A 144,179-nucleotide genomic window follows, 5' to 3' on the forward strand; every position below is an offset into this window, starting at 1 on the left:
TACATTTAGATAGTAATGATATCAGGATAATTGTATCTAAGGGTAGCATGTTCACTTAAGCATACATATACATTGGTGTAGATAAAAATGTATGATTAATGATTGGAGGAAGTACAATGGAATTATCACTATTTTTAGGTTTTATTTATAGTTAACTTAAGTTTTTGTGTGTTACGTTAAGGTTTGCAAATACACACACACAAAACATTTGTTATGACTAGTTGTTGGTGTTTTTAAAATACTAAGTTTGATTTGTTTTAAAATTTGTGTTAGTGCTAAGGTATCTTAAAGGGGCACGCACGCACATGAAATTTTTATGAGTTTTGATTTTCTGAGTTTTTAAACACGTGAATTCTTTTGATAAAGGAATGTTCTGGGAACTGGGATACAACATGTAGATGTTTGACTATTTTTGTCATTTGTCTAATATAGTAAAAAAAAGACTTCTTTGAAGGGTTTTGTATGACCTATGACCTCTATCATGACTTTCCGTTGTGGCTTGATCACCCTCATTGGAAATCCATTTGAAGAATGAATTTATGGTAATTTGTAATACTGATTTCAAGGTAATTTGTGTAATTGAAAAATACAGTTCTTAGGCTGTTTTAATTCTATTTTCCGATGACCATATGGATAAAAAAAAAAATCTTTGTGGAGTTTTTCAGAGTAGTGATTTTAATTTGATTAGGTTATTTGAAATTGTGTTTTATCTTTTGTACCAGTGGTAGTTTTGTTTTATACATTACTCTCATACTGAGAGATATGTGTTAAATAAAAAGTGGGGGAAGATTCAGTTCTTTGAGGTTTTGGATTGAAGTTTATATACACCTTGAGTGATATGTGAAGGAGTGTATTGTATTGTTGTGTTTGTTTTGTTCTATTCCCGAGGGGATATAGGTCTAACTTCCTGATCCTTTGGCTCTACGATGGAGTTAACAGTGTGATGGGGAGTATAAGCTAATTTGAAAGAATAGTTTCAAAAGAATGTGTGGATATTCTCTTTGAAATATGTTTAGAATTGTATTAAGAATAATTGGTAAAAGTAATAATTTATCATGTAATGAATGAACTGAACTAAACTGTTGTTCTGATCTGTTCTTTCGAGGTTATCATGAAAAGTGACATCAGACGGTATCTTAATACATGGAAGAGATAATTGAACCGAACAGTCTGTGTACCTCAAAACCCCCTCTAACTGGCTGAAGAAGAGTGACAAAGGTGTTGAAAAAGGCACTGTCTGGACCACTTCTACTGGGAGAAAGGAACCAAGCCAGAAATCGGTGTACAGTATTCGATCTAAGCTATCAACTGCTTTTCTCTCAGGAGTGTGAGAGGAGTCCACGTGGAGTGAGCATGGAGAGAGATCTGTTCTAAACTTTTCTTATGTTGCTGGTATATTGGTTGACGAATGGACAAGACATAATGAATGGTAAAGGTGAGACATTGAAATTGGGACATTATCATGGGCCATCCACTTTGAACTGTAAAGTTATCTTAAGAACGAAAAGGACGCCAGAAGAATCAGTGCCTGAAGGAGGGGGTTGGTCAACTGTGCCATTAAAATTGTTTTAGACTTTTGGGGTATCAGGTTGATTGTAGAGGTCTACACCACGTAAAATTATAGTAATTTAGATTAAGAATGCATTAAGATACTGATCTGTATTATAAATCGTGATTAAAAAGTTAATAGTAGAATTATGGGATAATTATACTGAATGTTAATATGAATGTAAATTCTGCCAATATTGATGTGTGTCAAATTGAGTTTTTACTTTGAGTGATAAGACCAATTTGAATCACTGAGCAATGTCATTCTAAATTTTGGTTGGATAATTAGTTGGGTTGAAGCTATGATTTGGAATATGAATGATTTCCCTGACCTATTCTTTATTCTGGGCATAAGGACTTAGAGGGAAGACTGTCCTATATGTTGTGATGAGGCCTGTGTTTAGATACTGGTTCTCATGTAACTTAGGGAGCATTTCTATGTTCTGTTTTTTATTTTTCTCAACAATGGATTATTCTGTGTGATTAAACCTGTGCAAGTCTGTCTTGTAGAAAAAAGGTTGTAAACTTAGTTTCAGAAGGAAGAAAGCTTACATATAAGCTAAAATACTTGACAATGAAGTGATTTGATTCTTTATTTTCTTTTAAATATTGATTAATTTTTAAAAATGCATATACTCTGCAACTACTGTTAGATAAATGTGTAAAGTTAATGTTCTGATTCTCCAGAAGGGACAGTGTCCCTTGAGAAGGGAATGCCGTGGCTGAATCAGAATTAGTTAGGTAACATAGATAAATAAGATGTTTTATTTTATTCTTGTCATTAGAATGTCTTCTTTTGGACTATACTGTTGGCGGTTGCAGTTATCCCTTCTCAGCTAGGGCTTAGTCACTTGGGGCCCAGAGAGGGGAGAGGTCAGGCTTGTCTTCATATGTCAATGTATCTGTTAAACCATGTGATGCTATGAAGAATATCAGAAGGGGAGGAGGACAGAATGGAGGCTTGTCTTCTTATGGGAATGTGTCTAACTATTGTATGTCCCCTCTGAGGTTGCCCTTATCTTGACCTAGTATATGACCTAAGATGCTCACTGTCTTTTCTGATCTTGTCCAGGAGGGGGTGTATTTCAGATGGGAGTATCTAGAATTGACAATTGATATATGCCATTGGATGAGGTAATGTTTTGGTCCTAAGTGGTACCAAGAACGAGATTAGAATCTCGTGTAAAGAGACCAAACTGAACGATAATTTATAGCTAATGCTATCTGGATGGGATACTCCTCTTTCAAGTAAAAGGTTCTTTGTAATGTTCCTAAGATCTGTTATTCGTCATGTGAGTTGAGAGGGGTGTGTCTTGGCTACAAATGATACTAAGAATTGTTTTGTAAGCACTCAGAGAATTCATTTATAGACACTGAATTGATCTGAGAGTCAAAAAGGGCTATGGTGAAGCTCATATATAATTAAAGATGGACTTTATAATATAACTCTGACTTGTGTGTGTGGTTTGCTCTCTCAATGTTTAGTAATATAGAAAATTACCACGACACTATAGATACTTTTGTACCTGTTTCCTCCAGCATCTTCACAAGGTCCTTTGCTGTTGTTCTGGGATTGATTTGCACTTTTTGCACCAAAATATGTTCATCTCTAGGAGACAGAACGCGTCTCCTTCCTGAGCGGTATGACGACTGCGTGGGCCCATGTGTTTATACTTGCGTACTATTGTTTGTACAGATGAACGTGGTACCTTCAGGCGTTTGGAAATTGCTCCCAAGGATGAACCAGACTTGTAGGAACAATTACTTGTGTCATGCACAAAGTAGATATCCTAACCGACTTGCCAAAACTATAGTTTGTTAACAAGATATTAAGTGTCTTAAGTGTATGTAAACTTCCGACTTCAACTGTATATATATACAGTATATATATATGGGGCATACAACAATCTCAGCTCTGTAGATTTTGCTGCGAAGAGACAGAATCACTTGATAATTTATTCAGATGTTGCTCCTATGTAGCTTGTTTCTGGTCACAGGTTCAGAAATGGTTAAAAAAAAATCACAACATTCACTTAAAATTAAGCAAAAGTCAATCAAACAAAAATATAATAATACTCGTTGTAAAGGTTTTCATCTTTACCTCACAATCTGTGGATACTATGCAATTAGAAAAGTTCAAAATGTATGTAAAACATCACAGCACATTTGAAAAATATATGGCACATGGAAACCAAACGAGGGTGGTCTATGGTGATAGGTGGGATGGGCTGAGAGTGGTTGTGGGGTGGGATTAAATACTTTATGTTCGGTAATGTATTATTGTTATGTGATTGCTGTATATAAAAGTACCATGTATGTCAAATTTGTATTGAAAAAGTATGTATATGTAACTGAAAAGCTGTAAAAAAAAAAAAAAAAAAGTTGCATGGACTCACTCTGTGCAATAATAGTGTTTAACATGATTTTTTAATGACTATCTCATCTCTGTACCCCAGACATGCAATTATCTGTAAAGTCCCTCAGTCGAGCAGTGAATTTCAAACGCAGATTCAACCACAAAGACCAGGGAGGTTTTCCAATGCCTCACAAAGAGGGTTACCTACTGGTAGATAAAATAATTAAAAAGCAGACATTGAATACCCCTTTGAGTATGGTGAAGTTATTAATTACACTTGAATGTTGTATCAATACACTCAGTCACTACAAAGATAACGGCATTCTTCCTAACTCAGCTGCCGAAGAGGAAGGTAACCACTCAGGGATTTCACCATGAGGCCAATAGTGACCATAAAACAGTTACAGAGTTTAATGGCTGTGATAGGAGAAAACAGGATGGATCAACAACATTGTGGTTACTCCACAATACTAACCTTAATTGACAGAGTGAACAGGAAGGCTGTACAGAATAGAAATATTCCAAAACATGTATCCTGCAAAGAATTTTTCAAAGCAATTAACTTTTGTCCTGAACATGTTTGAGGCAAATCCAACATAACCCATTACTGAGTACCACTCTCCACATTTTCAAGCATAGTGCTGACTGCATCATGTTATTGGTTTGCTTGTAATCGATAAGGACTGGGGAGTTTTTCAGGATAAAAAAGTAAAGGAATGGAGCTAAACACAGGCAAAATCCTAGAGGAAAACCTGGTTCAGTCTGCTTTCCACTAGACACTGGGAGATAAATTGCCCTTTCGGCAGAACAATAACCTAAAACACAAGGCCAAATCTAAACTGGAGTTGCTTACCAATGTAACAGTATAACTTTATGGCGTCCCCTCGCCCCGACCCGGGCACGAACCAGGGACCCTCTGCACACATCAACAACAGTCAACCACGAAGCATCGTTACCCATCGCTCCACAAAAGCCACGGCCCTTGCAGAGCAAGGGGAACCACTACTTCAAGGTTTCAGAGCAAGTGACGTCACCGACTGAAAGGCTGCTAGCGCGCACCACCGCTAACTAGCTTGCCATTTCACATCGGTTACATTCACCTCCCTTTCGACCTCCTCCTTTTCCGCAGCAACCAGTGATCCGGGTCAACAGCATCAATGTAACAGTATAACTTTAGTCCGTCCCCTCGCCCCGGGCGCGAACCAGGGACCCTCTGCACACATCAACAACAGTCACCCACGAAGCGTCGTTTCCCATCGCTCCACAAAGGCCGCGGCCCTTGCAAAGCAAGGGGAACCACTACTTCAAGGTTTCAGAGCAAGTGACGTCACCGACTGAAAGGCTGCTAGCGCGCACCACCGCTAAGTAGCTAGCCATTTCACATCGGTTACACCAAGAATGTGTGAATGTTGTGAATGTGAATGTTGCTAAGGGGCCGAGTTACTGTTTTGACTTAAATATACTGTCATATCTATGGCAAGACCTGCAAATGGTTGTCTAGCAATGATCAACAGACAATTTGACATAGTTGAATCATTTTGAAAATAATAATGTGCAAATGTTGCACGATCCAGGTGTGGAAAAGTGATTAGAGACTAACATCTGTAATCGCTGCCAAAGGTGCTTCTACAAAGTATTGACTCGGGGGTGTGAATACTTACATAAATTAGATATTTCTCTATTTAATTTTCAATAAATGTGAAAACATTTCTAAAAACATGTTTTCACTTTGTCATTTTGGGGTATTGTGTGTAGATGGGTGAGAAAATATATATAATTAATCAATTTTGAATTCAGGCTGTAATACAACAAAATGTGGAATAAGTCAAGGGGTATGAATACTTTATGAAGGCACTGTATGTCAGTCACTGGCAGTCACTCAATAAGCAATGTCACTTAATACATTTTTAGATTGAGAGAGCATACTTAAATTCACACAGGACACTGGATACTCCAGATATAACAGACTGACCCTAGCCCCCCGACACAAACTACTGCAGCATAAATACTGGAGGCTGAGACAGGAGGGGTCAGGAGACACTGTGGCACCATCCGATGATACCCCTGGACAGGGGTAAACAGGCAGGATATAACCCCACCCACTTTGCCAAAGCACAGCCCCCACACCACTAGAGGGATATCTTCAACCACCAACTTACCATCCTGAGACAAGGCCGAGTATAGCCCACAAAGATCTCCGCCACGGCACAACCCAAGGGGGGCGCCAACCCAGACAGGAAGACCACGTCAGTGACTCAACCCACTCAAGTGACGCACCCCTCCTAGGGACGGCATGGAAGAGCACCAGTAAGCCAGTGACTCGGCCCCTGTAATAGGGTTAGAGGCAGAGAATCCCAGTGGAGAGAGGGGAACCGGCTAGGCAGAGACCGCAAGGGTGGTTCATTGCTCCAGTGCCTTTCTGTTCACCTTCACACTCCTGGGCCAGACTACACTCAATCATAGGACCTACTGAAGAGATGAGTCTTCAATAAAGACTTAAAGGTTGAGACCGAGTCTGCGTCTCTCACATGGGTAGGCAGAACATTCCATAAAAATGGAGCTCTATAGGAGAAAGCCCTGCCTCCAGCTGTTTGCTTAGAAATTCTAGGGACAATTAGGAGGCCTGCATCTTGTGACCGTAGCGTACATGTAGGTATGTACAGCAGGACCAAATTGGAAAGATAGGTAGGAGCAAGCCCATGTAATGCTTTGTAGGTTAGCAGTAAAACCTTGAAATCAGCACTTGCCTTAACAGGAAGCCAGTGTAGGGAGGCTAGCACTGGAGTAATACGATAAAAGGTTTTGGTTCCAGTCAGGATTCTAGCAGCCATATTTAGCACTAACTGAAGTTCATTTAGTGCTTTATCCGGGTAGCCGGAAAGTAGAGCATTGCAGTAGTCTAACCTAGAAGTAACAAAAGCATGGATTCATTTTTCTGCATCAAATTTGGACAGAAATACTGCTATACAATAAAAGTAAAATCATGTAAGGAGAACTGTAGCTAGAATTGCAAAATTCCAATAAATGTTCAATAAATGCCTTGGTTTTCCAGACATCCTGGTTGGTGGATTATTGCAACCAGGAGGGAATAAGCAGGAAATCCAGAAACCTCCAACCAGGATTTCTGTAAAACCAAGGAATTTATTGAAAGTTCCCAGAATTTTGCAATAACTGTAACACCCTAACCCCCCCCCCCCTTTTTTATTATTGTGGAACCTCACGGCTGATGTAGTAGCCTATTGTAGAACTACTCCTCAGAAGGAAAAAAAACACATATACTAAGCCATGCACTACACCACATGCCCGGAGAGAGTAGAGAAGCAACACTAGAGGATTGGAAAAGCCATGTTTATTTAGTTATCAAGGCAATAATCACATTTATTCCCCAGTTGGTCAGAGATCACCTTCACTTACAAACACACCCCGTATCATTTGACATTTCCATCAATACATAAAAACCTCTGGGGGGCATGATCCTGCAAATTATTAATAGATTTAAAATAACAAAGTAGATTTTTATAGACTGCAAACAAAATAAAATAATACCATTTTGATATACACATTTTAATGCATATCAGGATGTGTTCAGACACTCAATTCTGATATTTTCTTCACTAATTGGTCTTTTGACCAATGAGATCAGCTCTGAAAAAGATCTGATGTAAATATAAGAATTGGGCTGCCTGTGTGAACACAGCTGTAGTGGTCATTCAGCTAAACCCACATCCAAAGTCTATTTGCCAGACGTAAGGTTTCATTCTCCCTAGAAATTATAGATCAGTATACTACAGACAGAGAAAAGAAAGGTAAAGCACATACTACAACAGCATCCTCAACATATACACTTGCACACGCTTGCAAGCACTCACTCACCTCCCACTTACACACACTGCACGCACGCAAGCACACACATTCAAACAAAGCTTAACGCCTACTTCATTGATACAGTAAACAAAACATTATTTGACTGAACAAAAAAATGAATATGAACATCTTTTACACTGGCATAGACCAGTGCAATCTGACCTTGATGAGTCCGGATGCATCCGGGCCAGTCAATTCCAGTTATGTGTTAAACCTCATCTGTGTAAGTCCATCAGGCTCACACAGATAAAACAATCTATTCTGCTTAACTTCTTTGCCTGTCTGCCTATCGTGTGTTAAAAAAAAAAAAAAAAAATGCTGTTTGTTCCTGTTTGGTTGGGAGAGTAGTGGTCGCTGGTCACAGGTTAAAACGCCTGGAGGTAATCAATAGGCGGCGCTAGCGGGTTCCCTCGTGGAGCTGAAGAGGACGTCTGCCTTGGTGCTGATGAAGTATGTCACCAGTAGGGATGTGAACAACACAGCCACTCCCACGCCTAAGGTCAGCATCTATGAGAGACAAATTAAGAGGAAGAAAGAGGTGAATACTGTAGGAAAAAAACATGATTGTACTTGTCAATGAATTTGACACTATTTCCCTACCTAAACATGATAACTGGTTCAAACAGAAATCACTTGAACCTAAGCAACACAACTGTAATTGATTAAACAGATGTGGATCATGGAAGGTAAGAAGACTGCAGTTTTACCTCCAAGTCCCGGCTCGCTACTAGGAAAATTCGAGCTTTGATGAACTTCCACCGTGATTCTGTCCACGTGGAATAGTTTTTAGAAGCATACTCTCTCAGCTCGAAGGCAGGGGACACTGCTTTGGTCAGGCGTACCGATGCACGTACGCAGAAAGAATCCCTCTGGGTGCTGTTGGGTGGGACAACGCCCTGAACCCAGAGATAGGAGTACATCTGCGAGAGAAACAGTGAATGAGTGTGGTGGGATTCCAGCACCATAGTGTACAAATAAACAATATTATTTTATTTTTTCCCGATGCAAACAGTGATACGCTATACATCTATCCATCTGCACACAGACAGACAGATCCAGCGGCACACCTACCTGTCTGCTCTCGTTCGGCAGCTCATCTGGCTTCTGGCACTGACTCTGGGTGAGGTTGGTGGCTGCTCCAGTTAAATTGGCCAGGAGGTACTGGACCAGACGAGTTGGAGTGGAAGACATGACAACACCAACATAGTACTCTGGTGGGCTGGGCTCTAGGAGACAGAAAAATACAAAGCAATGAAGACCCAAGTACCCCAATACCTTCTTTATGGATGCAAGTGTGTCTGACTAGTAAACATGTACACATGCTCCATAGCTGCATGTGTGTTTATGACATTGGTAGAAGCAGACTGCCTCTGTAGGGTTAAAGGCTGTTTCCTGGTGTGAACTAAAACTCACTGAGAATGTTCTTTAGTTCTGGGGCCATCACTGCCTGAAACCAACTGTTGTTGGAACTAACCAGAAACCCATACAGCATCTGGGTAACCTGAGAGAGAGATTGAGTGTTTGGTCAAATAATTCTGCTTACTGTCCCAAAAACTTGAAATTTGAAAATATTTTAGATGCTGAGAATAAACAAGTGACTTATGTTAACAGAAATATTGACAGTCATGGAAAATAACAGACTATAACAGTATGACTGATCAGTTTGACATGTACAACAGCTGAACAGGTAATCATTCATCGAGTCTCACTATTTTGGGGTCTGCTTTGATGTTGTTGACTAGGGAATCGTCTCCCCCGGCCTGCTTGTAGAGAGCACGTGCAACCACCGTAGCCACGTCAGTAAGGGACTGAAAGAGTAGAGGGAGGGAGGGAGAATACATTATTGTAACAATGGATCACGATGTAAAGGCAACTGTACCTACTGCAATGGATGGATCAGTGGGATTGCTCTGGTAAGAATACCTTTGCAGTTTCAGTCACAAACTCCAGCTGTTCCTCTGGACTCAAGTAAGATGGATAGGTCAGGTTCAGGTTAGCAGCATTGTCGTAAAAACTCTCATAGTACCTGTGCATGGGCAAACAGGACAGAACCCTCCTCACTACTAATGAAGAAATCAGACAAGATTAATATTGCCGTAATAAAAATGAACAGCAACGACAGACCATAGTCAAACACTGACTCACCTGTTGTTGAAAGCGGATTCGTGGTCTGCAAGCACAATCCCTGGGATTGGCTGAGCTCGCAGGAAACGCTGGAGGGAGGAGGGTGGGAGTGGCTGAGAGACATTAGGCTCAACCAATAAGAAGCTGAGCCCAGCCGTGGAGGACTGTAAATTTTTCACAAAATTCTTAACCTGAAACAGAGTAAGAGGTTGGGAAAAGTGGGTTGAGAGAAAGGATTTTTAAAAAAGAGTATAGAAAAAAAAAAACAGGTGGCCCAGGTAAGAGGCACAAAGAAAGAAAAAGAAAACCCTCCCTCACCTCGTCATTGACAGTGTCGTTACTCCTGGACACAGGGTCTGAGTGGAGAAAGAGGTTGGTGCCACTGTGCACGGCCACCTTACAAATAACATAAAAGATCCATCACTCAGTATTGGTTGATTGTATACCCATGTGTTTTACAAAAATATGCCTGCGTGTGTTTGAGTATTCAATGAGACTGTATACGCATGTCCTTACCTGACCAATCTCTAGTATTGAGTGAACATTGTCCAGGTCTATCACAAACTTGCCGTTCTCCATGTCGTAAACCATCCGAGAGCTGCCAATGTAGTCAAAGGTTTCCTGAAAGAGAGGAATAAGCGATCAACATCCTCGCTCATATAGTAAAACACTAAACAATACTGCTATATGATAGTGACCACATGGGACTCGTGTACCATAATTGACACATACTAGACTGACTTGCTTAGGGAGACAGAAGGAACTCACCCCTTGGAAGAAGGCAAAGAGGATATTCCGTGTGGGAGGGGCCTCGTGAGTGACTTCACGCAGTGCCTGGGCAGCAGCAAGCAGAGTGACAAACCCGGAGATACTTCCCTCTGCTCCAGTTGAAACCTCCCAGAAAAATGCCCTGCTGTCCAGCTACAAAAACGGAGAGTGCAAGGTGTCCAGTCAATTGCTCATGAACTTCAAACAAGAAAGAAAACTATGTAAGGATTGTATAGGAAGGAAAATGGTACTGAGCAAATGACCAAAGCAGTTTTTAAACTCCTTAAATCAAGATGTGTATACCACACACAGGAATGTGGCTCGTCTTGTATACCGTTTTGCATAAATTCCAAAAGGCTTATGCTGCGTTCATAACCAAGTGGGAAGGTGGTATTTACCACATACGACTGGGAAGAATCCACTTGAACACACCTCCAACTCATAATTACTAGTGGGAAACTCGTCTATCATCCCTGAGCGCCGACTTCTCCCACATGCTGACCTCACCTACTAAGGAAATGGCCACGATAACAGAATTATCTGCAGTTAAATGTAACAAAACAATATTTCTAAAAAGCAATCTATTAACATGGGGTTTGAACACCATTTTTTTTACAAGCAAAATAGCTGTACTTTTAGTTTATTGTTGATGTAGCTTGTTGACCATTAGCCAATTGGTTTTCTCAACAAGCTCAAAGCATCCAACTGGTATTTACCACCTTTCCACTTGGTTATGAACACAGCATTAACACATCTGTGAACATGTGACAAGATGTGTAAGAGGGAGGCAGGCCTTTGTGTCACTTACCCTGGCTGCTGCTATAACAACGCTCTCGTTCTCCTTGTGGCCCAAGACGGTGTCGTTATAGGGCCGAATGGAACCCCAAACATTATAATCACCCAGAGGGTCACACACCATCTCTGTGAGAGAGGTAGATATGTGAGTGAGATATACACTGAGTGTACAATACATTAGGAACACCTTCCTAATATTAAGTTATACCCGTTTGCCCTCAGAAGAGCCTCAATTCTTCGGGGCATGGATTACAAGGTGTCGAAAGCGTTCCACAGGGATGCTGGCCCATGTTGACTCCAATGTTTCCCACAGTTGTGTCAAGTTGATCGGATGTCCTTTGGGTGGTGGACCATTCTTGATACACACGGGAAACTGTGAAAAACCCAGCAGTGTTGCAGTTCTTGACACACCCTGTTCAAAAGCACTTAAATCTTTTGTCTTGCCCATTCACCCTCCATGTCTCACAATCCATGTCTCAAGGCTTAAAAATCCTTCGTTAACATGTCTCCTCCCCTTCATCGACACTGATTGGAGTGGATTTAACTGGTATTTAAAGGGATCATAGCTTTCACCTGGTGAATCATCACTCAGTGTACATGATGGAATGTGTATACTAACTATTCACATATACACAATAATTAGAGCCATGGTTTTTATACTTTATTTTTTGCACTTTGCTTTTACCATTATTTCCAGCATTATCTACTAGGTTTGCTGCAGGTAGAAAGTCGGCTGACAAACCTAGCCACAATCCCAAATAGGCTTTGTGCGATTAAGATCTGCAGATATACGCCTCCCACATTTACACACATTAATTAAATTGACACAAGCCGTCTCCAATCAATCAATGTCTGGTTGTACGTGTGTGTTTGGTGGTGGGGGCAGGGAAATCGCCTGAGCCAGGCGAGGTGTAGCTCAGTGAATCTTAAATCGCACAAAGCCTATTATTTGGCAAGGAATACTATTTGTAGAGCACCTCACAATTCAAGATGCGCAGAGTACGCCTTCCATGGCTTAAGACGTCTGCATGCTTCCCAGCCGATACAGTTCGGAAGAGTTTGTGTATATGTTGTGACGATTTTGTTCGCTTTGGACTTTGGTAAGGCTTTTGTCGGCAGTTTGCCTCAACAACAAAGAAATGTGTGCCCAATCAGAAATCGGTATCCAAAGTCTACGCCCCTTTGTCTGATTGATCAAGAGTAGGGATTCTTCAGTAAAGTCTGTTGTCATTCAACGAGAGACGACTCATTTTCAAGCAAATTTTTTAATTGAAAAATTCTGCACCAAACATCTTACATGCTGACCACACCGCTCACACACGATTTACACAATTTTTTTTGCTGAGTTTATAACAATGCTTCAACTTGGTGATGCCTTATGGTAGAAACAAGCTCTAAAATGCCTGCGAAAGACATGACTCCGATGCATATGGGGATATATTGATTCCTCTCAATGACAATCTGAAGCTAAACTGCGCCTATAATATCCAAGGAGATAAAAAAAAAGGACTATTCTGTCCCTATTAATTGAGCTTTTCTCTTTCTGAAAAGAGATGTTTGTTTAAACCCAGGCAGCTTTTAGGGAAGCACTTCTGTTGTTGGGTTATACAACAAACGAGTAGCCAGCAGTTAAAGCTTACAGTTTTCTGTGTCAGTAGAGCCTCTGTCTGGGTGCAAAGGTAACTTTTGAAAGTGCCGTGCTTCATAAGGATGTCTAAGATGTTATTATTTTTGTCTCGCCTAGGGCGGCAGAACGTCCAGGGCATTGGTGATTTTATCAATGTAATCAGATAGAAAATATTAGGCTGTTATTGACATTGAACAGATTATATAGCCTACTAACCAGATGTGTTAAAAATTGTGTTTCATTTGTAGCATAGGCCTATGAGGGGGAGTGTCAGATTCTGTCTCGGCTAGGGCGGCAGAAAGTACAGGACCGGCCCTGCCCCCACCAAACACAGAAGCACAACCAGACATTCCTTGATTGATTGGAGACAATTAAAGAATGTTTCCTAGGATTTTCTACCTGCAGCAAACCTAGTGGATAAAACTGGAAATACTGGTAAAAGCAAAGTGCCTAAAAAGCATGGCCCTAACAATAATGCATCTCTGCTAACGACAGTGGCTGTTTGTGTACCTGGGTTGATGCTAAAGTTGATGTCGTTGCGTCTCATGCAGGTTGGAGTATTGGTGACTGCGTGCATGTGGGAGAAGAGCTGCATGGCACACAAAGGGTACTGCGGGGCACTGCCGTTCACTGCGCGATTATGGTCCAAGTAGCACTGCAAGTAGAGTGGATACATTTATCAGAATGAAGGGTACAGTTTCAATACACAGAAATACTGTAGGATGTTCTTCGGATAAAGACAGTTAATGGTCATTAACAGTAAGTGACATGATATTAATCCTGACTGGGTTGTGACAGCTTGAAGTGATCCCTCACCTGTTTGATGAACTCTGTTTCGTTGTCTTCTTTCAGGGAGAAGACAGGGAAGTCAAATTCCTCATAGGATAGACCGTTCCCCAGAGGGTTCCATACAGTAGTGTTACAGTGTGCCAAATTAGGACCATAGTTGTCAGAGTATACACCTGAGGAAAAAGTAAACCAAGTAAAACAAATGACGTTTAAAAAGCACCCCAGTTAGAAAAGATCACATACAGTACCAGTCAAAAGTTGACACATCTACTCATTCAACAGTTTGTCTTTATTTTGACTATTTTCTACATTGTACACTAACAGTGAAGACATCAAAACTATGAAATAACACATATGAAATCATGTAATTCCCCCCTAAAAAGTGTTAAATCCAAATATATTTTTGATTCTTCAAAGTAGCAACCCTTTGCCTTGATGACACACTCTTGGCATTCTCTCAACCAGATTCACCTGGAATGCTTTTCCAACAGTCTTGAAGGAGTTCCCACATATGCTGAGCACTTGTTGGATGCTTTTCCTTCACTATGCGGTCCAACTCATCCCAAACCATCTCAAATTGGGTTGAGGTCGGCTGATTGTGGAGGCCAGGTCATCTGATGCAGCACTCCATCAATCTCCTTCTTGGTCAAATAGCCCATACACAGCCTGGAGGTGTGTTGGGTCATTGTCCTGTTGAAAAACAAATGATAGTGGGACTATGCACAAACCAGATGGGAAATCGCTGAAGAATGATGTGGTAGCCATGCTGGTTAGGTGTGCCTTGAATTCTAAATAAATCACTGACAGTGTCACCAGCAAAGCACCCCCACACAATCACACCACCTCCTCCATGCTTCACGGTGGGAATTACACATGCGGAGATAATCCGTTCACCTACTCTGCATCTCACAAAGACACGGAAGTTGGAACCAAAAATCTCAAATTTGGACTCATCAGACCAAAGGACAGATTTCCACCAGTCTAATGTCCATTGCTCACGTTTCTTGGCCCAAGCAAGTCTCTTCTTCTTATTGGTGTCCTTTAGTAGTGTTTTCTTTGCAGCAATTCAACCATTAAGGCCTGATTCACGCAGTCTCCTCTGAACCATTTATTTGGGCTGCAATTTCTGAGGCTGGTAACTCTAATGAACGCATCTTTTGCAGCAGAGGTAACTCGGTCTTCCTTTCCTGTGGCAGTCCTCATGAGAGCCAGTTTCATCATAGCGCTTGATGGTTTTTGCGACTGCACTTGAAGAAATGTTCAAAGTTCTTCAAATTTTTCGGATTGACTGACCTTCACGTCTTAAAGTAATGGACTGTCGTTTCTCTTTGCATATTTGAGCTGTTCTTGCCATGATATGGACTTGGTCTTTTACCAAATAGGGTTATCTTCTGTATACCACCCCTACCTTGTCACAACACAACTGATTAGCTCAAACGCATTTCGGAAAGAAATTCCACAAATGACATTTTAACAAGGCACACCTGTTAAATGAAATTTATTCCAGGTGACCACCTCATGAAGCTGGTTGAGAGAATGCCAAGAGTGTGCAAAGCTGTCATCAAGGCAAAGGGTGGCTACTTTGAAGAAACTCAAATATAACATTTATTTTGTTTAACACTTTTTTGGTTACTACATCGTTCCATGTGTTATTTCATAGTTTTGATGTCTTCACTATTATTCTACAATGTTGAAAATAGTAAAAAAAGAGAAAAAAGAAAAACCCTTGAATGAGTAGGTGTGTCCAAACTTTTGACTGGTACTCTAATCATTTTGACGGACTGGAGTCCTAACGTCTGATCCACCTACCTGTGTTCTCATTGGGACATGTCGTGTGTGGCGAGAACTCTGGTGGGCTAGTATTTGGGACCACCACTGCAACCCCAGCTACCCTATTGGATTCATTCTTCATCTTCATCATGATGGACCTGTAGAGAGAAGACAATCCTTGAGCGTGACGGGGCTACTAGGACATGGATCATATCATTGTGCGGCTGTGATGAACAATACTCACTGTGAGTGAGTGTGTTAAAATGTTTTTGGCTGTGTGTGTAGCCTACCTGGTGAAGAGGGATGATTCCAACAGAACCATATAAGGAGGATTGGGTCCTTTGCTCAAAGGCCATTCGAGATCTGCCTCAGACTCCAAGACATGGATCACACCTGTATCACCTGATATCGAGGCTGACACACAGGATAGAAAAAACGCTTGTCTTAGTATGCAAATCTTCAATCTGTATTCCAGCATTACGAAAAGTAATGCTTGGTTAGAAACCACAGTCAGTGTTTCCCCTGTATTAATTTAGCATACCGCTGCTGCTAAATTGTTGCCGCCACCCACATAAAAAAAAAATTATACATTTTCAGGAGGGAAAAATGCGTTCAGTGTAAACTTAAGCCTGTCAGAAAGTTTGTAGAAAAGATAATTGACCTATATATTTTTTTATAATCTCAACTTTTAAGAACTAGAAATCACCAAAATAAAAGCTAAAACAATGAAACCAATAAAATAGACTATGAATTTAGGAGTACTATTGGCATGGACGGATTACCGACCGGGCACGCAGGCCACATTCCCAAATTGGGGTCCTTGTTGATTTTGTTGTTTGAGCATAAAAACACAAAATTAGCCATGGCAAAATGTGTAGAATTGCAGAAAAAAAGTTCTTGAAAAACTGCAACATTTTCTCTCCGCTCCATGCAGGCTTCAACCAGGATCTCAGCGATCACTGCCTCATTGCCGGCGTCCGTGGTCAAACGACCACCCCTCATTACAGTCAAACACGCCCTAAAACACTTCAGCGAGCAGGCCTTTCTAATCAACCTGGCCTGGGTATCCTGGAAAGATATTGACCTCATTCCGTCAGTAGAGGATGCCTGGTTATTCTTTAAAACCTCTTGGCGCACAGATCCCTTTAGCGGAATCATTTTCGTCAACATCCGCTGAATTGCAGAGTGCCAAATTCAAATTAAATTACTAAAAATATTAAGTTTTCATGAAATCACAAGTGCAATATACCAAAACACAGCTTCGCTTGTTGTTAACCCACCTGGCGTGTCAGATTTTGAAAATAAGCTTTACAGCGAAAGCAAACCAAGCATTTGTGTGAGGACATCGATCAGTAGACAAAACATTACAAACAGCTAGCAGCAAAGTAGCTTGGTCACGAAAGTCAGAAAAGCAATAAAATTAATCGCTTACCTTTGATGATCTTCAGATGTTTTCACTCATGAGACTCCCAGTTACACAATAAATGTTTGTTTTGTTCGATAAAGATTATTTTTATATCCAAAAACCTCCATTGGTTGGCGCGTTTTGTTGAGTAATCCACAGGCTCGTGCAGGTCATGACGGGCAGACAAATTTCAAATTGTATCCGTAAAGTTCGTAGAAACATGTCAAATGTTTTTTTATTTTATTTTTTACAATCAATCCTCGGGTTGTTTTTAACATAAATAATCGATAATATTTCAACCGAACGGTAAACTATTCAATACAAGCGAGAAAGAAAATGTCTAGCCACCACTGTCGCGCGCATGAACTAATCGAAGGACATCTGGCAGTCCACTGACGCGATGTGATAAATCTCTCTCATTTTTCAGAATAAAAGCTTGACACTATGTCTAAAGACTGTTCACACCCTGTGGAATCTGGTTGATATCCCTTTAAAATGGAGGAAAGGCAGGCAATGGAACAGGGATTTTTCAAAATAAGAGGCACTTCCTGGTTGGATTTCCTCTTGTTTTCGCCTGCAAAATCAGTTCTGTTATACTCACAGACAATATTTTGACAGTTTTGGAAACTTTAGAGTGTTTTCTATCCTAATCTGCCAATTATATGCATATTCTAGCATCTGGGCTTGAGAAATAGGCTGTTTACTTTGGGAACGTTATTTTTCCAAACATAAAAATACTGCCCCCTAGCTTCAAGAGGTTTTAAAAGTGCTTTCCTCACCATCTTAAATAAGCATGCCCCATTCAATTTTTTTAAAACCAGGAACAGATATAGCCCTTGGTTCACTCCAGACCTAACTGCCCTTGACCAGTGTAACAGGGTTATATTGGTGATTCCCCTTGCCACTTTATTGTTAAACCAATGGGTTTTTGGTTTTGTCTTGCCTTCACCTACTCAACATGGCATCTTATTGGCTGGTTTGCATAGCTTGCTTACGAGGGAGGATGTTTCAGTTAGAATCGTCCCAGTGAACAAGCACCAAACCTGCGGTAAGTTGTTGGTTGCAAAGCACTGTACGTCAAAAGTGATTTTTATACTCCCAAGTGATGATTTAAATGTGCAATCTATATCAATTTGTTTGTAAATGTTATTCGAACATCACACATAAGATGCAGCGTTTTTTGGTGAATATTTGTTGTGCATTTTGTTGTAGAGAATTCCAGCTAATACTAGCTAGCAACTTACTGTGTCTGGTGGGGGGGGTTATATATTTTGTACAGTGCGTGAGTGCAGAGTTGGATGGTGAGCCGTGCATTGCATGACGTGCAATTTTGTGCTGTTTCTATCAGGTACATTGTTCAAATTATTATATTGTATATTGTAATTGTTGTATTATTTTGGTAACTACATTGCCCAGTGAACAAGCCCCAAACCAGCGTGCGTGAGTGCAGAGTTGGATGGTGAGCCGTGCATTGCATGACGTGCAATTTTGTGCTGTTTCTATCAGAATAAAGCTCCATGACTGGTGCTACAAGTTGGAGTTTGTGTCGATGATTGATTGTACACAACGCAAGAAGAGTACTGTTACACCAGCACAAAAACATCCTGTGGCGTACTGCATTAGCATCGAATAGCCCCCGCGATATGCAACCTTTCAGGGAAGTTAGGAACCAATACACACAGGCAGTTAGGAAAGCAAAAGCTAGCTTTTTCAAACAGAAATTTGCATCCTGTAGCACAAACTCCAAAAAGTTCTGTTACACTGTAAAGTCCATGGAGAATAAGAGCACCTCCTTCCAGCTGCCCACTGCACTGAGGCTAGGAAACACTGTCACCACCGATAAATCCACGATAATCGAGAATTTCAATAAGCATTTTTCAACGGCTGGCCATGCTTGCTACCCCTACCCTATTGCACAGTTCCCGCTCAGCCCAGTCAAAACTGTTCGCTGCTCTGGCACCCCAATGGTGGAACAAATTCCCTCACGACGCCAGGTCAGCGGAGTCAATCACCACCTTCCGGAGACACCTGAAACCCCACCTCTTTAAGGAATACCTAGGATAGGATAAAGTAATCCTTCTAACCCCCCCCCCCTTAAAAGAGTTAGATGCACTATTGTAAAGTGGTTGTTCCACTGGATATCATAAGGTGAATGCACCAATTTGTAAGTCGCTCTGGATAAGAGCGTCTGCTAAATGACTTAAATGTAAATGTACCCCAGTCAACAGCTCTGCATCCCCCACAGCAACTTGCCCAAGCCTCCCCCATTTCTCCTTCACCCAAATCCAGATAGCTGATGTTCTGAAAGAGCTGCAAAATCTGGACCCCTACAAATCAGCTGGGCAAGACCCACCGTACCTTCGCCGCTATGCAATCTTGTTTCCGAGCTGTTCATGGGTACACCTCAGCCATGCTCAATGTCCTAAACGATATCATAACCGCCATCGACAAAAGACAATACTGTGCAGCCGTATCCATTGACCTGACCAAGGCTTTTGACTCTGTCAATCACCACATTCTTATCGGGAGACTCAATAGCCTTGGTTTCTCAAATGACTGCCTCGCCTGGTTCACCAAATACTTCTCAGACAGAGTTCAGTGTGTCAAATCGGAGGGCCTGTTGTCCGGAACTCTGGCAGTCTCTATGGGGGTGCCACAGGGTTCAATTCTCGGGCCGACTCTTTTCTCTGTATACATCAATGATGTCGCTCTTGCAGCTGGTGATTCTCTGATCCACCTCTACACAGACGACACCATTCTGTATACGTCTGGCCCTTCTTTGGACACTGTTAATTAACCTCCAGACGAGTTTCAATGCCATACAACTCTCCTTCCGTGGCCTCCCAACTGCTCTTAAATGCAAGTAAAACTAAATGCATGCTCTTCAACCGATCGCTGCCCTCACCTGCCCGCCTGCCTAGCATCACTACTCTGGACGGCTCTGACTTAGAATATGTGGACAACTACAAATACCTAGGTGTCTGGTGAGACTGTAAACTTTCCTTCCAGACTCATATTAAGCATCTCCAATCCAAAATTAAATCTAGAATCGGCTTCCTATTTTGCAAGAAAGCCTCCTTCACTCATGCTGCCAAACATACCCCCGTAAAACTGACTATCCTACCAATCCTTGACTTCGGCGATGTCATTTACAAAATAGCCTCCAACACTCTACTCAGCAAATTGGATGCAGTCTATCACAGTGCCATCTGTTTCGTCACCAAAGCCCCATTGACTACCCAGCACTGCGACCTGTATGATCTCGTTGGCTGGCCCTCGCTTCATATTCGTCGCCAAACCCACTGGCTCCAGGTCATCTATAAGTCTTTGCTAGGTAAAGCCCTGCCTTATCTCAGCTCACTGGTCACCATAGCAGCACCCACCCGTAGCACGCGCTCCAGCAGGTATATTTCACTGGTCACCCCCAAAGCCAATTCCTCCTTTGGCCACCTTTCCTTCCAGTTCTTTGCTGCCAATGAGTGGAACGAATTGGAAAAATCACTGACGATGGAGACTCATATCTCCCTCACTAACTTTAGGCATCAGCTATCAGAGCAGCTTACAGATCAATGCATCTGTACATAACTGTTATGGGATTTTTATGAATAATGACTAAATTATGTATACATTTAACCTATAACTAAACAGAATACTACTATGTTACTGTGTGGATGTATGAATCTTATTATAATCATAATAATGAATATAATGTGTGTAGTGTTAGTCAAGAATTAGAACAAGGACTTTCTGTTCCTTGTTAGAAACGAATGGAGCTATCGTCAGACTGGCTGGAATGCTGTGTTCCTTACAGGACATTCTGTCTCTACCCAGGGAGAGGAGAGACCTTGGGCTAGTAGTAGATTGTTTAACAGGTGGCAGACAATGTGGGAAGGCTTGTGAACTATATTGCCATTGTATCCGAGAGGAGGAAGGGCATTTTAAAAACCTATGACGTCATTTTTATTATATAACCTGATGTAAATTGTACTATGATCAGAGCTCTCGAAAATAAACGCTACTGATTAATTATGAGACTGGTCTCTGTCCATTTTATGCAAATAAGTATTTTACAAATTCTTAGAAACGGACAGTGTTTTAATTGAACATATAGGAAATACTGGGAAGGGGGGGGGGGGGGGGCTAGAGATAGATGGTTTTGTCATCCATTAGATTTTAATTCATTTTGGAGTAGAATGTTCTTTTAAAAAGTCACTGGAAATGACACCCACATTCCTTCTACAAAGAAATCCAGTGTGTGTCATGCTATGTCACTCACACTGGCAGCCAATCTGATGTGTAGCATTGAGCAGTCGAACGCATGGTACAGTGTTATTCAGCTCCACATAAATCTTCTGCTCAACAGAGTTACAGCTCACATCTGAAAGACAAAAGAAAAATACAATTGAAGTGGCCAGTTTCTGTAGTCATGTATTCCCATTCCCAAGACACCTAACCATATTGCTACACATCCAATGTGCTTTCATCCAGTCATCCTGAAGCCTATAATGCCTGTATAGCCACCCACTCACTGTTTGACTTAAGATCACGAGTTACAGTAGCTATCAGTTTTACAATCGCGTTAACTAGCCAGCTGGCTAACCTAGCTAAGTGCATCTCATACGGAACTTCAACAAACTAGCTACATAACGTTAATTGTGTTTGTCGAAGAGTGTAATGGGGTAAAAATATGACCTCACTGTCATCATTATCGTTGTAACTGGCTAGAATTTAGATGTAGCCTTGGGCTCTAAGCTAGCTACTATACCATTTACAGTAACGTTAGCTACGAGTTACAATGGAAATAGCCAATGCAATAGCCCAACAAAGAGGATAACTTGCTAAGCCAAACTAAAACGGTAATTATAGGTAACTGAACGTATGTAGCTAGTATTATAAACAAAGGGTAAACTTACTTTTGTAAAGCCAACAAATTAAGAATATTATAGCCCATTTCGACGATTTCAAACCCATCTTCCTGGTTTCAGAAACAACGCTGTGAAACCATAGATATTAAAACCAAGAGATAGGACTACGTGGATGACGTCAGCGCTATGGGAACACTCCCAATGGCGCATGAAGCCGGAATTATTTTAATTTGAAGCGCTCCGTATAGTCTACCACCTTGTGGCATGAATGAGAATTGGAAGCTTGAGCAGAGAGTTTCTGTCTTTGCGTGTAGTCCTAAAACCCAGAAATCTGTGACCTGGTTCGCTCAGCCATATGGGAAAAATGAATGGTGAAAGAATAGGTTTTTAGAATAAACTCCGAAAATAAGGTCTGATGTTAACACAAGATTATCTCATAGAAGAAAACGTATAAGATATCCTAAAACTGTGTTTACCACACACCTTATTTTCGGCGTTTATCCAAAAAGTCATTAACTAACTCCACCATGTCGGTCAGAGTTAGTGCCTACAAAAAGACGCCATTACTATTTATTTCTATAGAGCACTCAGGCTTGTAGTCCTAAAAATAGGACATGATTTATGTCTGGTTCGTTCAGGCATTCCTATGGGGAAAATGTATGGGTAAAGAATAGAGTTTTGGAATAAACAACGAAAATAAGGTCTGAGGTTAACACAGACTTATGAGATCTTATAAGTTTTGTTCTATGAGATAATGTCGTTCAGTTAACATGACCTTTATGAATTATGAAGCCTTTTTATGCTTTCTAAATAACATAAATGGTTTTAAAAAATCACAGAAAGTGATGTTAGCTGATTAAGATTATCTGATTAAACAAAACATATAAGATATCCTAAACCTGTGTTTACCACATACCTTATTTTCAGTGTTTATCAAAAAAAACTACAAAAACTCCATGAATTTTCCTATAGGCTTTGTTCATGGCGGAGTTAGTGCCTTCAAAAAGACACCATTACTATTGCTCTCTATGGCACATTTTTTTTTCTAAGGATCATGATGAAATAGTTGTAACTAGCAAAGGATGTCGTAATTCTCATCCTGCCTGAGAAAGTTAACCTTAATGTCTATGGGCGCGTTTGAGTGGTCAGCCGAAAGTAGCCGTCTGTAGACGGATGCCGACGGAAGTCGACAAGTAAAGCTGGAGGAGGTACATATCCACCGACAGCTATTTCTAGGAAACGCGACAATGGCAGGCATGGCATTCACCTTTGTTATTGCCCATGAAGTGGATGCTATTGAAATGTAACTTCTACGCAAAGCAGAACATGATCAACATGGTCCAAGGAATTAATATCCTGATGATAAGAAAATGAGATACCAGCCCAAGCTCTTTTTAACATTCACAAAACTTGTTTTGTATTTTTGTGATGGTTTTCTCAAAATATAACCAGGTAGTGAGTGCATTGGCTACTAGAATGACAGAGGTGTTTTTGCAGCATATGGGATATGCTCGGTTGTTAGCCATTGAGCAGAAAGGAAGAAAGAACTCTCTAGGAAAAATACATGTGGAGTTGTATGTTTCCTGATTAACTGCTCATGTTGTGATTGTGGTAATGTACAGGAACTGAAGTCCTTTTGTTCTCCCGATCTGGAATACCTCACCCTCAAATGCCGTCCGCATTACCACCCGAGTGAATTATCTTCGGTCATAGTCACTGCCATGGATATTCACCCCCAAGCCGACACCGCAACGGATCTCAAAGAACTACACTGGACTTTGTGCAAATTGGAAACCGCATATCCTGAGGCCGCATTTATTGTATTTGGGGTCATTAATAAAGGAAATCTGAGGAAAATACTACCGAAGTTTTATCAACACATCTCCTGTGCTACTTGTTCATAGGGCACTTTTGACCATTGCTACTCCCCCTTCCGGGGCGGCTATAAGGCCCTCCCCTTCCCTCCCTTCGGAAAATCAGATCACGCCTCCATTCTGCTCCTCCCCGCCTATAAGCAGAAACGTATACAGGAAGTAACCGTGTTAAGGACTGTTCAACATTGGTCTGACCAATCAGAATGTATACCTAAAGTTTGTTTTGATCATGCAGACTGGGATATGTTCCCGGTTGCCTCTGAGAGTAGTATTAACGTATACACTGACTCTGTGACTGAGTTCATCAGGAAGTGGATAGAGGATGTTGTTCCCACTGTGACGATTAGAACTTATCCAAACCAAAAAACATGGATAGATGGCAGCATTCGCACAAAACTGAAAGCGTGAACTACCGCAGTTAACCACGGCAAGGTGACTGGGAACATGGATGAGTACATATAGTCCAGCTATTCCCTCCGTAAGGCAATCCAACAGGCAAAACGACAGTACAGGAACAAAGTGGAGTTGAAATTCAACAACTCAGACACGAGACGTATGTGGCAGGGACAACAGACAATCACAGATTATAAAGGGAAAGCAAGCCACGTTGCTGACACCGACGCCTTGCTCACAGACAAGCTAAACACCTTCTTCGCCTCCTTCAAGAAAAATACAGTGCCGCTGAAGCAGGCCACCGCCGCTCACGAGGACTGTAAAGCTCTCATTCTCCGTACATGTGCAAACCATCTGGCTGGAGTGTTTACGGACATATTCAATCTCTCCCTAGTCTGTTGTCCCTACTTTCTTCAAGATATCCACCATTGTTCCTGTACCCAAGAAAGCGAAGGTAACTGCACTAAATTACTATTGCTCTGTAGCACTCACTTCTGTCATAATGAAGTGCTTTGAGAGTCTAGTTAAGGATCATATCACCTCCACCCTACCCAACACCCTAGACCAGGCCTGGGCAACTCCAGTCCTCGGGGGCCTGATTGTTGTCACACTTTTGACCCAGTCCCAGCTAACACACCTGAATCCAATAATCAACTAATCATGATCTTCAGTTAAAAATGCAATTAGTTTAAATCAGGTGTGTTTGCTATGGATGGGGGAAAAGTGTGACACCAATCAGGCCCCCGAGGACCATAATTGCCCAAACCTGCCCTAGACCCACTACAATTGGAGACTACAAATGGAGACATGATGGCGCCAACGGAGATGGCAGCATTGCGACTAGCTCTTAAGCAACTCTGCAGTATTTTGTTTGTTTATATACCTGCCACCCTAGACCTTCCTCAATTTGCTTACCGCCCCAATAGATCCACAGACGATGCAATCACCACCACACTGCACACTGCCCTGTACCATCTGGACAAGAGGAAAACCTATGTACGAATGCTTAATATTGACTATAGCTCAGCATTCAACACCATAGTACCCTCTAAGCTCATCATCAAACTTAAGGCCCTGGGTCTGAACCCCACCCTGTGCAACTGGGTCCTGGACTTCCTGACGGGTCGCCCCCAGGTGGTGAAGGTAGGAAACAACACCCCCTCTTCGCTGATCCACAAGGGTACGTACTCAGCCCCTTCCTGTACTCCCTGTTCACCCATGACTGCGTGGCCAAGCACGCCTCCAACTCAATCATCAAGTTTGCAGACGACACAACAGTAGTATGCTTGATTACCAACAACGATGAGGTGAGGGCTCTGGGAGTGTGATGCCAGGAATATTACCTCTCACTCAATGTCAACAAATCTAAGGAGATGATCGTGGACTTCAGGAAACAGCAGAGGGAGCACCCCCCTATCCACATCGATGGGACCACAGTGGAGAAGGTGGAAAGCTTCAAGTTCCTTGGCGTACACATCACTGACAAACTGAAATGGTCCACCCACACAGACGGTGTGATGAAGAAGGCGCAACAGCGCCTCTTCAATCTCAGGAGGCTAAAGAAATTTTGCTCAACACCTAAAACCCTCACAAACTTTTACAGATGCACAATTGAGAACATCCTGTTGGGCTGTATCACCGCCTTGTATGGCAATTGATCATCAATGACATCAACCACCCGAGCCACTGCCTGTTCACCCTGCTATCATTCAGAAGGCGAGGTCAGTACAGGTGAATCAAAGCTGTAACCGAGAGACTGAGAAACAGCTTTTATCTCAAGCCCACCAGACTGCTAAACAGCGATCACGAGCCTATCAGGGGCGGCTGCCTACAGACATAGACTAGGAATCACTGGCCACTTTTAGAAATGGATCACTAGCCACTTTAATAATGTTCCGTATCTAGCATTACTCATCTTCTATGTATAAACCACACTCCACACTATTCCACATGCACTCCACATGCATCCCCCATTTCATACAGTTGAAGTCGAAAGTTTACATACACCTTAGCCAAATACATTTAAACTCAGTTTTTCACAATTCCTGACATTTAATCCTAGTAAAAAAATCCTGTCTTAGGTCAGTTAGGATCACCACTTTATTTTAAGAATGTGAAATGTCAGAATAATAGTAGAAATAATGATTATTTAAGCTTTTATTTATTTTATCACATTCCCAGTGGGTCAGAAGTTTACATACACTCAATTAGTATTTGGTAGCTTTGCCTTTAAATTGTTTAACTTAGGTCAAACGTTTCGGGTAGCCTTCAACAACTTTCCCACAATAGGTTGGGTGAATCTTGGCCCATTCCTCCTGACAGAGCTGGTGTAACTGAGTCAGGTTTGTAGGCCTCCTTACTCACACAAGCTTTTTCAGTTCTGCCCACAAATTTTCTATAGGATTGAGGTCAGGGCTTTGTGATTGCCACTCCAATACCTTGACTTTGTTGTCCTTAAGCCATTTTGCCACAACTTTGGAAGTATGCTTGGAGTCATTGTCCATTTGGAAGATCCATTTGCGACCAAGCTTTAACCTCCTGACTGATGTCTTGAGATGTCACTTCAACATATCCACATAATTTTCCTGCCTCATGATGCCATCTATTTTGTGACGTGCACCAGTCCCTCTGCAGCAAAGCACCCCCACAACATGATGCTGTCACCTACGTGCTTCACGGTTGGGATGGTGTTCTTTGGTTTGCAAGCCTCCCCCTTTTTCCTCCAAACATAACGATGGTCCTTATGGCCAAACAGTTCTATTTTTGTTTCATCAGACCAGAGGACATTTCATTTTCCCATGATGTAAAGCAGAGGCACTGAGTTTGAAGGTAGGCCTTGAAATACATCCACAGGTACACCTCAAATTGACTCAAATGATGTCAATTAGCCTATCAGAAGCCTCTAAAGCCATGACATCATTTTCTGGAATTTTCCAAGCTGTTTAAATGCACAGTCAATTTAGTACATGTAAACTTCTGACCCACTAGAATTGTGACATAGTGAATTATAAGTGAAATAATCTGTCTGTAAACAATTATTGGTAAAATGACTTGTGTCATGCACAAAGTAGATGTCCTAAACGACTTGCCAAAACTATAGTTTGTTAACAAGACATTTGTGGAGTGGTTGAAAAATGAGTTTTAATGACTCCAACCTAAGTGTATGTAAACTTCCGACTTCAACTGTATGCACTGTATATACTGTATTGTGTTCTAGACTACACCACTGACTGTTAAACAGCCATCTCCAGCACATCAGAGGCTGCTGCCTGTAGACATAGATTAGGAATCACTAGCCACTTCAAGGAAATGAAACACTATACCACTTTAATAATGTCTCTGTATCTTGCATTACTCATATGTGTAAACTGTACTCTATACTATTCTACGGTATCTTAGTCACTTTAATTGTTTGTAAATATTGCATCACCCATCTCATATGTATATACTGTACTCTATACTATGCCACTGTATCTTAGTCCAATGCCGCTCTGACATATACAGTCGTGGCCGAAAGTTTTGAGAATGACACAAATATTAATTTTCACGAAGTCTGCTGCCTCAGTTTGTATGATGGCAATTTGCATATACTCCAGAATGTTATTGTTATAGAATGTTATAGTGATCAGATGAATTGCATTTAATTGCAAAGTCCCTCTTTGCCATGCAAATTAACTGAATCTCCCAAAAGAAATTCCACTGCATTTCAGCCCTGCCACAAAAGGACCAGCTGACATCATGTCAGGGATTCTCTCATTAACACAGGTGTGAGTGTTGACGAGGACAAGGCTGGAGATCACTCTGTCATGCTGATTGAGTTCGAATAACAGACTGGAAGCTTCAAAAGGAGGGTGGTGCTTGGAATCATTGTTCTTCCTCTGCCAACCATGGTTACCTGCAAGGAAACACGTGCCGTCATCATTGCTTTGCACAAAAAGGGCTTCACAGGCAAGGATATTGCTGCCAGTAAGATTGCACCTAAATCAACCATTTATCGGATCATCAAGAACTTCAAGGAGAGCGGTTCAATTGTTGTGAAGAAGGTTTCAGGGTGCCCAAGAAAGTCCAGCAAGCGCCAGGACAGTCTCCTAAAGTTGATTCAGCTGTGTGATTGGGGCACCACCAGTACATAGCTTGCTCAGGAATGGCAGCAGGCAGGTGTGAGTGCATCTGCACGCACAGTGAGGCGAAGACTTTTGGAGGATGGCCTGGTGTCAAGAAGGGCAGCAAAGAAGCCACTTATTTCCAGGAAAAACATCAGGGACAGACTGATATTCTGCAAAAGGTACAGGGATTGGACTGCTGAGGACTGGGGTAAAGTAATTTTCTCTGATGAATTCTCTTTCTGACTGTTTGGGGCATCCGGAAAAAAGCTTGTCTGGAGAAGACAAGGAGAGCGCTACCATCAGTCCTGTGTCATGCCAACAGTAAAGCATCCTGAGACCATTCATGTGTGGGGTTGCTTCTCAGCCAAGGGAGTGGGCTCACTCACAATTTTGCCTAAGAACACAGCCATGAATAAAGAATGGTACCAATGTAACGGATGTGAAATGGCTAGCTAGTTAGCGGGTACGCGCTAGTAGCGTTTCAATCAGTTACGTCACTTGCTCTGAAACCTAGAAGTAGTGTTGCTCCTTGCTCTGCAAGAGCCGCGGCCTTTGTGGAGCGATGGGTAACGACGCTTCGTGGGTGACTGTTGTTGATGCGTGCAGAGGGTCCCTGTGTCGGGGCGAGGGGACGGTTTAAAGTTATACTGTTACATTGGTGCCGTGACCCGGATCACTGGTTGCTGCGGAAAAGGAGGAGGTTGAAAGGGGGGTGAGTGTAACGGATGTGAATGGCTAGCTAGTTAGCGGGTACGCGCTAATAGCGTTTCAATCGGTTACGTCACTTGCGCTGAGACTGAAGTAGGGTTTCCCCTTGCTCTGCAAGAGCCGCGGCCTTTGTGGAGCGATGGGTAACGACGCTTCGTGGGTGACTGTTGTTGATGTGTGCAGAAGGTCCCTGGTTCGCGCCCGTGTCGGGGCGAGGGGACGGTTTAAAGTTATACTGTTACACCAACACGTCCTCCGAGAACAACTTCTCCCAACCATCCAGGAACAGTTTGGTGATGAACAATGCCTTTTCCAGCATGATGGAGCACCTTGCCATAAGTCAAAAGTGATAACTAAGTGGCTCGGAGAACAAAACATGGATATTTTGGGGCCATGGCCAGGAAACTCCGCAGACCTTAATCCCATTGAGAACTTGTGGTCAATCCTCAAGAGGCAGGTGGACAAACAAAAACACACAAATTCTGACAAACCCCAAGCATTGATTATGCAAGAATGGGCTGCCATCAGTCAGGATGTGGCCCAGAAGTTAATTGACAGCATGCCAGGGCATATTGCAGAGGTCTTGAAAAAGAAGGGTCAACACTGCAAATATTGACACTTTGCATCAACTTCATGTAATTGTCAATAAAAGCCTTTGACACTTATGAAATGCTTGTAATTATACTTCAGTATTCCATAGTAACATGTAACAAAAAATATCTAAAGACACTGAGGCAGCAGACTTTGTGGAAATTCATATTTGTGTCCTTCTCAAAACTTTTGGCCACGACTGTACAGTACTGTGCAAAAGTTTTAGGCAGGTGTGAATAAATGCTGTAAAGTAAGAACGCTTTCAAAAACAGACATGTTAGTAGTTTATATTTATGAATTAACTAAATGCAAAGTGAGTGAACAGAAGAAAAATCTAAATCAAATCCATATTTTGGTTGACCACCCTTTGCATTCAAAACAGCATAAATTCGTCTAGGTACACTTGCATAAAGTCAAGGATTTTGTAGGCATATAGTCAGGTGTATTATTAAACAATTATACCAAACAGGTGCTAATGATCATCAATTCAATATGTAGGTTGAAACACAATCATCAACTGAAACAGGCAACGTTGAGGAACGTAGACGCAGGGGTTGGACAAGGAAACTTACTGCAGCAGATGAAAGAAACATCATGCTTACTTCCCTTCGCAATCAGAATATGTCTGCCCTGAACTTAGTCACTGTTACTAGCTGGCTACCACCCGGTAATCTACCCTGTACCTTAGAGACCGCTGCCCTATATAAGTAGTCATTGAACACTGGTCACTTTAATAATGTTTACATGCTGTTTTACCCACTTCTTATGTACATACTGTATTTTAGTCAAGGCTCATCCTATATAACTACTGCTGTACACACCTTTTCTATTCATATACGGTGCCAAGCAAAAGTATTCATCCTCCTTGGCGTAGTTCCTATTTTGTTGCATTACAACCTGTAATTGAAATAGATTTTTATTTGGATTTCATGTAATGGACATACACAAAATAGTCCAAATTGGTGAAGTGAAATGAAAAAAAAAACGTATTAAAAAAAAATCTAAATTCAAAAGAAACGGAAAAGTGGTGCGTGCATATGTGTGTATTCACCCCCTTTGCTATGTAGCCCCTAAATAAGATCTGGTGCAACCAATTCCCTTCAGAAGTCACATAATTAGTTAAATAAAGTCCACCTATGTGTAATCTAAGTGTCACATGATCTCAGTATATATACAGCTGTTCTGAAAGGCCCCAGAGTCTGCAATACCACTAAGCAAGGGGCACCACCAAGCAAGCGCCACCATGAAGACCAAGGAGCTCTCCAAACAGATCAGGGACAAAGTTGTGGAGAAGTACAGATCAGGGTTGGGTTATAAAAAAAAATCAGAAACTTTGAACATCCCACGGATCACCATTAAATCCATCATTAAAAATTGCATAGAATATGGCACCTCAACAAACCTGCCAGAGAGGGCTGCCCACCAAAACTCACGGACCAGGCAAGGAGGGCATTAATCAGAGAGGCAACAAAGAGACCAAAGATAACCCTGAAGGAGCTGCAAAGCTCCACAGCGGAGATTGGAGTATCTGTCCATTGGACCACTTTAAGCCATACACTCCACAGAGCTGGGCTCTACGGAAGAGTGGCCAGAAAAAAGCCATTGTTAAAGAAAAAATTAAGCAAAAACGTTTGGTTTTCGCCAAAAGGCATGTGGGAGACTCCCCAAATATATGGAAGAAGGTACTCTGGTCAGATGAGACTAAAATGTAGCTTTTTGAACATCAAGGAAAACGCTATGTCTGGCGCAAACCCAACACCTCTCATCACCCCGAGAACATCATCCCCACAGTGAAGCATGGTGGTGGCAGCATCATGCTGTGGGGATGTTTTTCATCGGCAGGTACTGAGGTACTGGTCAGATTTGAAGGATGGCGCTAAATACAAGGAAAATCTTGAGGGAAACCTGTTTCAGTTTTCCAGAGATTTGAGACTGGGACGGAGGTTCATCTTCCAGCAGGACAATGTCCCTAAGCATACTGCTAAAACAACACTCGAGTGGTTTAAGGGGAAACATTTAAACGTCTTGGAATGGCCTAGTCAAAGCCCAGACCTCAATCCAATTGAGAATCTGTGGTATGACTTAAAGATTGCTGAACACCAGCAGAACCCATCCAACTTGAAGGAGCTGAATCAGTTTTGCCTTGAAGAATGGGCAAATATCCCAGTGGCAAGATGTGCCAAGCTTATATATACATACCCCAAGAGACTTTCAGCTGTAATTGCTGCAAATGGTGGCTCTACAAAGTATTGACTTTGAGGGGGGGGGGGGGGGGTGAATAGTTATGCACGCTCAAGTTTTCTGTTATTTCCTGTTTGTTTCACAATAAAAATATTTTGCATCTTCAATTGGTAGGCAGGTTGTGTAACTCAAACGATACAAGCCCCCAAAAATCCATTTTAATTCCAGGTCGTAAGGCAACAAAATAAAAATAAATGCCAAGGGGGTGAATCATTTCGCAAGCCACTGTACTGTCTATACTGTCTATACACAGACCATCATGTACATACAGTGCATTCGGCACCCCTTCACTTTTTTCTAAATTTGTTACGTTACAGCCGTACTCTAAAATGTATAAAATAAATTGTTTTCCTCATCAATCTACACACAATGCCCCATTTTAACAAAGCGAAAACAGGTTTATAGATTTTTTTGCAAATGTATAAAAAAAAATTAAAACAGAAATACCTTATTTACATATTTATTCAGACCCTTTGCTATGAGACTCGAAATTGAGCTCAGGTGCATCCTTTTTCCATTGATCATCGTTGAGATGTTTCTACAACTTGATTGGAGTCCATATGTGGTAAGTTTAATTGATTGGACATGATTTAGAAAGGCACACACCTGTCTATATAAGGTCCCACAGTTGACAGTGCATGTCAGAGCACTAGAGCTGGCCGCCTGGCCAAACTGAACAATCGGGAGAGAATGGCCTTGGTCAGGTTGGTGACCAAGAATCCGATGGTCACTCTGACTGAGCTCCAGAGTTCCTGTGTGGAAATTAGAGAACCTTCCAGTAGGACAACAATCTCTGCAACACTCCACCAATCAGGCCTTTATGGTAGAGTGGCCAGACGGAAGCCACTCCTCAGTAAAAGGCACACGACATCCTGCTTGGAGTTTGCCAAAAGGCACCTAAAGGACTCTCAGACCATGAGAAACAAGATTCTCTGGTCTGAGGAAAACAAGATTGAACTCTTTCGCTTGAATGTCAAGCATCATGTCTGGAGAAAACTAGGCACCGCTCATTACCTGGCCAATACCAACCCTACGGTGAAGTATGGTGGTGGCAGCATCATGCTGTGGGGATGTTTTTCAGCGGCAGGGACTGGGAAACTAGTCAGGATCGAAGAAAAGGTGATCGGAGAAAAGTACAGTGAGATCCTTGATGAAAACCTGCTCCAGGGCGCTCAGGACATCAGACTGGGGCGAAGGTTCACCTTCCAACAGGACAATGACCCTAAGCACACAACCAAGACAACGCAAGAGTGGCCTTGGGACAAGTCTCTGAAAGTCCTTGAGTGGCCCAGCCAGAGCTTGGATTTGAACCCGATCAAACATCTTTGGAGAGACATGCAAATAGCTGTGCATCGACGCTCCCCATCCAACCTGACAGAGCTTGAAAGGATCTGCAGAGAAGAATGGGAGAAACTCCCCAAATATATGTGTGCCAATCTTGTAGCGTCATACCCAAAAAGACTCAAGGCTATAATCGCTGCCAAAGGTGCTTCAACTAAAGGGTCTGAATACTTATGTATATGTGATATTTCAGTTCTTTTAACATTTGCAAAAATTGTGTGTAGATTGATGAGGAAAAAGCAATTACATCCAGTTTAGAATAAGGCTGTAACGTAACAAAATGTGGAAAAAGTGAAGGGGTCTGAATACTTTCAGATTCCACTGTATACAGTATATTTAAGAGCACCTCCTCCCAGCTGCCCACTGCACTGAGGCTAGGAAACACTGTCACCCAGGATAAATCTACGATAATCGAGAATTTCAATAAGCATTTTTCTACGGCTGGCCATGCTTTCCACCTGTCTACCCATACCCCGGGCCAACAGCGATGCACCCCCTGCAGCAACTTGCCCAAGCCCCCCCCCCCTTCCCCCGTTTCTCCTTCACCCAAATCCAGACAGCTGATGTTCTGAAAGAGCTGCAAAATCTGGACCCCTACAAATTAGCTGGGCTAGACAATCTGGACCCTGTCGTTCTAAAATTATCTGCCGAAATTGTTCCAACCCCTACTACTAGCCTGTTCAACCTCTCTTTCGTATCGTCTGAGATCCCCAAAGATTGAAATGCTGCCGCGGTCATCCCCCTCTTCAAAGGGGGAGACACTCTAGACCCAAACTGCTATAGACCTATATCCATCCTGCCCTGCCTTTCTAAAATCTTTGAAAGCCAAGTTAACAAACAGATCACCGACCATTTCAAATCCCACCGTACCTTCTCCGTTATGCAATCTGTTTTCCGAGCTGGTCATGGGTGCACCTCAGCCACGCTCAAGGTCCTAAACAATTTCATGACCGCCATCAATAAAAGACAGTACTGTGCAGCCGTCTTCATCGACCTGGCCAAGGCTTTCGACTCTGTCAATCACCGCATTCTTATCGGCAGACTCAATAGCCTTGCTTTCTCAAATGACTGCCTCGCCTGGTTCACCAACTACTTCTCAGATAGAATTCAGTGTGTCAATTCAGAGGGCCTGTTGTCCGGACCTCTGGCAGTCTCTATGGGAGTGCCACAGGGTTCAATTCTCGGGCCGACTCTGATATATCAATGATGTCGCTCTTGCTGCTGGTGATTCTCTGATCAACACCTCCTTTCCTTCCAGCTCTCTTCTGCCAATGACTGGAACGAATTGCAAAAATCACTGAAGCTGGAGACTTATATCTCCCTCACTAACTTTAAGCATCAGCTGTCAGAGCATCTTACCGATCACTGTACCTGTACACAGCCAATCTGTAAATAGCACACCCAACTACCTCATCCCCATATTGTTATTTATCTTTTTGCTCTTTTGCATCCCAGTATCTCTACTTGCACATCATCATCTGCACATCTATCACTCCAGTGTTAATGCTAAACTGTAATTATTTATCCTCTATGGCCTATTTATTGCCTTACCTCCCTAATCTTCTACATTCGCACACACTGTACATAGATTTTTCTATTGTGTTACTGACTGTACGTTTGTTTATGTGTAACTCTGTGTTGTTTTTGTCGAACTACTTTGCTTTATCTTGGCCAGGTCACAGTTGTAAATGAGAACTTGTTCTCAAGTGGCCTACCTAGTTAAATAATGGTGAAATAAATAAATACAAATATTTATATTCCGGATTCTGATATTTGTTAATTCCTTTCTTTTTTGAGGGGGGATTTGTGTGTGTATTGTTAGGTGTTACTGCACTGTTGGAGCTAGAAACATAAGCATTTCGCTGCACCTGCGATAACATCTGTAAAATATGTGTACTCGACCAATAAAATGTTATTTGATGCCATGCCCTTGTACCGTCCTAATTATTATTTGTGATCGTGCAACATGGAATTGTAACAGATGTGATTGCATGTATGGTAATTGATAGCATGTCAGCATTACTACAGCCTGCAGTTTATTTCTTTAATTCTCAATCTTTAAGTTGCTTTTGTCAGTAAGCAAGTAAAGAACAGAATTTGATTCAATCACATGAAGGACAAAATAATCACAGTGCAGAAAAGGATTAGACTATACACGTACATCAGTTCACATAAGGTAAACAATATGCCAGGCAATATGCCAAGCAGTCAAATGCACTTGGTATTGACCTCACGGCGGGTGTCTGCGGTACTTGCTCATTAAGGGACGGTTTCCCGGACACAGATTAAGCCTCTAAAATTACCAGTGTAGAAACCCCCTACAATAACCCTTGTGTAGCCTACAACATGTATTACATTTTATTCACACCTAATAGACAATCAACACATTTGAATTTGTTTTGTAACAACAATATTACTGGCAAGACAAACTTTAGGCTATAACATGGGACACAACATTGAAGTAACATCTAGATAAATACATTAGCTATATTGTCACAAGGAGGATATTTCATTTATTTATGTTAGACATTTGGATGTTAGACATTTGGATGTAGGCCTATGTAAATACATTGTAAGGATAAAGATGTATATAAGCTCTCAATAGTCATCCACCCAAAACAGTAAACATGCATTGATATTAATCAATGATAGAAATTTCCAGTCGACAACAGTCGAACGTTTATGACCTTTGATCACATGGTTGTTGTAAAGGTCATGCCACAGAATTTCTAAACATAGAGGTGCAACATCGCGAGACTTCCGGGCACGCTTCTGAAACAAACCAAGCCGACCACACCGGAATTTGGGGGTTTCAGAAGTAAAGGAGAGAAGTAAAAAATTATTCCTTAGTTGTACATTTTCTCGAAATCTAATGCCACAACCTAGATTCGAGCCAATGTCTTAGGTAGCTAAACATGTTATTACTCCAATCTCGAGAAAATGACAAACTGACATGTTTCCATTTTCGTCAAAAACAGCTTTTTAGCTTTATATTGAAGGAGTGCCTTTTATTTGACGGATTGACATGCGCAGTTTGGCGCGAGAGACCGTTTCTACGCATGTGCTTTGTTAGCCAACGTCGCCATGACATCGCCTAGAAGTGTGATTGGGGATGTCTGTTGGAGAAGCAGTTTCTGTACTGTATTTTATATAGTCATTATGGATCACTATTCAATGAAATAACTCGATTTGTAGCGAACTTTAAAATAATTCACTGTTGTGATCGAACTTGATCATAATAAACAGATTTTAGATCCCAAACGGCCGCCAAATTGTTTGGGGGGGACCGTTTTTGCGATCGTAATTTACCTAGGCTTTCTACGGAACACCAGGGCCTTTGTCACCGCCATGTTGCTTCGCAGTAGCCGACAAGTATAGCTCGTGACTTCACGCTCCAAGACAATGTGTGAAGCAGGCAAGAATAACTAAGTACCTTCGGGTAACGGATTTTTGGAACGTTTCAGAATAAGAGTCCTGCCCTGTACACTTTGTAAATGAATATTTAGAGCGAAAATGAGCACAAATATCTATATAATTTATAGGGGGGGGGGCAACCTCTGTGGATTTGGAAACTAGAAGTTCTCCTGAGTAGAAGGAACCTCCCTTTTACTGCAACACTACTAGGGCAAATGCAGGTAGATTTAGGTATTGGCGGGTAAGAATGTTTCTCCAGCCATGTTGGCGGGTGGTCAATTTGCAGGGCTCTACAGTGAGAGCATTACATTTGCGAATCAAAATATAGTCAGAAGTCAATAATGAGCACATGTCAGTTGCAATTTATATCAGAAAAATGCTGCAGTAGCTGATTTCAAAGTATTTCTTACGTTTTGTTTCATGGATGTGCAGCAACACTGCCTGACTGGGGAGCTGTGCTCAATGTGAGTTAAGTGCTGATAGATTCATTTTTGCGCTGTGTGCAGACGTAAAACTCGAAAGTCTATAAAGTGAGAGTTTGTCATCGTGTTTATTTGCTATTTACATTGTTTCGTTCGCAAGCTCGGATGTTTTTCAATGTTAGTTTGAGTATGCTGCTTCAACTGATAGTGAAGAGACGCTGTCTACTACAAGCAAAGATTGTGTATTATATTGACAAGATATATATGTGACTGTTCTAACAATGGAAACACATGTCCTCAAAGATGGAAGGCAGGCAGGAGGAGACGAGATTAGGTGGGACCATTCTAGCCAATGATAGGGCAGATACGAATGTGACCAACAAGCCATAGAAATAGATAGAGGACTCATCTTTGGAACTGTGCCATTATAGTGTCTGTGACAGCATTGGCTGCGCCATTGAGGCAATCTTCATTTTAAAGAAGTCCATTTTCTTCTTCATTGGCTGATTGGTCCCAACTCATCGGAATCGGCACACAGTTGACTACTTTAAAATGGTGGGAGCCCTCAATGGCTATAGAGAGCAATAGTAATGGTGTCTTTTTTTGGGCACTAACTCCACCAAAACGTATGGGAAAATGTATGGAGTTTTTGGATAAACACAGAAAATAAGGTCTGTGGTAAAGACAGGCTTAGGAGATCTTGTGCGTTTTGTTCTATGTGATAATCTTAATCAGCTACTGTCACTTTTTTTGTGAATTTTGTGAAAAAACATAACGCACATGAAGGCTTCATATTCCATGAAGGTCATGTTAACTGACTGATATTATCTCATCTAAAAATCATATAAGATCTCTTAAACTTGTGTTAACCTCAGACCGTATTTTCAACGTTTATTCCTAAACCTTATTCTATACCCATTCATTTTGCCCACAGGAACCTAACGATTACAAAACTTATATTCGGTCAAATACGCCTAATTTAGCAAATTAGCAATTCAGTTTTTTGTTGACCAAATTCATTAACTTCCAGGGAAAAATTCCTCATTTCGTGGAAAGATTTTGGGATGAGTAAAATCTCTAGCTTTGTCTCACACACACAAAAAATGTAATCCAATTTTATTTGTCACATGCTTGGTAAATAACAGGTGTAAAAATGCTTACTTTACGGGTCCTTTTCCAACAATGCAGAGTTAAAAATAAAGATAAAACAATTATAATAATAAAAACAGTCACCTGAGGAATAAATACACAGTGAATAATGAATAACAATAACAAGGAAAAAATAACATGACTATATACATGGAGTACCAGTACCGAGTCGATGTGCAGGTGTACAAAGTAATTGAGGTAGCCACACTACCGGACAAAAGTTTTAGAACACCTACTCATTCAAGGGTTTTTCTTAATTTTTTTTACTATTTTCTACATTGTAAAATTAGAGTGAAGACATCAAAACTATGAAATAACACATTTGGAATCATGTAGTAACCAAAAAAGTGTTAAATTGAAATATATTTCATATTTGAGATTCTTCAAAGTAGCCACCCTTTGCCTTGTTGACAGCTTTGCACACTTGGCATTCTCTCAACCAGCTTCATGAGGTAGTCACCTGGAACGCATATCAATTATCAGGTGTGCCTTGTTAGAAGTTGTGCAGTTTTCTCAACCATAAGCCTCCTCCAACTTAATTTTAGAGAATTTGGCATTACGTCCAACCGTCCTCACAACCGCAGATCACGTGTAACCACTCCAGCCTAGGACCGCCATATCTAGCTTCCTCACCTGCGGGATCGTCTGAGAACAACCACCCAGACAGCTGATGAAACTGAGGAGTATTTCTGTCTGTAATAAAGCCATTTTGTGGGTTAAATCTGATAGGCTGGACCTGGCTCTGCCGTGAGTGGGCCTGGCTCCCTAGCGGGTCAGCCTATGCCCTCTCAGGCCCACCCATGGCTGCACCCCTGCCCAGTCATGTGAAATCCATAGATTAGGGCCTAATTCATTTATTTCAATTGACCGATTTCCTTCTATGAACTGTAACTCAGTAAAATCTTTGAAATTGCTGCATGTTGCATACATTTTTGTTCAGTATAGTATAGAAATCAAAGCCTTTGCAGCCTGAATAGAGAATGTTTTTTGCAAGAACCGGTTGCGCACAACAAGGCTGCCCAGTCTTCAAAATGGTAGTGAACACAGACAAGCCTTGATAAAGCAGTTTAATACATTTCTAATATTCAAAAATCGTACTTTAAAAGTACAGGAGGTTGATGGGGAGGACAAGGCTCATGGTAGTGGCTGGAGCAGAATGAGTAGAATGGTATCAAATACATGGTTTGATGGTGTCATGACGTTGGCCTGATGGGGGAGGTTTATGACCCCCATAAATACCTCACCCCCCCCCTTTTATCTTTCTCTACTTTATAGAGTTGACTCTTGAAAAGCCCTTTGTTAACATAGAGATTCTGGGAACATCAAAAGGTGGGAAACGGAACCATATTTCGGTAATCCAACCAGTTGAAAATATGCGTTGGTACTTAATGAATATGATGTCAGATCAGTTGGCGTCAGACATGATTACTGATGATAGGACGACATAAACTATCTTGGAGCATCTACACATTCTAGTTATCAGATTCACATGGAATTGTTGTGCAATTTAAATGTTTAAATATGAAACTATTTGTGAAAAGATTAAATGTAATTTTTAGCTTCTTAATGAGAGAACGGTTTGTCATAAGAACACCACTCTGCTCACTCAGAGGCCCCGCCCAAGTGAACAAACATGGATTGTAAACTATGAAACACGCCCTTCTTTCACCACTATATAAACCCGTTGACGAAAATTCAACTTCCTGTTCCGGGGACGTGAGGACAACGGTCCTACGTTAAAGGGCTCAGATAATAACCTAACGAAATTAGCATCGTGTTCAATGTGACGATCGACACGCCGAAGGATGAATTTCGACTATACCAGCCAGAATATAGCACGAGCTTAAAAGTATGGTATGAACTTTGAACTCTTATTCACTAAAGTGATACCTCCTAGCCGTTGCGTTAGCAACAGCAGCTGTAAACATGGCCTAGGAGAGGACGGACAGAGTATCCATTCTACCACGCTCCAGTTCACCACTAGACATTCTTCCATGCTGGACAACCCGGCCATCTATCTACGACCAATCTACCGAAGCGCAGCTCAGAGCAAATATTTATTGCATTTTCCTTTTTCAAATGGGCGGTTATTTAGAATTCATAAGATACTGTATTTACGATAGCATAGCTGCCTACGGCCCAATAGAGACACAAAATATTTTTGTTCCTCAGTCTTCCCGCTCTTCCATTCAAAACCCAAACCCCCTTTCTTTGTGTAACCAGACGTCATATCTGTTCCGTCCGCCAGGGACGTTTTCCTTTGACATAATTTGTAATCAATGTATGATCCATTCTGTGTAGATGTAATTCTGTGTGATTATTTAGGTATTTAGTAAATAAATAATTTAACCAAATGTTGTATTGCTGATTCAACTTGTTAGCCAGGGTTCGTGAAGATAACCATGAATTTACAACTTTCAGATGAGACTGAATAAAGTGATGATTAAATATTGACTGCTACTGATGTAAAAGATTACTGGGTCTTTAAGAGTTTATTCGGAAGATAACAGCTCTATAAACATTCTTTCGTGGTGCCACGACTTTCTAGTTTATTACATTTACCTGATTAGCTAATCCGGTAATATTAATTACAGAGAAATTATTTTATAGAATAGCATGTCATATCACTTAATCCGGCATAGCCAAAGACACGGCAATGGCATTCCATTCGCTCTGTTCCAGCCAATGGAGCCGTCCTCCATTGTTTAAAAGGCATATCCAATCGCTGGTATGCATTCTATTACCAAAAATACACATTGAAAACTCCCAAGATGGTTCCTCAAAATGATACAATGGCAATGATTTCTACATATGAATGATTCAACCTGTTCCTCTGGGGGAAAAGGAAGAAATTATATTTAATGTTGTGCCATTTTGTATTTTATTTGCACCAATTTGTCCCTTTCATGTTGTACTTGCAACATTAGCAGAACATGACTTTGATCCAGAGCTTTCAAAGCATTGTTTGGGGTGTCCATGTTTGAAAACCAGGACTTGAAACGAGCTAGAATGACACTTGTGAAATTACAGAATTGTTCACCAACATATTAGTAGTAGAGCTTTTATTATATTTAACAAGTTACACAAAGCAGTGATGTTCATTTTGTATTATTCATTTTATGGGGCTTACAGGTCAGAAAGAGACGGACAGGTTTGTCTAGTAGGGTTCTAATAAAACAACAATTGGAGCAGAGATGATATAACACTCACAAGTACAGCATCACAGGAAAGGTAAAGCAGGCAGTCACAGTCAGAAACATAAAAAGGCTTAACATCAAAATAACATTTGCTCACCAATAAATCGTATGTCACCCTACCAACCCTTCTCTCTCTCATTAATCATGTTTTCTTCTATCTAATCCAAGAAAGAAACGGTGTATATAGAATAAAGTGTGGATGTGTTTCGCTTAATGGATCAATGTTGTTCTTCCCCATTCCTGGTCCTTTTCACGTCCTCTAACGAAACTGCAGAGGGCTGACACGCAGACCAATCACATCCTTTCCGATCTCAGTCACCTTGGAAACAAGAAGGTTAACGGTCAGCGATATCACTGACGGAAGAGGACATCTAAAATATGTTTTAACACTCAGTTACAAAGCAATTAATACAACTTCATATCAAAGAGGGGCATTCTGTACATGACAACACAGTAGGGCTGTTCTCTTGACTGACCTGTGTGACCCTGCAGACCTGGCCCTTGTAGGGGGGGCAATAGCAGGCCCCAGAGAGGGGGCACTTCTCCACTGGGCGTCCACGGTACAGGGGCGTGTACGAGGCAGCGCACAGGTCAAATGGATTGTGGGGGTCGTAGTTCAGCTGGTGGGCATCTGTCAGCGTCTTCTCGCATGCTGCCAAGATCTTGCGTGTCTTTAATACAGAGATGGAGAAGGTAAGAGACAGTGAATATATAGAAATAATTGCATGTGTATAAAGGGACATAGTACACACACACACACACACACTTTGTTACCTGCTGTGCCACCTCTGGTTTGGGTCCTAGTTCAAGCAGACGACGGGCAAAACTGGCAGCTGTCTTGAAGTTCTTCAGTTTAAAGAATAGATTTAGTGCTGTACGTAAGACAAGGACCATGTGGACTGGCTGGAGACTGCAGTGGGTGAAGTAAGCTGCCATCTGGGAAAAACAACACATACAATCTTTAAAAAAGGATCAATGGGTAGTGAGCTCCTCAGTGAATAGGGAGATTGCGGACTAATGGTTCAGTTGGGAAGTAGATAAGAAACACAATGACAATACCTCACACAGCCTCTTCTGCTGGTCTAATGTGTCTTTAGGCAACTTTTTCCTTTCCGTTTCCATGGTGAGGCCAACAATGTATTCTCTGCAGATTGTGATCAGCTGCTGAGCCTAAAAGACAGTGACCTCAATCAGGTTATCACCACTAAATACCACCAGGCCCACACTTGATTAACCTTAGTCTAAACAAGTCTACGTACCTCTGCGATCTCCTGCTTGTTGTCGACCACCAGCAGTGGCACAGACAGCAGGATGGTGCGGAAGCGTTCAACGCCCTCCTCGAAGCGGCCGGCAGTGGTGAGCTGGTAGCACTGCTGCAGGCGGGCAATGAGATCTGAGAGACGAAGACCCACAGCGGGCAGCCCCTGCTTGGCCCCACAGTCCTTCCAGTTCCTCTGCGGGTTGCCACGCAGGCAGGGCAGAGACGGCAGGCCCAGGTAGCATGTCCTCCCGCGGGATAGAGTCTGCATGAACAGCTGCTTATAGGGCCCGAACTGCACCACTCCAACCTGGTCATGGAGCAACTGAAAAGTAGAGAAAGAGAGAGAGACTAGTATAAAGTATAAACCTGTATAAAAGGCATGTGTGTATGTGAGTGAGTGAGTGAGTGAGAGAGAGAGTGAGAGAGTGAGAGAGTGAGAGAGAGAGAGAGAGAGAGATTACCCTCATGGCAGTCTCAAAGGAACCAGCCAGGACGTGGTCCACAGGGAGCTGGGAGTTGTTGCACCACAGTTGAGTGGGGCTCATGCCCTTGGTAGGAGGGACAAAGAAACCATCTTCAGCCCCTACTCCGGCACCAGCTGGCAACTCCTAGTGGGAGAGAGAAGATACAACATTCTCAGACTGACTAGTCATCAGTCATGCTATGAGTCCTGCTAAACCAAAGAGTGGAGATTTCATGTTAAAGAAGAGAATCATCTCACCAGCTCTGGAGGCAGGTCCAGATCCTCCTCTACCTCCCAGCCTCCTCCCTCCTCCTTCGTGGCACCTCCTTCCTCCCCTAATCCATCCTGGGCATCCATGAAACCATCTGATGGAGAGAGAGAGATGTCAAATAGAAATCCAATATGGATGGTGTTAAGAGATAGATGGGAGGGGTTGAATGAAGCTTAAGGTTGGGAATAATGACAACTAATAACAAGATAACTAGTGTAAAACATACTGTGTCTGTAAAACATACACTACCGGTAAAAAGTTTTAGAACACCTACTCAGTCAAGGGTTTTTCTATATTTGGACTATTTTCTACATTGTAGAATTATAGTGAAGACATCAAAACTATAAAATAACACATAGAATCATGTAGTAACCAAAAAAAGTGTCCTCAAGGCAAGGGTGGCTTCTTTGAAGAATCTAAAATAACATATTTTGATTTGTTTAACACTTTTTTGGTTACTACATGATTCCATATGTGTTATTTCATAGTTTTGATGTCTTCACTATTTTCTACAATGTAGAAAATAGTCAAAATAAAGAAAAAAACATTGAATGAGTAGGTGTGTCCAAACTTTTGACTGGTACTGTATATTTGCAAAAAAATATATGGGGGATTGGAAGTGATGCAGAAAACTACATTGATGGAAGCTACAAAATATCTGCAATATTAAAGCTGATCTACCCCCTAAAAAATTATACAAATAAATAAAAGAGAGAGGAGATAAATGAGAGGAACATAGAAAGAGATGGGGTAAGATAGTGCCAATCTAAAGTCTTGTCACCTCATTTAAGGATTTTTTGAGAAGGACTCACCCTCGTCCAGCTGAAGCTCTGCGTCCTCTCCCCAGCCCTCTCCTCCTGGGGCATCAACATCCATGTCTGCAGCCATCTGACCAGCCTTCCCTGCAACACACACAATAAAAAAACGAATGTAACAACTCTACACAACAAATATGCTGACACGACACAATACACTACCGCAGGCTAGTCCCAAATGGCTAACACAAAATGTGCTGTTCGGGCAGGGGACTCACCCTTGGCTGCAATGGCTCCCTCGAAGAAGCCCTTGGACACAGTGAGCAGGGGCCAGTTGGTATCCAGGGGGTTGATGGGAGGTGGTGGCTGCAGCAGCTGGGCATTGGGGTCCACCTCAGGGACAGTGTCCTTTTCTGGGTCAAAGGTCTCTTTCAGTGCTTCCGCTTCTTCGTCCATCCCGTGGGTGGCAGCAGTCAGATATGCCAGTGACTCTACAAATGGAAGACAGCCAGAGTTAACAGACAAGCAGTTTAGACCAAAAGCACCACAAACAAGAGTCCCATGTCAGAAATATTGAGGGAGCTGGAAAGAGAGAGTAAGAGGTGTGTGTTCATTTAAGAAGACTCACTCTGGCCACAGTTCTTCAGGATGCGGACTCTCTCGCTGACGTCCCCCAGATACAGAGCACCCTGGTAGTGTCCACTCATATCCTTTCTGATCTCAGCTGCAACACAGTGATCAAACACTTGTCAGTCAAACAACTCTGACAAACGCAGGCACTATTGGTCTGAAACAAAACACACTCCTCTATCTGTCTAACCTATCTTCATCATCTTGCGGAGCTTGGCCAGGTTGCCGGTGATGAGGTAGAGGAAGGTGAGCTTGTCGAAGTTCTTGGTCCTCTGGTAGCACATTTCCACGACCTGGTGGTGACCCTGCAGCAGCGCCGCCTCGCCCAGCCGCTCCCAGCAGCCCCTCTCATCCAGAGCCTTGGCGGCCTCCAACGCCACCTACAGGATCGGAGGGCAAATTACACCACACAGTGTTTCACACAGACGGTCCTCTCAGAGATGTTGAATGAAACCTGGGGTCTCAAACTCACCTCAATGTTTCCACACTCCAAAGCCAGACTGAAGCGGGTCTTTTCATCCTTGACGAAGTGCAGGGCCACCTCCGGATAGCCCTTCTTCTGCAGGTAGGCGATGATGGACTGGCCAACCAGCTTGGCGTTACGCACCATGTGCAGCACCTGTAGGAGGTCAGGGGTCAAACAAAGTCAGTCAAACAAAGTCAGTCAAAAAGTAACTCCAGAAAGGGAAAAGAGAGAAGGAGCATCAAATGACCTCCTCCTCACCTCCTCATATTTGCGGTTGACCAGGGCCAGTTTGAAGCGGTACTCCGTAGGGTCAATGTTCAGCACGCGGGGCCTGCACTCACGGTCAAGACAATAGACACTGTTGCCTCTGACCCGGGTCACGTAGATGGGCAGATCCAGAGTCCGGATGATACCATGATCACTACAGAAAGAGGAGTGGAGTGTGATTAGAAAAGTTGGATACTGCTCTCCTCTCTCAAACTCATCACTAGAGCGGTGTCTTGTGCAGTAGTGGTGTGTCTTTACCCTGAGGTGAGGGCGTATTTGATGTGGTTGGAGGTGGTGTAGATGAAGACTCCACTCTCATCCCAGGCTCCACTCTTCACACGGATGTTCTCATGGATGCTGCACAGACTCTCCAGCTTCCTGTTGCAGATCATAATGGCTGCCGGGGCAAGCAGACAATCAGGTTTATTAACAGGTAAAGGCTAACATCTGGGGGTACTAGAAAGCGAGTGAACAGCTAGATAGGGTGTACATTTGGGATAGGTTGTTGACAACAGGTAGAGAGAGAGAGAATCTGTGAAAGGTTGGAAAAACAACTAGTATGGAGAAAATCTTGGCAGCAAAACAGAGATGAAAAGACAGATAAGATGTGTGTTTAGGGTGTGTTCAGTACATACCGTGTTTAGCCAGCAGGGCCACGTGGCTGGTGTCGGCGCTCCAGACCACATACTTGACCTTGGCGATCTTCACGGTAGCCAGCGAGCGTTTTTGCTGCACGTCAAAGAGGGTGACTCCGTCTGCGTCGCGCAGCAGCAGGGAGCCCGTCCCGGCATAGAAGATCTCCTCACAGCTAGGTACCTGTACCTTCTTCACAATCTCATTCTTCAGGTTCTTGATCAGCAGCTGGAGGTAGAGCAGGGTTCACCATCATTACTATAGTCATCCTCTGACCTCTTAACTGTACTGTAACCATATTTAGAATAACTACAGCCATTGGTCCAGACAATACATGCCATTTAATCATGCGCACACACACACTTACCGAGTGCATGCGGTCCAGAACAGCGAACCTGTTCCTGGCGACCCAGACTGCGGTCAGACCAGAAGACCTCTTCCCCTCAGGAGCTGCAGGAGGGGGACAAAGAATTAACATGGGTTTAGTGGGGTTATTAAATCATCTAAAAAGCAAGATATGAAATTAGAAATCCATTCACATTTGACAGATGTCGTCTCGTTAAAAGAGAGAAAAAGAGTGTAGTTTTACCATCTGGATTCTGAGAGTCGCTCTCTTTGGGGATGGAGTACAAGTCATAGGTGCTGTTCTCCAGGTTAGTTGCCCTCTGCAATAGAAGAGACACGTCAATACATTTTCAACAACTAAATAAAGTGTCTAAATGATGAGTATGTACAGTACCTTCAGAAAGTATTCACATCCCTTGACTTTTTCCACATTTTGTTGTGTTACAAAATGGGATTAAATGGATGTAATTGTCATTTTTTTGTCAACAAGTTACACAAAATAATGGCAAAATGGAAGATTTTTTTTTTTACACAAATGTTATAATTTATGAAAAACAAATATTGTGATTAAGTATTCAACCCCTTGAGTCAATACATCACCTTTGGCAGCGATTACAGCTGTGAGTCTTTCTGGGTAAGTCTCAAAGAGCTTTCCACACCTGGATTGTGCAACATTTGCCATTTATTCTTTACAAAATTCTTCAAGCTCTGTCAAATTGGTTTTTAATCATTGCTAGACAACCATTTTCAGGTCTTCCCATAGATTTTTAAGCAGATTTAAGTCAAAACTGTAACTCGGCAACTCAAGAACATTCACAGTGTTCTTGGTAAGCATCTCCAGTGTAGATTTGGCCTTGTGTTTTAGGTTATTGTCCTGCTGAAAAGTGAATTAATCTCTCAGTGTCTGGTGGAACGCAGCTTTTCATTTGTAATTAATTATTTTATAAAATAATAATAATTTCATTGACATTATGGGGCATTATGTGTAGGCCAGTGACTAAACTAAATTTAATCCACTTTAAATTCAGGCTGTAAAAAAACAAATTGTAAAAGGTCAAGGGGTGTGAATACTTGAATGCACTGTATGTGTAAGTACAGTCAGGTCCAAAATGATTGGCAACCTTGATAAAGATTAGTAAAAAAGACTATCAAATAAATAATACAATTGCGTGTGCGTGGCCAAAGGGCTCATCTGAACATAGCACCGGTTTCAAGCCAAGTGGCATTTACATTTGTTGAATGTAGGTTTGGGTGAGGTCAACCTTTGTCCTATCATGATTATGTACCCATAAAACATTGTGCTATATGACAGTAAAGCCTAGGGCTGTGGCAGTCATGACATTTTGTCAGCCAGTGATTGTCAAGCAAATTACTGCCAGTCTCACGGTAATTGACCATTAACTAACAAACACATTTAGCATCTCCTGGCTTCCACACATAGCCTACAAGCCATTGATGCAGACCTTTGGAACATCTAGTTGATTTGAATCAAAAACTCAGAACATCTTTTTTTATAACAGACATACTGCTCCCCATTTTCACAACAACTTTGCCAATATGACTTGACCATGACGAGCGCCCCACCTGTTTAGCTAAAATAATACAAAATAAATCATATTTTTTGGTGTACCCGTTTGCATGTTATTTTGGCATTAATACAGGTCACATCAGTAAGGCAGCTCCAAAATGCAGGTGTTTCAGCCTAGCTCTGTGCTTTCTGTGGTGGGGCAGCCAGCGGAAAATAAGGAGCGTAGGGGTTGGTAATGTTCTCTAGTTGCGCCATGATTGGCTCAGTGTTCTGTCACTCATGGGGACACTACGTCACTGCAAAATCTAAGGGCAGAGCTCGATAATTCAAGCCCCTTGTGTGCTGCCATAGTTACATTAGAAGTGCCCATCCAAGAAGGCTCAAGGTCATTGGCCACAGATAAAATGACATCAAATCAGATCTACAGTAGCTTTGATTGATGTTGATATGATCAGTCCATACTTTCAAAATCTTAACTAGCAGTCATCATCATGAATCAAGTCGACAATCTACTGGTAAATATTTTTCAATCCTTGTCATATTAAGAGAAATAATGAAGATAAAACGCATCGGTGCTCATCGGCCATAGGACATTAAACGTTACACAACAAGTTAGAAATCGCAAAATCAACAATGAGTGGTTTGGAAGGAATCAGTGGCTAACAAAGCATTGTAAAGCAATCACTAGCCTGCTATTCAGTGGAGAGGGTGTGTGGTGCCAAGTCTGGGTTTAAATGTCTCTTTTCTCAAGCTTAATAACTTCTTGTGGCTGCAGGGGTAGTATTGAGTAGCTTGGATGAAAGGTGCACAGAGGTGCCCAGAGTAAACGGCCTGCTCCTCAGTCATAGTTGCTAATATATGCATATTATTATTAGTATTGGATAGAAAACACTCTGAAGATTCTAAAACTGTTTGAATTATGTCTGTGAGTATAACAGAACTCATATTTCAGGCAAAAACCTGAGAAAAATCCAAACAGGAAGTAGAAATTATTAGGCTGGTCGATTTTCAACCAAGATCCCATTGAAATTACAGCAAGATATGAATGAGTTTTCACTTCCTACGGCTTCCACTAGATGTCAACAGTCTGTAGAACTTTGTCTGATGACTCTACTGTGAAGCGGGGCCGAATGAGAGAGGAATTAGTCAAGTCTGCCATGACCTGACCATGCTTTCACCATGCACGTTCACATGAGAGGGAGCTCTGTTCCTTCGCTCATCTGAAGTCAATGTAATTCTCCGGTTGGAACGTTATTCAAGATTTATGTTAACAACATTCTAAAGATTGATTCAATACATCGTTTGATATGTTTCTACTGACTGTTACTGAACTTTTGGACATTTTGTCAGCTTTTAGGGAGCGCGCTACGTGACTTTGGAATTGTTTACCAAACGCGCTAACAAAAGTAGCTAATTGGACATAAATAACGGACATTATCGAACAAATCAAGCATTTATTGTGGACCTGGGATTCCTAGGACTGCATTCTGATGTAGATCATCAAAGGTAAGGAAACATTTATCATGTAATTTCTGGTTTCCGTTGACTCCAACATGGCTGCTAATTTGACTATTGTTCTGAGCGCCGTCTCAGATTATTGCATGGTTTTCTTTTTCCGTAAAGTTTTTGAAATCTGACACAGCGGTTGCATTAAGGAGAGGTATATCTATAATTCCATGTGTATAACTTGTATTATCATCTACATTTATGATGAGTATTTCTGTTGAAACGATGTGGCTATGCAAAATTACTGGATGTTTTGGGAACTAGTGAATGTAACGCGCCAATATAAATATGAACTTCATCAAAACAAAACATACATGTATTGTGTAACATGAAGTCCTATGAGTGTCATCTGATGAAGATCATCAAAGCTTAGTGATTAATTGTATCTCTATTTGTTCTTTTTGTGACTCCTATCTTTGGCTGGAAAAATGGCTGTGCTTATTGTGGTTTGATGTGACCTAACAATCGTTTGTGGTGCTTTCGCTGAAAAGCATATTTGAAATCGGACACTTTGGTGGGATTAACAACAAGATTACCTTTAAAATGGTATAAAACACATGTATGTCTGAGGAATTTTAATTATGAGATTTCTGTTTTTTGAATTTGGCGCCCTGCACTTTCACTGGCTGTTGTCATATCGATCCCGTTACCAGGATTGCAGCCCTAAGAAGTTAATTATAAACATTCAACATTGGCCATGCTGTCAATCCAGCATGACTTCTGCCATGATCAAAACAACTGGAAACTCGTAACTGAGAAATCTGACTACAGTGCATTCAAGACCACTGGGAACTCAGACTGGAAAAATAAGTTTTGAACGGTCTTCCAACTCGGAATTGCAAGTTGGAACTTTCTAGAGCTCCGACCCGAAGATCACTGAAGTCATCATGATTTTCAGAGTACCCAGTTGTCTTGAAAGCACCATAAATCCAGAGAATGCCAGACTTTGATGACAAAATTTGCCCACGCAAGGACCGCCACGCCACCTTCCTGTTAAAGTGAATACAGCACAACAAGGGGAGTGCAAAAATGTCTTGTATGCTGCTGCATAAATTATGTAATATGCCAGGGAGATATGTATACGGTAGCTAAGAAAGTAATACTAAATGTATGTTGTGTAGTAAGCTGTTAACTTCACTAGGGTAGGGGGCAGCATCGGAATTTTGGATGAAAAGTGTGCCCAAATTAAACTGCCTGCTACTCAGGCCCAGAAGCTAGGATATGCATATAATTGGTAGATTTATATAGAAAACACTCTAAAGTTTCCAAAACTGTTAAAATAATGTCTGTGAGTATAACAGAACTGATAGTGCAGGCGAAAACCTGAGGAAAATCCATCCAGGAAGTCCTATTATTTTGAAAGGCTGTTTTTCCATTGAAAGCCTATCCACCATACAAAGACTTAGGACCCAGTTCACGATCTCGATGGCTTCTTCTGCATGTGGCCAGTCTTTAGGCATAGTTTTGGGCTTTTACTCTGAAAAATGAGGGAGATACAGCACTTTCAATGAGTGGACAGTGGAAATTTCCAGACATGAGTCCAGCGCGTGATCGGGAACGCGCCTTTCTTGTTTCTCCTTTTCTATTGACGAAGCTATTGTCCGGTTGAAATATTATTGATTATTTATGACAAAAACAACCTGAGGATTGATTTTAAACATCGTTTGACATGTTTCTACGAACTTTTATTGTACTTTTTTGACTTTTTGTCTGGATGTTGAGAGCGCGCATTGTGCCTTTGGATTACTGAACTAAACGCACCAACAAAACTGAGGTTTTTGGACAAAGAGGGACATCATCGAACAAAACAAACATTTATTGTGTAACATGGAGTCCTGGGAGTGCCACCAGATGAAGATCAAAGGCAAGTAATTAATTTTTGTGACTTTTGTGAGCCCTCTCCTTGGCTGGAAAATGGCTGTATGGTTTTCTGTGACTAGGTGCTGACCTAACATAATCGCATGGTGTGCTTTCGCCATAAAGCATTTTTGAAATCGGACACTGTGGTTGGATTAACAAGACGTTTATCTTTAAAATGGTGTATAATACTTGTATGTTTGAGACTTGTCTCATCGCTGCAACTCCCCAACGGGCTTGGGAGGCAATGGTCGAGTCATGCTTCCTTCGAAACATGACCCGCCAAACAGCGCTTCTTAACACCCGCCCGCTTCATCTGGAAGTCAACCGCACCAATGTGTTGGAGGAAACACTGTTCAACTGACGACCGAGGTCAGCCTGCAGGCGCTCAGCCCGCCACAAGGAGTCGCTAGAGCGCGATGAGCCAAATAAAGCCCCAACTGCCAAACCCTCCCCTAACCCGGACGATGCTGGGCCAATTATGCGCCGCCTATGGGAATCCCAATCATGGCCGGTTGTGATACAGCCCGGCATCGAACCTGGGTCTATAGTTTCATTTATTTATTTTATTTCACCTTTATTTAACCAGGTAGGCTAGTTGAGAACAAGTTCTCATTTGCAACTGCGACCTGGCCAAGATAAAGCAAAGCAGTTCGACACATACAACAACAGAGTTACACATGGAATAAACAAACATACAATCAATAATACAGTAGAAAAATCTATAAACAGCATGTGCAAATGAGGTACACTAGTGACACCTCTAGCGCTGCGATGCAGTACCTTAGACCGCTGCTCGACTCAGGAGGCCCCGAGTGGGACCGTTTTTATAAAAACAAACTTGAAGGCCAACAGGTCACTGCGCAATAGCGAGCAGTTTCCCCACGGTCTAGTTAGTTAGCTTTTGTTTTCTGCTAGTTTGTAGCGGCTGCAGTAGGTGTTATCAAAGAGGATGTTGTTGCTAATTTGTTAGCTTCTCTCTTTTCAAGAATAACTTTAAACAAGAAGTTAAGTTTCAAATTATCATCATCTGGTGAGTGGAACTGGGTTTATTGCAGCGCACTTCCTGTTGTTAGTCATCTCTTTGAAAATAGCTTGTGTGTGAAATATTGTTGCATTTAAATTGGAACTGACAGCATTTTAGCAACATCTGTTCATATACACCCCCAGGAAGAATTAAACTTAGATAACTTGAAAATGACCTTTTCATCAATTCTTACAATGTTTGGGAATTACGTATACTGATGCAGAGTAGGAAAGCGGCAGTGCGTTTTGACATTTAATAGACATGTATTGGTGAATTATATGAATCATGCATTGAATTGCATCCATCTATTCTGCCAACAAAAGTCATGGAACACGGAGTCAAATATAACCTATTTTTAAAACATCTTATAAAGTTGGTTTTGTAGCAGATACAGAGAATTAGATATTTTTTGACTGATATTATGATTGTCTGTTTCATATCTGCAAAGTAGTTAAAACGCTGTCAGTTCCACTGTAAACTTAAGGTCACCGGTTACTTTGTGTGCTAAACGTGAAATGTTTTTTTGCTATGTGATGTAATAGTTGTACATTTCGACAGGGAAATCCTTAAATGGTTGTGTTTTTGTATTCTTATGACTGGGACCTACTGGATTATTATGTCCAAGTTTATGGACTGCTTATCCTTTAATATCATGTGTGTGACTGCTGTCTTTCCATCGGCTCTATGCAGTGGCGTCTGTAGAAGTGGGTATACTCTAATTTTGCCAAAAAGTTCCCATACGGAAAGGCACCCTGTGTGAAAAATCCTTTTTCTTTTTTAAATATTTTTTAGATTGATCAGATTTCCACTCCCTAAAATAATACTTTTTCTAGAAAAAAAAGGTGATGTCTAAGTCCACAACAATGCTTAAACCACCACACCAAGGCCCATCCATGTCTACGCCCCTGATGCAAACAGGCATAATGACAATTGCGCATCACAAATAGCCTACTAACCAACACTTCAGACTCAGCTTTTCCAATACCTGGTTTGCATACCCATTGCTGGCTTAGTTAGCATTTACTAACGTATAATAATAATGATAATACTAATAATTAAAGCAGCATCCGGTTTAAAAAGCCTTAGGGTGACAGCGCTGATCATCATCTCCCATATCGGTGTAGTATATTTACCTGAACGTAACCATCATGATCAATTAAAAAAAGAAACTACCTCATGATAAATAAACAGTTTTAAATTAAAATTAAATTATCTTGCAACAGCTCTGGTGGACATTTCTAAAGTCAGCATGACAATTGCACATTCCCTCAACTTGAGACATCTGTGGCAGCATTGTGTTGTGACAAAATTGCAAAAAGGAGTGGCCTTTTATTGTCCACAGCACAAGGTGCACCTGTGTAATGATCATGCTGATGAAACAGGCAAAGGAGAAAACCTGGGACCAATAAGTTGAAACGTCTTTCCAACCCTACCGGCTACCGATGTCATTCTTCTGTGAGCTGCTCCATGCCAAAACCAGCTGAGAGCTGCACACTCTCGCTGCCTGCAGATGATATTCCAGTGCCATCCGTTTTGTTACTAAAGCACCTCATACGACCCACCACTGCGACCTGTATGCCCTAGTCGGCTGGCCCTCGCTACATGTTCGTCGTCAGACCCACTGGCTCCAGGTCATCTACAAGGCTATGCTAGGTAAAGTGCCGCCTTATCTCAGTTCACTGGTCACGATGGCTACACCCACCCGTAGCACGCGCTCCAGCAGGTGTATCTCACTGATCATCCCTAAAGCCAAAACCTCATTTGGACGCCTTTCCTTCCAGTTCTCTGCTGCCTGCGACTGGAACGAATTGCAAAAATCTCTGAAGCTGGAGACTTTTATCTCCCTCAACAACTTTAAACATCTGCTATCCGAGCAGCTAACCGAGCGCTGCAGCTGTACATAGTCCATCGGTATATAGCCCACCCAATTTACCTACCCCACCCCCCATACTGCTTTTATTTATTTACTTTTCTGCTCTTTTGCACACCAGTATCTCTACTTGCACATGATCATCTGATGATTTATCACTCTAGTGTTAATCTGCTAAATTGTAATTATTCGATTTATTGCCTACCTCCTCATGCCTTTTGCACACATTGTATATAGATTCTCTTTTTTTTCTACACTGTTATTGACTTGTTTATTGTTTACTCCATGTGTAACTCTGTGTTGTTGTCCGTTCACACTGCTATGCTTTATCTTGGCCAGGTCGCAGTTGCAAATGAGAACTTGTTCTCAACTAGCCTACCTGGTTAAATAAAGGTGAAAAAAAAAAAATATATATATATATATATATATATATATATATATATTCCGCTGAAACTAGGCTGTGTGCAGCGCGCATGTGAATATATTTCACGTGCTTTGTGATTGTATAGGCTACTTTGTGCATGATTTCTCTATTGTACTACATAATTGATAAGTCGTGGTCTCGAGACCGGTCTCGGGCACTACATACAACACTGCCGTAAGCACAGATGAAGGATATCAAGGATCTGGAAAGGTTCAGTATGGAGGTCTGGTCTAAGATCCCTCCCAATGTTGTCTCCAATCCCATAAAACATTTTCGAAAAAGGCTCAGTGCGGTTATCCTCGCAAAGGTGAGGTAATGAAAACTGGGTTACAAATAATTAAAATAATAAAGACTCATTAAATCGAAATCTCTCATGGTCTTAGTATAAAATAGATATCATTTCCCAATTTTTTAAGTACACAATATAGCTCAGTATTTGAATTATTTATTGTATAGTCTTTTCTGCTCAGCTTAATCAACGGTGCCAATAATTTAGGACATGACTGTATAACCTATTATGTGCATGCAAGTTTGTTTTAAGAGCGAGACTCACAGTGCAGAGCAGGACAGCATTCTCTGCAGGGTTGTAAGACATGCTGAACACTGGGAACTTTGACCCACTAGTAGAAAAACAGAACAGTGGTTAGAATTCACATGACAAAACCAGCTGACCTCTCGCATTCTTTTAGAAAATCGCAAGCAGTCAGTCTCATCCTTCAGAATTCAGTTAAAGGACAATACAGACTTCGCAGTGTTATATGAGCATGCACACGCACACACCTGCGCAACTGCATGACGGCAGTGTCCTTGCTGCTGCTGAAGTCGAGCTGTCGCAGGAAGCGGTCCTTGACGTAGTAGAGCATGTTTCCGTACACAGCATAGGCCGGACGCTCACGCTCAAGCTTAAAAACCAGCATACCACTGTCATGACCTGGAGGACAAACAGCCTGGTTACGCACTCAACTTCTAATTAACAAATGTCTTCAACAGCACACTGTCACTGAAAGACAGTGAAATTAAGTGCAGTGATATTCAGTATGTGTGCCCATCTGCATAGGTGGTGAGTCAAGAATACCACCTCCATCTGCCTTACAATGTAATCTACTTTGAGCACAATAAAAAGCTCCATATCAATTTGATTCATTGTTATCATTACACGTTAGTCACTTACCGGCAGCAAATAGGTTGAGGTTGGGGTGAGCCCCCAGCACCCAGAAGCGGTCGTGGTCCCTGCGGAAGGTCTGGACACCAGTCCTCTTGGACATGTCCCACACACGGATGCTCTTGTCCTCAGAGTTGGAAAGGATGAGCTCCTGGCGGGGGTGGAAGACAGCACAGGACACGTTGTTGTAGTGGCCCCTGCAGGTGTCCAGCTCCCATGCCTTGGACTCTGGAGGTGGGAGAAAGTAAGACAATCAAGTTATAAATAATTTTGTGTGTGGAGTACAGAGATGAGGTAGGCATTCAAAAATCATGTTAAACACAATTATTGCACATGAGTGGGGATGTGTGTAGGCCAGCGACACAAAATCAAAATTTAATACATTTAAAATTCAGGCTGTAACAACAAAATGTGAAAAAAGTCAAGGGGTGTGAATACTTTCTGAAAGTACTGTACATAGTAAGACAATACATCCTCCAGTTACACACACTCACCGTTCATCCTCCAGATCTTGACCTGCCGGTCGTCAGCCCCTGAGACGATGAGAGGCATGCTGGGATGGAAGGCGGCCCAGTTGACCCCACGGTCGTGACCCTGCAGGGAGTAGAAAACTCACATGGTTCATAACTGGCCCTCAGATGGCTCAGAGCTTTTCTTGGGCAGTACAAACTCCAGGGCCTACCAATAAAATATTATTAATTTCAGTGATCTGCTCAGCTCACACCGCTCTGCTTCTCCAAAGACGGGCATATAGGATACTTGTAAATAGAAAATTCTGAGGCACACCACAACTACTTTCAGTGTTTCCCCTAGATTTCAGCAGCGGGATGCCCTAGCTACATCGTTGTCGCCACTACAAAAATATATGATATATATTGAGATCTAGATAAAAAAAATAAAACGCAACATGCAACAATTTCAACGATTTTAATGAGTTACAGTTCATATACAGAAATCAGTCAATTGAAATAAATTCATTAGGCCTATAATTTATGGATTTCACAAGACTGGGCAGGAGCACAGACATGGGAGGGCCTGGGATGGCATAGACCTACCCACTTGGGAGCCAGGCCCACCCACTGGGGAGTCAACTCAGCCAATCAGAATCAGATTTTCCCCACAAAAAGTGCTACATTACAGACAGAAATACTCCTCAGTCTGCGGTTGTGAGGCCGTTTAGAATTCTCTAAAATGACGTTGGATGCAGCTTACAGTAGAGAAATGAAAATTAAATTACCTTGCAACAGCTCTGGTGGACATTTCTAAAGTCAGCATGACAACTGCACATTCCCTCAAAACTTGAGACATCTGTGACATTGTGTTATGTGACAAAATTGCACATTTTAGGAGTGGCCTTTTATTGTCCACAGCACAAGGTGCACCTGTGTAATGATCATGCTGATGAAACAGGCAAAGGAGAAAAGCACATTAACAAGGACCTACAAAAACCTTGCCTTAAAAAAAAAAAACTTCATGTGCATATTTTCTGGTTCATGAAACCTGGGACCAACACTTTACGTGGATTTATATTTTTATTCAGTGTGTGTGTGTGTAGCTTTGGCCTTGTGTTTTAGGTTATTAGCCTGATGAAAGGTGAATTCATCTCTCTGTGTCTGGTAGAAAGCAGACAACCAGGTTTTCCTCTAGGATTTAGCCTGTGCTTTGCTCTATTCTGTTTCTTATCCTGAAAAACTCCCCAGTCCTTAACAATTACAAGCCTACCCATAACATGATGCAGCCAAGACAATGCTTGAAAATATGGAGTGTGGTACTCAGTAATGTATTGGATTTGCCACAAACATAATTTATTTAGGACAAAAAGTGAATTGCTTTTCCAATTTGTTTTGCAGTGTTACATGTTTTTGAATATGTTTTATTATGTACAGGCTTCCTTTTCACTCAGATGAGGTAGTCATTCAAAAGTCACTATTATTGCACACAGAAGCCACGTTTCCATTGGCACTTTAAAATCAACCCGGATTAGTCTGGCCTTGGTGGGCTAGCTCAAATTGGGTTTCCACTGCCTCCAGAAATGAGAAATTATGTAATCTTGCTAGGTAGCCGTGAATGTGCAGCTGGCTTCGCTAATGGTGCTAGCTAGCAAGATGAAGAATTGTATTCACCCTCACCATGATGCTACTAACGTTACCCCATACTCCTGCCACTGCCAGCCAGACTCAGAGCTATGCATTTAGCAAGGATTTTTAGCTTGTTAGCTAGATGAAAGGTTAGCATCGTCGCTAGCACAACAGGCTAGCTTCAGTCCTACTTTGCTTGCCGTGGCATGACATGTTTTATATGATAGCTTGTTTCAACTCCGATTTGCAAGCTAACATTTGAGGGCTGACTGTTCTCATAAAAGTTTGTGTAATGCAACAATTAATGAAGGATTCAGTTATGGTGGTAATTCATGTCCTGTCTGACTACTGCAGTACTGCTTGTCCATGTGCTAGCTAACAGCAACAAGCCGAGACGAGCTAGCTAAACGTGGTGACAGCATCCAGCAGTGATCAGCTGGTGGTTACATAGTAACGGCATCACCAGCCCGAATTCTAATCGAGCTGGCAGCAATTGGGAAAATGGGCTGCGCTGGCCCAGCTTGAAATTGATAATTACAATCGAGCCAACGGAAACAGGGCTAGTGAGTCCATGCAACATATTACGTGACTTGTTTCACTCCTGAACAAAGGGGTTGAAATCTTAATGATTCAAGACAATTTAGCTTCTAATTTTTTATTAATTTGTTTAAAAAATCTACAAACATTATTCTACTTTGACATTAGGTGGTATTGTGTGTAGGCCAGTGACAAAAAATCGAAATGGAATCCATTTTAAATCCAGGCTGTAACAACATGATGTGGAAAAAGTAATGGGGTGTGAATACTTTAATTTTATGGATGACTAAAACCAGACATAAATTATGTAGAAAATATCATGGAGCTATAGATTTTTTTAAATAAGATAATCTTTGAGACCTAACAATCAAAATAAAAACTACAGATAGGGTTAATCTAAAAAAAATATTTAAAAAAAGTAATGGCATGGGGCTCCCATTGATTTTATTATGTTTGAGTCACTTAGATTGCATAAGAACAAAGCATAAAACAAACATGGCAAATATGTAGAATTGCAGGAAATTTGCTCTAAAACGCTAACATGTCTCTGTGGCCAAGAGGGCCTCTAAAACCGCACTATTGACCACATCCACTACTACCACGCCCCCCACGCTAACTTTGCCACCACTGTTGAAAAACATCCTAGGGTAAACACCGACTTTACTTTCAAAACACATCAATGACTCACCTCGAGCACGTGTTTGACGACAGCATCGGAAGCGCCGAACAAATCGACGCCAGAGATGCCTCGCACCTCAGTCTCCACGGCACTGGGAGAGAGGTTCTTCTTCCTCAGACCTGGAACCAACAAACATAGCACCACGCACAAGGGGAATCCATATATGTGTTACAGGGGAATCCACATACAGGGGAGGGAGAAAGAGACGGATTGACACACGTTAATACACTCAGAGATACCATCAGTGAGAGTAAAGGCAGTGCATGATTTGAGAGCTCGTAACATAAAAACGTAGCTGTTGGAACACACACACGTGCACTGAAAAGCAACAACACAACCTGTTTTCTCAGTGTGGTCCTAACTCGAGTCCAGGAACTACCATCTCTTTTTAACGGCACATCAAAACAGCCATAATGGGGTTAATTAATCACCAACACACAAAGAGCATCCCAGTTCCCCGTCATTGGTTCACAATTAATCAATTACAAAAAGATGATGTCCAGGACTCGATTCAGATCACACACTTAATATGGAGAGAACACAGTTTGTGTCAGTGTCGCTAGCCCAGGGAAATCATGTGTTGAACAAATAAGCCAACAGGATCAAGAAGAGGATTCATGAAGGAGAACTGCACTAGGAACCCATGTGCAGGTGTGGATGTTTCCAGGGAGAGCATGGGGACAGGTGACACAGGTGGAAGTGGGAAGGGATGGACTTGGCTGATGGGCTGGTGGAGGTGGTGGTTGGGGTTGTAAAGAGGTGCTCTGATTGGGCGTTGAATGTCAGGAGGGGTGAGTAGTATTTTGGAGAGTCCATGCTTGGGTTAGATACTGCTACAAACTAAACATCTTTCTGCTGCTTTGAGGTTTGAGTCATGCCAAGAGTTCATGCTTACTGACCAACAAACTTATCAATTACAAGTTAATGTAATCTACAGCATTGATCAGGAAATGCAAAGATGATATTGATAAAGTCTGAAAGAGGATGTTATGGCTACTTACAGTATTACTGACTGTGCCGTGGAGACATTGCACACTGCACAGGTAGAGCATTATATCATGCATGTATATTACTTATTAGTAAAGGGTACTCCTTGTGTATTTATTCCTTGTGTTATTCTTTTTTCTATATTTTTCTCTATTGTTGGGAAGCACCCGTAAGTAAGCATTTCACTGTTAGTCTACACCTTTTGTTTACAAAGCATGTGACAAATAACATTTTATTTGGTTATGAGAAGTCACTGAAGCCATGCATACCAACACTGATCTACCAAAGGTGGCAGGAACAGAATAATGTGGTGTGTGTGTGTGAGTTGAGAATGAGGTAGGAAACCTAGATACCTAAAATGGGTTAGTATATGAGAAGAGTAAAAGAATGATGGAAGGACAGTCAAACACGATCAGACGATAAGTAGATATTAAAACATGCAGAAGCACAGAAACACCTCTCCCATATTCTCTCTCAATCTCACCATCTGACAGTGTTACCTTATCTCATTTAACTACCGTGCTCTACAATTCTTCACTGAAAGGTCTTTAGTTCTGTTCATAGCTATGCTCTCATCATCCGCTCCCCCTATTCTAAAACGATATCCTTTTCACTCTCTCTATTCACCTGTCCATCTCAACTAAGGAGAGAGGTGTTTCTGCAAACAGCCCATAGAGATTAATTCTCTACAAAGAGGAGAGGAAGGGGTTCAGGACATGTCCTGTCCCTGGCTTCCTTTCCATACCACCCAGCCCCCTCCCCAAACCTCACCCCCACCCGCTACCCTGAGTCCCATCCCCACGATCTCACCAGAGATATCCCACACGCGCACAGTCTGGTCCAGGCTAGCCGACACCACCAGGTCCTCAGATGGGTGGAACTGAGCACACATCACATAGTGATTATGCCCTGTCAGGACACTGCAGGAGAGAAACACAAAAAATGATATCATAATTTACAGTTAGAAAAAAAGACACATGCAAGCGTTTGAGTGAGGTGCCAACTCTTGGCTCAGGCACAGACTTACCAGACGCATGTCCTGGACTGCCAGTTCCAGATGCGGATGGTCTGGTCATCTGAGGCACTCAGAATCCAGGGATAGTCCTGGAGAAAGGAAAGGGTTTCAGAACGCATTGAGAACATGAAACTAAGGGATAAACATGACATTCAAAGGTTGGGCCTTAACGTAAATGACAACAAAATGGATGTAGGCTAGCCATTTTGTATGTAAAAATAAGAAAGGACTCACATGATGGAAGAAGGTGGTGCGGATGTAGTCCAGGTGTCCAAGAAGAGTGAAGAGGCAACGCCGCAGCTTGTAGTTCCACACCTGGTAAAGGGAGATAAACAGTTAATAGAGCAGTGACATCACAGTTTCCCAGTATGTTTTAGGATGTATTCTCTGCTAAAACAAATATGAGGGAGAAGGTGAGGGTGTATGAATTAGGGGTGTAAATGTTTAAACGTTAAAATGAAATTGGGATCCTTAACGTTAAGAAAAATCTCTAATGGAAAACAATGTTTTTTCCCCTCACAAAATGTAAATCACAGTGCAGCTGGCACACTTGCTCTTTCTCTTCGCTGATGATGAGAGTGTGTTTTCAGTCTTCAGTCTGTTGTGTGAAGAATATCCTAGCCTATTCATTGATGATAGGCCCTACTTTACTGAAGTTACGAGACATTGGAGGCCAAGAAATGGCTAAATACCATTGCGAGATACAACTTTTGACTGCCGATAGATAGGCCTAGTTTATGGTTCTGACTCCGCCTGCCTGGTGGCCGACCTGCCTATATTGTGCCCCTCCCCTCGCTCTCGGTCGCTTGCTAGCTCGCTATGAAAGATGTAAGTGTTTGTGTTCTCGAAATTACGGCAGCTAATCAGTCTCCTCCGTTTCAAAAACACTGAATCTTAGGAGTCTCGATTCCTAGCGGAAGGGGTGTTCTCTTTCTACTAAACGTCTTGGTAAGTCACAGTATTTAAGTAACTTTAAAGCATTTTGCTACACTCGCATTAACATCTGCTAACCATGTGTATGTGACCAATAACATTTTATTTGATAAAGGAAAGAGTGGTCTGCCCGTAAGAAGTAGACAGGCTGTGTGCAGGCAGCTTGAGATTATTTGTTTGACAGTTCTGGTCGCCTAGTGATGGACGTTAGTCCTGCTTCAGAAGCGGCATTCCTTAACAGACAAGTAAAATGCCCATTCAGTGGTGCTATGAAACTATCTACAGAGAAGGTTTTATGTCTGCATTTAAAAATAGAACCGCCTAACCACTAGAACCGCCTAACCACTAGAACCGCCTAACCACTAGAACCGCCTAGATGGTGTCAAAAACAAAATTCTAATTTAAATTTTATTTTTTAAATGGCCCCCAAACAATTACGTCCTTCCCCGACTTTTTCTTAATGTTTGTATTTTATTTATTTACTTACTTATTCAAAGACAATGTGATGTAGGACGTTGGTACCCAGCCAGGTCTGACTGAATGACAATGAGGGTCAGAGGTTGATTTAATTTAGAACAATAGTGTAACGATGAGTTTGCGTTATGCCTATTTAAATCAGCATTGGCACTCATGTTTATGGCAAATAATTTGACCACGTGCCTGGCAGGTCGATATCATCCTATTTTACATTTGACTTTGTTAAAATAAGCTTTACGGGACTGTTTTATTTACCATAATTCTATTATTACGAATTACATTTACTGTAAGGGAAACAAAAATATCCTGTGTTGCAGTAGGCCTTTGGAATAATGAAAAACATATCTTTGACTGAGTTGATGAGCGAGGGGAAGCAAACAAAGCCAGTCTACCTGCATCCCTTTATCAAATCCTCCTTCAGTCACATGCATGTGAAACTTTTTGATTTCTATATAGTATCAAAAAGAACATTATGCACTTTCTGTGACACTAACTTCTGTCAAATAACTCAATTCAAGAGGTGCAGCTCTTTTTCCAAATATCACTTCCTCCAAGAATATCTTCGCAACCTTGCGGGTTGATATGCATCTGATGTGTATGCTAAAGGGGACGCCCGGCAACGTTAGCAATGTTCTCTAGCGGGTACAAATTGGCTGAAAGGACAAGTGATTCTAGTGTTAAAAAGCCATTGTATACCCTTACAGACAAACAAACATGTCGTAGCGCTTTCAAGGGTATATACATATGTAATAGGACCATTATTCTGCATTGTGAATTGACATGGAATTGTATGATTTTTTTTCTTACATTTTTAATGGAAAAACTATTTTTTTTCAAATGGCAGTTTAAGAGTTCAGCAAAATTGTAAATTTTTCACATCCCTAATATAAATGTCTAACCTTGATTTTGTAGTCATCACCTCCAGACACAAAAAGAGGCTGCTGCTTGTGGAAATCAATTCCTCTGACAGGGCCTTTACAATAAAAAAACAAACATCATAATCAATAACCAATCAAAATGGATCAAATTCTTCCATTTTTTGTTGTTGAAATTAGTTACAAAACTCATTTTACCATCATGTTCATCGAACTTGTCAATCAGTGTGCACATCCGATAGTCCCACAGCTGGATGACTCCATTGTGAAGACTAGCAAGGATCCAGGGCCGCTTAGGGTGGAAACTCAGCCCTATGGAAAATAAATGGTTTTAGAAAGTTGACTTACTAGTCTTGTAAACCCGCCCCTAGGCAAAGCTTGACACATTGTGGGCGGTAACAAGTTTGCCTAGGGAGACTCGCTAGTTACACAATCTGTGTCTACTAGCTATGACACCAATGAATGGCAACATCGTCATCAAGTACACAATAAATGATTATTGGTACTTTCAAGAAACTGGAAACTCTGGAAAAAACGATGTCAGTGATCTTCAGGTCGGAATTCTAGAAAGATGCCCTAGTTTCAGATTTGAAATTCTGAGTTGGATGACCGCTCAATTTTTTTTGCCCCAATTGGAGCTAGTTTTTTCCAAGTTATCAGTTGTCTTGAACGCACTGAAGTCAGATTTCTGAGATCGCTTTGCCATGTTCAAACATATATATACACACACATACATACATATAAGCTGGCTACTCACTAGCACATGGGCTTGTACTTGAGATTGTTTATGAGACAGGTGTTAATTTTCTATAATGCCTGATTCACTAAAACTGTATGTGCATTATGGATTGTTCTAGTTACATTTGTAAAAGGGTTTTTATAGACAGAACTGAAAGCCAGTTCAGTGATTGCAAAAAATAAATTATAAAATCAAAATTATTAGTGGGTCTTATGGTTTGGAAGGCATATATTTAGCCTAGGTATAATTACACAAGCTCTGAATTTATTAGATTATTGCTGGCTGTTTTAAATGCAGTGTATTTGACCTTTAAAAATTGTACAACAAAGCATATTTAGAGAATATACAGTACCAGTCAAAAGCTTGGACATACCTACTCATTCAAGGGTTTTTCTTATTTTTTATTTTATTTTCTACATTGTAGAATAATAGTGAAGACATCAAAACTATGAAATAACACACGGAATCATGTAGTACCCAAAAAAAGTGTTTAACAAATCAACATAAACTCAGCAAAAAAAAGAAACGTCCATGTCAACTGCGTTTATTTTCAGCAAACTTAACATGTGTAAATATTTGTATGAACATAGCAAGATTCAACAACTGAGACATAAACAGAACAAGTTACACAGACATGTGACTAACAGAAATTGAATAATGTTGAATAATGGGGGGGGGGGGGGGGTCAAAAGTAAGTCCGTATCTGGTCTGGCCACCAGCTGCATTAAGTACTGCAGTGCATCTCCTCCTCATGGAATCCTCTAAATCGACCCCAATCCAGAGTACAGGCCTTGGTGTAACGCTCATTCCTTTTACGATAAACGCGAATCCGACCATCACCCCCGGTGAGACAAAACCGTGACTCTTCGATGAAGAGCACTTTTTGCCAGTCCTGTCTGGTCCAGCGACGGTGGGTTTGTGCCCATAGACAACGTTGTTGCTGGTGATGTCTGGTGAGCACCTGCCTTACAACAGGCCTACAAGCCCTCAGTCCAGCCTCTCTCAGCCTATTGCAGACAGTCTGAGCACTGATGGAGGGATTGTGCGTTCCTGGTGTAACTTGGGCAGTTGTTGTTGCCAGCCTGTACCTGTCCCATAGGTGTGATGTTCGGATGTACCGATCCTGTGCAGGTGTTGTTAAACGTGGTCTGCCACTGCGAGGACGATCAGCTGTCCGTCCTGTCTCCCTGTAGCACGGTCTTAGGCATCTCACAGTACGGACATAGCAATTTATTGCCCTGGCCATATCTGCAGTCCTCATGCCTCCTTGCAGCATGCCTAAGGCACGTTCAGGCAGATGAGCAGGGACCCTGGGCATCTTTCTTTTGGTGTTTTTCAGTCAGTAGAAAGGCCTCTTTAGTGCCATAAGTTTTTATAACTGTGACCTTAATTGCCTACCGTCTGTAATAGAGGTCGACCGATTAATCGGAATGGCCGATTAATTAGGGCCGATTTCAAGTTTTCATAACAATCGGAAATCGGTATTTTTGGACGCCGATTTTGCATTTTTTTTTTTTTACACCTTTATTTAACTAGACAAGTTAGTTAAGAACACATTCTTATTTTCAATGACGGCCTAGGAACGGTGGGTTAACTGCCTTGTTCAGGGGCAGAACGACAGATTTTTACCTTGTCAGCTCAGGGATTCAATCTTGCAACCTTACGGTTAACTAGTCCAACGCAGCCTCCCGGGTGGCGCAGTGGTCTAGAGCACTGCATCGCAGTGCTATGCTGCGCCACCAGAGTCTGGGTTCGCGCCCAGGCTCTGTCGCAGCCGGCCGCGACCGGGAGGTCCGTGGGGCGACGCACAATTGGCTTAACGTCGTCCGGGTTAGGGAGGGTTTGGCCGGTAGGGATATCCTTGTCTCATCGCGCTCCAGCGACTCCTGTGGCGGGCCGGGCGCAGTGCGCGCTAACCGAGGGGGGCGGGTGCATGGTGTTTCCTCCGACACATTGGTGCGGCTGGCTTCCGGGTTGGAGGCGCGCTGTGTTAAGAAGCAGTGCGGCTTGGTTGGGTTGTGCTTCGGAGGACGCATGACTTTCGACCTTCGTCTCTCCCGAGCCCGTACGGGAGTTGTAGCGATGAGACAAGATAGTAATTACTAGCGATTGGATACCACGAAAATTGGGGAGAAAAGAAAGAAAAAAAGAAAAAAAAATAGAAAAATTGTCCAACGCTCTAACCACCTGCATCACGAGGAGCCTGTCTGTTACGCGAATGCAGTAAGAAGCCAAGGTAAGTTGCTAGCTAGCATTAAACTTATCTTATAAAAAACAATCAATCAATCATAATCACTAGTTATAACTACACATGGTTGATGATATTACTAGTTTATCTAGCGTGTCCTGCGTTGCATATAATCGATGCAGTGGCATTCGCGAAAAAGGACTGTCGTTGCTCCAACGTGTACCTAACCATAAACATCAATGCCTTTCTTAAAATCAATACACAGAAGTATATATTTTTTAAACCTGCATATTTAGCTAAAATAAATCCAGGTAAGCAGGCAATATTAACCAGGTGAAATTGTGTCACTTCTCTTGCGTTCATTGCACGCAGAGTCAGGGTATATGCAACAGTTTGGGCCGCCTGGCTCATTGCGAACTAATTTGCCAGAATTTTAAGTAATTATGACATAACATTGAAGGTTGTGCAATGTAACAGGAATATTTAGACTTATGGATGCCACCCATTAGATAAAATACGGAATGGTTCCGTATTTCACTGAAAGAAGAAACGTTTTGTTTTCGAGATGATAGTTTCCGGATTCGACCATATTAATGACCTAAGGCTCGTATTTCTGTGTGTTATTATGTTATAATTAAGTCTATGATTTGATAGAGCAGTCTGACTGAGCGATGGTAGGCACCAGCAGGCTCGTAAGCATTCATTCAAACAGCACTTTCGTGCGTTATGCCAGCAGCTCTTCGCAATGCTTCAAGCATTGCGCTGTTTATGACTTCAAGCCTATCAACTCCCGAGATTAGGCTGGTGTAACCGATGTGAAATGGCTAGCTAGGTAGCGGGGTGCGCGCTAATAGTGTTTCAAACGTCACTCGCTCTGAGACTTGGAGTAGTTGTTCCCCTTGCTCTGCATGGGTAACGCTGCTTTGAGGGTGGCTGTTGTCGATGTGTTCCTGGTTCGAGCCCAGGTAGAGGCGTGGAGAGGGATGGAAGCTATACTGTTACACTGGCAATACTAAAGTGCCTATAAGAACATCCAATAGTCAAAGGTATATGAAATACAAATCGTATAGAGATAAATAGTCCTATAATTCCTATGATAACTACAACCTAAAACTTCTTACCTGGGAATATTGAAAACTCATGTTAAAAGGAACCACCAGCTTTTATATGTTCTCATGTTCTGAGCAAGGAACTTAAACGTTAGCTTTCTTACATGGCACATATTGCACTTCTACTTTCTTCTCCAACACTTTGTTTTTGCATTATTTAAACCAAATTGAACATGTTTCATTATATATTTGAGGCTAAATTGATTTTATGTATTATATTAAGTTGAAATAAGTGTTCATTCAGTATTGTTGTAATTGTTATTATTACAAATAAATGTAAAAAAAATTTAATCGGCCGGTTAATCGGTATCGGCTTTTTTGGGTCCTCCAATCGGTATTGGCGTTGAAAAATCATAAATCGGTCGACCTCTAGTCTGTAAGCTGTTAGTGTCTTAATGACCGTTCCACAAGTGCATGTTCATTAATTGATTTTGGTTCATTGAACAAGCATGGGAAACAGTGTTTAAACCCTTTACAATGAAGATCTGTTAAGATATTTGGATTTTTACAAATTATCTTTGAAAGGCAGGGTCCTGAAAAGACAGGGTCCTGTTTCTATTTTATATTTGAAATTATTCAAAGTAACCAGCCTTTGCTTCGATGACAGCTTTGCACTCTTGGCATTCTCTCAACCAGCTTCATGATGTAGTCACCTGTAATGCATTTCAATTAACGGGTGTTGTGGAATTTATTTCCTTCTTCAATGCATTTAAGCCAATCAGTTGTGTTGTGACAAGGTTGAGGTGGTATATAGAAGATAGCCCTATTTGGTAAAAGACCAAGTCCATATTATGGCAAGAACAGCTCTAATAAGCAAAGAGAAATTACAGTCCATCATTACTTTAAGAAATGAAGGTCAGTCAATCTGGAAAATTTCAATAACTTTGAACGTTTCTTCAAGTGCAGTCGCAAAAACCACCAAGCCCTATGATAAAACTGGCTCACATGAGAACCGCCACAGGAATGGAAGACCCAGAGTAACGTCTGCTGCAGAGGATAAGTTCATTAGAGTTAACTGCACCTCAGATTGCAGCCCAAATAAATGCGTCACAGACATCTCAACATTAACTGTTCAGAGGAGACTGCGTGAATCAGCCCTTATATGGTCAAATTGCTGCAAAGACACCATTACTAAAGAACTCCAATAACAACAAGATACTTGCTTGGGCCAAGAAACACGAGCAATGGACATTAAACTGGTGGAAATCTGTCCTTTGGTCTGATGGAACCAAAAATCTCAAATTTGGACTCAACCGCCAAGTCATTGTGAGATGCAGAGTAGGTGAACGGTTGAACTCCGCATGTGTGGTTCCCACCGTGAAGCATGGAGGAGTTGGTGTGATGGTGCATTGCTGGTGACATTGTGCGATTTATTTAGAATTATAGGCACGCTTAACCAGCATGGTTACCACAGCATTCTGCAGCGATATGCCATCCCATCTTGTTTACGCTTAGTGGGACTATCATTTGTTTTCAACAGGACAATGACCCAACACACCTCCAGGCTGTTTATGGGCTATTTGACCAAGAAAGAGAGTGATGGAGTGCTGCATCAGATCACCTGACCTCATCCCAGTTGAGATGGGAGTTGGACCGCAGAGTGAAGGAAAAGCATACGTGAGAACTCCTTCAAGACTGTTGGAAAAGCATTCCAGGTGAAGCTGGTTGAGAGAATGCCAAGTGTGCAAAGCTGTCATCAAGGCAAAGGGTGGCTACTTTGAAGAATCTCAAATATAAAATATATTTTGATTTAACACTTTTTTTGGTTACTACATGATTACATATGTTGTTTCATAGTTGATGTCTTCACTATTATTCAACAAACTTTTGACTGTTACTGTTTTATCGTGAATCGCCCATAAATTTGAACAAATCGAGATGTGTTTTGGTCATGTAATGTCGTTAGCATTAGCGAAGATAGCATACGTTTCCTTGCAATCAGAGGGTAGAAGCATGAACAATCTAGAGATCGTGACAATGACATTGCTAATATAATCAATAAATATGTCTTGTAAATTTACAACGACTAAAGAGCAACATTTTACATGAACATGGGCAACGTCGTTAGCTAGCTAACACAGGCTGCTAACTTAACGACGTTAACTTACCTTTCACACGGGCCGACTTCGTCTCGAATTTGGTCAACATCGTAAGAAAGCGGTGACAACCAACGTTAGCTAGCTATATTTATTTCACGCTGAAAATGTATTTTTGAAAGTCTTTGAAACTGTTGTTTTTCGCGGACTGTTACCCAACTCCTTCTTTAGCCCATTTACTTGCGCCGACTATTTCCTGACACGTCGACCTGTTGGTGCAATGTTTTTTTGCTTGGGAACAATAAAGTTCATACACATAGGTCTTTGCAGCTGATGCAAAAAGCTCCACGCCACGGCGCAGTGATGGAGTCACTACTACAGTCTACGGGCGGGGCTTGCATCCCAATGAGTTCTACTCAATTAATTCTGTGGCATCAACCTTTCCTCACAATTATCGTTTATATAGCTCACATAAAACCTCAATCATGTGAATTATCAATTTGAGCCATTGAACATGTGGCATTACAAGGATTTACCGTGAAATGCTTACTTACTAGCCCTTAACCAACAGTGCAGTTCAAGAAGATGAAAATATTTACCAGGTAGGCTAAAATAAAAAAGTAATAATAAAAAGTAACAAGAATAACAATAAGGAGGCTATATACAGGGGGCACTGGTACCAAGTAAGTGTGCAGGGTGGTAATATGTACATGTAGGTGGGGGCGAAGTGAGTAGCAGCAATGTACAAAAGGGAGGGGGGAGGTCAATGTAAATTGGGTGACTGGAGTCTCTGACAATATTATGTGCTTTCCTCTGACACCGCCTATTATATAGGTCCTGGGTGGCAGGAAGCTTGGCCCCAGTGAGGTACTGGGCCGTTCGCACTACCCTCTGTAGCGCCTTATGGTCAGATGCCGAGCAGTTGCCATACCAGGTGATGATGCAACCGGTCAGGATACTCTCTGGTGCAGCTGTAGAACCTTTTGAGGACCTTCTGCCAAATCTTTTCAGTCTCCTGAGGGGGAAAGGGTTTTGTTATGTCCTCTTCACAACTGTCTTGATATGTTTGGACCATGATAGTTCATTGGTGATGTGGACACCAGGGAACTTGAAAAACTCTCGACCCGCTCCACTACAGCCCCGTCGATGGTAATGGGGGCCTGTTTGGCCCGCCTTTTCCTGTAGTCCACGATCAGCTCCTTTGTCTTGCTCACATTGAGGGAGAGGTTGTTGTCCTGGCACCACACTGCCAATTCTCTGACCTCCTCCCTATAGGAGGAGGTCCTGGACTTCCTGACGGGCCGCCCCCAGGTGGTAAGAGTAGGCAACAACACGTCTGCCACGCTGATCCTTAACACTGGGGCCCCTCTGGGGTGTGTACTTAGCTCCCTCCTGTATTCCCTGTTCACCCACAACTGCGTGGCCAAACACAACTCCAACACCATCATTAGGTTTGCTGAGGACACAACGAGCAGTATGGCAACTGCTCGTTGTCGATGATTGATACAGACTTGGTCAGGGAGAGGTTGAAAATGTCAGTGAAGACACTTGACAGTTGGTCCACGCATGCTTTGAGTACACGTCCTGGTAATCCGTCTGGCCCAGCGAATTTGTGAATGTTGACCTGTTTAAAAGATTTTGTTCACATCAGCTACCGAGAGCGTTATCACACAGTCATCCAGAACAGCTGGTGCTCTCGTGCATGCTTCAGTGTTGCTTGCCTCGAAGCGAGCATAAAAGGCATTTAGCTCGTCTGGTAGGCTCGCTTCACTGGGCAGCTCACGTCTGGATTTCCCTTTGTAGTACGTAATAGTTTTCAAGCCCTGCCACATCCGACGAGCGTCAGAGCCGGTGTAGTAGGATTCAATCTTAATCCTGTATTGACGCTTTGCTTGTTTGATGGTTCGTCTGAGGGCATAGTGGGATTTCTTATAAGCGTGAATTCCAGAACGTATTCCAGTCTGTGCTAGCAAAACATTCCTGTAGTGTAGCATCCGCGTCATCTGACCACTTCCGTATTGAGCGAGTCACTGGTACTTCCTGCTTTAGTTTTTGCTTGTAAGCAGGAATCAAGAGGATAGAATTATGGTCAGATTTGCCAAATGAAGGGCGGGGGAGCGCTTTGTATGCATCTCTGTGTGTGGAGTAAAGGTAGTCTAGGGTTTTCCCCCCCTGGTTGCACATGTGACATGCTGGTAAAAATTTTGTAAAACTGATTTAAGTTTGCCTGCATTAAAGTCCCCGGTCACCAGGAGCGCCGCATCTAGGTGAGCATTTTCTTCTTTGCTTTTGGCCTTAGAGTTGGTTGAGAGTGGTCTTAGTGCCAGCTTTGCTTTGTGTTGGTAAATAGACAGCTACGAATAATACAGATGAGAACTCTCTTGGTAAATAATGTGGTCTACAGCTTATCATAAGGTACTCTACCTCAGGCGAGCAATACCTCGAGACTTCTTTAATATTAGACATCGCGCACCAGCTGTTATTGACAAAAAAGACACACACCCCCACCCCTCGTCTTACCAGAGATAGCGTCTCTGTTCTGCCGGTGCATGGAAAATACCACTAGCTCTATGTTGTCCGTATCTTCGTTCAGCCACGTCTCGGTGAAACATAAGATGTTACAGTTTTTAATGTCTCGTTTGTAGGATAATATTAATAGTAGGTCATCAATTGTATTTCCCAATGATTGCACGTTAGCAAGATGAATGGAAGGCATTGGGAGTTTACTCCCTCGCCTCCGGATTCTCAGAAGGATCCCCGATCTGTGTCCCCTTTTCCGGCATCTTTTCTTCACGCAAAAGGCGTGGATCTGGGCCTGTTCCACTGAAAGCAGGATATCCTTCTTGTCGTACTCGTTAAAGGAAAACGTTTCTTCCAGTCCGCGTTGAGTAATCGCTTTTCTGATGTCCAGAAGTAATTTTTCGGTCACAAGAGACAGTAGCAGCAACATTATGTACACAATAAGTTAAAAAATAACAAAATAGCACAGTTGGTTGGGACAATGTAAAACGTCAGCCATGTTCTTCGGCACTATTTACACAAAGTGTTTTCAACCAGCAATGATCTTTCTTCAGATATGAACAGAGCATAAAACAAAAGGAAAACAAACAGAGTTGGTTTGTTTATTCATAAACGTTGTTAGTTTATTTCATAATATACACTATATGACCAGAAGTATGTGGATACCTGCTCGTCGAACATCTCATTCCAAAATCATGGGCATTAATATGGAGTTGGTCCCCCCATTGCTGCTATAACAGCCTCCACTCCTCTGGGAAGGCTTTCCACTAGATGTTGGAACATTTGCTGCAGGAACTTGCTTCCATTCAGCCACAAGAGCATTAGTAAGGTCGGCCACTGATGTTGGGCGATTAGGCCTGGGTCGCAGCTGGCGTTCCAATTCATCCCAAAGGTGTTTGATGGGGTTGAAGTCAGGTGCAGGCCAGTCAAGTTCTTCCACACCGATCTCGACAAACCATTTCTGTAGGGACCTCGCTTTGTGCACGGGGGCATTGTCATGCTGAAACAGGAAAGGGCCTTCCCCAAACTGTTGACACAAAGTTAGAAGCACAGAATCGTCTTAAATGTCATTGTATGCTGTAGGGTTAAGATATCCCTTCAGTGGAACTAAGGAGCCTAGCCCAAACCATGAAAAACACCCCCTGACCATATTTCCTCCTCCACTAAACTTTACAGTTTGCACTATGCATTGAGGCAGGTAGCGTTCTCCTGGCATCCCCCAAACCCAGATTCTTCCGCCGGACTACCAGATGGTGAAGCGGGATTCATTACTCCAGAGAATGCGTTTCCACTGCTCCAGAGTCCAATGGCGGCGAGCTTTACACCACTCCAGGCAACACTTGGCATTGTGATCTTAGACTTGTGTGTGGCTGCTCGGCCATGGAAACCCATTTCATGAAGCTCCCGACGAACAGTTCTTGTGCTGACGTTGCTGCCAGAGGCAGTTTGGAACTCGGTAGTGAGTGTTGCAACCAAGGACAGATGATTTTTGCGTACTACAGGACTCGGCAGTCCGGTTCTATGAGCTTGTGTGGCCTACCACCTCGTGGCTGAGCCGTTGTTTCTCCTAGACGGTTTCCACTTTACAATAACAGCTCTTACAGTAGACCGGGGCAGTTCTAGGAGAGCAGAAATTTGACAAACTGACTTGTTGCAAAGGTGGCCTTCTATGATTGTGCCACGTTGAAAGTCACTGAGCTCTTCAGTAAGGCCATTCAACTGCAAATGTTTGTCTATGGAGATTGCATAGCTGTGTGCTCGATTTTATACACCTGTCAGCAACGGGTGTGGCTGAATTAGCCGAACCCACTAATTTGATGGGTTGTCCACATATTTTTGTATGTATAGTGGATATTACACAGAGTTAGTTTATGTATACAATATATTCAGGCAGATGATTGAATGATGACAGGGGAAAGACATGTAGCTAATTGGGTAAAAATAATTGGATGAACGACACCAGTCCTGAACAGAGGCTATCAGCTCTGACGGTGTTACATGGTCTGATAATTTTCCTCTTGCAGTAACATGTGGCAATAATAGGCTACCTTCATCTCCCCTCACAGCCATATGCAAATGGGAAGCCTATATATTCTTTGTTATTTCTATCACACTCCTCTTCTTATCTGCTGTTCCATGAGTCTATCAACCTGATGTATGTTTACCACAAGTGGTGCAAATTAAGTAAGTCACATTGTTTGAGGTGATCCACTCTAGATGCCAATACATTCTATGACCAGGACATGTCTGGATGTAGGGCATGGAAGAGTACATACAGGTAGTCTAATGAAGTCACCCAATTTGACTAATGAAAATCATTACTAACTAAGGCTACTCCCTAAGATTCAGTCAATGCATATGTTGGCATATGAAATATAAGGAATGTCATGGTCACTCCACTCCACTCACTCTAAACTAAAGAAACAGCAAACTACTGGCAAACACGAGGGGGTTACTTCCACAGTATCTCTAACACTACTATCACTGTGCCCACAGCAAAGGCCATTGGGAAAAGTCATTTTTGCACATCACTTAAAATCCACACCTGTAAAGGTTCTCAGAAAAGGTTTTAAATATTTGTACTTGTATCTGTCGCTTTAAAAAACAAATACCATATATTATCATAATTTGTATTATTTTTCTTTAGATCAAAGCAAGGTCACATATCGGTAGTGGTACCGGTTTCAATATAATCGTGCAAAACACAGTATTTTCTCCTGAAGGGACAAATCCTATTTCAAGATTGTGGTCACGTTGGTGTCACACACCCTTTTTTCATAACGACGACATAAATTGTAGCGACATAAAAAGCAAAGGTGGTTGCAGTACCCAAAAAGTTAACAATCTTAGTGGTGTCTGTGGTCCTACTACTGGACAGATGACCCCGGGAATCTGGGGCCGTCGTTACCCCGACGGTTGCTGACTGACGTTAGCTTTAGCCCCATCACGACTCGAACCCATCTAGTCAGAGTGCCAATGAGCTAACCACAGCCCCAAATGAACTAACCGGTTTATACACTTGAATAATGTCCCTTATAAACACCTAATTTTAAAAAAATTAACTAGGCAAGTCAGTTAAGAACAATTTCTTATTTACAATGACGGCCGACCCCGTCCAAACCCAGACGACACTGGGCCAATTGTGCACCGCCCTGCGGTACTCCCAATCACGGCCGGATGTGATACAGCCTGGATTCGAACCAGGGACTGTAGTGACACCTCTTGCACTGAGATGCAGTGACTTAGACCGCTGCGCCACTCGGGAGCCCCAATTGGCCGCATGACTGGCTCTGCGGCTGTGGACTCTTATCGATATAACAATGACTTTTGAACCAACATGAAAACTAGAGGTCAAATCATGTGCACAGACCAGTTTACCATCTCTGGTACAACATGGCAGCTATTGGGAAGATATAACTAACCGAGAACCCAGGTAAAGTCTCTAAAATCAGCTAGCCGTCTTATGATTATGTGCCGTCTTATTATTATGATTAATTAGGAGGCAAGTTTAACTCTTCCAATTTCTTTTCCTTAAATAATTCAATGACACATTTTGTAAATCTGAACTAGTGGTCAGAAACAACCTGAGGTGTTAGTGTTACTTTATTGATGAGTGGAACTGTGACACTGACTCAACAACCTTTGTTAGGCATGCAGCCCCATGATACAACTCAATCACGCAGCAACTCTTACAACAGAGAAACCTAATATCCCTGCTGTAAGACAATAATGAACATTCTCAAATTCTCAAGAAAAATGTGCAAGGCACTGTTTTAACCAATAGGGCAGTTCAACCAGTCTTACCATGAGGCTAAACAGTGGTGAGTGTAAAAACTGCCAGATAAGTCAAGTGCTAGTCAGTTGAGCTGTGCGTGGGAAAGCTACTACCTGTACTATAAATTACCTGGAAGAGCTTATTATGACAAACCAAAGAAATTGACTTAAAATCAGTTATGTAATGATCAGTGAGTTACTGAAGGGTGTGGTCACATTGGTTTGTTTTGCCACCCTTCACAGTGCTCTTCTATTTTGACACAGAAACATATGTTTGGAGGAGAGCAGTGCACAGTCTCGTTCTCCTCCTTGTCCTTCTGCTCTAGTGATTGATGGTCCTCCCTCGTCAGCCCCGTTGCACACGGCCCAAGCCTGTGTATCAATTGAACTGGCTGCTCTGAGATCACATGATCGAGCACTGATCTGCAGCTCCAGTCCCAGAGGCTCCTGGGAGATTCAGGGATTCCAGGTCAAAGTTTAGGCCAGGTGGCTGATGGGGGAAAACAGATATGGGGTTCAATTTAACATTACTATACAGCTGCACTAACAAAGATAGGTTGGTAGACAAAGAAAGAGAGTGCAAGTGAGAGGAGAAACATACTGATTCACCAGCCAGCTCTTTGGGTGGTTGGCCCAGGTCTTGTAGCTGAAAATTCAGATAACTCAATCAATATCCATACACAGGAAACCATCAGTGTGGATGACAACCAACAGTTCATGCAAGTTTGTCTCACCTGCTGCATGATTTCCAGAATGCTCTCAAAGCTGTTCTCCACATCTCCCTCCTTCTCAAACTGGCTGCAGATCTCTCCCATGACCCTGTGCTGCTGTTCGTAGCGCTGGAACTGATCTGGGGGGAGGGACTGACGATTGCTGTTCAGCCACTCAGGATACTGCATGAGGAGTGAATGACAACCAGTTATCCAGTTAGAAAGTTGGGTAAAGGGCAAGATATATAAAAAATAAGAATAAGTATAATTTGAGGAAAAACCCAAACATAAGCCAAGAAAAACACACTAACCTTCTCAGTGATTTCTTTGAGAGACGGGTAGAGCACTTCCTTGGAGAGAAGATTCTGCATGATGGACTGCATGATCGGCAGGATGTTTCCATCTTGCCCGCCCCGCTCTCCACCCTCATCTAAATCCAGCCCTTCCAGAGTCTTTGCCAGATCCTCTCCAGCCAATCCTGCACTCTGATTAATAAAAACACGAGAACAGTCTGAAATGCATTGAAGTACAAAGAAAGGGACAGTCCACCAAAGGTCAATATTTTCAGAACATTGTCCAAGGGTGGTGATAACCAAACCTTTCATTACTTATTAAAAAACATCCAAATTATAATCATCTGAACTACCTGTAAGTTGTCTGCATTTTTAGCCAATCCACTGAGGGTATCTTTGAGACAGGAAGTGAATTCTTGTTGGGAGGCTACATCAGTACCTGTAAAAAAAAAAGAAAATATATATATATATAACAGTCGGGCACGTAAGAACAGAACTGAAAATATATGTGGATGCTTACCAACTTTCCCTGCTGCCTCTGACAATTTGTGAAAGTGTTGCAGCAGCTCAGGTTCTTCCTGTGCGAGTTCAGTCATGGCTTTCTCCCACTCTTCCTTTGCCTGAGAGGCCATCTCACCTTCAAACAGAGCCTCGAAGAACTGACTGTCCTCCAGTAGAGGGAGCTAGAGAGATTTGCATCAACAGGTAAACTCTTGGTCAATTGATCTTCCCCCATTCACAGAGAGAAATGTATAGGGAAGGGTTGACAGCCATTGAGGAGACACTGAAAGATATCTTCTGTACCACAATCAGAACACCAACAACCAGAGTTTCTTATAAGCAAGCACCAGGCAATTGGTGAAGCTAGGGGACATTCTAGAAACCAGGGAAAAGATTCACTTACTTTCTCCTCACTGCCCTTGGCTGATGGGGGAGCCATGGCAGCAGCAGGGGCTGGGCCCAAGGTGGCCGAGTTTGTCTTCTCAAAGTCATCGAGCGCACCTTTAATAGAGGAAAGAGAGTAGAAGTGGAAATGTTGTGGCACAGTTATCAGCATTTAGCAGGAGCAGGTCAAGACAAGGTGAAGAGATTGAGCAGGTAGCTAGAGGACAAAGGTCAACTCTTCAACGTCGGGGTCAATGTGCAATTCAGTCATGTATTAGTTGATTATCAAACTCAGTATGATGAGGTCACTACTTCTACTTTAGAAACCCTTTTTTTTTTATATATACATTACCACCATTACCATCTCTGATGTTAGGAGTACAACTTCACCAACCTACTGGAATTATTATAAAACGTCAGATTATGATATGGTAATTGCATTAAATTCCTGCTATCAAAATAACAGTAGAGTCTAGTCTGGCAGCCGGCTATACAAAGTGGTATTGGTTACTAGTATGCAATACATTATGAATTCAAATTGGTTATCCAGTTGACATAGACAATGACAGAGCTCTCTGACAATCCAGATCACACTAGCTGTCAACCATAAAAAATAAAATAATAATAATTCAAGGGCAGCTTGAGTTTTAACTTGCTACCACATTTGATGCCGTTCCATTTCTGTCAAATCGGGGTCAAAGCGAACGACAAATTATGCTATAATATATTCCCCCACTGAGCCATCTGCTGCAGCGTTGTAATGCTAATGATGACCCCGTTGTAAACAGCAAAAGCATGAGATTTTGTAAGATAATGCCTGGCTTTCGTTTTGGACTTGGCAGGCAGGTCCAACCAAATTCCACCATCTAAGCTAGCTAAAGTTAGCTAGCTAGCTAACAAGTCGCGTTTTACACCATTCTTTGTATGAATGTATCTTTTGGCAGGCTTGATTACAATCACACTTCACTCAGGGAGTAATGTAAAATCATACTGTCCAATAACTCATCCAGTTCTGTGTCTTGTCCGGCTGATCCTGAAGCCATCTTCTCTATCCAAACAACTGTACTGTAGACGCAGTAAAATGACGTGAGTATAACATGTTTTGTCAGAGTTCACAGTTCCCATTTGTTTTGAACACGGCACAGCTAGGTTTGCAGTGGTAGGGACGAATAGGAAGAACACATTCGTTCCAAAGTGATGACTGTCAAATCATACATCGTCAAAAAGTGAATATGAATAGCAGCTTTGTAGAATTGTTCAATACAATTAAAACAGCAAACACGTTTACCAATAGCCTATGTATACATCCCATCATTTTAGCTGTTTAACTGGATCTTATTCAAATGGTTAGTATTACCAGTGAGCTCATACCATTTAAGGTTAATCTGTAAATCCAACATTTTTATAAATTATTTTCCAAATCAGTGAAAATGTCCATTCTTTGGTGTCATCTGGACCTTTTCAGACGTCAGGTTATTTGAGGTGACAGAGATGACAAATTATACACAAAACATTCGGAGCACTTGCTATGACATACAATGACCATAATCCATTGCACATCTACTTATCCGCTCTGTTTTTCTTTTATACCTGCTACGGAGAGACCTGAAAATACATGATCTAAGTGATTCATAGTATTCAGAAATCATTAAAGTATGCCTTATTTACTTTGAAGAACTACAAAATAGTGAATTTGTCAGACAGCAAAGGCGGCAGCTCTGTAGATATGAGATGACTTGGAATGAAATAACTGTCATCAAAAAAAAACAAATGTAGCCTAATATACACAACTGAAATATTTTACTTTAATAATGTGAATAAATTATGGTTAATAAATGACAAGCAGTAAATGTGCAGTCACTACCATCATGGGACTTTTATCAATGGTTTTATTCTGTGTTGAATACAGCATTCAATGCAAAAAATCAAAACCGAAATCAAAAACCATGATTATTTTTTTATAATCGAACCGACCTCAAAAGACTGTAAAAAGTAGTCTATGCCTGAATGTGAAACAACAATTATCCACCCTAATGATGAATATACATACCGGTAGGTTAGGAAAAGGGTTGGCGAAAATGATCTCCTAACCTGGTATAAAGTCACTTCGGTTGTAGATGTATCGAAGTGGCGTGTTTTTAGAGCCCCCTTCTACCATGCTCTGACCGTGGATAATGCTCGTCCGCCTGCCGCGTTCAAAACGACTGGGAACTCGGAAATCTCCGACTTCAGTGTGTTCAAAACAACTGGGAACAACAACAAAAAATAGCTCCAACTGGGAAAAATCGATTTGAAATGTCATCCAACTCGGAATTCCAACTTGGGAACTGAGGCCTCTTTCTTGAGCTTCAACTTTCGGATTTGACCTCGTATTTTTCCAAGGTTCCCAGTTTTGAACGCAGCATAACTCCTAGCAGACTTGTAACTGCGTTTGCTTGTCGCACGTGGCTAGTCGAAGCCAAACTCTTCATTGGGACAATAGTGTCACACAGTATGGGTCATAATACTCATAAAACCTAGCGGTCAAACGGGAAATGGTTCCAATAATTTTTTCCATAGGGGATTTTAGAAACACTTAAAGGGCTGTGTTTCGTGAAGGCTTACTCAGGAGTGACGTTTTGATAACTTGTCCGAGGGACATTTACAAGGTTGACTTATCAATATATTAGTCTGTATTTACCCCCACACAAATGTAACGCTAATTAGCTGCTGATGTGGCTATCATGAAGTACAAACGCCATGATGATCTGGACGAGACTGCTGAATCGAGGCAAAGGTATGAATCTCTGGATTAACTATCTAATGTTAGCTTAATGTAGCAATTAATAAATTGTCTACATTTCTTTAAATTTAAAATTCTGTGAACTGTCTTGGGCAAGTTTTTAAGTGACACAATACCTGTTAGCAGGTGTCATCTCAGGAATTTGTAATCTTACATGATGTCTACTTTGATGCTATTTAGCATTTCTGAATCTAAAGAGTAAATAGAGCCGAATATACTGATAAAAGTAATCTTGTCCGAAAAAGATTTACACGGTTATCAAAACGTTACGCCAGGGTTAGCCTACACGTAACACAGTCCTTATTTTAAGTGTTTCTAAAATTCCCTATGGGGGAAAATGAATGGTGTAAAAACTATTGGAACCATTTTCCTGTTTGACCGCTAGGTTTTATGGGTAGTACGACACCGCCACTGTGGGGCTCTATGCTGAAACCATAGAAATAAGAATTAATAGAATGGGCTTCTAATTCTGGCAATTGACTGGTAAACTCATGGGTACACTTGCAATGGCTGCCTGGAATTGTGATACAATAATGTCAATGGTATTTTGTAATAAAAAAATATGATTATTATTTAACCTTTATTTAACCAGGTAGGCTAGTTGAGAACAAGTTCTCATTTACAACTGCAACCTGGCCAAGATAAAGCAAAGCAGTGCGACACAAACAACACAGAGTTACACATGGAATGAACAAACAGACAGTCAATAACACAATAGGAAAAAAAGTCTATATACAGTGTGTGCAAATTAGGTAAGTTAAGGGAGGTAAGGCAATAAATAGGCCATAGTGCAAAATAATTACAATTCAGCAATTAAACACTGGAGTGATAGATGTTGCAGAAGATGAATGTGCAAGTATAGATTTTTTTTATTTCACGTTTATTTAACCAGGTAGGCAAGTTGAGAACAAGTTCTCATTTACAATTGCGACCTGGCCAAGATAAAGCAAAGCAGTTCGACACATACAACAACACAGAGTTACACATGGAGTAAAACAAACATACAGTCAATAATACAGTAGAAAAATAAGTCTATATACAATAAGAGCAAATGAGGTGAGATAAGGGATGTAAAGGCAAACAAAAAAAGGCCATGGTGGCAAAGTAAATACAATATAGCAAGTAAAACACTGGAATGGTAGATTTGTAGTGGAAGAATGTGCAAAGTAGAGATAGAAATAATGGGGTGCAAAGGAGCGAAATAAATAAATACAGTAGGGGGAGAGGTAGTTGTTTGGGCTAAATTATAGATGGGCTACGTACAGGTGCAGTAATCTGTGAGCTGCTCTGACAGCTGGTGCTTAAAGCTAGTGAGGGAGATAAGTGTTTCCAGTTTCAGAGATTTTTGTAGTTCGTTCCAGTCATTGGCAGCAGAGAACTGGAAGGAGAGGCGGCCAAAGGAAGAATTGGTTTTGGGGGTGACCAGAGAGATATACCTGCTGGAGCGCGTGCTACAGGTGGGTGCTGCTATGGTGACCAGCGAGCTGAGATAAGGGGGGACTTTACCTAGCAGGGTCTTGTAGATGATCTGGAGCCAGTGGGTTTGGCGACGAGTATGAAGCGAGGGCCAGCCAACGAGAGCGTACAGGTCGCAGTGGTGGGTAGTATATGGGGCTTTGGTGACAACACGGATGGCACTGTGATAGACTGCATCCAATTTATTGAGTAGGGTATTGGAGGCTATTTTGTAAATGACATCGCCGAAGTCGAGGATCTGGTGGTCACTGATGGTCAGTTTTACAAGGGTATGTTTGGCAGCATGAGTGAAGGATGCTTTGTTGCGAAATAGGAAGCCAATTCTAGATTTAACTTTGGATTGGAGATGTTTGATGTGAGTCTGGAAGGAGAGTTTACAGTCTAACCAGACACCTAGGTATTTGTAGTTGTCCACATATTCTAAGTCAGAACCGTCCAGAGTAGTGATGTTGGACGGGTGGGCAGGTGCATGCAGCGATCGGGTTAAAGAGCATGCATTTAGTTTTGTATTTAGTTTTGACCTGTGAGCTGAGATAAGGCGGGGCTTTACCTAGCAAAGACTTATAGATGACCTGGAGCCAGTGGGTTTGGCGATGAATATGAAGCGAGGGCCAGCCAACGAGAGCATACATGTCGCAGTGGTGGGTAGTATATGGGGCTCTTGGATTGGATTGGAGATGCTTAATGTGAGTCTGAAAGGAGAGTTTACAGTCTAACCAGACACCTAGGTATTTGTAGATGTCCACATATTCTAAGTCCGAACCATCCAGAGTAGTGCTGCTGGACGGGCGGGCAGGTGCTGGTAGCGATCAAACTGATGCTGGATTGCCATGGTAATGTAGAATGTTAATTAAAATGATGCCAACTGATATGGCTCATGCAATGGAATGTATTTTTTGTAATGTCAGTTGAGTTGACTCAAAAAATCTAATCAAATTTTATTGGTCACATACACATGGTTAGCAGATGTTATTGCGAGTGTAGCAAAATGCTCGTGCTTCTAGTTCCGACAGTGCAGCAATGTCTAACAAGTAATCTAAAAATTCCCCAACAACTACCTAATACACACAAATCTACATAAAGGAATGAAATAAGAATATATGCATATAAATATATCGATGAGCAATGACCGAGCAGCATAGGCAAGATGCAATAGATACATATGAGATGAGTAATGCAAGATATGTAAACATTATTAAAGTGGCATTATTAAAGTGACTAGTGATCAATTTATTAAAGTGGCCAGTGATTTCAAGTCTGTATGTAGGCAGCAGCCTCACTGTGTTAGTGATGGCTGTATAACAGTCTGATGGCCTTGAGATAGAAGCTGTTTTTCAGTCTCTCGGTCCCAGCTTTGATGCACCTGTACTGACCTCACCTTCTGTATGGTAGTAGGGGGAACAGACAGTGGCTCGGGTGGTTGTCGTTGATCTTTTTGGCCTTCCTGTGACATCGGGTGCTGTAGGTGTCCTGGAGGGTAGGTAGTTTTCCCCCGGTGATGCGTTGTGCAGACCGCACCACCCTATGGAGAGCCCTGCGGTTATGGGTGGTGCAGTTGCCGTACCAGGCGGTGATGCAGCCCGACAGGATGCTCTCAATTGTGCATCTGTAAAAGTTTGAGGGTTTTAGGTGACAAGGCCAATTTCTTCAGCCTCCTGGGGTTGAAGAGGCGCTGTTGCGCCGCCTTCACCACGCTGTTCTGTCAATGTGGATAGGGGGGTGCTGTCCTGTCGATGTGGATAGGGGGGGGTATTCCCTCTGCTGTTTCCTGAAGTCCACGATTATCTCCTTTGTTTTGTTGACGTTGTTTTCCTGATACCACACTCCGAGTGCCCTCACCTCCTCCCTATAGGGTGTTTCGTTGTTGTTGGTAATCAAGCCTACTACTGTTGTGTCGTCTGCAAACTTGATGATTTGAGTTGGAGGCGTGCATGGCCACGCAGTCATGGGTGAACAGGTGTAACAGTTTTGCTTCCGTCCCTCTCCTCGCCCCTACCTGGGCTCGAACCAGGGGCCCTCTACACACATCAACAACTGGCACCCTCAAAGCATCGTTACCTATCGCTCCACAAAAGCTGTGGACCTTGCAGAGCAAGGGAAACAACTACTTCAAGGTCTCAGAGCAAGTGACGTCACCGATTGAAATGCTATTAGCGCGCTCCCCGCTTACTAGCTAGCCATTTCACACCGGTTACACAGGGAGTACAGGAGGGGGCTGAGCACGGACCCTTGTGGGTCCCCAGTGTTGAGGATCAGCGAAGTGGAGATGTTGTTTCCTATCTTCACCACCTGGGGTCACCACCAGCCCGTCAGGAAGTCCAGGACGCAATTGCACAGGGCAGGGTTGAGACCCAGGGCCTCAAGCTTAATGATGAGCTTGTAGTCAATGAACAGCATTCTTACATGGGTATTCCTCTTGTCCAGATGGGATAGGGCAGTGTGATGGCGATTGCGTTGCCTGTGGACCTATTGGAGCAATACGCAAACTGAAGTGGGCCTTGGGTGGCAGGTAAGGTGGAGGTGATATGATCCTTAACTAGCCTCTCAAAGCACTTCATGATGACAGAAGTGAGTGCTACGGGGCGATAGTCATTTAGTTCAGTTACCTTTGCCTTCTTGGGTACAGGAATAATGGTGGCCATCTTGAAGCATGTGGGGACAGCAGACTGGGATAGGGAGAGATTGAATATGTCTATAAACACACCATCCAGCTGGTCTGCGCATGCTCTAATAGCACAGCACAGATTGAAGGGTACACTTCCTGCTTTAACTTCCTGGCATGGGTACACTCAAAATGGCAGCCAGTCCACCCATTATGCCATCATTGACTTGAGTGGAGATGTCCTTTCTATTTATTCTTATTTCTATAGCTGAAACATCAATCCATGGGCACGTCGGAAGCACATTTTCATTTGTGCCAAAATCGAAATGAAAGAAAAGTTGTCTTGCAAATTCAGCAGGCTATCATGTAAAATGGACTTTATTTTATTACCTTGTGTTTTGGTGTGGTTATTGACGTGTCTTGACTATCATTAAAGTGAAGATTGTTATATTATCAAATCAATTCTCTATGTGTAATTATTACATGATTAAACTAATCATGTAACATTAATTAACTATGCAGTCGGGGCACCACGGGAAAATGATGTCCCGAATTTAACTCTTCAGATATTTTCATATCTTATCGACAGTCACTTATTAATGTATTATTACCTCATCAGACATTCTGAACGTCGTACTTTCTTGTAGTCTGCACGAACCCTACTTTATGGATGAATCAGCGATACACAAATTAGGTAAATTATGTATTTATTAACTAATTAAACAATTACAAAATACACACTAACATCATACAGTAAATAGTCTCTAGAAGACTAACAATACAGGACAGTGGTTATAACACGGTGGCGAATTCAGAGAGAGGAGGGGGGGGGGGGGTGGAGAAAGGGAGACAAAGGAGTTACTCTATCAGACATTGGAAGCTACGCTCACAAAAATACAAAATCTTAAGCACTCTAATAACTGCTCATTTGGAAAAAGAGAATGCAATTTATACATTTACGATTGAGCTGGCCTTGATCGTCCAAATCCTTTGGTCTCGGAGATGTTGGGTGTACGACTCTGGTTCAGTCACCAGAGATCACCATGTCCTTAGGTAGAGGTCGTGGTGGTGGTAAGAATTGATACTTCGACATACCCTGTACAGTAGTTCTTAGAGTTGATCTCGTTAGAATGCTTCAGAGGTTGCCGGTGTTCTCTTCCTGGGCTACGTATGTTTTCAGCTGCAGACTGATAACGCGACATCTAGGATTTGCTTCTTTTGTAGTGATCGATAGTTTATAACCATTTTGCAACATTCGGCTTGGTCTATAGACGTAACCATTTCAACGTGGGGACTAGCGTCCTCACATTCTCTGGTCTTGTCCTTTGGTGGAGTTGTAGGTTTAAAACTACAAACCATTTTGCAACATCCGGCTCACACCTTAGTCTGCTTGGTCTATAGAGTGGTAGATTTCTTAACCATTTGTAACGTATTCAGTTGGCGCTGCACGTAACTGGTCTAATATGTTAATTCTTCAGCAAGTCCTTTTAAACACTTGGGGGGAAAAGGGTGTTCCATTATGTTTGGCATAATGTCTGTGCTCACGTGGGCTTGGTTACTGACTGGATAAACTTGACATTATAATTTTTTTCTCATTTAGAAGACTTTAGTTACATTTCTATCTTTTCAAAAGTATTCTGATACTTAATCATTAATTTTATACAACATTCAGATGCAAACCTTATAATTGAGAAGTGTAGACACACAGAGATACAGTTATGTGGTTATACTGTCTTTCATGATGTCACAACATAAAAACAAATTCGACATGAGGGTTATTTTAGTGTCCGCTGACCATTAACACATTCTAAAACAGAAATATTGTTTAATTCTCAAATTTTGGGGATGTAGGAGTTTTGGCAGGAGAAGATCCTTTGTTCTACTTAGGTCTCTCCCTCCATACCGCTTGGCAAGGAAAGGTATTTATGACCATCATAAAACTGGGGGGAGTCTTAAGACCTTAGCCTAGCCGGCACGCCCGATCTCCATCTAAGGACTGGCAAGTCATGACATTATCGATGCACAAGCACCTTGTTTCCCACTCCTATAAATAAAATAATAAGTCATATAAAAGTTTTACTGTGAATTAAGTTTCAAATGCATTTGTCATTACAAAATGTGTAATGTGATTTTAACGTTACTATTTTTTAACACACAAAAACAGATTCAAAATATTGAATCAGTTGTATTCCGCAAATTAAGTGGATGAGGATCCAGTTTTTGCTAGAGGGACGGAATCTGATTTGAATTGGTCCTCAGAAAAGGTGAGCCGTTTTCGTGATACCAGTTCTCTCTCTGTGGGTCTAACCCCAAGAAGTTCTGGAAAACGGTTAACCTCTTGGCGCACGGATCCCTTTAGCGGGATCATTTTCATCAACAACCGCTGAATTGCAGAGCACCAAATAAATAAATAAATATTTAATTTCATGAAATCACAAGTGCAATATAGCAAAACACAGCGTAGCTTGTTGTTATCTTCTTGTGGGCAGGGGGCAGCATTTTCACTTTCGGAATTAATCGAACAAAAGGACCATTTGTGATGTTTATGGGACATATTGGAGTGCCAACAAAAGAATTTCATCAAAGGTAAGGCATGATTTATATTTTATTTCTGCGTTTTGTGTCGTGCTTGCAGTGTTGAAACATGCTACTCTCTTTGTTTACTGTTGTGCTATCATCAGATAATAGCATCTTATGCTTTTGCCGAAAAGCCTTTTTGAAATCTGACATGTTGGCTGGATTCACAACGAGTGTAGCTTTAATTTGGTATCTTACATGTGTGATTTAATGAAAGTTTGATTTTTATATCATTTTATTTGAATATGGCGCGCTGTATTTTCCCTGGCTATTGGCCGGTACCTGCCCCAGAGAGGTTAATCCACCTGTCGTGTCAGATTTTGAAAATATGCTTTACAGCGAAAGCAATCCAAGCGTTTGTGTGAGTTTATCGATCACTAGACAAAACATTACAAACACCTAGCAGCAATGTAGATTGGTCACGAAAGTCAGAAAAGCAATAAAATTAATCGCTTACCTTTGATCTTTGGATGTTTGCACTCACGAGACTCCCAGTTACACAATAAATGTTCCTTTTGTTCGATAAAGATTATTTTTATATAAAAAAAACTCCATTTGTTTGGCGCGTTATGTTCAGAAATCCACAGGCTCAGGCAGGTCATGAAGGGCAGACGAAAATTCCAAATAGTATCCGTAAAGTTCGTAGAAACATGTCAAACATTTTTATAATCAATCCTCAGGTTGTTTTTAACATAAATAATCGCTAACATTTCAACTGGACGGTACACTATTCAATACAATAGAGAAAGAAAATGTTGAGCTACCACTTTCGCGCGCAAGAACTAATCAAAGGACATCTGACTATCCACTGACGCGATTTGATAAATCTCGCTCATTTTTCAGAATAAAAGCTTGAAACTATGTCTAAAGCCTGTTCACAACCTGTGGAAGTCATTGGAAAAGGAATAAATGGAGGATAGGCAGGCAATGCAACAGGGATTTTTCAAAATAAGAGGCACTTCCAATGTTGGATTTCCTCAGGTTTTCGCCTGCAAAATCAGTTCTGTTATACTCACAGACAATATTTTGACAGTTTTGGAAACTTTAGAGTGTTTTATATCCCAATCTGTTAATTATATGCATATTCTAGCATCTGGGCCTGAGAAATAGGCTGTTTACATTGGGAACGTTATTTTTTCAAACATAAAAATTCTGCCTCCTTGCGTCAAAAGTTCCGGCGCCGAAAAGAGATGGCCGCCTCGCTTCGCGTTCCTTGGAAAATATGCAGTATTTTGTTTTTTTACGTGTTATTTCTTACATCGGTACCCCAGGTAATCTTAGGTTTCATTACATACAGTCGGGAGGAACTACTGAATATACGATTAACGTCAACTCATCATCGTTCCTACCAGGAATATGACTTTCCCGAAACGGATCCAGTGTTTTGCCTTCCACCCAATACAATGGATCTGATCCCAGCCGGCGACCCTGTGCGACGCCGAAAAAGGGGAAAACGAGGCGGTCTCGTGGTCAGGCTTCGGAGACGGGCACATCGCGCTCCACTCCCTAGCATACTACTCGCCAATGTCCAGTCTCTTGACAATAAGGTTGATGAAATCCGAGCACGGGTAGCATTCCAGAGAGACATCAGGGATTGCAACGTGCTCTGCTTCACGGAAACATGGCTAACTCAAGGGACGCTAACGGAGTCGGTGCAGCCAGCTGGTTTCTTCATGCATCGCGCCGACAGAAACAAACATCTTTCCGGTAAGAAGAGGGGCGGGGGGGTATGCCTTATGATTAACGAGAAGTGGTGTGATCATCATAACAACACACAGGAACTCAAGTCATTCTGTTCACCTGATCTAGAACTCCTCACAATCAAATGTCGACCGCATTATCTACCAAGGGAATTCTCTTCAATCATAATCACAGCCGTATATATTCCCCCCCAAGCAGACACATCGATGGCCCTGAACGAACTTTATCTGACTCTTTGTAAACTGGAAACCACACACCCTGAGGCTGCATTCATCGTAGCTGGGGATTTTAACAAGGCTAATCTAAAAACAAAACTCCCTAAATTCTATCAGCATATCGATTGTGCTACCAGGGCTGGAAAAACACTAGACCATTGTTATACTAATTTCCGCGACGCTTATAAGGCCCTCCCCCGCCCCCCTTTCGGAAAAGCTGACCACGACTCCATTTTGTTGATTCCAGCCTACAAACAGAAACTCAAACAACAAGCTCCCACGCTCAGGTCTGTTCAACGCTGGTCCGACCAATCTGAATCCACGCTTCAAGACTGCTTCGATCACGCGGATTGGAATATGTTCCGCATCGCGTCCAACAACAATATTGACGAATATGCTGATTCGGTGAGCGAGTTCATTAGGAAGTGCATTGACGATGTCGTACCCACAGCAACGATAAAAACATTCCCAAACCAGAAACCGTGGATTGACGGCAGCATTCGCGTGAAACTGAAAGCGCGAACCACTGCTTTTAACCAGGGCAAGGTGACCGGAAGCATGACCGAATACAAACAGTGTAGCTATTCTCTCCGCAAGGCAATCAAACAGGCTAAGTCTCAGTACAGAGACAAAATCGAGTCGCAATTCAACAGCTCAGACACAAGAGGTATGTGGCAGGGTCTACAGTCAATCACGGATTACAAAAAGAAAACCAGCCCCGTCGCGGACCAGGATGTCTTGCTCCCAGACAGGCTAAACAACTTTTTTGCCCGCTTTGAGGACAATACAGTGCCACTGACACGGCCCCCTACCAAAACCTGCGGGCTCTCCTTCACTGCAGCCGAGGTGAGTAAAACATTTAAACGTGTTAACCCTCGCAAGGCTGCAGGCCCAGACGGCATTCCCAGCCGCGTCCTCAGAGCATGCGCAGACCAGCTGGCTGGTGTGTTTACGGACATATTCAATCAATCCTTATCCCAGTCTGCTGTTCCCACATGCTTCAAGAGGGCCACCATTGTTCCTGTTCCCAAGAAAGCTAAGGTAACTGAGCTAAACGACTACCGCCCCGTAGCACTCACTTCCGTCATCATGAAGTGCTTTGAGAGACTAGTCAAGGACCATATCACCTCCACCCTACCGGACACCCTAGACCCACTCCAATTTGCTTACCGACCCAATAGGTCCACAGACGACGCAATCGCAACCACACTGCACACTGCCCTAACCCATCTGGACAAGAGGAATACCCATGTGAGAATGCTGTTCATCGATTACAGCTCAGCATTTAACACCATAGTACCCTCCAAACTCGTCATCAAGCTCGAGACCCTGGGTCTCGACCCCGCCCTGTGCAACTGGGTCCTGGACTTCCTGACGGGCCGCCCCCAGGTGGTGAGGGTAGGTAACAACATCTCCACCCCGCTGATCCTCAACACTGGGGCCCCACAAGGGTGCGTTCTGAGCCCTCTCCTGTACTCCCTGTTCACCCACGACTGCGTGGCCATGCACGCCTCCAACTCAATCATCAAGTTTGCGGATGACACTACAGTGGTAGGCTTGATTACCAACAACGACGAGACGGCCTACAGGGAGGAGGTGAGGGCCCTCGGAGTGTGGTGTCAGGAAAATAACCTCACACTCAACGTCAACAAAACAAAGGAGATGATTGTGGACTTCAGGAAACAGCAGAGGGAGCACCCCCCTATCCACATCGACGGGTCAGTAGTGGAGAAGGTGGAAAGTTTTAAGTTCCTCGGTGTACACATCACGGACAAACTGAATTGGTCCACCCACACAGACAGCGTTGTGAAGAAGGCGCAGCAGCGCCTCTTCAACCTCAGGAGGCTGAAGAAATTCGGCTTGTCACCAAAAGCACTCACAAACTTCTACAGATGCACAATCGAGAGCATCCTGTCGGGCTGTATCACCGCCTGGTACGGCAACTGCTCCGCCCACAACCGTAAGGCTCTCCAGAGGGTAGTGAGGTCTGCAGAACGCATCACCAGGGGCAAACTACCTGCCCTCCAGGACACCTACACCACCCGATGTCACAGGAAGGCCATAAAGATCATCAAGGACAACAACCACCCAAGCCACTGCCTGTTCACCCCGCTATCATCCAGAAGGCGAGGTCAGTACAGGTGCATCAAAGCAGGGACCGAGAGACTGAAAAACAGCTTCTATCTCAAGGCCATCAGACTGTTAAACAGCCACCACTAACATTTAGCGGCCGCTGCCAACATACTGACCCAACTCCAGCCACTTTAAAAATGGGAATTGATGGAAATTATGTAAAAATGTACCACTAGCCACTTTAAACAATGCCACTTAATACAATGTTTACATACCCTACATTACCCATCTCATATGTATATACTGTACTCTATATCATCTACTGCATCTTGCCATCTTTATGTAATACATGTACCACTAGCCACTTTAAACTATGCCACTTTATGTTTACATACCCTACAGTACTCATCTCATATGTATATACCGTACTCTATACCATCTACTGCATCTGCCATGCCGTTCTGTACCACCACTCATTCATATATCTTTATGTACATATTCTTTATCCCTTTACACTTGTGTGTGTGTGTAAGGTAGTAGTTGTGGAATTGTTAGGTTAGATTACTGTTGGTTATTACTGCATTGTCGGAACTAGAAGCACAAGCATTTCGCTACACTCGCATTAACATCTGCTAACCATGTGTATGTGACTAATAAAATTTGATTTGAAGAAGTTAAAGACCTGGAGAATAAACCCTCCTCCTCACAGCTGCCCATGTCCCTTAATGTTAATGATATGGTTGTTACTGACAAGGAGCACATGGCTGAGCTCTTTAATCACCACTTCATTAAGTCAGGATTCCTATTTGACTCAGCCATGCCTCATTGCTCGTCCAACATTTCCTCATCTCCTAGCCCTTCTAATGTGACTAGCCCCGATGCTCCTCCCTCTTTTTCCCCTGCCCCGCTACAAAGTTTCTCCCTGCAGGCAGTCACTGAATCCGAGGTGCTAAAGGAGCTCCTTAAACTTGACCCCCAAAAAACCATCTGGGTCAGATGGTTTAGATCCTTTCTTCTTTAAACTTCTTACGGCTGATATCCCGTTGACGGGATCGACTTGACAACAGCCAGTGAAAGTGCAGGGCGCCAAATTCAAACAACAGAAATCTCATAATCAAAATTCCTCAAACATACAAGTATTTTACACCATTTTAAAGATACACTTGATGTTAATCCCACCACAGTGTCCGATTTCAAAAAGGCTTTACAACGAAAGCACACCATCTGATTATGTTAGGTCAGTACCTAGTCACAGAAAAACAGCCATTTTTCCAGCCAAAGAGAGGAGTCACAAAAAGCAGAAAGAGATAAAATGAATCACTAACCTTTGATGATCTTCATCAGATGACACTCATAGGACCACATGTTACACAATACATGTATGTTTTGTTCGATAAAGTTCATATTTATATCCAAAAATCTTAGTTTACATTGGCGCGTTATGTTCAGTAATGTTTTGCCTCCAAAACATCCGGTGATTTTGCAGAGAGCCACATCAATTTACAGAAATACTCATCATAAATGTTGATGAAAATACAAGTGTTATACAAGGAACTTTAACTTCTCCTTAATGCAATCGCTGTGTCAGATTTTTAAAAAACTTTACGGAAAAAGCACACCATGCAACAATCTGAGTACGGTGCTCAGACACAAAAACAAGCCATACCTGGCATGTTGTAGAGTCAACAGAAGTCAGAAATAGCATTATAAATATTCACTTACCTTTGATGATCTTCATCAGAATGCACTCACAGGAACCCCAGTTCCACAATAAATGTTTGTTTTGTTCGATAAAGTCCATAATTTATGTCCAAATACCTCCCTTTTTGTTCGCGCGTTTAGTACACAAATCCAAACTCAGGAGGCGCGGGCAAGTCCAGGCGAAAGTTCAGACAGTCATATTACAGTTCGTAGAAACATGTCAAACGAAGTATAGAATCAATCTTTAGGATGTTTTTATCATAAATCTTCAATAATGTTTCAACCAGAGAATTCCTTTGTCTGTAGAAATGCAATGGAACGCAGCTAACTCTCACGGGAGCGTGCGAGACTGAGCTCGTGGCACTCTGCCAGACCCCTGACTCAAACAGCTCTCATTCCCCCCTCCTTCACAGTAGAAGCATCAAACAAGGTTCTAAAGACTGTTGACATCTAGTGGAAGCCTTAGGAAGTGCAATATGACCCCATAGACACTGTATATTGGATAGGCAATAACTTGAAAACCTACAAACCTCAGATTTCCCACTTCCTGGTTGGATTTTTTTCTCAGGTTTTTGGCTGCCATATGAGTTCTGTTATACTCACAGACATCATTCAAACAGTTTTAGAAACCTCAGAGTGTTTTCTATCAAAATCTACTAATAATATGCATATCCTAGCCTCTGGGCCTGAGTAGCAGGCAGTTAACTTTGGGCACGCTTTTCATCCGGACGTGAAAATACTGCCCCCTATACCAGTGAGGTTAAAGGCCAATTTCTATTTTGCCCTGTTTATCAAAAGTGTTGGAAAAACGTGTCAATAATCAACTGACTGGCTTTCTTGAAGTCTATTGTATTCTTTCTGGTATGCAATCTGGTTTCCGCTCAGGTTATTGATGTGTCACTGCAACCTTAAAGGTCCTAAATTATGTCACCATTGCCCTAGATTCTAAGCAATGTTGTGCTACTATTTTTATTGACTTGGCCAAAGCTTTTCATACGGTAGACCATTCCATTCTTGTGGGCCGGCTAAGGACTATTGGTGTCTCTGACACCAATTTGGCATGGTTTGCTAACTACCTCAAAGAGTGCAGTGTATAAAGTCAGAACATCTGCTGTCTCAGCCATTGCCTGTCACCAAGGGAGTACTCCAAGGCTCGATCCTATGCCCCACGCTCTTCTCAATTTACATCAACAACATAGCTCAGGCAGTAGGAAGCTCTCCCATCCATTTACGGTTCGGAAAGTATTCAGACCCCTTGACTTTTTCCACATTTTGTTAGGTTACAGCCTTATTCTAAAATTGATTAAATAGTTTTTTTCCCTCATCAATCTACACACAATACCCTATAATGACCAAGCAAAAACAGGTTTTTAGACAGTTTTTTATTTTTTATAAATGAGCAAAAATATCACATTTACATAAGTATTCAGACACTTTTACTCAGTACTTTGTTGAAGCACATTTGGCAGCGATTTCAGCCTTGAGTCTTCTTGGGCATGACGCTACAAGCTTGGTACACCTGTATTTGGGGAGTCTCTCCCATTCTTCTCTGCAGAACCTCTCAAGCTCTGTCAGGGAGGATGGGGAGCGTTGATGCACAGCTATTTTCAGTTCTCTCCAGAGATGTTGAATCAGGTTCAAGTCCGGGCTCTGGCTTGGCCACTCAAGGACATTCAGAGTCTTGTTCCGAAGCCCCTCCTGCGTTGTCTTGGCCGTATGCTTAGGGTCATTGTCCTATTGGAAGGTGAACCTTTGCCCCAGTCTGAGGTTTTGAGCGCTCTAGAGCAGGTTTTCATCAAGGATCTCTATACTTTGCTCAATTAATCTTTGCCTCAATCTTGACTAAACAATCAAGTCAAATCCAATTGTATTTGTCACATGCGCCGAATACAACAGGTGTAGGCCTTACAGTGAAATGCTTACTTACAAGTCCTTAACCAACAATGCAGTTTTAAGAAGAAGAAAAAAATATATACACTGCTCAAAAAAATAAAGGGAACACTTAAACAACACAATGTAACTCCAAGTCAATCACACTTCTGTGAAATCAAACTGTCCACTTAGGAAGCAACACTGATTGACAATAAATTTCACATGCTGTTGTGCAAATGGAATAGACAACAGGTGGAAATTATAGGCAATTAGCAAGACACCCCCAATAAAGGAGTGGTTCTGCAGGTGGTGACCACAGACCGCTTCTCAGTTCCTATGCTTCCTGGCTGATGTTTTGGTCACTTTTGAATGCTGGCGGTGCTTTCACTCTAGTGGTAGCATGAGACGGAGTCTACAACCCACACAAGTGGCTCAGGTAGTGCAGCTCATCCAGGATGGCACATCAATGCGAGCTGTGGCAAGAAGGTTTGCTGTGTCTGTCAGCGTAGTGTCCAGAGCATGGAGGCGCTACCAGGAGACAGGCCAGTACATCAGGAGACGTGGAGGAGGCCGTAGGAGGGCAACAACCCAGCAGCAGGACTGCTACCTCCGCCTTTGTGCAAGGAGGAGCCCTGCAAAATGACCTCCAGCAGGCCACTTCTGGCTGTGCACAGAAGTGAACTGGCCATCCCTCGTAGCCTGGTTCCTCTAGGTTTCTTCCTAGGTTCCTGCCTTTCTAGGGAGTTTTTCTGTGCTTCTATACCTGCATTGCTTGCTGTTTGGGGGTTTTAGGCTGGGTTTCTGTACAGCACTTTGTGACATCGGCTGATGTAAAAAGGGCTTTATGTATAAATTTGATTGATTGACGCTTTTTTTATTAGGCTTCACTCCCCCCTATCTGGGATACCTACTGCAGCACTCATCCTCCACATTTTTTGTTTTATTTTATTTAACTAGTCAAGTCAGTTAAGAACAAATGCGTATTTACAATGATGGCCAAACCCTAACCCGGACGACGCTGGGCCAATTGTGCGCCGCCCTATGGAACTCCCAATCACGGCCGGTTTTGATACAGCCTGGAATCGAACCAGAGTCTGTAGTGACACCTCTAGCACTGAGATGCAGTGCCTTAGACCGCTGCGCCACTCGGGAGCCCATATACAACACCCGTTCTGCCAGTCACATTCTGTTAAAGGTCCCCAAAGCACACACATCCCTGGGACCCTCCTCTTTTCAGTTTGCTGTAGCTAGTGACTGGAATGAGCTGCAAAAAACACTCAAACTGGACAGTTTTATCTCCATCCCTTCATTCAAAGACTCAATCATAGACACCCTTACTAACAGTTGTGGCTGCTTCGCATGATGTAATGTTGTCTCTACCTTCTTGCCTTTGCTGTTGTCTCTGCCCAGTAATGTTTGTACCATGTTTTGTGCAGCTACCATGTTGTGCTGCTGTCATGTTGTGTTGCTACCATGTTGTTGTCATGTGGTGTTGCTACCATGCTATGTTGTTGTTCTAGGTCTCTCTATGTAGTGTTGTGGTGTCTCTCTTGTTGTGATGTGTGTTTTGTCCTATATCTTTTTTATTTCTTCCCAGCCCCCATCCTGGAGGCCTTTTTACCTTTTGGTAGGCCATCATTGTAAATAAGAATTTGTTCTTAACTGACTTGCCTAGTTAAATTAAATATATATTTGAAATCCAAAGTTGAACTTGCCAGAGGCATTTCACTGTACTTGTGTGCCACGTGACAATAAAACTTTAAACTGCATTAGTAGTATAGGGCTCGTGGACATCGTCCTTAGTTGCAAACAGTCACCATTGTGTGTTTGTGTGTGTGTGAGAGAGAGTGTGTTGTGTGCGTGCTTGCATACTTGTGGTGCATCTTTGTAAAACTTCAGATGCCTTCAGTCTGTTTCTGAGAAACTAGTCATTAGGGTAGTAAATAAATAGTGGTTTCCATGGGAACTGTCTCTGTTTCTTAGCAACATATACAAATAATGTGAACAACAACAAAGAAGTACCTGCAAAATAATTTCTTGGTAGCCATTGACTGATAACATATTGTTATAGGCTACAGATGTAATATTATACCATTGAAGGACATTGCCTGCTATAAATATGAACCATTATGCCAAATGAAACTGTAATAACTAAATGACAATCAATTGAATTAATAAACCTGTAATTATTTTCATTAGTTTACAGTGCCTTCAGAGAGTATTCATACCCCTTGACTTATTCCACATTTTGTTGTTACAGCCTGAATTCAAAATGGATTAAATAGATTTTGTTTCACCCATTCACACACAATAACCCATAATGACTGTAGTATCTGGGATCTACATCTGTTTATATTAGATACTATGCTGTTACTAAGCGGTGATGTATTACGACAGTGTTACGTTACTACACCTAATAGGAAATGCACATGCGCACTAGTGTGCCCGGGAACTGTAGAGCTCGAGAGGTTTTGACTAAACGAAAACTAACTGTACTCCCGTCTCCTGCCTGGTCATTTCTCCACAAGACAAATATTACAATGACAAAGTGAAAACATGTATTTAGAAGTGTGTGCAAATTTATTGACGATGAAATACAGAAATATCTAATTCAGCCTAAGTATTCACACCCCTGAGTCAATACATGTTAAAATCACCTTTGGCAGCAATTACAGCTGTGAGTCTTTCTGGGTAAGTCTCTAAGAGCTTTGCAAACCTGGATTGTATAATATTTGCACATTATTATTTTAAAAATTGTTCTAGCTCTGTCAAGTTGGTTGTTCATTGCTAGACAGCCATTTTCAAGTCTTGCCATACATTTTCAAGGCGATTTAAGTCAAAACTGTAACTAGGCCACTCAGGAACATTCAATGTCATCTTGGTAAGCAACTCCAGTGTATATTTGGCCTTGTCTTTTAGGTTATTGCTGAAAGGTGAATTTGTCTCCCAGTGTCTGTTGGAAAGTAGACTGAACCAGGTTTTCTTCCATGAATTTTGTCTATGCTTAGCTCTATTCTGTTTATTGTCATCCTAAAAAAATCCCTAGTCCTTGCCAATGACAAGCATACCCACAACATGATGCAGCCACCACCATGGTTTAAAATATGAAGAGTGGTACTTAGTGATGTGTTGTGTTGGATTTGCCCCAAACATAACGCTTTGTATTCAGGACATACATTTTATTCCTTTGCCACATTTTTAACAGTTTTACTTTAGTGCATTATTACAATGCATGTTTTGTAATAGTTTGTTTTCTGTACAGGCTTCCTTTTCACTCTTGTCGTTTAGGTTAGTATTGTGGCGTAACTACAATGTCGTTGATCCATTCTCAGTTTTCTATCACAGCCATTACACTCTAACTGTTTAAGTCACCATGGTGAAATCCCTGAGCGGTTTCCTTCCTCTCCAGCAACTGAGTTAGGTAGGACGCCTGTATCTTTGTAGTGATTGGATGTAGTTATACACCATCCAGTGTAATTAATAACTTCACCATGCTCAAAGGGATATTCAATGTCTGCTTTTTATTTGTTACCCATCTACCAATAGGTGCTCTTGCGTGGCATTGGAAAACCTACCTAGACTTTGTGGTTGAATCTGTGTTTGAAATTCACTGCTCAGCTGAGGGATCTTACACATAATTGTATGTGGGGTACAGAGATGAGATAGTCATTGAATCATTTAAAACACTATTATTGCACTCAGTCCATGCAACTTATTATGTGGCTTTCCATAACAAAGTGGTTAAATACTTATTGACTCAAGACATTTCCCCTTTTCGTTTAATTAATTTGTAAAAAATTATAAAATCATAATTCCTCTTTGAAATTATGGGTCATTTTGTGTAGGCTAGTGACACAAAATCTCAATGTAATCCATTTTAAATTCATACTGTAACAAAGGCCTGGGCGATTCGGCCCCCGACCTAATTCAATACGGCCCGCAGAATAATGCTCTGATCACATAAAGAATTTGCGATCGTAAACGTATTTGTTTACCAAATAAAAAGCCCAATGAATACTCGCCTTTGTGTAATGATTTAACTCTTGAAGGCACGTATAAATAACAACTGCACGAGGACAGAGTGACTGACAGGCTGACACATACGTTAGTTACAAATAGTAGCTTGCTAGAAATTGCGCAAAAATTCGTTTTTCAAAGATTTCAATGAAAAGGAAAGTAGACAATGAATGTAGGGTGTTTTTTGGCCTTTTTCAACATCAGATGTACAGCATTGTCAAAGCCTCAAGGGAAAATTACTCCTGACCCGCCAAGTAGAAGCCAACAATCTCACCCACCTTCCGCCACTACTATTCGTCTGTTTCCTATCACATGACCAGAGGGCGTATACGTCGCTGCTGAGTGCTTTGAACCGTGAGTTTTCTCAACGTTTTGAGAATTTGAAGGTGTTGGAAAATGACATGCTGTTGGTGACAGGCTCCTTTCACCTTAAATGTGGATAACGTTCCCACTGACCTGCAACTTGAGCTTATCGATCTTCAGTCTGATGCAGTGATTGGAGAACTATTCAAAACAATGTCACTGACGAGGTTCTATGCATCTCTTAATGAACAAAACTTTCCAAAGATTAGGAGTCATGCTCAGAAGATGTTTGTACTGTTTGGGTCAACCTATGTATGTGAACAGTTTCAGAAATCCTGCGCATAGCGACGTCAGAAACTATAACGTTACCTGACTTCGCTGCCCATCTGAGACTTCACTGCTCAGACTGATTGAGTAATTTAAATGATAGGTTGAGCTCTCTTTCTTGTGTTTTTGTGCATACCCGTTAACAAGAGTTCTGGTGCTGAATGTACAGTGTACCTTTCCCTCCGTGTAGTTCATTGCATTTTTAAGCATGAAAATACCTACCAAAAGGAGAACATGGATGTGGTGTATTTCTGTGAATGTTAAAAAAGTAAAATAAGTAGCATATCTGGACGTGATTTATAATCCTGTAATATGATTCTGGCCCGCGATGGCAAAAATATATTCTAATGTGGCCCTCCATGGAAAATAATTGCCCAGGCCTGCAGTAACACAACAAAATGTGGAAAATCTAAAGGGGTGTAAATACTTGCTGAAGGCACTGTGTATATCAGTTTGTTATTATAGTGATTATTCAAATACTGACCTATTGATGGAGAACGCACAGATCCAGACTTCTAGAATTTGGCAACACACTTGTAGCCTACAGAAAACGTGCAATCAATTCATCTTAGAAACTAGCCTACTTAGTCGAGTACAATTTTGCGTGCAGGAGGGATGAGATGGCGCGCAGTAGAAAGATGGTGGCGACATTTGATACCTAATTTGGTTTGCACTGGGCGTGGAGCTGGGAGGATGTGCTTTTCTTACTATGACTGTAGGAGGGCTACGCTGGCAAACTCTCATTCGATTGGAGATCCTCAGAGAGAACAGAGGATATTGCAGCCACAACGTAACAAAGGTAATACATTTTGGTTACAGTGTTATATTTGAGATTGTGAAATATAGAGGTCTATTCGAGAGTTTTTTTTTTCTCAACATGATGACTACAAATTGTACAACCAGTTGAAACGTGTCCTAACTGCATGCCTTTTATAGTTTTAAACACGTCCTAACTGCATGCCTTTTATAGTTTTAAACACAGTATATTAAAAATACTAATTCCAGGAATGTTGTTTATCTTTCGGGGTGAGCTTTCTACACTATGCAATTGAAACATCCCCTTTTGCACATCAAATAGCCTAGAAGTATTTTGGACACAGGGATAGTCAAGAAAATAACTTCTGCAGTGTTGTAAAACTGTTTTGCCATTCAAATGTCTTTTGCCTCATATGAATGACTTGATGGGGGGATACACTCGTTTTGTTCTAACACCGAGAAACTCCAGGGCGCGGCACAATTGAGCGTCACACCCACCTCAGACTGTGGTTGTCAATGAGCAACCAGAATAACGGAAGGATAACAGTAGGCTACAGCTGTCAGAATAACAGGAAAGTTGTGAAACGATGAATAATATAGATGAATATTTTGAATATGAGGGCTCTGATAGTTTGTGGGAATGTGGGTGCAGGCCGTTCCTATAGTCCCTACTATTGATCAGAACACTTGTTACAACACAAATATTCCCCCTATATTGTTGCATCTGACCAGCTCACCTATGGAGCATGGTGAAACAACGTGAACATTTTGGACACGTTGGTTTTAACAATACAGTACATCATGGCCTAGTGTATTTCTGTAACATCCTCAGTGACTAAAATATCTCAATATTACAGTATTCAGTGTCTACAGTTTACATCACTGTATTGTGCCTCTATCTCACTTTTTCTCCCTCTCTCCCTTTCTCCCTCCCTCCATTGTGGGATCATTAGCTGACAGACTAGAGTCCCTTGTGTCTATGCCTAGCAGTCTTGGAGCCTATGGCTCTTTATCTGGATTACGGGTGAAATCGAGTTAACCATGTTGTGTCATGACAACGCTCGTTACCCCTGCCTCAAACAAACACTGAGCCTGCCCTCTTCACCCTCAAGCTTGTGTGTGTGTGTGACTGTGCAAAAGTATGCTATTGTATATCCTGTTTCCCCTCCAGTCCAGGCTATGTGTGAGCCTATGAGCCTATTTTAAGCACCTCTCTAAAGGAAAGGCTGTCTTTTCCATGCCACCCCCTAAAAGGTGGCATACCCATTTTCCTAACATGATTTCATAAGTACCAAGTAATGGCTGGGAGTGGATGGATTTTTCCATTACTTCCTCCCATAGGTTTATTTTAAGTGGTTTACATGATTAGTGTTTCTCTTTGATAGAGAGACAGAAAGAGAGGGATACAGAAAGAGAGAGAGAGAGAGAGAGATTTAAGAAGGTAAATCAGTCAAATATAAAAAAGAGAGATCGGGAAAGGGGACTTGGCACCTTTTGACTCAGTTAGCAGTTCGGCAGTAGTCTGCATAGCTGGGATAAATCAACGAGTTGGAAAATCTTACAAGAGGGAGGGTGCAAGAGAGAGAATGAGAGAGGGAGATGACTCACTGCTCTGCTATTCCTCTTCATCATTGTGTTTAAAATATGCCTTTCTGAGGTTAAGGCACAGGGATTTCCCCATTTTACTTACTTCAACTAGCCTGTTCTGCCTGACTGCTTTGGTCACTCTCACTTTGAGTTTGTCCATAGTTTACAATCTTCATTCATCTGTCTGTTTCCTCTATTTCTCTCTATCCACATCCCTTCCGTCTTGCTCCCACTCTCTGTCCCCTGCTGTTTGAACAAGACATCTTGTTAATGTAAACAGGTGTGTCTCTTTTAGTCCCTCCTACGTTATGTAAACTGGGAGCATGGACTCTTCACAATTTGTGGAGGGGACTGGAGGAGAGAGTGGCTTGAGGGAGTGGGAGGGAGCAATAGTTACTCAGAGTGTCTCTGGATAATGAGACTGTTAGTGGCCGATGACAGATTGGCTGTGAGGTCGGGTGGGGGTCTCTTTCAGCACCACGCCTGTCTGAAAAGCGGGGGTGGGGATAAAGCATGTCCAGTGACACTGACTCACTGACTAATAGAACAGGAATCCCTCAGCTGATAAAGCCTTCTCAGAGAATGAAAAGAAGGAATCTATACTTTCACATCCTCTTATACAGTTGAAGTCAGAAGTTTACATACACTTAGGTTGGAGTCATTAAAACTCATTTTTCAACCACTCCACAAATTTATTGTTAACAAACTATAGTTTTGGCAAGTCGGTTAGGACATCTACTTTGTGCATGACACACGTAATTTTTCCAACAATTGTTTACAAACAGATTATTTCACGTATAATTCACTGTATCACAATTCCAGTGGGTCAGAAGTTTACATACACTAAGTTGACTGTGCTTTTAAACAGCTTGGAAAATTCCAGAAAATGATGTCATGGCTTTAGAAGCTTCTAATAGGCTAATAGGCACAATTTATAGGCACAAATTGCTCGCACACGCTTTTTCAGTTCTGCCCACATATTTTCTATAGGATTGAGGTCAGGGCTTTGTGATGGCCACTCCAATACCTTTCCTTTGTTGTCCATAAGCCATTTTTCCACAACTTTGGAAGTATGCTTGGGGTCATTGTCCATTTGGAAGACCCATTTGCGATCAAGCTTTAACTTCCTGACTGATGTCTTGAGATGTTCCTTCAATATATCCACATAACTTTCCTTTGTCATGATGCCATCTATTTTGTGAAGTGCACCAGTCCCTCCTGCAGCAAAGCACCCCCACAACATGATGCTGTCACCTACGTGCTTCACGGTTGGGATGGTGTTCTTCGGCTTGCAAGCCTCCCCCTTTTTCCTCCAAACATAATGATGGTCATTCTGGCCAAACAGTTATATTTTTGTTTCATCAGACCAGAGGACATTTCTCCAAAAAGTACAATCTTTGTCCCCATGTGCAGTTGCAAACCGTAGTCTGGCTTTTGCTTTTTGGAGGTTTTGGAGCAGTGGCTTCTTCCTCCCTGAGCGGCCTTTCAGGTTATGTTGATATAGGACTCGTTTTACTGTGGATATAGATACTTTTGTACCTTTTTCCTCCAGCATCTTCACAAGGTCCTTTGCTGTTGTTCTGGGATTGATTTGCACTTTTCGCACCAAAGTATGTTCATCTCTAGGAGACAGAACGCAACTCCTTCCTGAGCAGTATGACGGCTACGTGGTCCCATGGTGTTTATACTTACGTACTATTGTTTGTACAGATGAACGTGGTACCTTCAGGCGTTTGGAAATTGCTCCCAAGGATGAACCAGACCCGTGGAGGTCTACAATTTATTTTCTGAGGTCTTGGCTGATTTCTTATGATTTTCCCATGATGTCAAGCAAAGAGGCACTGAGTTTGAAGATAGGCCTTGAAATACATCCACAGGTACACCTCCAATTGACTCAAATGATGTCAATTAGCCTATCAGAAGCTTCTAAAGCCATGACAAAGTTTTCTGGAATTTTCCAAGCTGTTTAAAGGCACAGTCAACTTATTGTATGTAAACTTCTGACCCACTGGAATTGTGATACAGTGAATTATAAGTGAAATACTCTTGTCTGTAAACAATTGTTGGAAAAATTACTTGTGTCATGCACAAAGTTAATGTCCTAACCGACTTGACAAAACTATAGTTTGTTAACAAGAAATTTGTGGAGTGGTTGAAAAACGAGTGCTACTGACGCCAACCTAAGTGTATGTAAACTTCTGACTTCAACTGTACATGGTATTTAAAATGCGAAATACGTGATTGAATTGATACACTTTTGTGTATTGTCACCCATTATTATGTTACATTTACAAGGAGATAATGACAAAAAATGCACCTGTTGCCCTCATGTCGTCAAATATGATACACCATCACGAATGTTTTATGAAAACCATAATGGAATCAATACTTGCTATTTGAACTTCATTGTTTTTATATGAATGCATTCTGTTTATTTGTTCTTTGTTACTGAAGCTGCTCTCAATTCTGTGTCTCCTTATAGATCCCTCTGCACCAGATGCACCAAGAACAGTAGTCCTACAGTATTCCACATAAATATCTCATCTCCAGCCTATTCAGCCTTTCACTTTAATCTAACCCATTCTAGTTGTCAAGCATCATCCATATCCCATCATGCCGATAGTGGTGGTGCACTCCAACCCCCTGTTCTGGGTGCGTTTGTGTGCTCTGGTGTTCTCCTGTGTGGCCTTTGCTGTGACCGTCCATGGGGCCAACCTCTCCCATGGCACAGGGGACTGGTGTGTGTTCTGCTGGGCCTTCAGCTTCGCTGGGACCCTGCTGGTGCTGCTGGTGGAGCTGTTTGGCCTGCAGACCCGTGCCCCTGTCTCCTGGAAGAACTTCCCCATCACCTTTGCCTGCTACGCCTCCCTGCTCTGCCTCTCTGCCTCCATCATCTTCCCCCTCTACTTCCTCAAGGGCCAGAACTCCCGCAGCGAGACTCACAACTACCGCATTGTGGCCACTGTCTTCTCCTGCCTGGCAACCATCGCTTACATTTGTGAGGTGAGCATCAGCAAAGCCAGGCCAGGAGAGGTAGCAGGTTACATGGCCACCGCCCCGGGTCTGCTGAAGGTGTGTGAGACTTTTGTAGCCTGCGTCATCTTCGTCTTCATTAGCGACCCAGTGTCCTACGACTCTCACAATGCACTGAGGTGGTGCCTGGCCGTCTTCTGCATCTGTTTCATCCTGTCGGCGGCCATTATAGTGCTGTGTATCTGTGAGTGCACCGGCTGCCTGCCATTCCCCTTTGCCCGCTTCCTGTCCGCCTACGCCGTACTGGCTGTCGCCATGTACCTCTCCGCTACCATCATCTGGCCCATTTTTAAGTTTGACGAGAAGCACGGGGGATCCTCCAGGCCCTATAGCTGTGGCAGATATGCAGGGCTGTGCGACTGGGACAAGCAGGTGGCTGTGGCTGTGCTCACTGGAGTCAACTTTGTGCTCTACCTGGCAGACCTGATCTACTCTGCCCGACTGGTGTTTGTTACTGTGTGAGAGGAAGGAAGAGGGAGGTGGTTGATTTGATTACAATGTAGAGAGAGGTTGAAGAGTAGAAATGAAGAGGTAACGAAATAAACTGCTTACTGTATTTTGCGTCATTTATATATCAATGTTCAGACAGAAGTCACCTACTCACCCAGAGAGGGACTATACATTGAGGGGATTGCTGTGGTATTTCATGCAAAGGAAAAAATCCTTACACAATGATGGTGTTATGGACCCAAGAACTCAGATTAGATGGACCAGATCTTTTTTTTAAAGTTTTATCTCTGCTTATCTGACACACAAACACACAGTGTTCCATAGACGGGATGGATTTATTGAGTATGTTGATGTTACTATAGTTAAATCTTTAACTTTGAATGGTCTTTTTTATAAGCATGGCTTTTTTAGAAATTATGCAATACTGTTAGTAGATGTAATATTCAGTTTACAGAACAACTCACACCTACCTAGTTTGGAGTTACGAAGTAGAAAAAAAATCTCAATCAAATCCTTAAGTAATTCCTAGAAAATTTGTACACTGCTCCAATGTTTGAAAAACATTTAGTTTAGAAATTCATGTTAAATTGTATGTTAGCCTAGCTTTTTGGTTATTTTATATTCCTATTTTCACATTTTTTTAAATATATTTTCATATTCTGCCAAGCTGTTTGCCAAGAGTTTATTGTATGTTGAAAGAATATATTCAAAAGGTAATGCGCACTTACTGTTTGACACTTGTTTGCTATAACTCATTCTCTGTAGGTGATGGGCTCTCCAAAAACATCTTAGAATAAAAAGTAAGTTGTTAGTTACGTGTATTATCCTTAATCTGGCCCATTGGTTTGTACTACTGTGTCAGTTTGCTCTTGTGGATGAGAATGTCCACTTTGTCATAGAGAGGGAGACATCTTTTTGCTGCATTTTCTTCTCTCTACTTCCTGCTGTTACTGATACATGACATGTCCTTTGTTTAGTTTTTTTATTCCACTGTGCCTGTTGAGAATGTGCCTACCACATCAGTGTTTTGGGAGAATATAATCCAGTGTTCAATAAAACCCATGTGATATATTAAAGCCTGTGTGCCAATCACTTCTTGTGTCTGTAACTATTTGCTTGTGTCCTTTGAGAGAGAAATTACGTATTTACTTGATTTGTTTAATATTAATAGTTAATGCTTAGCAATAGTAAGACATTTCTGTATCTACTAATGCTGTGTTTCTTTAAAGGAATGGTTCCACTCTAGCTACAATACAATACAATATAAATATAGGACAAAACACAAATCGCAACAAGAGAGACAACACAACACTACATAAAGAGAGACCTAAGAGACCTAACATAGCAAGGCAGCAACACATGACAACACAGCATGGTACCAACACAACATAACAACAACATGGTAGCAACACAACATGGTAGCAGCACAAAACATGGTATAAACATTATTGGGCACAGACAACAGCACAAAGAGCAAGAAGGTAGAGACAACAATACATCACACAAAGCAGTCACAACTGTCAGTAAGAGTGTCCATGATTGAGTCTTTGAATTAAGAAATTGATATAAAACTGTCCAGTTTAAAAGTGTTTGTTGAACTCGTTCCAATTGCTAGCTGCAGCAAACTGAAAAGAGGAGCGACCCGCAACTCATGGCCTCAAGAAGATAACAAGGTAGTCTCTCACTTGATTATAATTTTCCGCAACAGTCCTTGTTCGTTATAAAAGTAAACCATTAACACCAAGATTATTTCTCAATCTCTCTCAAAACACACTCACACGCACACACACAGTAGCATCCCACCCACATCCCAAACCGCTGTAGGGGGTGTGGTTGTGGGTTGCTGCTTTGTATATGTAGGATTTATAAATGAAATGCCACAGTCTGCTCCAGAGAAGTTGATGCAATCTCCCTCTGCCTCTGTGGTAGAGGCACAAACAGGTCCTCGGATAGAGAGCAATTCTGCTACTCAATTTGAAGGAACCAGTAGCTATCCCCAGTGGACAGAGCTACTGTATGGGCTGTATCAGGAGGTGCCGGGGTGAAGATGACTCCTCGAAGATCTTCAGCTGTCCTCAGTGCAGACAGACCTTCACTCCAAGACTAATTCTGAAGAGAAACACCATTTTAGCTGAGATGGTTGAGGAACTGAAGACAGGAGGACTCTAAGCTGCTCACGCTGGTCAAAGCTGCCCATATGCTGGAGCTGGAGATGTGGCATCTGATCTTTGCCTCATTGGTCAGCTCAAATCAATCAGATCCTGTCTGGTGTCTCTGGCCTCTTACTGTGCAGCTCACCACTCTCACAAGGAATCTCCAGCCCTAAGGAAGGATAGACCTGGTTGAAGTGACCATGCAGCTGAAGGAGCGAATCTATTATCATCATGACAGGCTTTTGTAGATCTACTGTTGTACTGATCAGTGTGTCTGTGTGTGTGATGCGTGAACACAGAAGCCATGATACAAACTCAGCTACAGCGCAAAGGACCAAGAAACAGGTAAGGACTGAAAAACAATCATCTCTTGCCATTCAACCTCAGTTGTTTAACCATGACAGAATATGGCCATTTCTGAAAGCATGTTATGTGCACAAAGAATACTTATGCCCATTCCTATGACTGAAAACTATAAGGAAGCAATATGTTTGGCGCCTTCTATACTGGGATTGATGGATATAATTTCAAAATAATTCTAATTTCCCTGATAATGATCAGGGTTGAGGGCATAAAATCTAAAGGTTAAAGGTAAGTTTCTATCAAAATCTATAGAACTTTGTTTCCCATATTAAAATGTTAACTCTGTATCTGACACCTGCCTATATGTAACCAGGGATCTGAGTGAGTTGTCCATTCTGGGTTGAGGACTGTCAGGTGTCTGCCATCAGTTCAGGCAGTTGCTTTGAATGTGGCACCATACACTATGTTTCCACATGCAAAGCATCTCCAACTCTTTGGACTATCTGACTGACTGGAAGCGTCACTACAGACCCTGGTTTGATTCCAGGATGTATCACATCCGGCCATGATTGGGAGTCCCATAGGGCGGCGCACAATTGACCCAGCGTCGTCTGGGTTAGAGTTTGGCTGGGGTAGGCCGTCATTGTAAATAAGAATTTGTTCTTAAGGTGCAATACCACCACCACCATCTGGACTGGAGTGTGGAACTCAGTTAATCTTCCAATCACCCACGTGGGTATTTGCTCCTAAAAACCAATGAGGAGATGGGAGAGGAGGGACTTTCAGTGCGACAAGTGTCAAAAATAGAACTATGTTCTGTTTTAGCACCTGGCTATGCAGACGATCGTTGCCGAGCGCGAGCAGTTTGAATGAAGTGATTGAATAACATGTATGTATAAATGTATTTTGAATGCGAGCGGACGTAACACGAGCGTTGTGGCCAGCATTATACAGTATGTCACACCAGGGGTGCAACTTTGGTTTTAGAAGTGGGGGGGACATAATTATTCTTATTATTATATTATTTTTATCCAGTCGGATAAACACTCCAAACAGTCTACCCGACCGCTCGGAGGCGTCCACATGGTCCTAAAGCACACCTTTGCCTCGTTTTGTATCATATTCCAATGTGATACAAAATGCATTTTCAGAATGTGGGGGGGACATGCCACCCTCCGTCCCCAGTAAAAGTTGCACCCCTGTGTCACACATAAGCTCAGTCCTATTTTAATTTTAACCTTTATTTAACCTTTATTTAACTAGGCAAGTCAGCTTCGGGATCAGTGTCACGTCCACGGGAAGATTGAGCCAACATAGGCTAATGTGATTAGCAATTAGTAAGTAACAAGATTTCCCAGGACATAAACATATCTGATATTGGCAGAAAGCTTAAATTCTTGTTAATCTAACTGCACTGTCTAATTTACAGTAGCTATTACAGTGAAAGAATACCATGCTATTGTTCGAGGAGAGTACACAATTATGAACTTAAAAATGTATTAATAAACCAATTAGGCACATTTGGGCAGTCTTGATACAACATTTTGAACAGCCATGCAATGGTTCATTGGATCAGTCTAAAACGTTGCGCACACACTGCTGCCATCTAGTGGCCAACATCTAAATTGCGCCTGGGCTGTAATAATACATTATGGCCTTTCTCTTGCATTTCAAAGATGATGGTACAAACAAAACAAAAAAATCATGTTTTTATCTTTGTATTATCTTTTACCAGATCTAATGTGTTATATTCTCCTACATTAATTTCACATTTACACAAACTTCGAAGTGTTTCCTTTCAAATGGTATCAAGAATATGCAGATCCTTACTTCAGGTCCTGAGCTACAGGCAGTTAGATTTGGGTATGTCATTTTAGGCCAAAATTGAAAAATAAGGTCCGATTCTTAGTTGGTTGCCAATTGCCATATAAAGTCCAAAGAAGATGAAGAAGAAGGGATCAGAAATCAGTTGTGTGCTGGGCCACGACTGGCATTCGAGGAGGACTGTGAGATGGCGGAAGCAGAAGTGTAATTTGAAGCTGAAAGCGCATAGAGTACAGTTAGCGAAAAAAGTCAAAAAATGGAACAAAAAGGGCTAAAATTGTTGTGGAAAATGAGTCTGATGAATCATTCCTTGTTGTAGTAAGTTTTTTGGATAAAAATGTGTATTTGGGAAACCCTTTTGAAGTCACGAGGATGGTGAAGAAGGCATTGGGAAAAGTGGATGCACTCAAAGTAACCAAAAGTGGTTTGGTGTTGATATTGTGTGTATCTAGAGAGCAAAAGGAGCGTGCATTGTGGCTCGCAAAAATATCGATGCATGAAGTGAACAGCTTTGATTTTCGGAGCAGGGCACCGGTAAAAGGTGGAAACACTTTGAAGTTTGTGGAGATGTGAAATTAATGTAGGAGAATATAACACAATAGATCTGGTAAAATATTTTATTTTTAAAACATGAATTTTCTTTTTATTGCATCATCTTTGAAATGCAAAAGAAAGGCAACACATTGAGGTAGGAAGCTGGGGATTTAGATGTTGTCCACAACAGGGCAACTGTGTGTGTGCAACGTTTCAGACTGATACATTCAAGAATGAGAGAGCTACATAATATTTAGTATGAAGTCTCCCAGGTGTCCCTCACGAGTTTTCCCAAATGTACCCAAGTGGCCTCTAAGTGGCCAAATTGGTCAATTGATACATTTTCAACTACATAACTATAGAGAACATGCAAAAATGCTATGGTAATAAAACATTTAAGTTTACAAACTCCCAGGAATGTCATACATGATGGATCATTAGCTTCCCTACATAAAAGGTACTAACAGGAGACGCGACAAGAATGCTGATCCAATGCCTCCCAACACAGAAGTGAACTATTTCAGATAAGGGCCAAGTTAGCAGCCAACACTGATCTAATGTCATAAGTGCACTCACCACAAACCAAAAAACGATTTACACACTATTTACAATTAGAGTATTTATAACACCCACAGTCCTCCACACCAGATTGTGCTGCTGCAGCCAAGTCCCATAGCTTTCTCTTTCTGCTGTGAAGCAGAGGGTAACAGCACAAGTAGTGCAGGTGACGGGAGATTTCTTGTGGCACACAACACAATGCCGCCTCCCTGTTGTGCTTTTTTTGAGGCACATTCAGGTCTGCAGTTATGTATTTTGGCCAGGCGGGGGTGGGTGTGGAGCCAGAGACAGCACTCCTTCTTGGTCCTTTCACAGCCTGGAGGTGTGATGGGTCATTGTCCTGTTGAAAAACAAATTATAATCCCACTAAGCGCAAACCAGATGGGATGGCGTATCGCTGCAGAATGCTGTGGTAGCCATGCTGGTTAAGTGTGCCTTGAATTCTAAATAAATCACTGACAGTGTCACCAGCAAAGAACCCCCACACCATCACACCTACTTCTCCATGCTTCACGGTGGGAAACACATGCAGAGATCATCCGTTCACCTACTCTGTGTCTCACAAAGACACAGCGGTTGGAACCAAAAATGTCAAATTTGGACTCAGACCAAAGGACAGATTTCCACTGGTCTGATGTCCATTGCTCGTGTTTCTTGGCCCAAGCAAGTCTCTTCTTCTTATTGGTGTCCTTTGGTAGTGGTTTCTTTGCAGCAATTCGACCATGAAGGGCTGAATCACGTAGTCTCCTCTGAACAGTTGATGTTGAGATGTGTCTGTTACTTGAACTCTGTGAAGCAGAGCTCCCGAGTGATGCAGCAGTCTAAGACAATGCATCTCAGTGCTAGAGGTGTCACTACAGACACCCTGGTTCGATTCCAGGCTGTATCATAACCAGCTGTGATTGGGAGTCCCATAGGGCAGCGCACAATTGATCCAGCGTCTTCCGGGTTTCACCAGTGTAGGCCGTCATTGTAAATAAGAATTTGTTCTTAACTGACTTCCCTAGTTAAATAAAATGTAAAGCATTTATTTGGGCTGCAATTTCTGAATTTCTGAGGATGATAACTCTAATGAACCTATCCTCTACAGCAGAGGTAACTCTGTGTCATCCTTTCCTTTGGAGGTCCTCATGAGAGCCAGTTTCATCATAGGGCTTGATGGTTTTTGCGACTGCACTTGTAGAAACTTTCAAAGTTCTTGAAATTTTCTGGATTGACTGACCTTCATGTCTTAAAGTAATGATGGACTGTCATTTCTCTTTGCTTATTTGAGCTGTTCTTGCCATAATATGGACTTGGTCTTTTACCAAATAGGGGTATATTCTGTGTACCACCCCTACCTTGTCACAACACAACTGATTGGCTCAAACACATTAAGAAGGAAAGAAATTCCACAAATTAACAAGGCACACCTGTTAATTGAAATGCATTCCAGGTGACCACCTCATGAAGCTGGTTGAGAGAATGCCAAGAGTGTTCAAAGCTGTCATCAAGGCAAAGGGTGGCTACTTTGAAGAATCAAAAACGTAAAAGATATTTTGATTTGTTTAACACTTTTTTGGTTGCTACATGATTCCAAATGTGTTATTTCATAGTTTTGATGTCTTCACTATTATTATTGAATGAGAAGGTGACTGGTTCTGTATATATACAGTGCATTCGAAAAGTATTCAGACCCCTTGACTTTTCCCACATTTTGTTACGTTAAAGCCTTATTCTAAAATGTATTAAATTGTAGTCCCCCCCCCCCCCCCCCCCCCACATCAATCTACAAACAATACCCATTCAATGACAAAGCAAAAACTGTTAGACAACCCTTGAATGAGTAGGTGTGTCCCCAAAATTTTGACTGGTACTGTTTTATGTCTTTTTTTTCTCGTAGTCCCCACTTTGACTTCCTCTCTCCTGGTTTCTAGAAGTGCCAGTCAATCTCTACATTGACTGAACTCACAGAAACACCCAGAATCACAGTGGTTCCTCTGGGGGATTTTGGTAAAGTGTGACATTGGTAGAGATTGGAGGACTTGTTCAAAGGGAAATGGCCCAACAAATCTAGGGCAGGTGAGAATGAACACTTAACTGTCATTCTAACATTTTCTATAGAACATTACTACTCCTCACTGTATAAAGTTCAATCCTTATTCCTCCATAGCGGGCACAGTGAAGCTCGTGCAGAGCCCCAGATCAGACCAGAGTTCTTATTATACTGTAAGTCAGTTTCAACTCCATTAATGACAAGAGTGCTGCATCTGGTCTTAGCTCAGGGCTAAATCTGCATCGTGGCAGTGTTCTGTTGATTCTAGTCATCCTCTTGTTACCATTCCTTTCATATTAGTGTTGAACTTTACTAAACTGACTCCTCCTTTCCTTTCCTTCCTTCCCTCCATCCTCTTCCCTCGTAGATTCCTGTCAGCTCACACTGGACACCCGGACAGCCCACAGGGGCCTGAGTATGTCTGAGGAGAACAGGACGGTGACAGTGAGGGCCAGGGACCACTCCTGTCCTGACTACCCAGAGAGGTTTGATCACTGGAGTGCTGTGCACTGAGGCTCTGTCAAGGCACTGCTACTGGGAGGCCGAGTAGAGGGGTAGTGGCATTAACATGGCTGTGGCGTACAAAGAGATGACCAGGAGAGGAGAGGGCAACAACTCCCACTTTGGACACACCAGAAAATGTCTGGCACAATAATGTGGCCACTAGAATACCCACCTCAACCTCTAGTCACCGGAGAAGAAGGCCGACGTTTTACGTGTCCCCAACCGACTGTGTTTAAAAAAAAAAATATCTGCGTTGTTTGTAACTTATTTATTTTACTTATTTTGTACCTAATGTTGCCGCTATCGTCTCTTATGACCGAAAATAACTTCTATACATCAGGACTGCGATTACTCACCACAGACTGGCAGAATCCTTTTTTTCCTTTAACGAGTCTTACAAGCCCGATGCGAATGATGTACTGCTTTCCTGGGAACAGGCCCAGAACCCCGTGATTTGCGTGAAGAGGAGGCAGAGAAAAAGGGGCCAGAGGGCGGGCTGCCTTCTGAGAATTCGTAGGTGATCGAATAAACCCCCACTTCCTTCCATTCTGCTAGCAAACATGCAATCTTTGGAGAATAAAATCGATGACCTATGTGGAAGATTAAACTACCAACGGAACATTCAAAACTGTAATATCTTATGCTTCACAGAGTTGTGGCTGAACGACGACACTATCAACATACAGCTGGCTGGTTATACACTGTAACGGCAGGATAGAACAGCGGCGTCTGGTAAGACAAGTGGTGGCGGACTCTGTATTTTTGTAAATAACTGTCACGATCTATCACAAGGATGACGCTGGAGAGACGAAGCAGGTACGGGGAGTAACATTTAATAAATAACGGACATGGAACGAGACATAAACAGCTTAGCAAACAGAAAAACAATCAATGCAGAAGCAGGGAACAGAGCTGGGGAACTGACACATATAGGGGAGGAAATGAACAGGTAATAAGAGAGTCCAGGTGAGTCCAATAACGCTGATGCGCGTGACAAGGAAAGGCAGGTGTACGTGATGGATGGCAGGAGTGAGTGATGCAAGGCATTCTGGCGCCCTCAAGCGCCAGGGGGAGGGAAGAGCGGGAGCAGACGTGACAGTACCCCCCCACTAGGGGCGCCACCCGGCGTCCCACCTGGGCAAACCGGCCGAGACATGGGCGCTGGGCAAGCCGGTTGAGGCGTGGAAGCCCGACGAACCGGCTGGAGCGTGAGAGCCTGGCGAGCCGGCTGAGGCATGGGAGCCTGACGATCCGGCTGAGTCCAGACGCCTGTCGATCCCGCTAAGGAAACCCGATGATCCGGTGGATTGTGACGTGGGATGGGAAGCCACCGAGCCAACCGAGGCAATGAAACCTCTCGAGCCAGCCAGGGCATGAAAGCTCGACAGGCTGGCTTAGGCACCCCCGGTTCCATCGGCGGCAGAATCCACCCCCGACGTCACCGACAAAACAAAAAATAAACAAACAAAAAACTCCTGGACAGGCTGGGCAGACAAGAACTGACGATCCAGCTGAGGCCCGACGTGGGATGGGCGCCCTCCGAACCAACCGGGGCAAGGAAACCTCTCAAGCCTGCTAGGGCGTGGAAGCCCGACGAGCAGGCTAGGCACCCCCGGTTCCATCGGTGTTGACCCAGAGCCGATGCCACTATACCAACCAGAACGCCAGTACTCCCCGATGCTTCGTGTGATGGCTTCTGCATTCTGTCACGATCTATCACAAGGATGACGCTGGAGAGACGAAGCAGGTACGGGGAGTAACATTTAATAAATAACGGACATGGAACGAGACATAAACAGCTTAGCAAACAGAAAAACAATCAATGCAGAAGCAGGGAACAGAGCTGGGGAACTGACACATATAGGGGAGGAAATGAACAGGTAATAAGAGAGTCCAGGTGAGTCCAATAACGCTGATGCGCGTGACAAGGAAAGGCAGGTGTACGTGATGGATGGCAGGAGTGAGTGATGCAAGGCATTCTGGCGCCCTCAAGCGCCAGGGGGAGGGAAGAGCGGGAGCAGACGTGACAGTACCCCCCCACTAGGGGCGCCACCCGGCGTCCCACCTGGGCAAACCGGCCGAGACATGGGCGCTGGGCAAGCCGGTTGAGGCGTGGAAGCCCGACGAACCGGCTGGAGCGTGAGAGCCTGGCGAGCCGGCTGAGGCATGGGAGCCTGACGATCCGGCTGAGTCCAGACGCCTGTCGATCCCGCTAAGGAAACCCGATGATCCGGTGGATTGTGACGTGGGATGGGAAGCCACCGAGCCAACCGAGGCAATGAAACCTCTCGAGCCAGCCAGGGCATGAAAGCTCGACGGGCTGGCTTAGGCACCCCCGGTTCCATCGGCGGCAGAATCCACCCCCGACGTCACCGACAAAACAAAAAATAAACAAACAAAAAACTCCTGGACAGGCTGGGCAGACAAGAACTGACGATCCAGCTGAGGCCCGACGTGGGATGGGCGCCCTCCGAACCAACCGGGGCAAGGAAACCTCTCGAGCCTGCTAGGGCGTGGAAGCCCGACGAGCAGGCTAGGCACCCCCGGTTCCATCGGTGTTGACCCAGAGCCGATGCCACTATACCAACCAGAACGCCAGTACTCCCCGATGCTTCGTGTGATGGCTTCTGCATTCTGTCACGATCTATTACAAGGATGACGCTGGAGAGACGAAGCAGGTACGGGGAGTAACATTTAATAAATAACGGACATGGAACGAGACATAAACAGCTTAGCAAACAGAAAAACAATCAATGCAGAAGCAGGGAACAGAGCTGGGGAACTGACACATATAGGGGAGGAAATGAACAGGTAATAAGAGAGTCCAGGTGAGTCCAATAACGCTGATGCGCGTGACAAGGAAAGGCAGGTGTACGTGATGGATGGCAGGAGTGAGTGATGCAAGGCATTCTGGCGCCCTCAAGCGCCAGGGGGAGGGAAGAGCGGGAGCAGACGTGACAATAACAGCTGGTGCACAATATCTAATGATGTCTCGAGCTATTGCTCGCTTGAGGTAGAGTATCTCATGATAAGCTGTAGACCACACTATCTACCTACAGAGTTTTCATCTGTATTTTTCGTAGATGTTTACATACCACCACAGACTGAGGTTGGCACTAAGACAGCATTGAATGAGCTTTATTCCACCATAACCAAACAAGCACACGTTCACCTAGAGGCGGCGCTCCTAGTAGCCGGGGACTTTAATGCAGGGAAACTTAAATCCGTTTTACCAAATTTCTATCAGCATGTTAAATGTGCAACCAGAGGGAAAAAATCTCTGGACCACCTTTACTCCACACACAGAGACGCATACAAACCTCTCCCTCGCCCTCCACTTGGCAAATCTGACCATAATTCTATCCTCCTGATGCCTGCTTACAAGCAAAAATTTAAGCAGGAAGCACCAGTGACTAGATCCATAAAAAAAGTGGTCAGATGAAGCAGATGCTAAGCTACAGGACTGTTTTACTAGCACAGACTGGAATATGTTCAGGGATTCCTCCGATGGCATTGAGGAGTACACCACATCAGTCATTGGCTTCATCAATAAGTGCATTGTTGACGTCGTCCCCACAGTGACCGTACGTACATACTCTAATCAGAAGCCATGGATTACAGGCAACATCCGCACTGAGCTAAAGGCTAGAGATGCCGCTTTCAAGGAGCAGAACTCTAACCCGGAAGCTTATAAGAAATCCCGCTATGCCCTCCGACGAAACATTAAACAGGCTAAGCGTCAATACAGGACTAAGACCGAATCGTACTACACCGGCTCTGATGCTCGTCGGATGTGGCAGGGCTTGCACACCATTACTCCCTGTTCACTCATGACTGCACGGCCAGGCACGACTCCAACACCATCATTACGTTCGCCAATGACGCAACAGTGGTAGGCCAGATCACCGACAACGACGAGACAGCCTATAGGGAGGAGGTCAGAGACCTGGCCATGTGGTGCCAGGACAACAACCTCTCCCTCAACGTGATCAAGACAAAGGAGATGATTGTGGACTACTACTACTACTACAGAAAAGGAGGACAGAGCACACCCCCATTCTCATCAACAGGGCTGTAGTAGAGCAGGTTGAGAGCTTCAAGTTCCTTGGTGTCCACATCACCAACAAACTATCATGGTCCAAGCACACCAAGACAGTCGTGAAGAGGGCACGACAAAACCTATTCCCCCTCAGGAGATTTGGCATGGGTCCTCAGATCCTCAAAAGGTTCTATAGCTGCACCATCGAGAGCTTCCTGACTGGTTGCATCACTGCCTGGTATGGCAACTGCTCGGCTTCCGACCACAAGGTACTACAGAGGGTAGTGCGTACGGCCCAGTACATCACTGGGGCCAAGATTCCTGCTTTCCAGGGCCTCTATAACAGGCGGTGTCAGAGGAAGGCCCTAAAAATTGTCAAAGACTCCAGTCACCCTAGTCATAGACTGTTCTCTCTGCTACCGCACTGCAAGCGGTACTGGAGCACCAAGTCTAGGTCTAAGAGGCTTCTAAACAGCTTCTACCCCCCAAGCCATAAGACTCCTGAACATCTAATCAAATGGCTACCCAGACTATTTGCATTGCCCCCCCCTCTCCCTCTCTTTTACACCGCTGCTACTCTGTGTTGTTATCATCTATGCATAGTCACTTTAATAACTTTACCTACATGTACATATTACCTCAACTAACCGGTGCCCCCGCACATTGACTCTGTACCGGTGCCCCCCTGTTATATAGTCTCTCTATTGTTATTTTGCTGCTGCTCTTTAATTACTTGTTACTTTTATTTCTTCTTCTTATCCATATTTTTTTTTAAACTGCATTGTTGGTTAGGGGCTTGTAAGTAAGCATTTCACCTGTTGTATTCGGCGCATGTGACTAATAAAATTTGATTTGATTTGGAGTCTGTGTTTCTACAGTGTCTCTGACCCTGGTCATTCACTCAGGCCATCTATCCTGGCTTTGAGTTTATTTGTTTCGGAGCCTGTATAGAGTTAATGTAGAGTTTAGTAATTTAGTTGCTGTCGAGTTTGTCATTTTGTATTTTTCTGGCAAAACAAGTACAATCATTGAAATACTAATTCTGTAAATACCTTCTTGATAGGTTGTGAAGTGAAAAGAAAAGTGTATCCTGTTTCCCCATTCTCTACTCTTCATTTGTCGTCATCACATCCCCATTACACATTATCATGTTTAGGTCTTCTTGACCCTATCCGACTCTCTATCCCCAAAGCCCACGGTCCTAAAAACAGATCTGCTATAGTTAGTGTCCTCTGAGGATATTGTTTTATATCAACCTCCCTCAGGCTCTGGGTTAATGGCCTCACTGTTAGCCCAAAGGCTCTTTATGATAAGTCTGATATCAGCTGTTACCCCCAAGCATATGGTGTTAGAAACACATCTGTTATCATTTGCAGAGGATGCTACTCCCCCCTTGTGGTGGTGGTTTTAGTTGAATGATGTTGGTTAGAAATGACTGCTCATATCAATGGCAATATCAATGACACTGATGATTTGTGTTTTATATAACACATGTATTGTGGTATGTTTTTAGCAAAAGTGTCACAGGTAACCTCAGTGGCAACAGCACAGCAGTGAAAGTCACAAGACATAAAGAAATTGCAAAACGCCCAGTCTGTATAGACATGAACAAATGTCATACTGTCTCTCTCTCACACACATGCACACACCCAGGGAGGTTCCTTATTCTTTGTTACAGAGTAACCTCAACCACGACTTCTGTAACTGCTAGTAGAACTAGGAATTCCTCAATTTTCACAGCAAAAAAAAATCAATACTGTTCTCTCTCTCACTCGCTCTGGCTGTTTGTCCTGGACTCTCTGAAATGGCACAGGCAGAGGAACTCATCTACCAGGATTAATTCCTCTGTCCAGTCTGTCAGGATGTGCTGAGAGATCCAGTGGCTATCCCCTGTGGACACAGTTACTGCATAGTCTGTATTGAAGGCTGCTGGGACCAGGATGAACAGAGTGGAGGAAAATACCACTGCCCCCAGTGCAGAACTACTTTCTCCTAGAGACCTGAACTGGGTAGAAATACAATTTTAGCAGAGCTGGTTGACAAGATTAGGGTCTTGGGAGTGCAAGAATCTCCTCCTGAAGATGTGGCGTGTGATTTCTAAACTGGGAAGAAGCGGAAACGAGGCAAGTCCTGTCTGGTGTGTCTGGCTGCGTTTTGTGAGATTCACCTTCAGCTCCATTTGGAATCACCCACTCTAAACAAGCATGTAATGGTTGAGGCCACCGGGCAACAGCAGGATAAGATCTGCTCTCATCATGACAGACTACTGAAGATCTAGTGCCATACTGATCAGCAGGGTGTCTGTCTGCTGTGTGTGATGGATAAACACAGGGGCCACGATAGTCTCAGCTACAGCAGAGGACAGACCGACAGGTGGGGCTTGTCATAGCATTCACACACCCCATAGGGACCAGGGGATATGAGTGCTGTATTATTTTTCTTAGTTGCGCAACTTTGTAAAGGGGGCGTGTTCTCTAAGTGTGCGAAAGTAAATATTTGTCATCACCCTCCGATTATGATTCAACATTCATCCTCTATTTCTTCATCAGACCGGAGAAAGAGATACAGAGAGGCATTTCCATACAGATGCAATGTCAGAGAACTGTTATCAAATGCATGGTCTTAACCCATAAGAGTTTAAGCTATATGGAATTGTTTTAAGAAAATCATACCAATGATCATTTTGTTTTTTTACATGTATTTAACCCCTTATTGTTTTTACACTAAAATAGTGGGGAGGGGTTCTACTAAGCTATATGGAATTGTTTTAAGGTCATACCAAGGATAATTTTGCTATTTGATTTAGAATTTTAAGACCCCTTGAAGTATCCCAAAAATATATTTAAAAAAATATTTGATTAAATGTATTTGGCCTTACTGCTATTAGCCCATACAAATGCATTGAATAACAGATTCACTACATGGAACAACAGATAGTCCCCCCCCCCAAAAAAAAAGATCTAAAGGAAGTTTGATCTGAAGTGTGTGTCCTATATCTGAGAGATAGAAGTAAGATCAGGAAAAATAAAATTTTAATACATGTATTTAACCCTTTATTTTTCTCAGTAAAGTCTCCATATACTGTATACTTCCATGATTTTTTTTGACTGGTACTGGGAGATCTTCAGACGAGTCTTGCGAGCCCTGTCCTAGAACAAAACCTACATGTACGCGTTCGTGAGAGTCTCACCTTTGCATAGAGGGGTCATATTAGTGTGTAGCCAAAACTGTTCGGACGCTACAGACAAAAGTTGGCAGATCAGCTGGACCGACTTCAGATCAGTCCAAAGACGCTTGTGGGGGTCGTAGAGCAAAACGAAAAACACCATGGTGTTCATGAGTCTCATCTTTCCATACTAGTTTGTAGGCCAAACCGTTCGGACGCTACTGACGATTTTGTGAGAAGACCGATTTTCGGGATGTCTCATGGTCTGACAAACACCGCTCTAGCTCTGTCACCTTTCACCGCAGATGCGGAAGTGTCACATATGCAGATGTGGTGGATTGAGACGCATTTCAATGCAAAAAAACGGACATCTTTATCTTAAACTGACATCTTTTCATGGTGATGTTTTTATTATGCTAATTAGATTTCCGCATGGGTGCAGACATCAATCCGTAGGGGGCTTTATATGGTTACCAATAGTCCTGAGAAAGAAGCATATGAGTTGAACAAAATCATTTACAACCATTGTGGAATTCCAAAGTACATTTCTGTCTAAAATCTACAGTGTTAATATTTTAACATGATAGTCACAGCTTGTCTGTCCTTATGTCTATTTTTATTTTCAATAGAGGCAGTTGGAGAGAATTTGTGACCAATCCCAGGAGAAAAGCCAAGGTAGAGAGAAGAAGGTTCAGGAGCTGAGGGAGGCTTTGGACTCTGTCCACTGAGCCACAATGTAGGGAGGAAGCTCTGTTCATCACAGAACATTCTTGGCAAGAGCAAAGGCTTAATCATCGCTGTGACCCCTCTCTGTGTCTCCCACCAGCACTCTGCACAGACAGCAGTGGAGGACATCGAGAGGATCTTTACAGTGAGGGGATCTGATTCGCTCCTTAGAGGTGCTGTGAGGTGAGAGAGCTGATCAGAGTCCAGGAGGAGACTGGAGCAGGAGGTGACTTAGCTGAGGAAGAAAGACTGAGCTGGAGAAGCTTTTACACACACAGGATCACATCAGATTCCTCCAGGTATTATCAAGTATATTTGATCATAAAACTATATGGTCTTCGATCTGGATTTCTAATTTGCATCATTTTGTATCCTTCGCTCACTGTTCCCTCTCTAGATATGCCCATTCCTACCCCCCAGTCCTGGAACTCCAGACCTATCCAGCGTCCCGATGGGTCAGACCTGTTGTTTTGGAGCGGTGTCAAAAGCTACCTCTGAACTAACAGAGAGACTGGAAGACGTCTGGAAAGAGAATTGGTTACAGATTCTTAGAGCAGGTCTGACACTGATATGTAAAATATTCAACACCAGCACTTAAATAGAGCTTCATTACCTGCCACCTGGCGGTGGTATATGACCTATTTTATCAAACTGACAAAAATGTGTATTGCTCTTCAATCGTTTTATAAAATGAATTAGTGCATAATTGTTGATAGCCGTTTGTTGTTTTTCATTGAACATTTCCCATATGCAGTCAATACAGTGGAGATTGTCCACACACCAGAGCCCCAGAGCCCCAATTATTACAATGTATCTGTCCTCTCAGAGCAATACTTCAAAAATGTATCTAAAATCAAAAAGATCTCTCCATCCATTTCTTTCTTTATGGTCACCAGCACGCATTGTTGCTAAAGTATACAGTCGTGACCAAAAGTTTTGAGAATGACACAAATATAAATTTTCACAAAGTTTGCTGCTTCAGTGTCTTTAGATATTTTTGTCAGATGTTACTACGCAATACTGAAGTATAATTACAAGCATTTCATAAGTGTCAAATGCTTTTGTTGACAATTACATGAAGTTGATGCAAAGTGTCAATATTTGCAGTGTTGACCCTTCTTTTTCAAGACCTCTGCAATCCGCCCTGCCATGTTGTCAATTAACTTCTGGGCCACATCCTGACTGATGGCAGCCCATTCTTGCATAATCAATGCTTGGAGTTTGTCAGAATTAGTGGGTTTTTGTTTGTCCACCCGCCTCTTGAGGATTGACCACAAGTTCTCAATGGGATTAAGTTCTGGGGAGTTTCCTGGCCATGGCCCCAAAATATCGATGTTTTGTTCTCCGAGCCACTTAGTTATCACTTTTGCCTTATGGCAAGGTGCTCAATCATGCTGGAAAAGGCCATGTTCGTCACCAAACTGTTTCTGGATGGTTGGGAGAAGTTGCTCTCGGAGGATGTGTTGGTACCATTCTTTATTCATGGCTGTGTTCTTAGGCAAAATTGTGAGTGAGCCCACTCCCTTGGCTGAGAAGCAACCCCACACATGAATGGTCTCAGGATGCTTTACTGTTGGAATGACACAGGACTGATGGTAGCGCTCACCTTGTCTTCTCCGGACAAGCTTTTTTTCCGGATGCCCCAAACAATCGGAAGGGGGATTCATCAGAGAAAATGAGGACCCCAGTCCTCAGCAGTCCAATCCCTGTACCTTTTGCAGAATATCAGTTTGTCCCTGATGTTTTTCCTTGAGAGAAGTGGCTTCTTTGCTGCCCTTCTTCACACCAGGCCATCCTCCAAAAGTCTTCACCTCACTGTGCGTGCAGATGCACTCACACCTGCCTGCTGCCATTCCTGAGCAAGTTCTGTACTGGTGGTGCCCCGATCCCGCAGCTGAATCAACTTTAGGAGACGGTCCTGGCGCTTGCTGGACTTTCTTTCGCACCCTGAAGCCTTCTTCACAACAATTGAACCGCTCTCCTTGAAGTTCTTGATGATCCGATAAACGGTTGATTTAGGTGCAGTCTTACTGGCAGCAATATCCTTGCCTGTGAAGCCCTTTTTGTGCAAAGCAATGATGACGGCACGTGTTTCCTTGCAGGTAACCATGGTTGAGAGAGGAAGAACAATGATTCCAAGCACCACCCTCCTTTTGAAGCTTCCAGTCTGTTATTCGAACTCAATCAGCATGACAGAGTGATCTCCAGCCTTGTCCTCGTCAACACTCACACCTGTGTTAACGAGAGAATCACTGACATGATGTCAGCTGGTCCTTTTGTGGCAGGGCTGAAATGCAGTGGAAATATTTTGGGGGGATTCAGTTCATTTGCATGGCAAAGAGGGACTTTGCAATTAATTGCAATTCATCTGATCACTCTTCATAACATTCTGAAGTATATGCAAATTTCCATTATACAGCAGACATCATACAGCAGCAGACTTTGTGAAAATGTATTTTTGTGTCATTCTCAAAACTTTCGGCCACGACTGTACATTTATGTTATCGCACAAGGTAAGGTCTATTCTACACCAATCACACATCCTAATTATCTCTGCTGTTTTCTCCCTCTCCTCTCTCTCCACAGATTCCTGTCAGCTCACACTAAACCCAAACACAGGCTTCTACACTCTCCACCTGACTGAGTGAGACCAGGAAGTGACAATGAAGGGACCCAAACGGTGCCTCAACCATCCAGAGAGGTTCCACCTTCTCCAGGTGCTGTGTAAGAAGGGTCTGTCTGGGGCCCTCTTTTACTGGAAGGTAGAGTGGAGAGGGAAGAGGGCCTACATAGCAGTTTCTTACAACAACATCAGCAGCAGGATGGGCTTTGGTCCAGAAGCCCAGTTTGGCCTCAATGAGAAGTACTGGGGTTTACTTTGCACCAAAGAAGCCTGTAGTTTCCTACATAACAACATAGAGACTAAACTACCTGCCCCTGGCCCTGTATGGTAGGGGTGTCCCTGGATCACAGGGCTGCAGATCTGTCCTTCTACAGCGTCTCTGAAACAATTACCCTCCTCCATACTGTCCAGACTGTATTCAATCGGGCCACTCAACCAAGGGGCTTTGGACAGAGCTAAATTTATTCAGCTCCAGTGATAACAGATATTAGACTCCCAGGAGGAGAGAAAGGTAATCTATTCAAGCACACACAAGCACACTAAAACCATATACACAAACAGACCCATAACAGACATTTACTTGTATAATTTATATTGAAAACAGGTTAAAAACATTAGTCTCCCTTATATAAACTGTAACAGTTACCTTCGATCGTACTCACAACTGTGCCCTTTTATTTAATCCCCAGTCAGTATTGCCATATTTGAGCAACACATCAGAAACCAAGTGCATAGGAAAAGGTGTGATATGGTATCAATAATGCACTTCATACTATAAAAACAGAACAAGACAGGACAGTACTGAGCTTGTCATCCCGGTTGGCTGTCCATCTGTGAGCCCGACTGGAACGATCTGATGTCTTCTCCTATGAACTCATTCACTGCAGACAAAAGACACAGCAACCAGTCAGACATTTATATATGAATTCATGCTGTATACTGTATCAATACATCTATACAAACAAACATGGTACAAATGTATTGTTACTCTTGCAACGGTGGAGATCAACACAAATGAGAACCTCGCACATGCAAACTTCTCACCTTCCTCTAATGTAATGTGGTGAAAGGATGATGAGCTGGCAAATTCCAGGGGGCTCTCCTGCATTTTAGGTCCAGCCTGAGCAGGTCCCCTGCCCTGGTGGTCCCATACCTCATAGTGGGAGTACGGTGGTGGGTAGAAGTCCTGATACGGGCTAGGGTTGGAAGGAGGCGAGGGGCAGACCTCATGAGGGTAGGGGTAGTGGGGGTAGGGAGAGGTAGTCATGGGGGGACGAGGGGAGGAGGAGATGGGGCTGCTGGAGGGGAAGGGACTCAGAGAGGAGGAGTGGGAGGGAGAGGGGGAAGAGGACAGGTATGGGGAGTCCAGCCAAGGGGAGGGAGAGGGAGGCTGGGGGACTCTGGGGTAAAAGGGAGGCAGTAGCTCAGTGAAGCCCAGCTCCAAGTTCTCAAAGCTGGGGTGTCTCTCCGACAGAGAACCTCTGCTCTCCTCCACAGCTTCCGGCTTGTGGCAGTACTCCTGGTAGCTCTGGCCGGGGTAGGGGGGAGAGCAGGCTGAAGGGTAGGGGGGAAGGTGGAAGGCCAGTCCTCCCTCCTCAAGCATGGGATCATTCCCCCGGTGCACACCGCTGTCCACCCTGCTGGGCCTCCTCATGGAGCAGAGTGTCACCCCCTCCAGGGGCAAGGCAGAGGGATGCGACAGCAGAGGGTCCTCCTCTTTAAACATGACTGAGGGTGAAAAATAAGTGGTAATACGTAGTCTGGTCCCTGACCACGTAGATAAATACCATGGAGATTAATTGTTCAAAATGAACCAAAAACAACAAAGATAGTTCCAGTCTCAGCGGAGAGGCTGATGGATGAAGTGAGGCGAGACTCACCCGGCAGGTACTTGAAACAGTGAGTGCTGCTCCTTTTCCTCTTCCCGTTGGAGACGTAAAGGCACACAGATACTGGGCGGCTCACTGAGAGGTCGCTATAGGCTGGAACTCGCACACACAGCAAGCACTGGGAGAGGACAACATGAACAATGTACATTACAATTCTCGTACATGTGCATGAACACTTATGCTCGCACACTCAAACACACATACACCCAGAAACATACTATTTTACCTCACTACTGTTGTCACGGTCAACATGTGCCTCCTCTTCCCACTGTAGCTTTCCATCTGGTAAATAAGGATATCAATTATACCTTATTTCATGGACGGTGCACATTGAACATTGAAGAATTGTAGACAATAACGCTTAAACACACACACTTACACACACACGTCATTACCTGTCCCTCTTTCCATAAAAAGCACTCTGGACATGGGCAGGAAGTTAGACCCACCCAACAGTAGCTCCTCCCCTCCTTCCACAGAGCAGGATGTAAGACTGACCGACTCCACCACTGGCAGCTCCTGAGCAGAGCGCTGGGCTGAGGAGAGCGATTGAGAGGAGAGAGAGAGAGAGAGAGACACAGAGAGAGAGAGAGAAGACAGATGATTCGCTAGGATATTGATAAATATGATACCTTATCAAAATACAAACTCAAAGAAAGTGTCAGGACAGGGAGAGTTGACTGTGATTGTTGGCTGGCTACTCACAGCACTCTATAGGAAGGGAGGCGACCTGCAGGGCCAGCACCCGTCCAGGCGGGGCCACGGGAGGGGCCAGGGGGAGGTGGGTACGGAACACTAGGCGCACACGCGTGTTCTTCCTCCCTACGTCCGTCTCTCCTTTCCTCAGCTCGATGTCCGAGTTCCTCAGCTTCAGAATGCCAGCACAGTCAATGCTGAGAGACAGAAAGGCTGTTTTATTCACCACATAGACACACACTCACACCGTACAATACCATGTACACACGTACTTAGTACACACACACATACAGTGGGGAGAACAAGTATTTGATACACTGACAATTTTGCAGGTTTTCCTACTTACAAAGCATGTAGAGGTCTGTAATTTTTATCATAGGTACACTTCAACTGTGAGAGAAGGAATCTAAAACAAAAATCCAGAAAATCACATTGTATGATTTTTAAGTAATTAATTTGCATTTTATTGCATGACATAAGTATTTGATACATCAGAAAAGCAGAACTGAATATTTGGTAGAGAAACCTTAGTTTGCAATTACAGAGATCATACGTTTCCTGTAGTTCTTGACCAGGTTTGCACACACTGCAGCAGGGATTTTGGCCCACTCCTCCATACAGACCTTCTCCAGATCCTTCAGGTTTCGGGGCTGTCGCTGGGCAATACGGACTTTCGGCTCCCTCCAAAGATTTTCTATTGGGTTCAGGTCTGGAGACTGGCTAGGCCACTCCAGGACCTTGAGATGCTTCTTACGGAGCCACTCCTTAGTTGCCCTGGCTGTGTGTTTCGGGTCGTTGTCATGCTGGAAGACCCAGCCACGACCCATCTTCAATGCTCTTACTGAGGGAAGGAGGTTGTTGGTCAAGATCTCGCGATACATGGCCCCATCCATCCTCCCCTCAATACGGTGCAGTCGTCCTGTCCCCTTTGCAGAAAAGCATCCCCAAAGAATGATGTTTCCACCTCCATGCTTCACGGTTGGGATGGTGTTCTTGGGGTTGTACTCATCCTTCTATTCCTCCAAACACGGCGAGTGGAGTTTAGAGCAAAAAGCTCTATTTTTGTCTCATCAGACCACATGACCTTCTCCCATTCCTCCTCTGGATCATCCAGATGGTCATTGGCAAACTTCAGACGGGCCTGGACATGCGCTGGCTTGAGCAGGGGGACCTTGCGTGCGCTGCAGGATTTTAATCCATGACGGCGTAGTGTGTTACTAATGGTTTTCTTTGAGACTGTGGTCCCAGCTCTCTTCAGGTCATTGACCAGGTCCTGCCGTGTAGTTCTGGGCTGATCCCTCACATTCCTCATGATCATTGATGCCCCACGAGGTGAGATCTTGCATGGAGCCCCAGACCGAGGGTGATTGACCGTCATCTTGAACTTCTTCCATTTTCTAATAATTGTGCCAACAGTTGTTGCCTTCTCACCAAGCTGCTTGGCTATTGTCCTGTAGCCCATCCCAGCCTTGTACAGGTCTACAATTTATCCCTGATGTCCTTACACAGCTCTCTGGTCTTGGCCATTGTGGAGAGGTTGGAGTCTGTTTGATTGAGTGTGTGGACAGGTGTCTTTTATACAGGTAACGAGTTCAAACAGGTGCAGTTAATACAGGTAATGAGTGGAGAACAGGAGAGCTTCTTAAAGAAAAACTAACAGGTCTGTGAGAGCCGGAATTCTTACTGGTTGGTAGGTGATCAAATACTTATGTCATGCAATAAAATGCAAATTAATTACTTAAAAATCATACAATGTGATTTTCTGGATTTTTGTTTTAGATTCCGTCTCTCACAGTTGAAGTGTACCTATGATAAAAATGACAGACCTCTACATGCTTTGTAAGTAGGAAAACCTGCAAAATCGGCAGTGTATCAAATACTTGTTCTCCCCACTGTACGTATACAGGAAAGCTATTCTTTCTGCCTACTCTGTTACTCCATACAAACCTTTTGTGTGCATTCTCTTTATTTCTCTGTTAGTTACTCACAGCGCAGTCATGTTGGTATCTGGGTTGAGGGGGATGTCCAGTATTTTGGTGCCAGCTTGGACGCTCTCCTGACTGGCAGTGCCCACCATCTTCCCTGTCACCCTGAGGATCAGAAGAAACGCTTTAACAATAAAAACAAAAACACACCAAAACACTGAGGTAGCACATACAATCACAGATTCACTGTAGTATTGTCGCACGGTTGCCTACCTGTGAATCTGATAGAAAGGGTGAGGCCGGATGGACCTGTCATCAGCTGTTCCCACAAACACCTGCAATGAGAGCGGCTGTCTCTCTGTGTACCCAGTCAGCTGGGAGAGACAGAAAAGAGACGGAGGGAAGGGAGTTATTGTTTAGATCTATACTGAGGGTACAAAACATTAAGAACACCTTCCTAATATTGAGTTGCAACCCCCCTTTTGCCCTCAGAACAGCCTCAGTTCGTCAGGGCATGGACTACAAGGTGTCGAAAGCGTTCCACAGGGATGCTGGCCCATATTGACTCCAATGCTTCCCAAAGTTGTGTTAAGTTGTCTGGTTGTCTTTGGGTGGTGAACCATTCTTGATACACACGGGAAACTGTTGAGCGTGGAGAAACCCAGGAGCGTTGCAGTTCTTGACACAAACTGGTGCGCCTGGCACCTAATACCATACCCCGTTCAAAGGCACTTAAATCTTTTGTCTTGCCCGTTCACCCTCTGAATGGCACACATACACAATCCATGTCTCGACTGTCTCAAGGCTTAAAAATCCTTCTTTAACCTGTCTCCTCCCCTTCATCTACACTGATTGAAGTGGATTTAACAAGTGACATTAATAAGGGATCATAGCTTTCACCTGGATTCACCTGGTCAGTCTATATCATGGAAAGAGCAGATGTCCTTAATGTTTTGTACACTCAGTGCATATGTGTTAGTTTGCGATTGAAACCATAATCAATTTAATTGACTTATTATACCTTAACAACCGGATGTCCCCCTGGTGATGCCTTGACGGCTCCTCTGCTTCCCTCCGTCTCGTAGTGGGCTCGGTGGTGTGGGCGGGGCTGCACCTCGATACGCAGTTCATATTGGTCAAACTGAGTTGGCAGAGGCCAATCAAGTGGTGGCAGAGCATTGGATCTGTAAGAACAATGGACCAGTCAGATGTGTGGGCGGGGCTGAGGGGAACATCCTGGCCACCCAAAGAATAATAATGGCAAGTCAACACACTATTGAGGGATACTGTATAAACACATTGTGTAACCTGAACAGAGGGCTGTGGGTGCTGGCTCTGGTCCTCCCCCAGCCCAGAGCAGGGGGCACAGACAGGTAGTCCATGCCCATGGAGGGGGCCTCTCTCTGCTGCAGCGGCTCTGGGAGTGGGCAGTGGGAGCTATGGGCTGGAGCCTGCACTTGCTCCACCTCCCTGGGGGAAACCTGGAGGACACAAACCAGGGACTTCTGGTTGAGCATGAAAACAAACTATGGAACTTAAGATTTACAAACCACCAGCTGACCTGCTCCAGTGACGTCTTCCTGGTCTTCTGTGGGATGCTCAGCTCAAAGCTGCTGTTGGGACCCTGTGACTGAGAGGTGGAGTCTCCTTCCTCCTGGTTACAAGAGTGTTCGTCAGAGTAGCTGCTCCTGCGGGAGGTGCAGGGGGAGGCCAGGGGGGAGTTCCTGCGCTTCTTACCCCCCGGGGAGGTTGGCCGGGAGGAGGGAGACAGGCAGAAATGGGAAGTGGCCTCATTGAGATCCTCCTCCTCTACTAGCAGCGAATCGCAGCTGGACGCAGGACTGAGCCAGCCGCGAGAAGAGGGGCTGGAGGCAGGGCTTGGGCTCAGGGACCCAGTGCCGGTGCCGCCGTCGCGGTAGCAGAATGGGTCCAGTAGGGGGAGGTATAGGCGCTCCCTCTCCCAGCCACCTCCTGTGTCCCAGTAGTTACTTCCTGCTGGGGCAGTGTCATCCTCTGGAGAGATAGTGGTGATCTGGATGCTAGGGCACTCCAACACACGGGACTCTGAGACCTGGGAGAGAGAGAGAGAGAGAGAGATGGAGAAATACAGACATACAGACAGACATAAGTCAGAACATTAACCCAGTGAGTCCCACTGCAACGCCGGCGCGATTTGGACTTCTAACAATGTGTGTTTGCGCTACAGACTTCTTGTACCAATGAATTTGTCTATTTCTTCTGCATCTGTTGGTAACAACCATTAGTCTGTGTGATTAACCGGGGCTAAGCTAGAGCGGTGTTTGTGAGACAAGGGCAGATCCCAGAAGACGTTAAAGAAACGTCTGTAGAGTCCGAATTTGTTTGAGCTACAAACTATTAAACCTATCTATGAAAAGCTGAGACTCTCAGAAACACGGACACTGTTTGCCCTATGACACTCACAAGCTACACAAGAGTCGTTAGAAGGTACAGGGTTCTTCTACATAGAAGATCGTAGCACATCTAAGGACATAGCGTCTATAATACCGTAAAAAGCTCACATAGTTGCCGTCACAAACTCCACACGGTTGTCACTGACTAGTTGGATATTCATTTCCCACTGAGCAAATCATTTCTGTACTTACAGCATTATTTTGATCCGTTTTTCTTTGTGCTTTGCTTTGGACCTTATTTTTGTTGACATTTGAATGTGACAGTTTATGTCAAATGGTTTTGTGTTCTACTTGTAGCCCTTGTTGTCCTTAGAATGAAATGGTAAAATGCCTCATTGTGAGGCTAAATATAACGGCTGGACATGCAGATAAATGAAAGTTATGTAAATGAAAAGCTGATTTTTGCTGGGGTCTCGGGACTGATAGGGTTAACAATAGAGACATGTACAGTAGGGACCATACTGCAAGGACAGGTATGGCTTCCAGCATCTCTGTCCCACTCTCACTGACCAGGAGAGTAACTGGCCCATCTCTGACCACTCACTTGTACAGATCGCGCTGGAAGACTCTCATAAGTCCCGCTGAACTCCCTCACCAAGGCACGTCTGGGGGGCGGGGAATGCATCCCAGCCCTTTGACTGGCTGAAGAAGACGGTGGGGTAGTGATGCTGATTGGCTGGCCTACATGAGTGGCAGCCAGGTGGCTGTCTGTGACCAAACAAAAAATGTGGGAAAGGTGTCAGGAGTCTCTCAGTTACAGTTGACATGGTAAGCTGTATCCTACTGAGTTCACTGTTAAGAGAGTACAGAGCCAGAATGCATTCACGTTGAAGAGTAAAACTACTACTATAAACAGTATCCCCTAACTCTCAAGAATGGTAATAAAATAGGTAAGGAAATGTCCCTTACTGATGTTTTAACTGCACATTACACTAAACAGTTCCCTGCTGTGGTGTGGTGGTGCAGTAGACTGTACCAGAGAGTTGGGGTCACTGTAAAGCACTATGTCCACTACTGTCCAGTGTCCATTATGGATCATTGGTCAGCCTAGTGCAGCAGTTAAGAGGTACAGTACACACCGTGGTAACTCCTCTTGTAGTAAGTTTAAGGCTAGGGTGTGGTATTACTATTTTATGCCAGCGTGGGCGGCAAAGAGATGCGTGGGTGGGTGAGAGGGGTGTGTATGAAAGCAGAAAGGGGGAAGAAGAAAGGGGGTGAAGGAGAGCGAGAGAGAAAGTAAAGGAGGGAGAACGGAGGGAGGTGTGGTGCATGCTCAGTAAACAGAGATTGAGGTTTCAATCCAGATGGCAGCTGTTAACTTCACTCACACGCACAGCTGATTAGAACCACATTGAGTTCTGCCCTTACACACACACACACACACACACAACATACAGGCAAGCACAAGCATGCAATACACAGCACGCAAACTCCATACACATGAACACACACATCCCCCACACACACACTAGCACACACTAGGCCTACATCCAGACACATAACTTATCTATGTCCAGGTAGAGAGAGATAGAGATAGAGAGAGAGAGAGAGAGAGAGAGAGAGAGAGAGAGAGAGAGAGAGAGAGAGCGAGAGAGAGAGAGAGAAAGAGAGATCAGTAGGCCTCATACTTTTACCAATGATGAACATACTCAGATCAAGTCAAACTAAATAATTCTCATGACATACACCACACAGAGACAAATCACTACAATGTGGATTAGGCGTCAACATTGGGAACCATTGACCATCTTCTTTTTCCCTATCTGTCATTCTCTCTCTGTCAATCTCTCTCTCACTGTCAAACACATTCACACACACTATCCAAGAAAGTGTTCTAACCAGTATTGCTCGATGGGAGCGACAGGGAGCTCTCTGTCCTCTCCCCTGCGATGGTGTGCTCCTGGTCCGCGTCGCGCAGTGGGGATGGGCCCCGGAGTTGGCGCGGCGGGTCCTCCTCAAAAACCAACTTGAACTCGAACTCCCCCTCCTCCCAGCCCGAACCCGGCGCGGCCCCCATCCCCTCAGCACGCGGAATAAATCAGAGAGACTGATGAAGAGAACACCCTGGCTGAAAAGATTGAGATCTACCTAAGTGTGATCCAATAATAATAATACTTTCCTTGGTCCTTTAAAAAAAAAAAACATCGACGTTTTCAAAATTGTATACGTTCAAGGGTAGGTCCAACATTCGTTCTTGTCATCCAGATTGTGGTCGTTCTTGCTCAGAAACTCTCTCTGTAACTTTTTATAATGTCTTCCGCCGATAAGACATCTTTTTGGACCACCGCTTCATCTATTTCATTCGAAGTTTTGGAGAAGACAAATTTTATGCGTAGGCTAGTTCTTCGAAAGTTCTTCGTTGAGTTCTTCGAAATTCGTAAACGATCGGACCGTTATCTATATATTCCATCACAGGCTATCAGTGTTTCATTCTATTGCTCTCTCGCCATCCTTTCTTCTATTCGACCAGAAAAAAAGTGTATCAAATATTTTTGTAGTACTTTACCCTTAATTGCCTTTGGGTGGGTTTCTCAGCACAGTTGGACCGTTACTGGAATTCCATAGGACATTTGGGTTGTCAGTCAAGGAGACCCCCTCCCCTCTCCCCCTGCCTATGTCCATGAGCTGAGGAGGTTTGGTTACTTTGAGATTTTTACCAAGTTCTTATAAATAATTAATCAGTTATGTAGCATATACTGTAGATTATTGCATACATTTCCTCTGACAGTTTGACATCACATCCTTTTATTTCCAGACGTTTTCTGCCTTCCCTCCCTCCCCCATCACCAAACTTTTTAAATGGCATCAACTCGAGCGTAATAAAAGTAATGAAGTGACCCTCTTGAGCCAGATGTTTGGCTGGTGGGCTGTTCCTCCCTGCTGTGGCCTCACTGAATGTCCCAGTGCTCTCTGTCACAAGAAGGACAATGATGCTTCGCTGTCACTCAGAGAGCATGAGGAGGCCAGGCTGTTTCCTGTGGTGTTTTACATGACAGCCCCCACCTCTCTTCTGTTTTCTTCCCTTTCTCCTCCCATTACCCCTCTCCCCCTTTCTCTTTTCCCTCCTCCGTGTCCCTCCTCCAGCTCTCCCAGGCTCACCCCCTCCCTCTCTTCCTCCCTTCCTCGCCTTGCCTTGCAAGATCTGTTTCTGATTATCCTCTGTAGTCTGTCTGCACTCTGTCTGAGCCGGAGACGAAAAGCTTAAATAAACATGCTCCCTCCCTCTCTTTCTCTAGCCCCCCCTTCTCTCCATCGCTCACCCCTCCTCCAGTTCTCACAATCATTATGCTATACAGGAGTTGGAGGCTTTTTTTGTGTCTCACTTTCTATAGTTCATACTCTTGGGGATGTGGGTAACGGTATCTTTTATCCAAATGAAGATAGTTACATTTGGTGAACGTTATTGCACAATCAAGATTGAGCGTTGCCTAAAGACTACTTATTATTTAGGATTATAGTTTAAATTATGGGGGATTGGGATATTTCAATAGGTTTATGGTGTCTTTCAGAATTATCTGGCCTTCATGGAGTTTTGGCAATAAATTAAAAAAGAGCTCTTTAGAGTTGATATAATCAGTAGTTTTATTTGGGAGGAAAATGAGTGTTACAAATTAGAAGGATGATATGTGGGTCAAATCCTCAGGCTGGGTTTCAGCTGCTGTCTGATGTCAACAGTTGAATGTCACTCATTGACGGAGGAAGATAGAATTATGTGGATATGTTGCCACCATGTGGTAAAAAGGTGGAACAGTCTTTCCATAACATTCCCAGAAAGGGAATATATACAGTACAGGACAGGGGTATTAAAATCCTACCCTGGAGGTCCGGAGTACCGGCATTTATTTTGTTCTACCTGATAATTAACTGCACCCACCAGGTGTCACAGGTCTAAATGAGTCCCTGATTAGAGGGGAAGAAGGAAAAAAGCACTGGAACTGACTTCGAGGTCCTGATATGAATTTGAGAGGTATAGGAGATGAAAGAGGGTGGCAGGTAGCCTAGCGGTTAAGAGAGTTGGGCCAGTAACCGAAAGGTTGCTGGTTCTAATCCCTGAGCCATCTAGGTAAAAAAATCTGTTGATGTGCCCTTGAGCAAAGCACTTAACCCTAGTTGCTCTGGATAAGAGTGTCTGCTAAAAACTCATATCATATATTCAGTGTATCTGAACACCAGTGGGAAGTGTTTATGATAATACATTTGTATTTCAACGACAGAGCTAAAATCAGAAAAGAGAGTGGCTGGATGCATGTTTTGGTGGTGTGTGTGTTAGACAGGAACTGACAACCGTCAGTTCTGAAGAAATCAAATGTGTGAGTGATGGTGACGTCCATGTCTTTATGTACCTGGACAAGGGAGTAACATTTTTCACTCACTCCTTAACTTTCCATCTCTGCTTCTAATGTCCTCTTTTTACCTTGTGCCCTACCCCGGAAATAACCAACATTCCTGGGTAAGTGTCAGAGCTCTGTGAGCAAGTGTGTGCATGTGTGTGATTAGTGTCTAACACTCTCTCTGTGTACATGTTTGCGTTTGTGTGGTTTGGTGGATCATAATTGTGAAAATTGTATGTTTGCGTCATCAACACACTCTTAAAGGTACCCTGAGGATACAGAAATATCCACTGTGATGGATGAGAATGGGAAATGTTTAAAGATTGTAACAATTTGTACAGCAATTGTTGTTTCCAAATTTTGCAAGCATAATAACATAATTGTTATTACATTTCGCTAGCAGATGAAGTATCATTTGGGTTCCCGAGTGGCGCAGTGGTCTAAGGCACTGCATCTGAGTGCTAGAGGTGTCACTACAGACCCTGGTTTGATTCCAGGCTGTATCACAACTGGCCATGATTGGGAGTTCCATAGGGCGGTGCACATTTGGTCCAGCGTTGTCTGGGGCTGGGCTGGGGTTGCCTATCATTGTAAATAAGAATCTGTTCTTAACTGACTTGCCTAGTTAAATAGAGGTTAGAGAGAGAGAGAGAGAGAGAGAGAGAGAGAGAGAGAGAGAGAGAGAGAGAGAGAGAGAGAGAGCGAGAAAAAAAGTAGTTAGGACACACCTCTCTTGCCCCTCACAGCGTGGGGCAGCACATTTATTAGACACATTAACGGGAAAGCAGTTGTAAAGAAGAACATAGACTGTTAGAAAGAGAGAGGGAGTGGGATACGAGCTGTCAGAAAAGAGAAAGAAACAGAGAGCATAGAAAAATAGAAAACTGATCCCACCACATAATACATGCCCTACTCAGATCCATTGCTCTTCATCATCCTCTAAATGCTTAATTGTGTAATAAGGTGAGTGGCTGCAAATCTCCTGAACTTTTATCTGGCACATAATGTGTTCTCATTGTATGCTCATTCTCATTTTCTGTCTCGCTCTCTCTCTCTTTCTTTCTCTCTCTCTTTCTCTCCATATCTCTTTAATCATTCCTCATTCATTTTCCATTCTCTTTTCATTCCTTTACAAAACTTTACATTTCTTTCCTCTTTTCTTCATATATTTTCTCATTATATCAAGTTCCATCTCCTCTGTCTCCTCTCTCCCCCTCTTCTCCATGTGTTGGTGAGCCCTTCCTGTCTCTGTGTGGTTCTGTGTTCCTTGCTGTTGACCTAACTCTGCCTTGGTTTTCATGTTTACACATGTCTACTACACTGATCTGCTTTTGAAATACACAAAAGCTGCTATAATGTCATAGTCTGGAAAGTAGGGTGTATTTTATGTTCTCACATTCCCAAAGAACAGTTGTATTCTTTTTAGAAATTCAACCAGCATATAGTACAATTATAATACAATACTATTTTAACTGCTTAAATTTCTTTCTTTTTTTCCTTTTTTCTTTGTTAAAATAACTGGAAGAGGGGAAACTTGTTGCCCTGTTAATAGCCTGTCAAATTAGTGTGACGATTTCCACTTCTTTGAACCATTATTTGGTGTCCTTCCTCTCCATAGCTTGACAGAAAGTTAGAAACAGAACTTACAGCACGGAGGAAGACAAGTACAATGCCTTTGATGATAGGAGGAAAGGATTGTGCCAATGTTGAGTATTGTGAGAGAAAGAGAGAGTCTTTTGAAGGAGCAGTGTTAACATTTAGCATGTTTTAGCATGTCGTCTCAGTGCTCTGCCAGTATACTGTTGGCCAGGAGGCCTAATGTGAATATTTGCTTGCCTGATTCAGTGGCATCACATTTTATGTGTGCTGCAAAAACATTGTCTACCGCAAGGAGAGAAGAGTAATAGAAGATAGAGAGAGCTATGTATCTCCAATCCCAAATCAAACCGTAGTCCAACCCTTTGGCACTTGGATTCAATTGGTGAAAACAATATGTAATATGCAAAACAATCAACCTAACTTGGGTTCGAAGATCAAGCTCGATGCCACTTCCCAAATCAAAGCTTCATAAGAACAGGTCGAATTTCACCCAAATAGTACTATGTATGACTCTTTCTCTTTCTCTGTTCACCTCTCTCCCTCAGAATCAATAACATTCCCAATGGCCAATGACAGTGACTTCCTTCGTTCTTCCGACTCATCCATCTCCTCCCTTGATGTCTTCAATGACACAGAGATCAAAGATGACATCATTGTCCTGTTCTCGAACAGCACTGTTGAGGATCCCAGCGTTGTGAGTAACAACGCCACCACAGCCATTGGGGCCCTCATCCTGGGCCTGGTCTTCCTCCTCGGCGTTCCAGGGAACCTCTTCATCATCTGGAGTATCCTGGCCCGTGCCCGCCGACGCTCCGTCACCACCCTCCTCATCCTCAACCTGGCGTGCGCCGACGGCTCCCTCATGTGCCTCACCATCTTCTTCATCATCTATTTGGCTAGGCAGAACTGGGACTTTGGCACCTACATGTGCAAGGGGGTGTTTTACCTGTGCAACTTGAACATGTATGCCTCCATCTTCCTCATCACGCTGATGAGCCTGCACAGGCTGGTGGCAGTGGTTTGGCCCCAGCGAGTAGCGGCCCTGGCCAGCAAGAAGATGGTAGTGCGGGCAATAGTTGTGCTCTGGGTCCTGGTGTTCTTCATGGCTATCCCAGCTCTGGTGTTCAGGGAGCAGAGGGATGATCATAACGAACTGAACAAAACCCAACGGGTGTGTGCCTCAGATCACAGAGTGCCTCAGCATGTAAGTTTAAGAGATAAGTGAATATTAAGTTAACAGTGGAGTTAGATACATAATATATTGTTCTGGTTTAAGTACATTGTTATTTAGGATTGGGAAGAGGTCTATATGTTGATACAGGTACGGTCATGATATGACTACTAAAATCATGAATCCTATCCAATCGTACATTTTTGCTCGAGATCTTGTTATGACAGACTCATTCATGTTCAAACACGCCTGGTATTCCACTATGCTATCATTACATGTGTGCAGTTAATCGTTACCTCATTTTTCATGTTCAGTTGGTGTTCCAGTACACCTTTGAGACAGTAGTGGGATTCCTGGTTCCGTACGGGATTATAGTGAGCAGCTATGTCTGCATCCTGAGACGCCTCAGACAGACCAAATTCCGTCGCAAGGTCCGCAGTGAGAATCTCATCCTGGCCATCGTTGTGATGTTTGCCATCTTCTGGTTGCCCTATCACATCATCAACATAATACAGGTGTGTGATCATATGGGATTGGTTATTTTGACGTTTCACTCAGAATGTGGAGAGTAGCATAGGAAGTTGTACTATTTTACAGTGAAGGAATGAATGAAAGGTTTTGCTCTGTGGTTGCCTCTCCTAGGTGGTGGCTGAGCATTTTGATGACACTTCACCAATAAAAAAGAGGTAAGTGCTCACCAACTGACCCAACATTTCCCCTTCCATTTTAATATAACATAAGCACCACCATACAATGATAGTAAAAAGACTAATGGCAACATGAACTGTATCCCTCCCTCTGCAGACTATATAGGATATGGCGGCCCAGTCGTGCTGTGACCTCCGCTCTGGCCTTCATCAGCAGCTGTGCCAACCCTATTCTCTACACATTCGCTGGGAAGTCCTACATCAGAGGGGACGGCATGGCCTTTATGGCTCGCCTCTTTGAAGGGACATCTCTGGACACTGGGATAAGGAAGGGCCAGCCGACAACCAGGGACAGGGAGGGAAAGAGACTCAAAGAGACGTTGTCTTTCAGCAGCACTGGGGGCAATGTTGTGATGAAAGGAAAATAGACACTCATATGCAGGGTTGCACTGCACATGCTAACCACTCATCATGACGATGCACTCCTGCACACAGACTGCTTACATGTTTTGATTGATATATAGATCTGCTCCTCTACTTGCATATGGGACCACCTGAAACAATCACTACAATATTCAGTGCACCTTATGTGAGACAAGTTTCTCACTAGACCCAACTTCTCTGCCACAATTCTTTTGTAAATGTGTTTGTCAAATGTGCCTTTTTTACTTTTAATTCATTGCTTGTGCCGCTTGAATGTTTGTTGAATCGCACGCTGCATTCAACACCCTGCATTGACAGCCACACACCCAACAACCACAGCACTAGCACACAAAAACATATTCTCAACCCCTGCCCCATGGAGAGCATCACTCCAGACACCACACAGCCAGAGCACCACACAGCCAGAGCAGCACACAGCCAGAGAACCACACAGCCAGAGCAGCACACAGCCAGAGCACCACCCAGCCAGAGCAGCACACAGCCAGAGCACCACACAGCCAGAGCACCACACAGCCAGAGCAGCACACAGCCAGAGCAGCACACAGCCAGAGCACCACACAGCCAGAGCACCACACAGCCAGAGCAGCACACAGCCAGAGCACCACACAGCCAGAGCAGCACACAGCCAGAGCACCACACAGCCAGAGCACCACACAGCCAGAGCACCACACAGCCGGAGCAGCACACAGCCAGACACCACCCAGCCAGAGCAGTGCACAGCCAGAGCAGCACACAGCCAGAGCAGCACCCAGTCAGAGCAGCACACTGCCAGAGCAGCACACAGGGGACAACATTGTCATCCTGTGTGACTCCAACGACAAATATCTTGATGGAAGACACCTGTTCCCAAAGAGAGGAGTGAGGAAGATCTGGTGCCCAACTATGCAGTCAGCTCTTGGGATCCTGGCAGAGCAGAGACTGAGACCACCGACTCACATAGTCATCCACACAGGGACGAATAATCTCTGCAAGCAGGGTGGATGTAACCAAGGCTCTGACCAAGATGTTTTATATATATATTTTTTTACTTCAGTTTAATTTAGTAAATACTAAATTGTTGGTTAAGGGCTTGTAAGTAAGCATTTCACTGTAAGGTCTACAGCTGTTGTATTCGGTCCATGTGACAAATAAAATGTGATTTGATTTGATGTTGATCTATTAACAATTTTAGAGACATTGTTGAGTAGGAACATTTCTGACACTGAGTTAAAAATCCAGGGTTACATATTATATAGAATTGATAGGTGCACTCTAGGTGGGGGAGTAGAAACCTATGTCCTCGATAAATTACTGTCTATGAAGATTTCACGTGAGATTGTCCCTCTACATGTTGACGTTTTTTTGTTAAAATAACTACATGAGAACAAGTCATTGATGATTGGTAACATTTACAGATCACCCAATGCCCAAGTAGACTCCATAAACAATATTATCACCACAGTAATTGAATGCATTGGTCAAATGAAGGGATCATGTTAGGTGACTTCAATAAGAATCTGCCAAGGATTATAAAACTATTGAAAATATGTACTTTACTGAATTAAAGTACCAACCAGAGTCAATACACAAACTCATAATGGGACTGGTGGATTGGATCTTGGTGACACGTACTGGCAGGATTATACATTCACGTGTTCTTTCAGTGATCATTCCATCATCTACTCCATTTGGAAAATTAAGATACCCAAAGCACCACCCATAAAAAGTGTTTTTAATTTTGTCCCTGCAGGCCAGGGTAACCCTTTTTGGGGCTGTGAAAGACCTTTCAATATGGGTCACTGAATAACCCTTTGAATTAACATTTGTACGGTTCTTCATTACACTGACAGAGCCAAAGGGTTTTCATTACACTGTAAAAAAAAATCATGGCTACTAGTTGCAATGAAAATACAGTAAATATACAACACATTGCTGTATTTTTAGAGCTGGATTAAGGTATTACTTCTATAAGGGGCAGTATGCTGCCATATTATGATTACTTGAAAGACAACCTCTCTTGGGATTTGAACTCACAACCTGTCAGTTGCCAGGAACCTGACTTTCCTGCTAGGCCACCAGCTCTGTGGGTATTATAGATATTGCTAAATAATTAGAACCAACAGATATTTTGTAATTTGTCACTATGGTAGAACCCTTTTGGGTGCCACATAGAACCGTTAGATTTTTTAGAACCCTCTCACAATGAACCCTGTTTTTTTTGTCCCTGTAGGGGAATCAAATTGGGTTCTCCATAGAACCCTCTCCATAGAACCCTCTCATGAAGAGCCCTCTGGTTCCAGGTAGAACCAATGACAGTTTCTGCAATTATACTTATATGATACTTCAGATGCGCTTATGGCACATACTACATTTTTCTACCCAATATATTATATATAAGGTACAATCATTACTGCACTTTGAAATGTAGATGGTGGCAATGTGCTGGTTAGGGTCCATTACCATATTTATTTTTTTATTTTTTATTTCACCTTTATTTAACCAGGTAGGCAAATTGAGAACACGTTCTCATTTACAATTGCGACCTGGCCAAGATAAAGCAAAGCAGTTCGACACATACAACAACACATAGTTACACATGGAGTAAAACAAACATACAGTCAATAATACAGTGAAAAATAAGTCTATATACAATGTGAGCAAGTGAGGTGAGATAAGGGAGGCAAACAAAATATATATATAAATAAAAAAAAATATAAAAAGGCCATGGTGGCGAAGTAAATACAATATAGCAAGTAAAACAATTTTTTTTTTTTTAAACACTGGAATGGTTGGTTTGCAGTGGAAGAAAGTGTAAAGTAGAGATATAAATGATGGGGTGCAAAGGAGCAAAATAAATAAATAAATACAGTAGGTAAAGAGGTAGTTGTTTGGGCTAAATTATAGATGGGCTATGTACAGGTGCAGTAATCTATGAGCTGCTCTGACAGCTGGTGCTTAAAGCTAGTGAGGGAGATAAGTGTTTCCAGTTTCAGAGATTTTTGTAGTTCGTTCCAGTCATTGGCAGCAGAGAACTGGAAGGAGAGGCGGCCAAAGGAAGAATTGGTTTTGGGGGTGACCAGAGAGATATACCTGCTGGAGCGAGTGCTACAGGTAGGTGCTGCTATGGTGACCAGCGAGCTGAGATAAGGGGGGACTTTACCTAGCAGGGTCTTGTAGATGACCTGGAGCCAGTGGGTTTGGCGACGAGTATGAAGCGAGGGCCAGCCAATGAGAGTGTACAGGTCGCAGCGGTGGGTAGTATATGGGGCTTTGGTGACAAAACGGATGGCACTGTGATAGACTGCATCCAATTTATTGAGTAGGGTTTTGGAGGCTATTTTGTAAATGACATCACCGAAGTCGAGGATTGGTAGGATGGTCAGTTTTACAAGGGTATGTTTGGCAGCATGAGTGAAGGATGCTTTGTTGCGGAATAGGAAGCCAATTCTAGATTTAACTTTGGATTGGAGATGTTTGATGTGAGTCTGGAAGGAGAGTTTACAGTCTAACCAGACACCTAGGTATTTGTAGTTGTCCACATATTCTAAGTCAGAGCCGTCCAGAGTAGTGATGTTGGACAGGCGGGCAGGTGCAGGCAGCGATCGGTTGAAGAGCATGCATTTAGTTTTACTTGTATTTAAGAGCAATTGGATGCCACGGAAGGAGAGTTGTATGGCATTGAAGCTCGCCTGGAGGGTTGTTAACACAGTGTCAAAAGAAGGGCCAGAAGTATACAGAATAGTGTCGTCTGCGTAGAGGTGGATCAGAGAATCACCAGCAGCAAGAGCGACATCATTGATGTATACAGAGAAGAGAGTCAGTCCAAGAATTGAACCCTGTGGCACCCCCATAGAGACTGCCAGAGGCCCGGACAACAGACCCTCCGATTTGACACACTGAACTCGATCAGAGAAGTAGTTGGTGAACCAGGCGAGGCAATCATTAGAGAAACCAAGGCTGTCGAGTCTGCCGATGAGGATGTGGTGATTGACAGAGTCAAAAGCCTTGGCCAGGTCAATGAATACGGCTGCACAGTATTGTTTCCTATCGATGGCGGTTAAGATATCGTTTATGACCTTGAGCGTGGCTGAGGTGCACCCATGACCAGCTCTGAAACCAGATTGCATAGCGGAGAAGGTATGGTGGATTCGAAATGGTCGGTAATCTGTTTGTTGACTTGGCTTTCGAAGACCTTAGAAAGGCAGGGTAGGATAGATATAGGTCTGTAGCTGTTAGGGTCAAGAGTGTCCCCCCCTTTGAAGAGGGGGATAACCGCAGCTGCTTTCCAATCTTTGGGAATCTCAGACGACACGAAAGAGAGGTTGAAAAGGCTAGTAATAGGGGTGGCAAAAATTTCAGCAGATAGTTTTAGAAAGAAAGGGTCCAGATTATCTAGCCAGGCTGATTTGTAAGGGTCCAGATTTTGCAGCTCTTTCAGAACATCAGCTGACTGTATTTGGGAGAAAGAGAAATGGGGAAGGCTTGGGCGAGTAGCAGAGGGGAGGGCAGTGCTGTTGACCGGGGTAGGGGTAGCCAGGTGGAAAGCATGGCCAGCCGTAGAAAAATGCTTATTGAAATTCTCAATTATAGTGGATTTGTCGGTGGTGACAGTGTTTCCTATCTTCAGTGCAGTTGGAAGCTGGGAGGAGGTGTTCTTATTCTCCATGGACTTTACAGTGTCCCAGAACTTTTTTGAATTTGTGTTGCAGGAAGCAAATTTCTGCTTGAAAAAGCTAGCCTTGGCTTTTCTAACTGCCTGTGTATATTGGTTTCTAGCTTCCCTGAAAAGTTGCATATCACGGGAGCTGTTCGATGCTAATGCAGAACGCCATAGGATGTTTATCTGTTGGTTAAGGGCAGTCAGGTCAGGAGAGAACCAAGGGCTATATCTGTTCCTGGTTCTAAATTTCTTGAATGGGGCATGCTTATTCAAGATGGTGAGGAAGGCATTTAAAAAAAATATCCAGGCATCCTCTACTGACGGGATGAGATCAATATCCTTCCAGGATACCTCGGCCAGGTCGATTAGAAAGGCCTGCTCGCTGAAGTGTTTCAGGGAGCGTTTGACAGTGATGAGTGGAGGTCGTTTGACCGCTGACCCATTACGGATGCAGGCAATGAGGCAGTGATCGCTGAGATCTTGGTTGAAAACAGCAGAGGTGTATTTGGAGGGCAAGTTGGTTAGGATGATATCTATGAGGGTACCCGTGTTTACGGAATTGGGGTGGTACCTGGTAGGTTCATTGATAATTTGTGTGAGATTGAGGGCATCAAGCTTAGATTATAGGATGGCTGGGGTGTTAAGCATGTTCAAATTTAGGTCGCCTAGCAGCACGAGCTCTGAAGATAGATGGGGGGCAATCAGTTCACATATGGTGTCCAGAGCACAGCTGGGGGCAGAGGGTGGTCTATAGCAGGCGGCAACGGTGAGAGACTTGTTTTTAGAGAGGTGGATTTTTAAAAGTAGAAGTTCAAATTGTTT

The 144,179-nt window shown here is 42.9% G+C and overlaps 6 protein-coding genes across 9 annotated transcripts; 2 read left to right on the plus strand and 4 right to left on the minus strand.

Moving 5' to 3' along the window:
• Positions 1–7,236: 7,236 nt before the first annotated feature.
• LOC139559539 (nicastrin-like) lies at positions 7,237–22,117 on the minus strand. The gene is made up of 17 exons (XM_071375626.1): positions 21,960–22,117; positions 21,323–21,424; positions 15,932–16,055; positions 15,681–15,799; positions 13,899–14,044; positions 13,593–13,737; positions 11,469–11,581; positions 10,661–10,813; positions 10,409–10,513; positions 10,211–10,288; positions 9,914–10,083; positions 9,692–9,794; positions 9,478–9,576; positions 9,182–9,269; positions 8,840–8,994; positions 8,476–8,688; positions 7,237–8,275 (listed from the first exon to the last, which is right to left on the minus strand). Exons 1-17 carry the CDS (start codon positions 22,015–22,017, stop codon positions 8,153–8,155), a joined length of 2,094 nt encoding a protein of 697 aa, XP_071231727.1. The 5' UTR covers positions 22,018–22,117; the 3' UTR covers positions 7,237–8,152.
• Positions 22,118–41,197: 19,080 nt separating this feature from the next.
• LOC139560466 (coatomer subunit alpha-like) lies at positions 41,198–69,761 on the minus strand. Its single transcript, XM_071377273.1, has 28 exons — positions 69,538–69,761; positions 63,592–63,705; positions 63,418–63,491; positions 61,343–61,423; positions 61,121–61,197; positions 60,904–61,013; positions 59,116–59,225; positions 56,307–56,406; positions 55,822–56,040; positions 55,431–55,581; positions 55,204–55,270; positions 46,683–46,758; positions 46,461–46,543; positions 46,096–46,321; positions 45,719–45,857; positions 45,452–45,614; positions 45,200–45,346; positions 44,918–45,107; positions 44,726–44,821; positions 44,376–44,588; positions 44,155–44,244; positions 43,330–43,436; positions 43,070–43,216; positions 42,607–42,930; positions 42,407–42,517; positions 42,122–42,283; positions 41,824–42,018; positions 41,198–41,666 (listed from the first exon to the last, which is right to left on the minus strand). Exons 1-28 carry the CDS (start codon positions 69,575–69,577, stop codon positions 41,607–41,609), a joined length of 3,672 nt encoding a protein of 1,223 aa, XP_071233374.1. The 5' UTR covers positions 69,578–69,761; the 3' UTR covers positions 41,198–41,606.
• A 5,809-nt stretch (positions 69,762–75,570) lies between these two features.
• LOC139559495 (peroxisomal biogenesis factor 19-like) lies at positions 75,571–80,201 on the minus strand. Of its 2 annotated transcripts, none has more exons than XM_071375541.1 (8): positions 79,739–80,201; positions 77,667–77,764; positions 77,283–77,445; positions 77,116–77,201; positions 76,781–76,954; positions 76,494–76,652; positions 76,361–76,405; positions 75,571–76,249 (listed from the first exon to the last, which is right to left on the minus strand). In XM_071375541.1, the coding sequence occupies exons 1-8, from the start codon at positions 79,947–79,949 to the stop codon at positions 76,163–76,165; spliced, it is 1,023 nt and encodes a 340-aa protein (XP_071231642.1). In that variant the 5' UTR covers positions 79,950–80,201; the 3' UTR covers positions 75,571–76,162. The 2 variants fall into 2 exon arrangements, with proteins under 2 accessions (XP_071231642.1, XP_071231643.1); XM_071375542.1 differs by lacking the exon at positions 79,739–80,201 and adding an exon at positions 78,639–78,771.
• An 84-nt stretch (positions 80,202–80,285) lies between these two features.
• LOC139559496 (myeloid-associated differentiation marker homolog) lies at positions 80,286–106,211 on the plus strand. 2 transcript variants are annotated; one of them, XM_071375544.1, is made up of 2 exons: positions 80,286–80,423; positions 104,119–106,211. In XM_071375544.1, exon 2 carries the CDS (start codon positions 104,250–104,252, stop codon positions 105,129–105,131), a length of 882 nt encoding a protein of 293 aa, XP_071231645.1. In that variant the 5' UTR covers positions 80,286–80,423; positions 104,119–104,249; the 3' UTR covers positions 105,132–106,211. The 2 variants fall into 2 exon arrangements, with proteins under 2 accessions (XP_071231645.1, XP_071231644.1); XM_071375543.1 differs by lacking the exon at positions 80,286–80,423 and adding an exon at positions 99,968–100,092.
• A 17,944-nt stretch (positions 106,212–124,155) lies between these two features.
• On the minus strand, positions 124,156–133,122 carry LOC139559938 (nuclear factor of activated T-cells, cytoplasmic 4-like). Its single transcript, XM_071376418.1, has 13 exons — positions 132,366–133,122; positions 131,071–131,234; positions 129,656–130,165; positions 129,403–129,575; positions 129,116–129,278; positions 128,368–128,468; positions 128,158–128,259; positions 126,179–126,366; positions 125,869–126,009; positions 125,700–125,755; positions 125,465–125,591; positions 124,629–125,312; positions 124,156–124,465 (listed from the first exon to the last, which is right to left on the minus strand). Exons 1-13 carry the CDS (start codon positions 132,541–132,543, stop codon positions 124,395–124,397), a joined length of 2,658 nt encoding a protein of 885 aa, XP_071232519.1. The 5' UTR covers positions 132,544–133,122; the 3' UTR covers positions 124,156–124,394.
• A 2,505-nt stretch (positions 133,123–135,627) lies between these two features.
• LOC139560082 (leukotriene B4 receptor 1-like) lies at positions 135,628–139,866 on the plus strand. 2 transcript variants are annotated; one of them, XM_071376581.1, is made up of 5 exons: positions 135,628–135,820; positions 137,002–137,660; positions 137,942–138,142; positions 138,270–138,313; positions 138,432–139,866. In XM_071376581.1, the coding sequence occupies exons 2-5, from the start codon at positions 137,019–137,021 to the stop codon at positions 138,700–138,702; spliced, it is 1,158 nt and encodes a 385-aa protein (XP_071232682.1). In that variant the 5' UTR covers positions 135,628–135,820; positions 137,002–137,018; the 3' UTR covers positions 138,703–139,866. The 2 variants fall into 2 exon arrangements, with proteins under 2 accessions (XP_071232682.1, XP_071232683.1); XM_071376582.1 differs by lacking the exon at positions 137,942–138,142.
• The last annotated feature ends 4,313 nt before the right edge of the window (positions 139,867–144,179 follow it).

The sequence above is a fragment of the Salvelinus alpinus genome, chromosome 30 (genome assembly GCF_045679555.1).
Source record: "Salvelinus alpinus chromosome 30, SLU_Salpinus.1, whole genome shotgun sequence".
NCBI lineage: Eukaryota > Metazoa > Chordata > Actinopteri > Salmoniformes > Salmonidae > Salvelinus > Salvelinus alpinus.

What these genes read in the sequence shown, in the direction of transcription:
- LOC139559495 (XM_071375541.1), bottom strand. Translation starts at nt 79,949, where the DNA reads ATGACATTTCAAATCGATTTTTCCCAGTTGGAGCTATTTTTTGTTGTT. An exon ending in AGAGGCAGCAGGGAAAGTTG is followed by an intron (nt 77,202 to 77,282) that starts GTAAGCATCCAC and finishes TTTTTTTTACAG; the next exon opens with GTACTGATGTAGCCTCCCAA. An exon ending in TCAAAGAAATCACTGAGAAG is followed by an intron (nt 76,653 to 76,780) that starts GTTAGTGTGTTT and finishes CTCCTCATGCAG; the next exon opens with TATCCTGAGTGGCTGAACAG.
- LOC139559496 (XM_071375544.1), top strand. Translation starts at nt 104,250, where the DNA reads ATGCCGATAGTGGTGGTGCACTCCAACCCCCTGTTCTGGGTGCGTTTG.
- LOC139559539 (XM_071375626.1), bottom strand. Translation starts at nt 22,017, where the DNA reads ATGGGTTTGAAATCGTCGAAATGGGCTATAATATTCTTAATTTGTTGG. An exon ending in GAATCCGCTTTCAACAACAG is followed by an intron (nt 9,795 to 9,913) that starts GTGAGTCAGTGT and finishes GCCCATGCACAG; the next exon opens with GTACTATGAGAGTTTTTACG. An exon ending in TCAAAGCAGACCCCAAAATA is followed by an intron (nt 9,270 to 9,477) that starts GTGAGACTCGAT and finishes TCTCTCTCTCAG; the next exon opens with GTTACCCAGATGCTGTATGG.
- LOC139560466 (XM_071377273.1), bottom strand. Translation starts at nt 69,577, where the DNA reads ATGTTGACCAAATTCGAGACGAAGTCGGCCCGTGTGAAAG. An exon ending in TCGTCAAACACGTGCTCGAG is followed by an intron (nt 56,407 to 59,115) that starts GTGAGTCATTGA and finishes TACTCCCTGCAG; the next exon opens with GGTCACGACCGTGGGGTCAA. An exon ending in AGAGCTTCAGCTGGACGAGG is followed by an intron (nt 43,437 to 44,154) that starts GTGAGTCCTTCT and finishes TCTCTCCATCAG; the next exon opens with ATGGTTTCATGGATGCCCAG.
- LOC139560082 (XM_071376581.1), top strand. Translation starts at nt 137,019, where the DNA reads ATGGCCAATGACAGTGACTTCCTTCGTTCTTCCGACTCATCCATCTCC. An exon ending in ATCACAGAGTGCCTCAGCAT is followed by an intron (nt 137,661 to 137,941) that starts GTAAGTTTAAGA and finishes TTTCATGTTCAG; the next exon opens with TTGGTGTTCCAGTACACCTT. An exon ending in ACTTCACCAATAAAAAAGAG is followed by an intron (nt 138,314 to 138,431) that starts GTAAGTGCTCAC and finishes CTCCCTCTGCAG; the next exon opens with ACTATATAGGATATGGCGGC.
- LOC139559938 (XM_071376418.1), bottom strand. Translation starts at nt 132,543, where the DNA reads ATGGGGGCCGCGCCGGGTTCGGGCTGGGAGGAGGGGGAGTTCGAGTTC. An exon ending in GGAAGACGTCACTGGAGCAG is followed by an intron (nt 129,576 to 129,655) that starts GTCAGCTGGTGG and finishes TGTGTCCTCCAG; the next exon opens with GTTTCCCCCAGGGAGGTGGA. An exon ending in GATACCAACATGACTGCGCT is followed by an intron (nt 126,367 to 128,157) that starts GTGAGTAACTAA and finishes TCTGTCTCTCAG; the next exon opens with CATTGACTGTGCTGGCATTC.